Raw genomic sequence first — 144,179 nt, 5'->3', positions numbered from 1 at the left:
TCGTTTGCCTATGAGAAGGAACCTGGCTGTTTAGCTTGGGCAGTGCTTGACTTCAGGTAACAAAGCAGAAAAGATGGATCCTGCCCTATATAAAAATCCTCAAAGCGCTGTCCTGGCTGGCCACTGAGCTCGAACCAGAGAAAACTTTGGGAACTGACCACTCATTTCAAAGTCTTACTGCATAGTCAGCAGATGTTCACTAGAGCAATGCAGCTTGTTAATTATGAAGCACTAAACCCACATGGCCAGATTTTGATATCTTGAAAATGATGGCAATGTACACTAACAGTCCTGCTATGATAAATGGGGCCATTTGTGCAGTGGGTCCTACCCAAGGCTGCCAGTGACTCAGAGTGAATCCAAGCCTGACACCTCATATTTATAACAGGGGGCCGGGTGACTTGGGGCTTTGTAACAAAACAGAGAGTTTTTCAGCCTCTGGCTACCTGCTTTAATCTCACCGCTGTCAGCGGTGACAAAAAGTCAGCACCACATGACAGCTGTTCAGAGACATCCTAATGAGTGGGTGATGTTGGAGGACCTGGTGGACATCACCCGGGAAAGCAGAACCGAGGAAAGCAGCAGAGGAGCATCAGCCTCCAGGTTGGGGTCAGAGCACATCAGGTGGCACAAAGAAAGCGGCATCTCAAGAGGAGAAAGGCCCGCCGCTCACCCAGCATGGTCTGCCCGTCCTGAGGGCAGAACTCCCATCAGCATGCATGGCAAACAAAACATCCCCCCGGCTACCATGGCTCACCAGTGAGGCCTAAATCATGTATTCTTCAGGGAGCACAGCAAACCCAGAGCCCATAATTAAAATATGTTAATCTACACTGGGCACTTACCCATGGATAAACACTTCCATTTGGTACCACTTCCCGCGCTCTTCCTCTGAGATTTGAGACTGATCTCAGAACCCCACTCCTTTCCCTTTTGGACATTATTTGGTCTTACTTTTGATCCAAAAAGAAAGAAAGAGGGAAAAAAAAGAAAAAAGAAAGAAAGAAAAATGAAAGAAAAAAAAAAAAAGGAAAGAAAAAAAAGGAAAGAAAATTTGAAAAGAAAAATAAGGAAAAAGAAAAAAAAACACTTGTTTTCTTCATAAGCTTTGTAATTCCAGTTCATTTTACTAGGGGTGGGGAAATGCTGTAGCTAAGCTATGTGTTCATTACAGCCGGGGGGGGAAATGAGGTTGGCTCCCAGTTTTGCTTATGTTGTTAAAAGAGCCTCTGAAGCTGCAGTTCTGGAACAGGTCTCCTCTTTCTTTGAAAGCATGCTGTTTGATAGACTGTCATTTGTTCCCTCCTTTCAGAAGAGCCAGCTGGCAGCTAAGTGCTAAAGCCAGTGACTTGCATGTGTTTTTCTGACATTTAACAAATGGGAACAGCTTGCAAATCTGCATTAACTCACTCTGTCTCACAAATAATCATCGGCTACGCGGTGTAGACATTCGGAACATTAGCGCAAACACAAAAGGGAGCGGGAGGCTGTGGGAAAAACAAGTTGGCAAATAAAAGATGTTTTACTGAGGGACAGATATAGCTTTTTGGTTCAGATGGAGGGTTCGGATATAGATGCTGAAGGTGGAGGGGTGGGCGGAGGTATGAGCAACGTGTGGCGAAGGGAACTAATCCTCTCCCTCTAACTGCAGGGGAAGCTATCGGATTTGCACCTGAAATGAGAGCTCCCTTCACCTACCATTCACAAGTGTTTATCGGCTGAGCATTTCCATTTTGCAGCCACCACCTGAAATAGTCTGCGAAAAACAGAGAGAGCGCACCCAATGCTAAGTTGTTTCCTCATCAGTGACTCTGTGTGGGAGCTTACGGATGTCCCTGAGATTTTCTCTTTGTAAATTAACATAGTGTCTGTTACCGGGATAATGAATACCACGGTATGGTTAAGGTAATACGGGAGCACGGATAACCCAACACATGGTCAGTTCTGAGGTTAAAATACAGCAAGCAAAACATTTATCTTACAGGCTTAGCTCAGAGATTTGGACTTTTCACTTGAAAAAGAAATGGATACTTAATTCCTTTAGCCTTTCTAAAAAACATAGCCACAGCTTGTAGAAAGTAAAAGAAAAATCCAACTGTTCTTTCATCTCAAACACACTTTTTCCCCATTTGGGAGACTGAGAAAGACACGTCCACTAGTAACAATGTGCACATTTTCCCCTTCTCTGAACAAAAAACAAAAATCAAAAAACCTTCTTTCTTTGCAGTCTCACACTCTTGTAGGTCATGAAGGGATGCAAAGCACATGCAAAATAAATTATGAGAAAGCCTCATGTACGGGCCATATCAGTTTGGGGTGATCATCACACTTTGCAATAGCACCCAGCCAGCATGTAGACTAGACCAAAATGCCTCTTTTGCTCAAGGTAAGGACTGAGTCCTGTCCCTGGGTGTCACCTCAGACTGGTGACACCCTCAAAGCAATGAGCAGTGAGTTGTGATTGCACATTTGGTTCCCTCCTAGGGCAGAAGAAAACCATCACAACACTGGCATAATTGACTGGATACTGATGCAGGACATCTGATTTCCGGACAGTACCTGATGGATTTCAGTACAATTAAAAATTGTTTTGCACATCGGACAGGTATTTTACTTTCTAATAGTGGCAGCTGAAAAGGAAACATGCCTTGGTAGAATCCATGAAGCACACTAACTTTTCAGAAAATAGCATTCAATGTGATCCTGGGATTTGATCTTTCCAGGGGCTTGATCCTGCCAGAAGCCAGACAGCACCTTGAAAAGGCTGCTCTGCTGTTAACCCAGGACCAGTCTCTATCCCACTCCCATCTGACACACGCAGGCTCCCCAGCCTCTCCAGTGCAGGGTGTTATCCTCTCCAGACACAGAGGTGTGTAGGCAAAGCCGTAGTGCATTCATGAAATTATAGACGTCTGGACTCTCCTTCCATCAGCAGCAAAGCAGACCTGTACTTTCCTGGGGTGCCCTGTGCTGTGAGTGCTTCCTGGTGTGCAAAACCTGTCTCAAAAAGAGCAACAGAGTATTTCCCCTCATCTTAACTTATGCAGGCATGCCTTTTTTATTTTGGGGTTTAAAGATACAGGATCCTAGTTAAATAAGAGTTTTTGTTGTTACCCAGTTCTGTTCAAACCACCCCACTCACCCCAAACACGTAGTCTATAAGAAAGAATCATCTGGTCATTCATATCAGCTGCAGGACGTTCAAGACCAAGGATGATAAATTATATGCACCACCTCTAATTACTCTGTCATCTGTTTTCCCGTAAGTACTGGGCAATTTCAGTGAAGCCTTAAGTAGGGAACTCGTCACACTTCCTTATCACACGTGCACTGTAGTGTGTTTGCCTTTCTGAAATATAAGAGCTGCCATTTCTCCCATAGCATCAACGTTTCTTTTCACTATATCCCTCTACCACCTTTTCTCTCTCTTTCCCTCTCTTCCTCACAGCACTTGGCAAGTTCCTCCCTGAAAAAATGTCCATCTGTAAAAAATAAACAGAACAATAACACCTTGTAGGCATGATGTAAGTGTTGCTTGGGTTTTATTTTTGTACTGATATTAATATATTTAATTAAATACAGTCCTGGCAGCTTTGTAATTGCTTAAGAGTATTCTAACAAAAGCCTAACTGCTGAAGTGGGCAGAATTGCATGTTCCTTCATTTTTCTTGTTCTCCTTTAGCGTACTCTGTGCAGCGCAGCAATGAGTGTATGATTTACTATTGTCCTGGAACAGTCTCTGCAAAACCTTACCTTGGATTCCCCTCCCCACCTCTGATAGTGCACAGACACACATTTTGTGTCTGGAGTGTTCCCCAGGGAAGACTGTGAATCAAATTCATCCCCTGTATAAAATTCTTGACGTCAATGAAGTTTCACCATCACAGATGAGTTTGGCCCCCTCAAGTAAAGCTTTGCTGCTTTGCAAGAGGTTACAAGAGGTACATGAAACAACCCAAAAGGTTGTCAGTCCCTTCTAGACTGCAGAGCAGCAGGTTAGACAGACAGATGGAACAACAGACAGAAACAGATAAGATTTGCTCTGATTAAAAGAAAAGGTGAATACTTTCATGGCTGTGTTAGGAGCTGTGCAGTTCAGAACTAATTTTGGAAAGGAATTTCAGAGGCTTGGAGGCAAGTTGCAATTACTACAAAAGAAGTTACCAGCTGGAAGAAAGAACAAAGTGTCCTCAAATATTCTTCAGCTGAGTCTGTGCCTTAACATCCTCCATATTAGAGGACACATCTGGGCAATACATACAACCAGCGTGTGACTTCTGAAGATGCCTATAATGCATCATTATGAAACACCATAGAGCAAAATGAAAACTGCCCAGAAGTTTACTTTAAACAACCTTGATTCTAGAAAATAAGTATGTCCTGTCCAGCAGATACTCAGGAATTGCAGGGTAATCCTCACGCTCAAAGATTTCACACACAAACTCATTACCAAAGCCAGGTCACCTGGTGCAAAGCTATTAATTCAAGAGTAAATCTCAGTGATGAGATCAATGCTACAGCTATTCCTGAACTGGTTATTGTGAAAAATATTCCTGCTCACTGGGGCTGCCATGAAGCTAATAAATACATTTTGACCTCAGAGAAAGCTTGTCCCAGACACAAGGAGCTCTGGATCAGGCCCAAATTGTTGAATTCGTGACACTTGTTATGATACGCAGAGCTTCATCTTTTTCCTAAAGAAAAGTTAGGTCTGGGTAATAAAGCCATTCCCTACTAACTCTCTGGATGACCTAATACTTTATAACATTTCTAGACCCACCTTTCCAATTTTAATGTCTCTCATGGTTGTCTACAAAAAGATGTAGCAGGATTGTTTGTTTGGTTTTGGATAATTAGCAATACCAAACAAATATTTGCCAGTTTTAGAACTCAATGCCACAGAACACCTCAGAGACAAATCACTTGAGATACTTTTAGAAACGATCTAGTGCTATTTTTTTTAAAGAATAAGAATCAGAATAACCTCTTCATGTACATTAAGCAATGGTATTGATCTGCATACCTCTGGGCGCAGTTTATTGGCAGAAGAGGTCAGGAAGAAGTGCTCCCTGTTGCAGAGCAGGGTGTTCGATGGGAGGAGCTCCAGGGAAATATTTGCTATTCCCAATTTCCTGAAAAATCTCTTTGACCTCCTCAGCGTTCTTTCTTGCTGGAAAAAGTTGTGTGGGGAATATCTTTTTGGAAACCAGAGCTGGCAGAAAGGAGCAGCTCTAACTGAGCTATCTTTTCTGTAGGTCCTGCTCCCTACCTCTTGCAGCCTTTTCCCGTGAAAATATAAAAATTGCGAAAGGTCAGAAAGTAACACATAGGCATTTCTGGGTTTGTGAGCATGTGGTTGCATGCATGTCAAAGAGAGAGACTGGGGAGAGGATTTCTACCCCAGAAGTGTGATTAAAACCAAAGAAGGTTGATAAAGGATCTACTGTAGTAGGATGTATTAAAAAAGAGAGTTATTATATCTTCTGAACTGATCAAGGTGATAAAGTAACTAATCACAGAGAAGAACTGCTGGAACTGCACCCAATTCTACTGTATGAGTAAACAGAGTCCTGTGGCTCATTCAAGAGGCTATAAATTTGAGCTTACTATTTCAGGTCTATATCTAAAGAGTGACAGAACCTCATATCTCCAGATTCATCCAGAAAGAATGCATCATCTTTTTGTACCAATCTAATCAGGAACACTTTTGCCATGTCCATTTTTCTTTTTAAGTCAAAAAAAGTCAGATAAGACATTTAGTCTTTTTTTTTTTTCCCTGCTCCTTTTTTTTTTTTTTTTTTTTTCCTCCTGGATATGGGGAAAATAAAAACAACCTCTACCTCGCTAAGCCTCAGACATAGGTACCTGTCTATACATTTCACGCTACAGCAGTTCACTTCAACGCTGTACTTTAAGCACCATCTAGTGGTTAAAAATATATTTGCAGGTCTGTCGGAGGATTTTCAGATTTATACTTCGGTACCTTCTAGAGATGATGTAGTCTCATCATTTTCTAAAATAAAATAAAAAGAAAAGGAAAAGAAAAGAAATACTTTTCCACTTATTAGTGTTATTTTTTTTTTTTTAAGAAACAAAACATTCGTGTCTTTTTAACCACTTTGCCTCGGTTCCACCAGAGGAACTGCAATATTTAGCAACTTAGTGAAAAAAGGGCTCAAGAAAAAAATGTAGCTTCACCTCTTTTTTTCTTTTTTGGATAAAGAAATAATAAATATAAATGCATGATCTTTCTTCTACTTTTATTAAGAAAAAAAAAAAAAACACCAAACGCTACAATAATTTTTTTTTTTTTTCATTGAGAGCTGAACCCATCAGTCTCTGAATATGCATTTGAGATCTGGCCTTCAATGTGAGCTGTTTATTTGACAGTATTGTTCCATCTCTCTGTCTGTCTTAAATTAATATCTCTCTTTGTGTGTTCCCCTTTCCATATTGCCTGCCCTCTGTTATGTTATCACTGAGAGATAATGTCTGGTTCGCTTGTTTGATTAGTTATCTTGCTTTCTATTTGAGTGGACATTGGTTAAATGTACCCACAGCGCTCTGCTGCTGATATCAGCAACGTTACACCATAATCAGGTAGAGGTGACCCCCTCCTTTCCACTAAATCTCTGTGATACTTTTCCAGCAGAAAGCTCCTAACATAAGTTATGTAAGTCTTAGCTAGTCACATTTAAATAATCATTTGGGAGAAATTAGATTTTGTATCATCTTAAAATAGGCATTTAAGATAGATTAAACAAAAATGCTGCTGAAGGCTCCTGTCTGCTCCTCTAATTACAGAGGGAGCTTACCAGTGCAGGTTGGGTGAGGAGCATGATCTGACCACGATTCAGTTCCTCACCATCAACACCAAGCTTCCCCGGGCTGTGCAGGGTGCCTGGGGCTGGGTGAACATCAAACACCTTGCAGAAGACCTGTCCTCTTCCTGACCAGCAGCCCACCCTAGGGGCACTAACAGCAGGACCTCAAAGAACCTGAAATCAGACAGCCTGAAGTGAGTCCTGGCATGTCCTTAGGCTGTCCCAACATGCAGGGGAGGGACATCAGTGCAGACCCTGGGGCCTGGGGACAAGGCTGCTTGCACAAAGCAGGCACCGGGACAGCTGAAATAGCTCCCTGGAGCCACTGGCAGCACTGACTAGCTCTGTGCCAGCTCTAACGACAGATTAAACACCCACCTGAGCATCAGCTTCCCGTGGTATCTAAAGTCACGTGTTTCCCTTGTACACACCATCCCACTCAATGTTTTAGTCAGCTAAAATTTGGCAAGACAAATTCCGCCTCGGAAGGTTGCTAATTTCATCCTGTAAGTCTAACTGGCAAGTGATGTGAGAAAAATAAAGACAATAAAACATTTATCATTCTCACACTGCCTCAGCACGGGTTATTACCCCCCTCAGAATTTATCCCCACAAACATTCAATTTGGCATTTGTCACAAGTGATGGAGCAGGATCCCATAAAGAAGGTCCTGCTGCTGATGCAAAATGTTTCTGTCCCTGGTTCTTGGTCTCTACTGCTCATTCCCTTTCCCTTGCACTGGAGATTTCCAGCCAGAGCTGCAAGTAGCCATAGTCTGATTCTGAAGATACCAAGAAACTGTGCACAGGAGGAATTCTTACACGACACTTTAAAAAAGTCAATTAAGTTCCAATTAGGAAAAGCAAGAATCATTTAACTGCTTCCCATTTGACAAAATTTAGATTACCACTTCTCCTGTTTGAATACTGCTCATGCTGCCTGGATCATATATCATCAATTCCTGCCTAATGTTGAGCTGTGAAGTTTCATCCTAGAAATTCGGCTGGAGACATTTTGACATGAGCACAAGATTTATTGCTGGGCAGCTAGTAGATTTGAAGTCTGTGATGACAGATATTCTTCTTCCTTCCTTCCTTCCTTCCTTCCTTCCTTCCTTCCTTCCTTCCTTCCTTTCTTTCTTTTTCTTTTTCTTTTTCTTTTTCTTTTTCTTTTTCTTTTTCTTTTTATTTTTCTTTTTCTTTTTCTTTTTCTTTTTCTTTTTCTTTTTCTTTTTTCTTTTTCTTTTTCTTTTTCTTTTTCTTTTTCTTTCTTTCTTTTTCTTTCTTTTCTTTCTTTCTTTCTTTCTTTTTCTTTCTTTTTTCTTTCTTTCTTTCTCTTCCTTCCTTCCTTCCCTCCTTCCTTCCTTCCTTCCTTCTTTCTTTCTTTCCTTCCTTCCTTCTTTCTTTATTTCCTTCTTTCTTTCTTCCTTTCTTTCCTTCTTTCTTCCTTTCTTCCTTTCTTTTTCTTTCTTTCTTTCCTTCCTTCTTTCTTTCCTTCTTTATTTCTTTCCTTCTTTCTTTCTTTCTTTCTTTCTTTCTTTCTTTCTTTCTTTCTTTCTTTCTTTCTTTCTAATGAGTATAATGACACTGAAAGGAACAGGACCAACCCTAAAGTCCCTGAAGTTTTTTTTTTTTTTTTTTTTTTTTCTGTGTGTGTATCCACATGCAGATTTCTGAGGACTCCCCATCAGCAGAAACAACAGCACCATGCAGGCTTATGGAGCAAGAAAAATGTATGTTTCTGTATTATAAGGCAAATGTATTTCACCTTCAGGAATGGGGGGCAGGAGGGTGTGATGAAGCCCTGGGCTTGAGACAACCTAGTGGGGAGATCCTGTTCTTACACTGGATGATCCTGCACATCTGCACACTAAAGCACATTTTTGTTACTTTACCCAGAGCAAATAGTTTATTACGTATCATTACCTCCGAACAACAGATAATCAATTTGGATGTGTCCTTATTTACCTGGACAAACACTGGAAGGCTTTGCAATTTAATGGCCTAACTGTTTGTTAGAACAAATAGACCTATTCAATTCCGAGATCACAGTCAATCTGACGGTTTATAGCTAGTTGGTTTCTGCTTTCAAACTGTGAAACCCTGATTTGTTTTCAAGGTGTAAAATTAGCGGTAACATTTTCACATGCTAGCGGATAAGTCCCTTATTGAAACATATGTCTGCACTTGCTCATTGCAGAGTGAAAATAGCCCTGCTCAAACACCCAGCACAAAGCCCGTGGCCCACCTGAATTTCACGTGAGCCCTGGTGTGATGCCAGGTGTGAACCGGCCCAGACACGGGATGTCTGCACAAGAGCACGTTTCAACTATTAATTTACAGGTTGAAGCAGGAGGCTTCCCATTCATTATTTAATTGTACTATTTATATATACTCTGTGGAACAGCAATGAGGTGCTTGAACTGCACAAGGCCATTTAAAACCACAATTCTTCATTTCATCTCTGAAATGATTAGCTGAGGTTAATCTTTCTAACATTGAAAATAGGTGTTAAATAATGTCCCTTTGGTTTAGCATATTTCACCTTATAATAATAAGAGTGTAAATAAGCACAAGGTTAAAAAAGAATAAAGGAACATTTGAATCCCGATCCCTGTCTTTAGATCTTAGAAGCCAAAGGAGTCAGAACAATATTTAATGAAAGAAAAGCAACAAGGCAAAAAATAATAATAAAAAAGAATATATATATATATATTACTGCATTAAAGGGTCAGTTATTTTGTTGTTGTTGTTGTCTTCTGTTTAGTTATGTAAGTGAGATTTAATCCTCAAAGTCAGAGAGCCAAGGTAAATTCAAAAAAATCAACAAAGTGGACCTCAGCGAGAGATTTGAAGATGGAGGAAAGAAAAGGCTGGAAAATGAAACAGGCTGCAGAAGTAGCTGCACTAGTGGAAATCATTGGGTCTGTAAATCTGCTTTTTGGCCACCGTGGAATGAGTTACTGTTTCCAGTATAAAACCCAACTCATCCAGAAATATCCCAGCATTAATCTGCTTGAGTGACTTGCTGAGTTTAGGCTGCTAAAGAAGCCACATATTAGACATGCTGAAGCACATATGTGGAGTGCATGTGATAAGGAGGTACTTGGAAATACACAGCAATGTTACACCGGATGTTTCAAAATGCCAATGTGAATCTTCCAGCTCTCCCCACCCAGAAGACACCCAGCTATCCAGTTTATATGCATTTATCTTCATGCTTTTATTTATTTTTTTTTCTTTCACTTTGATAACTTTTTCTCTTTCCAGGGATTTGCTCCCAAGATGAAAGATACTTATACATTCACAGTATTATTTTCCTGCTTCCCCTCGCTTCCTTTGGTTTAATAACCCTGTCTCTTTTAATCGCTCCACATCAAATAGGTTCTTTATTCCCCTCTTCATTTTAATAGTCCTGTTCTATAGCTGCATTTTGGATGTGTGGTTTTCTTTTTTTTTTTTTTTTTGTCATTAGTGCCTCAAAGTTTCTGTCAGAAATCTTTTGTACTTGTTTGATAGTTGCATCACCTTTATAATTCATAGACACATGCAACTTCTAGAAAGTCCAGGTCTTTCCCCATTATCACTAAAAACTGATGATCTCTCTATTGAAATCAGAAATGTCTAGGTTAAAAAGTGTCTCCAAAGCTTACAGATGGAATCACAGCACTGGTTCGAGCAACTCTGAAGAAAAGATGTATGCCTGACACAATGCTTTGACATGTGCATGTGCAGTGAGATCATCTCGCCCTCGTTCACATGGATATTTAATAAATATTCACACAAATCATATAGATTGAATATAAATATAATAGTGAATATTTAAGTGAAACTGCTTAAGAGGTAAGATTCACGAATCTACAGAGAGCATATGCTTTATTAGAGACATCATAAGCACCCCAGGAAGGTGAGAAGCAAAACTGCAGAGGACACAGAGAAGACAGCTGACCGGCAGCTCTAGCTCAGGCAGAGGCACCCATAAATTTAGGATTGTCTTATTCAACACCCAGTGATACCATTACCATCTCTGTTTAAAGGCTCCACCCCCTTATATTAAAGCTAGTACATGCTGACACTTTGATTTCCCCATCGTGGAGCTTCAAAGCACTCTGAATAACTGGCATTTTGCTTACACTTCCAAAGCCTGAGATTTTTTTGTTTTCAATTCTTGACATAAGTGATCATATTTTTCATCTTCCCTTGCATTCTCAATTGAAGGTTTTCATCAAATAGAAGGAAAAAAAAATCCCACAGTGAAACCTTCTCCTTCTTATTACCATTACCACTAATATTACCATTGTCATTACCAGATGCAGGCATAATCTTTAGCTCCCTTTACAAAGACTTTGTGCATCAGAGTATCTGCAAGTGCCATCAGAAGGCTTTTATTGAAAGTCCCGAATAAACTTCCAGAAACATATTAGGACCAGGGTGCTGTGAGGATTTAGTTATTGCCAGGGATTCATCTTTAAATTAACTGTGCCTTTATGGTACTAAAATTCTCCTTTTTCATTAGTGACATAGCTTAATTGCTTCACAATCAGGGGAAAAAAAAATAGAAAGGAGAGGAAGAATGAAAAAGAAGAGTAGCAAATACCTGCACGACTTAGCCACATTAAACAGCATGGTGCAGAATATAACTTAACAGTCCAGTGAACTGTCAGTGGCAGAAGTAATTGGAAATTGGTGGGATAGTTCTTCATGTGATGGGGATGGGAGTTTTTCGTGCCTATTTTTAATAGGCAAATAGCTCTCAGGGCAGCTTCATATTCTGTCATTAACTTGTAAAGATCCTTTATAATGTAGAAAAGTTAAGATAGGAAAAAAAAATTCCAATTACATGTTTAATGACTTGGCATTTGTGGTAATGCTATCTAGCACTAATTCACCTGTTAGAAAACAGTCTATCTTTTAGCCCCTGGGGTTAATAGAGTGCAAAAGCCTAGTCTTATCAGAGGGTGGGAGAAAAGTGATTAATTTTTTCCTACAAATAAGAAAGCAAGAATGACAAAATTCATTACGAGTTTTTAACTTGCTTTTTGAGCTTAGGCTATTTATTAAATATCTTTTTAAAGAAAGGAACAAACTTCCAATTGCTGGTGTCTGTCTAGCCCTTCCTTTTACAGGGAGGCCAGGGGGACTTCAGTCCCTCTGTACCCACAGGGGTGAGGCATATACCCATATGGTGGCATGGGTCTGTAGCTGAGATGCTACATGCTGCAATGGTTTGATCAACCAACAGGTGGATGGATCTGTCCTGTCCTCAGCTGCCCACTCCTAGCTACATTGAAATCAGTAGCTGATGCCTTAGTATAACTAAGAGCAGAATTTGTTCCACAGCTGCAAAGAAATACAGTTTAGGCAAACAACCACATTCATTTAAACGTCTGCATTTATCAGTCGCTGTTGTATTCATGTCTTACTCTGCATAAAAGGCTAGCAAAGGCATTTGCAATGAACCCTTCCATTTTAAGATAATTAAATATTCTGAAAACTGGACATTGCAACTGACTGCCCTGGTGTGAATTTCTGTGCCTACTGAAAGGAGGAGAGACAACATTTACTGTGTTTATGCAACATCTTCCTTTGCTTAATACCAGATTTATCTGTGTCAAGGCTAAACCAGGATTAGCAACAGAAATACAAAATGATATTAGAATTCATGCTGTTCTGTCTGTTCCATGGAGAACATGGAGATATTGGTAATATAAAAAACAACAACAACAACAAAAAGAAAAAAAACACCAATTGTCATCAGTCCAATCTCTAAAACTAGGAGTTTAACATTAAAGACAAGTGCTGTCTAATGGCTGGAAAACAAGCCCAGAAATCAAGGCTTATCTCCCCTGTTCTTTACTCAACTCCTGGTTTCATCTGTCAGGAGCTAATGAAGGCTGAATACTGAGCAAGCAGAACACTGAAATCCAGTGATTTCATCTGGAACTCTGTAAACCTGGGTTTTCTAAGCAGTCAGACCATACAACTTGTTCCTGATCCCTTTAGGGTCAATTATAGAATCATAGAATCATAGAAAATCCCAAGTTGGAAGGGACCCATAAGGATCATCAAGTCCAGCTCCTGGCACTGGACAGGTCTACCCAAAAGTTTAGAACGTGACTAAGTGCACAGTCCAATCTCTTCTTAAATTTAGACAGGTTTGGTGCAGTGACTACTTCCCTGGGGAGCCTGTTCCAGTGTGCAACCACCCTCTCGGTGAAGAACCTCTTCCTGATGTCCAGCCTAAACTTCCCCTGCCTCAGCTTAACACCGTTCCCGCAGGTCCTGTCACTGGTGATAACGGAGGATAGGTCACCTGCCTCTCCACTCCCCCTTGTGAGGAAGTTGTAGACTGCGATGAGGTCCCCCCTCAGCCTCCTCTTCTCCAGGCTGAACAGGCCAAGTGACCTCAGCCGCTCCTCATATGTCTTCCCCTCTAGGCCCTTCACCATCTTCGTCGCCCTCCTCTGGACGCTCTCCAACAGTTTAATGTCCTTTTTGTACTGTGGTGCCCAGAACTGCACACAGTACTTGAGGTGAGGCCTCACCAGCGCAGAGTAGAGTGGGACAATCACTTCCCTCGACCGACTAGCAATGCTGTGCTTGATGCATCCCAGGATACGGTTGGCCTTCATGGCTGCCAGGGCGCACTGCTGGCTCATATTCAACTTGTTGTCAACCACAACCCCCAGATCCCTCTCTGTGGGGCTGCTCTCCAGCGTCTCGTCGCCCAGTCTGCATGTATAGCCAGGGTTGCCCCATCCCAGGTGCAGGACCTGGCACTTGCTTTTGTTAAACTTCATGTAGTTGGTGATCGCCCAGCTCTCCAATCTGTCCAGATCTCTTTGCAAGGCCTTTCCACTCTCATCCAAGTCCACAACTCCTCCAAGTTTGGTGTCGTCGGCAAATTTGCTCAAAACACCTTCTAGCCCTACATCCAAATCATTTATAAAAACATTGAAGAGGACTGGCCCTAAACTGGAGCCTTGAGGGACCCCACTAGTGACCATCCGCCAGCCAGATGTGGCCACATTTACCACAACCCTTTGAGCCCTGCCCATCAGCCAATTGCTCACCCATTGCATGATGTTTTTGTTTAGCTGTATGCTGGACATTTTGTCCAGTAGGATCCTTCGGGAAACCATGTCAAAAGCCTTGCTGAAGTCCCAAAAGATCACATCAGCTGGTTTCCCTTGGTCCACTAGATGGGTGATCTTATCATAAAAGGAAATCAAATTTGTTAGGCAGGACCTACCCCTCATGAACCCATGTTGGCTGGGACCAATGACTGCATTGTCCCCCAGGTGCGCTTCAATAACTTCAAGGATCATCCTCTCCATAATTTTACCAGGCACTGATGTGAGACTGACAGGCCTGTAATTGCTAGGGTCTTCTCTCTTACCCTTCTTGAAAATTGGCACAACATTTGCCAGCTTCCAGTCCAATGGGACCTCTCCAGATTCCCAAGATCATTGAAAAATAATTGAGAGAGGTCCCGCGATGACGTCAGCCAGCTCTTTAAGCACCCTGGGATGGATCCCATCCGGACCCATGGACTTGTATGGATCCAGGTGGAGCAGCAAATCCCGCACACGTTCAGGGTTGGTAGGGAGTTTGTCATTCCCACCGTCATGGTCCTCCCGCTCAGGGCACCCTGGGTCCCGAAGCCCATCATCAGCATTGAAGACAGAGGCGAAGAAGGCGTTAAACGTCTCTGCTTTGCCTATGTCATTGTCTGTGAGGAGACCCTCCCCATCTAGTAGCAGACCTATGTTTTCTTTGGTTCTCCTTTTTCTGTTCACATATCTAAAAAAAGACTTTTTTATTGTCTCCCACAGACATGGCCAGCTTCAACTCTAGTTGGGCTTTGGCCACACGAATTTTCTCCCTACAAACACGAAGAGCATCCCTGTATTCCTTCCTCATCATCTGACCCTCCTTCCAGCAGCCATACACTTTCTTTTTTTCTCCTAACCTCCAGTAGAAGATCACTGTTATTATGTTTTTGTCATTAAATTCAGTTGGAGAAAAAAATTGAACTTTATATTACCTATACCTCAGTATCTCCCATCTGTGCTGTGGAAGCAGAAAAACCCGCCTGAAAGCTTTAGGATGGTCTGGTGCTAAGAAAACTAGCATTTGCAATGTCCCCTCTAGTGGTCTGGTGGTTACAGAGAAAAATATATAAATCTCAACCAAAGTGTGGGATCCACCTCACTTAATATTTTTATAAAAGCAGTATTTAATACAAGTAGGTTATCTAGGCTCCTTTCACAAGTTTGGGAGAAAAACCAGATTTGTAAACAGTGGTACATCCCAGCCTAACACAATTATTGAAGGTAAATGTGATTATATTGCTCTTAAATGTTACTGTCTCCTTCCATTGACTCTAAAGCAAGGTGAGGCTAGCCTAGATGAGATAAAATGATGCATCTTGCTCTAGCAATCTAATTTTAAAGAAATGATCAATCTTTTGTTGATGGCCTGAAGTTTTATTTGGATTCGGATCAGAACAGACTTTCCTGTAAGTAGGACGGTGGGTGGGCAGGTGCAGGATGCGACGGAGAGAAGGAGGAAGGGATGGGCAGGCTACATTTTGCCTTTCACTGTACAGGCAAAACACACATTTGTTTGTTTGTTTGTTAAAAAAAAAAAAAAAAAAAAAAAAAAAAAAAGTTGCTATTATTGCTGCTTCTTATTTGGAACAACCTAAAAGAGATGTTCAGCTACTTTTGGAAAACAAGGGGTGCAGGTGAAACTACGAGCCCATTCTTACAAAAGAGTCAAACTTGTTTTCCCTAAGTTAGTTGAAAGGGATGTGCCCTCATTCCCATGGCAAGAAACATTTCCTTTAGTGCAGCTGACGAGTTTTTCAAGGTGTTTCTGCACATCCTGTAGGGAAAGCAAATTGTCATCAAAATTGAAAATTCAGAATATGTTTTTTTCCCCCCCCAAAGGTCCTTAGGGCTCTTGAAATGCTAAGTAGAAAACCGAGCTCAATGCATATGGAGGAGATTTTCGTATTTTAAAAGACAGAGAGTGTCAGCCGGCAGATGCAGCAACTCCAAGAATCTTCAAAAAGGCAGAAGCAGAAAAGTTTACTGCTTGTTCGGCGGACATGTTATTTTAGCCTGTGTTCTGCAGATTGAGAGGCAGATTGCCTAGGGTCAGAGGGTGACCCTGCCCTGCAGCATGAGTATCATTCCTTTTTTTTTTTTTTTTTTTTAAGTGCATATTTACATTTGGCTGCAACCTGCCTCCTTAATGATGGATCAGCCTTTTGTGCAGGTATAAGTTCTGATTGATGGGGCACAGGGATAGGAGAGGAGAATGGAGAAAACAAGTTTATAAATTTGACATAAGATTTGAATCGCAGCAGGAACTCTCCTTAGGCATAAAATTGGACTGGCTGGAGATATGTACTGCATGTGTGATGTTTCAGCACTTATTGTTTTCATTATATCTTTACTTACTCAGTTAACAGACTACTGAACTTGCAAAATCTGCCAGACTGGATTTTTTTTAAAACAAATTTTGTGATATAAGGGATAGAATGGGGGTGGGAGAGAGAAAGAAAGAAAACCAAAAATTACATGCCAGATCCTCATCTGGTATAATCCAATATCATTTAATTGATTTCACTGGAGTTACACTGATTTTCTCTAGCTGATGACCCGACTCAGTAGTTTTGTTTTGCTTTAGCTTTTTTTTTTTTTTCTTCTTCTGAACAGACTGTGTTGACATTTTATATTTCCTATTATTATTATTCCTTCTCTTTCTTTGTTTTGGGAATTATATGGCTTATTGACTAAATAGCATTAGAAAACTAAAGTTAATGGGCCAAACTCTTCCCTAGTGCAACTTTATTAAGTTAAAGTTATATGGGGATGAACGAATTTAGGGACTCTTCTAAAGAGGGTTATTGCAGAGGATGATTCTATAATAAAAGGGAAGTCCACGGCTTTGTTGTCATTTCAATGGAAATTAAATGTTGCAAGAAGCTTAGTGCTTTCAGCTCCAACCGATGTGACAAAACCTGAGGGAACAGAGCACAAAATGGTAAAATCATACCTCCTTTTAATGGATTATAACAAATCCTTTAATATTATCAGGAATGTACTTAATAACACTCCTTTTCATGTCTACCTAGAGCACTTACTTCTGTGGCTGACCAGAATGGCCATTTTCTCTTCTCCACAATGTCTACATCAATGCCAATAGAAAGAGGGATTACAGATGGGTATGACACTGGTCCTAGAAGCAAAGTGACAATGTAAGGATCTGTCTTCCTAAAACTGCAGAAATGCAGCACCAGTCTGGATTGGGTCCAGTGAAAACAGACTCTCATTGGTCAGAAGAAAAATAGAAGAAGGTTCCTAACCAGAAGTGTTCTGGGACAACCTTCTCATGGGTGAGCTGAAACACTTTTCGCCTGTAAAGTGGAACTTGATGTGATAGATTTGAACAGTTGTGACTGGTAATAGTGAAAGATGGGACTGAACATGTGAAGAGATGCTTGCAAGTCCCAAGTTTCTCTAAGCATAAGGAATGATGCTGTTGTGCTTGGGCAGAAGGTTGAGAAAAAAAGAATTGGAACTGAAAGCTTGTTCAGTGTCAGTGTCACTGAGAAGAGGGCTAGCACACACTAATGTTTAAGTGCTAAACCCCGTAAAAGAGAAGCACAATAGAAATGCAGAAGGGTAGATGATTTCTTTCTCAAAGAACTCAAACCTAAATCTAATAGTCTTTCATTACGGAAAGATATATAATCAGCTGGAAAGTGCATCTTGTTAAGTAAAACATCATTCCATAAACCTAAGTTACTGGTGCTCTCTGTTTTCAAAAAGAGCTTTATGCATGGCTTTGTGCTATGTGATAAGAATCCACAGAATCACCCTTGTAAGAGCCTCAGCTCTCTACAGAAGTATATGCTGTTGACCAGACACTCTCTGACAGACTTTTCCCTGCTCTCTATCTAGATTTAAAGTTTTCTTAACACATTAAAGGGACAGCTTTGTTCCGAGGCTAGAATTGTGAGAAGGGTAATTTTTTCTGGACCAAAATGATACTCCAATAAGTATCTCTGATAATGATACTTACTTTGTAACAACTAACGATTTTTCTGCATGGATATTTCAACAATATTGGACAATTCTTAAATATCTACAGTGTATGAATCAGTGGCACTTTCACTCATCTATAAATAAACATAAAACTTACATTTGAGGAAAGGAAAGGTCTTTTCTTAAACCTGCTTCTAATCCATTTTGAAAGGAAGTATGATGATCACTCCTGTGTTTCCAAAGACCTGTCCATCATTGTGGTTTTCAAATAGCAGAAATTCTCTTAGCTGTATATTCAGTATGTAAAGTCTTTCTCAGGATATTACTAGAGGGAAAAATGCTGTTGCCTATTCAATTTTGTTCCAGTTCATTAGTGACTGAAAGTCATTACCATCTGACAGATGTGTAAAGGGTTATGTATAGTTTACAGTCCTGTTTCTAGTGGACAGATGTCCACACTCAGAAAGAAAGAAATACAGCAAGTCTGTCAACTCAGCTACCTTCAGCAACTTTGCTGAAAGTCTTTGCCAAGAATGTGAGACCTGGCTGAACACCCGAAATGATCAATTGCCCTGCTTATCATGGCAGTCCCACTAGCAGAAGATGGATGGCATATGAGGAAGCATGCTGTTCTCTTGCAGATGGTATGTATTTCTTACCAGGACTGAGAGATGACATATTTATCTGCGGCTATCAATAGAATATGGACTACGAGTGACACTTTTGCTTCAAAACAAGGAAATAGCTCCATTCCCTCCAAAGAGCATCATGTCAGCAGCAGTGCTCTCTACTGCTCCCACTGTTTTCTTGATGCTTCACTTCATCAGACATCAGGGACCTCTCAGGGAACTATCAAACTGAGAAACAGAAAAAGGAAGGAGGAACATTTTAATGCATGAGCAAAGTAATGAAGAGTGCCCATGGTTTTGCATTGCTTACTACAGGTTTTCCAGTGACAGGAAAGACACAGTAGTAGTAGGTAACTAAATCTAGGCATAGCTAGGCAGTTCCTTATACTCTTCATGAGAGAAATAGAATAGATTTCTCTTTGTGTACCTTTATTCAAAAAAATTGTAAATGCTTCCATGTATAAATTGGTGTTTCAAGACAAAAGCACTTGGGTAAACCTAGCTGTCGCAGAAAGCCAGGGCCTGTCCCACGACCCTGGCCAGTGAGCAGGCCAGGCTAGGGGGCAGTCAGAGCAGCCGCAGGCATCAGGCACCCCCATGGGGGTGGGCCAAGGCCAGGCCAAGACATCAGTCCATGAGTGGGACCTGATTTAATGGAGCCCATGGCCCAGCCATGGACAGGCCTGACTTCTATGAAAGGGTGTCCTGGGCCGTGGGCAGGGGAAACTGGTGACCATTAAGGCCTATTTGTCCCTCAGGCCCCTCATAGTTTCACCAGAGGTCTAGAAGTGATTGATGCCTTTTTTCTGTTTTCTGTTGGTATGATGAAAGTCGGAGTTTGCTTCACATTGTGCTTAGAACACCGAAAATCTTGATACTCCAGTTTACTTCCAGAACTTGATCATGCTATCACTTACATGCATATATATACATTTCCCTGAACAATATATATGTTCATGTGGAAACCCCAGTAGAATTGCCAGGATAGTTTGCTTATGGGTGTACTGTAGGGTGAACAGATGTGCCATGTTTGATACCCAGTGTTTGGAAAAATCCTACACTACTTTGGTAGGACGCAAACACTTAAACACCACAATGTGTCTTCACGTCATGCCCTAGATGTCATGCTATAAAAATAACCTTCCTGTAGGTTGAAAAACAGTCCTTACGCTACACTAGGCACTTTGAGCTGAAAATCACATACAGAAATAATTATGTCTTTTGGCCAGAAGAGTGGCCATCAAAACCTAGAGAGACAGGCCAAATTTTATTGCAGTTGGGATACAGATGGTCCAGTCTGCAGGGGTCAGGTCAAGATAGGGTAGATGTGAGCCACATGTGCTAGTTGATCCAAAGGCAACAGCCTACAGTAATTGTTTTCAACAGCACAGACATTGCCATCAAAGCTGAGAGCCCTGAAGGATCCACAAAAGTAGCAGCAGAAAGTAAATGGGATAATGTCCTTATCTAGCTCTGCATCTGCTCAATACCAAATGCACATATTCAGCTTTACTGTGTTACCCCAGTTATAGTAGTATATATAGACACTGTAGACACTGCACCAGCTTAGGTATGTCATCTCTGGCAAGCTGTGTTTCAGTGGTGTAGACAGTGATTCACAGATATGCATGGTATGTTCATTTCTGCATCTTTATAGTCTTTTAGGATCCTTCAAGACAAAAAATACCCTTTCTGTCAGCCTCTATGACATAATCCCCATCACAGCAGTATTTGAGAACTTCTAAATGTAAGGTCATTAATATGAGAAAGTAGTATAAAATGACATTTTTGATTGAAATTGCATCTTTCCGCAATTTTACTGTCAAAAATGTCTTTCTTAAACATTTTTCTCTTCTCTTGCCTCCCACAGACCTAATTTACTTACTTACTTAGACACACCAGGATCTGAGAAAACTGGATAATACACCATTTTGAAAACTTTTTTTTAAAACACATGCCAGTTTCAGAGGTCTTCTATATTTTTCCGTGTTTCTAAGAAACAAACAAAACTTGAATAATGACCTAAAAATGTTTCTGTAATGGTGAAATCGATGGTGGGATTATTTAACTGATATTACTAATCCAGTTAATTGAAAATGGATCCAATTTTTCCTGAGATAAAATAATACTAAATAGGTACAGACATATGAATGTCTGAATACTCTGTGCACACAGAGCTAACAACTGTTTAACTTTAAAACTGTGAGTTTTATATGTCTTTTACATTTTTACAGTTTTAGGTTTTACTTTTTCTCCACAGCCAAAAAGAGCAATATGTTTATTTATCTTTCTTCTGGAAAGCTGATTTTTTTTTTTTTTTTTTTTTTTTTTTTTTTTTTTTTTTTTTTGTAAAAAACTGGCCTGGAACCAAGCTAACAAGCAAACAGAACCCATCTGAAATTATGAGGTAGGCAATATATGACTGACAGCTGCCAGAGTAGTAGCAATTATAAATGTGGTTAAAAAGTGACCAATTTAGATACAGAAAATGGAATAAATGATAATTTAAAAAAAAAAAAAAAAAGTTAATATAATCTGTTTAAAGGAATTTGTTAATTTTATTGAGTTTAAATTATGTTTTTCACTCATGACACACACCAGCTTGGCAGTGCTGGAAAGCCAAGGCTTCATTTTACTGATACATGGTTCTGTGTCACAGCCTTCTCTAATTTCCTAGAAATTTTGGAGAAGAAGTTAAAAAACAAACAAACAAACAAAAAACTCCTGGTTACTGCCTCTGAGGAAACAATAAGATAAAATAAAATAAAATAAAATAAAATAAAATAAAATAAAATAAAATAAAATAAAATAAAATAAAATAAAATAAAAAAGTGTTGAGGTGAAATGGTCCTTCTTTCCTTAAAGAGGCCTCCTTTCCTTTTGCAGTTAACTAGCAGGAGGAGAGGACTAGTTGATGAATGCCCTTCCACACCTTCCAGTTAATGGTTCTTGTTGTGAAAATAGAGTAGTAGAACATCATGGTTCCAAATATCAATTACATCTTTTTTTTTTTTTTTTTTTTTTTAGTATGAACAGCACAGACTAGGAGAGTTCACCTGTCCTGATGCTCCCTCAGTACTAGTACTGCTATATTCCATCACTCCATCACTCCAGTCAGCTACACCAAAATAGCACTTTTATACTTGCATTCAGGAGTTTTGAGAAGTTTGGAGTGTCTGTGACCATAAAACACCAACCTCCTCTTTAATCACCCCCTTGCTGCTCTGCCTAGATAGACAGAATTGGCATACAATAGTAATTGTTATAAATTAGTTTTGGTAGAAATCATTCCCAACACATCGTGGGTAGGGTGGATCGAATTTCAATTTATTTGAGCAATTCAGCAAGCAGCGATAAATAAAACAGCGCTGGGCGGCCAGGGAGTCTCCTGCTCCGCCAACGGCACACACCTAAGCCTGCCAGAGTCTCGATTTATAGCCTAGTAGTTCCGGGTTTAGTAGCACATCCTGGTGTCTTCTACAACTGCGCGGCCTGTTGCTAGGGGGTCTTCATCAGTCCTCTGGTGGTCGTGGGGATGAAGATCGTCGTCTTCCTCTGTGTTGGGGTCATGTCTTTGCTGCGGTATGTGTGTTCCCATGCAAGGAGGAATGCCATTTTGCCCTTATTTGGAGCTGGTTTCTATTGCAATTGTTAACTTAACAGGAAGTTCCCATACTTTTTTTTTTTCCTTCAACAGGATATTGGGGATATAAGCAGTCAACCGTTGAAACCCCCCTATCAGCAACATTTAATGAACAAACAGGGCTTTACCCATTACAATCCCCCCTTTTTCTCTGTATCATTTTGTTCATTAAATCTATTTAGTTCTAATTGACTCAGGATTAATGTTTCCTCTAGTATGGGTCTATCATTTATCGATTCGTACTTTGTCCTCATAAGCATCAGATGAGCAGCCTCCAATCTACCTTTAACAATAGCTATGACTTTGTTAAGGATACAAGGACCAAACGTCAGTCCTAGGGTTAATAAAATCAGCGGGCCAACTATTGTTGACAACAGAGTGGTGAGCCACGGTGAGTGATTATACCAGGACTCGTACCAGCTTTGCTGGGCCTCCCGCTCTCTTTTTCTCTTTTCCAATCCTTCTCTAAGTTTGGTCGTGGTATCCCTCACAATCCCAGTATGATCAGCATATACACAACATTCCTCCCTGAGTGCGGCGCACAATCCTCCTTGTTGTAAATACAATAAATCTAGTCCTCTGCGATTCTGTAATACCACTTCGGATAACGATCTCATAGATTTTTCTAAAGCACTGATAGATTTTTCAATTCTGGCTAAATCTTCATCCACAGCTGCTCTCAGGGAGGTGATCTATCTTCCTTGTTTGATTAACGAGGCAACCCCTGTGCCTACCCCTGCACCCCCCCAAATCATTAGGGTAGCCACTGTCAGTGTGGAAATTGGTTCCCGTTTTGTCAAATGGTGTTCTTGATTGATCTGATTGTCATACATGAAACTCTCTGGGTGGTGGATTATCTTTGGGAGGATTATTACTTGAACACAGAATTCTACAGACTCATCGAACAAGTCCAGGGATAGACAAGGGGTAACTCCCATCTTTGAGCATACCCACCTAGCATTCTCTGCTGGTAATAACCATTTCGCTGGTTTTTTTATACTTCCGACATTAGTTTGATTTGCACACAAGTGCATTTTATCAGGCGGGACTTGTCCCACGCATCTCCCCTTCCCAGTCACTTTTGGTCATCGTTATGCCCTGACTCTCTTTCCCCCACGTACATCGCAAGGGATTGGATCCATTCACCCGCCGAGCCTTCTCGTTGACCCCTACAGCTTCATAAAAGGGCAGCCTTACCCCATAACAGAGCCAGCACTGCTCAGTTAGGTTAGGGCTGGTAGCGTTTAACAGCTGGTAGCTTACCTGCATCAATTTCCACAGGGAATTTTTCCCATTGTCACTTCCGGGATTCCGGATGATGGTACCATTATTAACGGTAAAATTTCCAATATTTTTCTTGATACCCTCTTCATCCAAGCTTGGGTTCAATACCGGGTTGGGTCCCACCGATTCACGGGGATCTGGTGGAGCGACTTCCTTTTTTATAAATATGAAGCCTCCTCTATTGGCTCCAGGTTCCCAGAACCTTACACCCCAGGTTTCCCTATCTCCCATCCTCGATCGTTAGGTTGTAATACCGTAACCCTCAGAGATTTACACGTTCCGGCATTGTTTACGCTACCGTCATAACTGTAAGTAGGCTCACGGCAACCTTCCGGTATCCAAGCAACATTGAGATACTTATCGGGAGGGTGACTCCACCACCTTGGAGTAGCTATGGTTTCACAACCCCAGCTTGCACAAAAATAGTGCCCTGGATAGTTACAGTAACTTTTTCCCGGGTTTGAGCTAGGACACCAATAGGTAGCCGTTGCATTGGAAGCCCCCCAGGAGTATTGTCTCAGGGGACTACACAGGTGGTGTTCTGTATTTCCTCCGTATCCTAGTACCGTCCCGAGTAATTCGCAATTGGTTATGTTGAAAGAAGGTGCACCTGCTGTAATATTAGTTTTGAGGATCTTTGAGTCATCCCAGCTACCCAGGGTCCACTTAAAGGGCTGGTGCAAATATCCCTCGTCAGTCCCAGCCGGACAGGGGATATTCAGTAGGAGAGGTAGCGCCAACATACACCAGAAGGGCAACGTCCTTCTATAATTCTGGAGAGGCGGCTTCGAGCTATGGTGGGTACTAGGGCAGTTTATTCGGCCGGACTCCATTATCTCAAATAGGGGTGGGTACCACATAATCCGCCCCACCGTTGCACCCCTCTGCCTTGCCCGCCTACTTGGTTGCCTCAAGCAGTGGGGTTTACTTTTCTTCACGGCAGCAAGGGTAATCTTCAGGGGCCTAGGTACTGATTTTCTTGTTCCAGCCACTCCCAGTCCCAGTTGCTCACTCCTCCTTAGACGCGTTACCCTTCTGATGTATGGGGTTTGGCACATTAAGGAATTTCCCCTCCCCCAGTTCCCAGTTCCCGTTTACAATGAACCTGTTTATTTCTTAGAGAGGGTTATAAGCCATACGATCGCGAATTCACTTTTCACAGGGTCAGTTTCAAATCTCCAGGTCGGCTGGCCACTCTCCACCGTTCCTCTGGTATTGGTCCTTTAACTCGGCTGGCGTGAGTCCATCCTTTCTCGGCTGTCCGGACAGCTGTGTCTGTAGCAAGTAAAACAAGGTAGGGTCCTTCCCAACGAGGAGTTAAAGAGGTCTCTTTCCAGGATTTTATCAGAACCTGGTCTCCTGGTTTGATCCTGTGTATGGCCACCTCTAGAGGGGGGCGTTGTACCACTAATCCCTTTTCGCACAGCTGCCTCCTCCTAATCATAAGCGATACTACATATGATTGTATTTGCGACTCTTCCAACTGGGGATGATCAGTTGGGAGCTCTAAATCATACGACATCCCATATAACATCTCAAAAGGGGAGATTCCTACATCTGTTCGGGGCTGGGTTCTTATGTTTAGTAAAGCCAATGGGAGGCATTTTACCCATGAAGTTTTTGTTTCTATCATTAACTTGGTTAACTGTTTTTTTATTTCCCCATTCATCCTTTCTACCTTTCCCGAGCTTTGTGGATGCCACGGGGTGTGATATTCCCATTTGGTCCCCAGGGAGGAGAGAGTGTCTCTGGCTAACTTTGAGTCAAAATGCGGCCCTCTGTCAGAGTCTATTGCCTCGATCGATCTGTATCTGGGGATTATGTCTTCCAACAGTATCTTTACCACTGTCTGGGCTGTAGCTTGGGCTACTGGAAAGGCTTCCACAAAATGTGTTAGGTGGTCAACCATTACCAGTAAGTATTTATATCGTCCCACCTTTGGTAGCTCTGTGAAATCTATTTGAATTCTAGCAAATGGTCTATGGGCTAATTCTCTTCCCCCTAAAGGCCTCTCTCTTAGTTGTTGCTTATTTACTCTTTGGCAGATCATACTTTCATTAACTATTCTCTTAGCGATATTGTATACACCAATACACATATACTTCATAGCAAATTGGTCCACCAACGCTTGAGTTCCCCAGTGAGTTTTTTCATGGAATTTCTGCATGACCCTCAGGGCAAAAGATTTCGGGAGAACCTCTCGACCATCAGGGAGTTCCCATTTACCTTCAGTTATTTCCTTCACACCCATTTGAGTTAATTTGTCTTTCTCTTGCACAGTGAAGCTGAGGATGAAATGTTGCTCCCCATGGAGATGGCAGTAGCTATATCGGGGGTTGTTACATCTACAGTGCACTGCCTCTATTCCATAATCCTTCCAACAATCATAACCGGGGAACTCGGTTAAATCCTTCCCACAGGATGGGCAATCTTTCCGATTCTCCTTGGTATATATCATCATCAGTGCTGCCCTTTTGGCTTCCTGATCAGCTAGGTTATTTCCCCTAACTAATGGGTTCAGTCCCTTTTGGTGTCCTCTCAAATGTACTACTGCTATTCCTATTGGCCCTCTCAAAGCCTGCAAAATTTGAGTGATCAATTCCTGATGAATCAATCCCTTACCTTGAGAGTTTATTAGGCCCCTCTCTTCCCAAATTTTTCCAAAAGTATGCACTACCCCAAAAGCATACTTGGAATCAGTGTATATGGTTCCAATTTTACCTTTTAACATTTGTAAGGCCCTTAATACTGCATATAGTTCGCATGCTTGGGCCGACCAACTGGGACTCAGAGGTCCTGACTCTATAACAAAGAAGTTTTCTCCATTGATAATGGCATATCCTGACCTCCTTTTTCCCTCGACCACCCTCGATGAACCATCCACAAACAGCTTCTCCCCTTCGGCTAGTTCCTCCTCCTCTAGGTCTGGCCTAATTTTTGTCTGTTCTTCTATATTACGCAAGCAGTCGTGGGATATGTCTCCTTTTGGTTCCCCATATAAGAATTGCGCTGGGTTTTGTAGAGCTGTCGTTTCAAGCTCCAATTTGGGTGAGGAGATTAAGATGCCTTCATATTTCAGGAGCCGCGCATCAGTTATCCATTTGTCAGCCTTTTGCTGCAGGATCCCCCTTATATTGTGAGGTGACAATACCCTTAATTCGCCCCCAAAGGTGATTTTATGCGCTTCTTCCACCAAGAGCGCAGCAGCGACCACTGCCTGGAGACAGGTGGGCCATCCCCTACTCACGGGGTCCAAAAGTTTAGAAAGATATCCCACGGGTTTCTTTTTTCCTGCCCAATCTTGAGTTAAGACCCTGAACGCTGTCCCCTCCTCTGTGTTAATAAATAGATAAAAGGGTCTCTTCACATCGGGTAAATTTAACACGGGAGCGTTCACTAAATCCATTTTTAAGTCTATCAGGCTTTGCTCATCGCTTTGGCTCCATTTCATTAATCCTTCCCCAACCAGTTTCTGATACAAAAACTTCACCTTACTACTATAATTTTCAATCCATTGCCGACAATATCCTAACAATCCCAGAAGCTGCCTAACTTGTCTTTTGCTTTTTGGCGCTTGTAGTGACAAAATCCCATTTACTCGTTCGGGGTCTAGTTTCTTAGTACCCTTACTTAGCCAATGTCCTGAACATTTCACCTCTTCCTCCGTAAATTGTAATTTTGACTTTGCTACTTTTAGTCCCTTTAAGCTCAAGAAGTTTAGTAGTTTGATACTTTCTGTCCTGACTGCCTCCTGACTCTCTCCTGCTAACAGCAAATCATCCACATATTGGACTAAGGTTACTTCAGGATTTGGTTCATAGTTCTCTAATACTTGTTCTAATGCCTGACCAAATAGGTTCGGTGATTCTGTGAATCCTTGGGGAAGCACAGTCCATCTTAATTGTTGTTTCCGATGGGTTGCAGGGTCTTCCCACTCGAAGGCGAAATAATCCCTGCATTCCCTTTTTAAAGGACATGCCCAAAATGCATCTTTTAGGTCTATGACACTATACCATTTCTGCGCTGGGGACAGCTGGCTTAGCAAAGTATGTGGGTTAGCTACTACAGGAAATCTAGTTATTGTTCTTTTGTTGACCTCCCTCAAGTCTTGGACTAGCCGATAAGAGCCATCAGGTTTCTTGATAGGTAATATAGGAGTGTTATGAAGTGACATGCAAGGCTCCAGTAATCCCTGTTGTAGTAATCTCTTGATTACTGGGTGCAGCCCCTCCCTGCCTTCTTGAGACATTGGGTATTGTTTTACTCTGATGGGAATCTCAGGATTCCTGATAGTGACTTCAAAGGGACTAATATTTAAGCGGCCTACTGATTCGGGAGAATACCACACCTCAGGATTTATTTTTGCCTCATCCTCTACCGTGAGGGTGTATAATTTAACTTCGATCCCTTTATTTTTCACCTCCAAATTAATTTTTAGCTTAATCATTAGGTCTCTTCCCAACAGGTTATATTCAGCTTCTGGTACTAATAAAAAGGACCCTGTGCAACTTTGGGCTGGGGTCTCTATTTCCACCCCTTTTATTACTGAGACCCTAAAGGGCTCTCCTTTGGCTCCTATCACCTGTAATTTCTCCGAGGAAGGTTGACATCCCCGGGGTACCATTTGGACAGTCGATCTTTCTGCCCCTGAGTCCACAAGGAACTCCACTTCTTGATGCTGGGGACCTAACTTCAATTTTATCAAGGGCTCCGTTATACCAGAAGTCCCCAGCAGATGGAGCCCCTGACTCCCCTAATCTTCTTTAAACATTCGCTCATCTTGTAAGCGTTTTCTGCAGTCCTTTTTCATGTGTCCCTTCTTTTGGCAATAAAAACATTCTATCTGTCTTAGATCCCTCTGATCACTCTGGCTCCTCGGAAGTCTTTTTCGTGGTAGCGGAACACCCATTGGGCGAAGGGGGAGCCCTTTTTGTCCTTCCCGGACCGCTGCCACTAGAATCCTGGCCTGCCTTTTCTGAGTCTCTTCTCTTCGCACATATACCTTCTGAGCTTCTCTCAGCAGTTCATCCACCCCTCTATCCTGCCAATTCTCTAACTTTTCTAATTTCAGCCTGATATCCCCCCATGATTTTGCCACAAATTGTGTTTTTAACAAGGCCTGTCCCACCAGTGTACCAGGGTCCAGTCCCTAATAAAACTGGAGGTTCTTCCTTAATCTCTCCAGCCATTCTGTGGGAGTTTCATCCTTCTTCTGATGTTCACTAAAGGCCTTATTTATATTTTGTCCTCTAGGGACTGACTCCCTTATACCTTGTACAATAATAGTCCTTAAATCCTGCATATGACCCCTATCTTGTTCATTTTGGTTATTCCAGTTAGGCCTCTGTAGGGGCCATTTAAGATCTCCCGCAGGACCCTGCTGGTGTTGCTGGTCCCAAATTCGCATTCCAGCCCTCCAAATCATGTTCCTCTCTTCTGCAGTGAATAATATACCTAAAATGGCCTGGAGTTCTTCCCAGGTGTAAACATTAGGCCCCAAGAACTGGTCTACTCGCTCAGAGACTCCAAGAGGATCTTCTAAGAGATTTCCCATTTCCTTCTTGAATTCTCTGACGTCTCCCGTATTTAGGGGGATGGAGACGTATCCCATGCTGGGTTGGGGCCCTCCCATTGCAACCTCTCTTAGGGGATATAGTCTACCCCCATCTTCTCGATTTCTAGTTTGGCTCCGAGTTACCCGTCTAGTCCTCCGAGGGGTGTCCGTGGTCAAATCGGGATCAGTATGGTAATTTGGAGCTGTGGGGGTTGGAGGTGGAGAAGGGGATAGATAAGAGGGGGGGGGGGTGAAAGTGGGACTTCCTCCTCATTTCGTTCATTCCTTTTCCTCCCCCCTTTTTCTCTTAATGGGTATAAGTTGGCTCGGGTCTCAGATCCTATCCATAAGGATGCATACTCACTCTCCTCTAGGCTGAAAGGCTCCTTCGAATTCACATAAATGTTTAGAGCCTGACAGATCCAGTCCTCAAGGGATCCAAATACTGGCCAATATAAGGGGTCTCTCCTAATTTGCTTCCCACCCCAGACTTCCATACAATAATGTATCATCTTAACTTTATCCTTACCCCGCCTAGAGGGGTAATCGTTCCAATGTTTAATCATTAACCCTAACGGGCTTTCCGGTGGTATCGGGGGCAACCTAGCCTTGGGTTCCGACCCACCCATGGGACCAGAAGACTTGCTCTTCTTCTGTCCCATCTTCCAGAGTGCCTTCACACACACACACAGTCTTCACCTCCCGTTTGTGGCCCAGTCCCTCACGGGAGGTGGGAACCGCACTACCAGGGAGTCCGCACTCGCTTCGTCCTCGATTGGACGTCTCACACAGGCACACTCTGGGCTTCCCAACCCCAACTGAACGGATAACCGGCCTATACTTACTCACTCCTGAGTCTTTGTTCGGAGCTTCGTGCACAAAGATTAAGAGGTTACCGGTTGTTTATTTACTTATCGCTGGAACTTTAGGTTCGTCGGTAGGGGTGCGTTGGCTTGGGGACCTCCAGACAGGGACTGCAGAATCAGCGGGGCGCGCCTCCCCTGGAAGGGATCCAGCCAAGCTACCACTATCCGAGTCACGGCACCAATTTGTTATAAATTAGTTTTGGTAGAAATCATTCCCAACACATCGTGGGTAGGGTAGATCGAATTTCAATTTATTTGAGCAATTCAGCAAGCAGTGATAAATAAAACAGCGCTGGGCGGCCAGGGAGTCTCCTGCTCCGCCAACGGCACACACCTAAGCCTGCCAGAGTCTCGATTTATAGCCTAGTAGTTCCGGGTTTAGTAGCACATCCTGGTGTCTTCTACGACTGCGCGGCCTGTTGCTAGGGGGTCTTCATCAGTCCTCTGGTGGTCGTGGGGATGAAGATCGTCATCTTCCTCTGTGTTGGGGTCATGTCTTTGCTGCGGTATGTGTGTTCCCATGCAAGGAGGAATGCCATTTTGCCCTTATTTGGAGCTGGTGATTAGAGAAGTTGAGATAAAGGAGGAATAAAATGAAAACAGACCATTATGTACAGGACAGGAAACAGATGTATGGACAATATATTTCAAACAGGACATTGGAGGACAATATATCTCAAACTGGACATTGGAACACAAGATAAAGAAATAATTAGCAAAAACCAGTCCTTGCGGTTAGGAAGAAAGCAAACTCAGCAGAATCCTGACCAAGGGTGAAAAGTACACTGTGAGGAAGACTTATGGCCTTCCTCTCCGAGACCACCACCCACAGCCCGACGACCACTGCCCAGAATTGATGAGAGGATCTGCGCAGACGCAGGACACAAAAAACTAATTAGCATGAGAAGTGAGAGTAGGTGGGGTTAGATAATGAATATGTATAAGCGTTAATAAAATATTCATCACTCTGCTGTATAAATTTGGGATGGCTTTTCACTTCAGGTATGCACGATAGGCGGAGGGATCCCCCGTGCATCCAGCGCTGCAATAAAGAATATACCACTTAAAGAAATTGGACTATCAATCTTTGAATCAATCTGGCACCCCAGATGGGACTTCTCCTCTGTCGGACCGCAGGACCCGCTGGGAACAGGACTCCCTAGGGTACCCCTGGGATTTCCCGGAGGGACTCCTCGACTCACCGGATCACTGCGGAGGCAGACAAGGACCCCATCATTGTAAGTGAGTATATTCTTTATTTTGGTTTGTTTGTTTGGTAGACCGGTCATTTGGAACTGTCTGTAAGTCGGAAGGTGATCTTCTGCAAGACAGTATTTGGTATATACTTTTGTGATTAATATCATAAGTATACGTTGGGAGGACCTCAAGGAAAGAGCTCGTTCTTGAGGTCCATTTGGAATTGGAACTGTTTATTTCGGGTTAACGAATCTGTTATATGTGGAATTTGACGTTGATTATCGGGATAAGTGCTACGGCAGTGTTGTTAGGAATTTTGGTGGGTTTCTGGTGTTGTTGTAAGGATATACTTGTGTGTATTCTGTGACATTCTTTCATAAAATGGGAGGGCAGCAAAGTGGTGAAATCCCCAAGAAAAGCCCGTTAGGTTGTATATTAAATCATTGGAAGGATGTAGGAGGATCCCCTGGAGGGACTGAAAATAGGAAAACATTAATAAAATATTGTAATCAGTGGTGGCCACTCTATAAGCTGGAATGTGAGGAAAAGTGGCCGTCTAATGGAACTATAAATTATAATACGTTACTGCAGTTAATGTTGTTTTTAAGGAGAGAGGGAAAATGGGATGAGGTGTCCTATGCAGATATGTTTTTCACCTTAAGAAACCACCCGGAATGGCAGAGGGAGTGTGGAATTAACTTAGCCCCACAGGATCCTTTGATCCTGGCAATAGAAAAGGACATGAGAAGGGAAGGGGCAGGAAAGATGAAGAGATGTTGTTCGGCGTGCAGTATCGGGCAGACATGTTTGAAATTAAGTGAACCAGAGGAGAGAATAGAAGATTATGTCCTCCCGCCCCAGACAGTAGAACGAGGTGTGGAGGCAAGTCCAGGAAACGGCAAAATAGATGAGGATGATGAGAGTTGGGGGAATGAGAATTTTACCCCGATCACGGCCCGAACCCGAAGTAAAGTTGGACCTGTTATTCAGGCTCCATTACGGCAGGCCATGGGAACTAATGGCCCTGCCCGGATAAAAGTACCTTTTACAACCACTGAACTAGATTCTTGGAAAGAGGCTGTAAAAGGATACCGGGATGATCCGGAAGCCGTGGCTCGAAGATTTGAACTAATTGTGAAAAATTTAGACCCAGATTGGAAAGATATAGAAATAATGCTAGCAGCTCTGTCGGAGACAGAAAAACAGCTGGTAGTAAAAACTGCTTGGACCCAGGTGCAGACACAAGTAACGTCAGGAGTTCTGCCTGGGACAGTAGAAACATACGTACCTAGGGTGGACCCGAACTGGGATTATAATGACGAGAATGACTATAGATTGTTGAAAAGGTATCAGGAATGGATAAGGATTGCTCTAGAAAATGCGATACCTAAGTCTGTAAATTGGTCCAGATTGTATATTGTAAAACAGGGCCAAACAGAGACTCCGTCAGAATTTCTTGAACGTTTGAGAACAGCAATGCAAAAATTTACAACGTTAGATCCTTCCTCGGAAGGAGGTAGGCTTCAGCTGGTATCGCTATTTCTGGGACAGTCGGCAGAGGATATAAGATGGAAACTTCAAAAGATGAAGGAACCAGATGTGAGGGATTTAGAGAGGTTAGTGGAAGAGGCATGGAGGGTATTTAGGAATCGAGAAGGGAATGAGAGACAAAGGCTGGGTAAGACTATTGCCGCGGCAACTGTTGCGGCTTTACAGAAGCAAGAAGAGCCTTTTCGAAGTAAAGGAAGAGGGAATGGAGGAGGGGGAAGGTCAGCAAGGCCTCCCCTGAGACCGAATCAGTGTGCATATTGTAGGGAAGTGGGTCATTGGAAGAGGGAATGTCCGAAGCAACGGGAGGAGAACAGACTAAGGATAGCTAGTGTATCTCCCGATCAATGAAGTAGACTGGGGGATTCTACCCTAGCAGATCCACTGGTTAAAATTGAGCTAGGGAAGTTAGGACAGGAGGTGGAGTTTTTAATTGACACAGGAGCGACCTACTCTGTGTTAAACCAGAAATTGATACCGGAGGATAAGGATTTTGTAACTGTAATAGGAGCTACGGGCCAGCACGAAAGAGCCTTTTTCCTGAGGCCTTTAAAATATAAATTAGGAAAACAGATGGGAATACATAGGTTTCTATATTTACCAGGATCTCCAAAATCTTTATTAGGGCGGGATCTGCTGGAACAGCTGGAGGCAGAAATTGTTTTTGAAAAAGGAAAGGTTGGGTTAAAAGTGGGAGAAGAACAGCTGATAACCGCGTTAAGCTTAACATTAATACAAGCAGACCCTATCGGTGGGGTGACTTCAGAAATTCTAGACCAAGTTTACCTGGGAGTCTGGGCCACTGATGTTCCCAGACGGGCCAAAAATGCGGCCCCGATAGTGGTTAGACTAAAGCCAGGAGAAAAGCCAGTTAAGATTAAGCAATATCCCCTAAGAATAGAAGATAGGAAAGGAATTAAAGGGATAGTAGATAAGTTTTTACAATATGGGTTGTTGGTTGAGTGTGAATCTGAATATAATACTCCTATACTGCCAATTAAGAAGCCAGATGGGAGGAACTATAGATTGGTGCAGGATTTAAGAGCTATAAATAAGATCACTGAAGATATACACCCCATGCTAGCGAATCCCTATACACTGCTAACTAAATTAAAGGATAATCTAGTTTGGTTTACCGTGCTGGATTTAAAGGATGCCTTCTTCTGTCTGACTTTAGCCCCAGAAAGTCAGAAGCTTTTCGCTTTTGAGTGGGAAAATCCAAACTCGGGACGAAGGGCTCAATTGACCTGGACCGTATTGCCGCAGGGATTCAAAAACAGCCCCACGATTTTCGGGAATCAGCTAGCAAAAGAGCTTGAGGGTTGGGAGGCCCCAGACACCGAAGGAGTTCTGCTGCAATACGTTGATGACCTTTTGATAGCCACTGAGAATAAGAGCAGCTGCATGCAATGGACGATAAGTCTCCTTAATTTTTTGGGTTTGAATGGATATCGAGTCTCTCAACAGAAGGCTCAGCTGATTCAGCCACGTGTAACTTACTTGGGGTTTGAGATTTCAGGGGAACAAAGGGAGTTAGGAACAGAACGGAAAGAAGCTATCTGCCGTACCCCAGAACCACAGACCATCAAGGAATTACGAACTTTTCTAGGGATGACAGGTTGGTGCCATCTATGGATTAATAATTATGGACTAATTGTAAAACCCCTATATGACCTCATCAAGAATAACCAATCAAAATTGGTCTGGACAGGGGAAGCACGGGCTGCCTTTAAGAAGCTTAAATTGGAGCTAATGCGAGCACCAGCTTTGGGTTTACCGGACTTGTCTAAACCCTTTTGGTTGTACTCCTATGAGAGACAAGGGATGGCTCTGGGGGTGCTGGCACAGAAGTTGGGCCCCTACAGGAGAGCTGTGGCCTAATTTTCTAAACAATTGGATGAAGTAAGTAAAGGTTGGCCGGGTTGTCTTCGAGCAGTGGCCGCTGTTATCATGAATATACAGGAGGCTCGGAAGTTCACTATGGGACAGAAGATAACCGTGCTGGTATCACACACTGTCTCGGCAGTCTTGGAACAGAAAGGGGCACACTGGTTATCCCCTCAAAGATTTTTAAAATACCAAGCGATACTGGTGGAGCAAGATGACGTAGAAATTGTGGTTACTAACATTGTGAACCCAGCTTCTTTCCTTAGCAATGCTCCTGACGAGCCAGTGGTCCACGATTGTATCGAAACTGTGGAAACTGTGTATTCTAGCCGACCAGATCTCAAAGAGGAGCCCTTGGAAGATGCAGACGAATCATGGTATACTGATGGAAGCAGCTTTGTTAAACAAGGACAACGCAAAGCAGGGTATGCGGTGACGACCACTCAACAGGTAATTGAGTCGAAACCATTACCCCTTGGGACGTCTGCTCAAAAAGCAGAAATAATCGCTCTCACACGAGCATTGGAACTAGCAGCAGGAAAGAAAGTAAATATCTGGACAGACTCTAAGTATGCATTTGGTGTGGTGCATGCACATGGGGCTATATGGAAGGAACGGGGATTATTGACTGCCCAAGGAAAACAAATAAAGCATGCTGAAGAAATTTTGAAGTTATTAGAAGCAGTAAAGCAACCAGAGAAAGTGGCTGTTATGCACTGCCAGGGACACCAAAGAGGAACCGCCGACTTTGAGGTAGGGAATCGATTGGCTGATCAGGAAGCGAAAAGGGTGGCCAAGGTGGCTGAGGTGGAGGCGCTTACTTTAATACCAGACGGTAAAATACAAACTTTAGGTGAAGGACAGGAACCTAGGTACACACGGGAAGATAAAAAACTAATTGAGGACTTGAAAGGGAAGGTAAGATTAGATGGATGGGTATATTTGAAAGATAATAGAATTGTGATACCCTCTAATTTAATATGGCCTACGGTCATGGCGGAACATAATAAGACTCATTGGGGAGCAGACACCTTGTATAAAAATCTGAGTCAAGTCTTAGTGGGAAGAAATCTGTATACTACGGTAAAACAAGTAACCCAACAATGCAGTATTTGTTTGCATCATAACCCTAACACAGAAAATAGGGTAAAGTTTGGAATAATTGGTAAAGGAAACTATCCCGGACAACAATGGCAAATTGATTTTTCAGAACTGCCTAGAAAAGGAGGGTATCGATATTTGTTAGTTTTAACAGTTTTAGTTTTAGTTTTTTAATTTAATTTTTAGTTTTAACTTTCTCAGGGTGGCCAGAGGCTTTTCCCTGTCGAACTAACAAGGCAAGGGAGGTGGTCAAGGTTTTATTAAATGAGATAATACCGCGGTTTGGAATTCCGGCGGCAATGTCCTCAGATAGGGGCTCCCATTTTTGTGCGCAAATAGTCCAACAAGTAAGGTCCTAGGGGTAGATTGGCAACTCCATACCCCTTACAGACCACAGGCAAGCGGACAAGTGGAGAAAATGAATCACCTAATTAAACAACAAATGGCCAAAATTGGACAAGAAACTAACTTGCCATGGCCTCAGTCTCTTCCCTTAGCTTGGCTCAGAATTAGAGTGAAACCACGGACAAAGGAGAATCTAAACCCTTTTGAAATATTATACGGAAGGCCCTATCAGTTTTTGTTCAGCGGGGAGGATCTGACGCAATTGGGGTCAGGATACTTGTATAATTATTTAATAGGACTCCAAAAACAGTTGAATCAAATATCTAAAGTTGTCTCAGGAACCAGGGCTAGAGGGCTGGACCAACCAATCCACCCCTTTAAACCTGGGGATTATGTGCATGTAAAAGTATTTACAGGTCACCCTTTGGAGGAAAAGTGGACGGGACCATACCAAGTGCTGCTGACAACGCATACTGCTATCAAGATCAAGGAGCAAGCAGCTTGGATCCACTATTCAAGGGTGAAGAAGGCACCTGGGAAAATATGGACCGCTACTCCAACTGGGCCAGTCAAGTTGCGGTTCTCCAGATCCTAATGATTGTGGAAATATGGTTCTCGGGTTCAGGTTGGGCGGCCTGGGATGAGAACTTACATCTGTCCCTAGTACAGAAAATATCTCAAGCTATTAATAGGACAAATTGCTGGGTATGTACCCATATGCCGGAGCATGGGAACAAGGGTGTATCATTAATTGGAATCCCCTTACCTGCAAATATATCTTGGACTAATTTATGAGTGAATACTTCTTGGAGTCGAAAGTATGAGCAGGTTTTAGGATTAGAAGTAAGTAGCCCCACACCATCGGAATCATATTACACATGTGTGCAGAGATGCAATCCACCTAAAGGTATGGGAAAGCTGGACTGCATAAATACAAATACTACTTACGTGGGGAATCAAACGTCCTGCAATCGAACAATAGATATTAGCACTCCTAGCAGTTGGGCGAACTCAACCAGCTGGCCAGTGCCAGAGGGAAAAGGATGGTATTGGCTATGCAATGATACGGCTCGAAAGGTGTTGCCCGAAAATTGGAAAGGGACTTGCACCCTTGGGGCAGTAGTCCCCAATATGACAATACATGTTGGATTATCCCAAGGTTATCTAAGGAATCATTTTCGGAGAATTGGACGGGAGGTTAGCAATCCACTGGTGGAGAGACCCACCGCCTTTCATAGTTTTGTTCGATGGTTTATCCCATGGCTAGGGGTAAGTGAATTGGAGAAAACGATAGTCAACATCTCCGCATAGTCAACATCATAATAGAAAGGCTGGAGAATAGAACTTTGGATGTTATGGCGGCACAACAAGAAGAGATATCCAGTTTATCTCAGGTCGTGTTACAGAATAGGATGGCACTTGATCTATTATTAGCGGCTCAAGGAGGGGTTTGTACGGTGGTTAATACAAGTTGTTGTATGTACATAGACCAAAGTGGAAGGGTCTCTACTGACTTGGAAGAAATACGGAAGCAAACTAGGGTTCTACATGAGATTGGTAAGGATAACCTTTCATGGAGCTTTGGAGAAATATGGAATAAGTTAACTTCTTGGTTGCCCAACTTCCAGTGGCTAAAACAAGTTTTTATTGTTTTAATGGTACTATTGGCAATAGGTGTGTTTGTATGCATGCTATTTAGATGCTTGCTTTGTTGCGTTACCGCTAATGATAAAGGCATTTAATGCAAAGGAATTTGCATGGGGCAAGAAAAGGGGGGATTGATTAGAGAAGTTGAGATAAAGGAGGAATAAAATGAAAACAGACCATTATGTACAGGACAGGAAACAGATGTATGGACAATATATTTCAAACAGGACATTGGAGGACAATATATCTCAAACTGGACATTGGAACACAAGATGAAGAAATAATTAGCAAAAACCAGTCCTTGCGGTTAGGAAGAAAGCAAACTCAGCAGAATCCTGACCAAGGGTGAAAAGTACACTGTGAGGAAGACTTATGGCCTTCCTCTCCGAGACCACCACCCACAGCCCGACGACCACTGCCCAGAATTGATGAGAGGATCTGCGCAGACGCAGGACACAAAAAACTAATTAGCATGAGAAGCGAGAGTAGGTGGGGTTAGATAATGAATATGTATAAGCGTTAATAAAATATTCATCACTCTGCTGTATAAATTTGGGATGGCTTTTCACTTCAGGTATGCACGATAGGCGGAGGGATCCCCCGTGCATCCAGCGCTGCAATAAAGAATATACCACTTAAAGAAATTGGACTATCGATCTTTGAATCACTGGTTTCTATTGCAATTGTTAACTTAACAGGAAGTTCCCATACTTGTTTTTTTTCCTTCAACAGGATATTGGGGATATAAGCAGTCAACTGTTGAAACCCCCCTATCAGCAACATTTAATGAACAAACAAGGCTTTACCCATTACAGTAATGACATGTATATTTATGTCGCTTGAAGTACCTGTAATCCTTATAACCCTCAAAATACTAAGAATTTTTCTACAACCGTATTTTTATTTACAAAATATAAGTTCTGTGTGATTTTTGGTTGCCTGTAAGGCTCAGTTATAGAGTCATTCTGCAAATATATTTTTGTTGTTGTTGTTAGGTGATGACTGCAGATCAACTACAGATTCTGACAGCTAAGGCTTCAGAAAACAAACGAACAAAAAAACAACAACAACAAAACGAATGAGCAAAAAATGCTGCCAAATCAAGTGTAGTGAGACTCATGACAAAATCATTACAGTGACTACAGCCTTCAACCTGTAATTTCGACATCTTGGCTGGTACTGTTTTGCTGTTTTGTGGGAGAAGACAACTGCTATTTTTGCTTGGCCTTCTTCAGTCTGTAATCTGAAATAAAAAGGATTGACTATAGAATTAAATAGCATGTGACTGCTCCTAGAAATGCACAGGTACACCATGCAGATCATCCCTTTCCTCTGTGAGAAAGCAGTATCTCTGGGGACACAGAAGGATTTCAGTCAGGAGGAATTTTGCTGTAACTGCCCCAGCTGTGCCCCAGCATGGAGAATCACAGCCTGAGGAGAGAGAAGGGGGGAAATGTAGGTGTTCCTGGGGGCTTCTCCTGGAAAACGGGGCAGGAGTCACCTCCTTGACGCTCTCAGTCCCATCGCCCTGGAGGCAGTTGCAGCGTGGCCTGGTCCAGTGCTCTCAACTCAGTCGGCCATCTCGCATCCAGCCGGGGGTAACGTATGGGACGAAACTGCCATTTTGCGCACCGTACACCTGGGGGCAGCCATGTTGGTGACCGCGCTGTGGGAGCAGCCATCTTAGGACCGCCCCCTCGGTAGGGGCAGGCCGGCGGCCATCTTAGAGAAGGGCAGCTGGGAGGAGGGGCGTCCTTGCTCCTTCCTCCCTTGAGTAAGATGTCGGCGCCTCTCGGACCTGCTGGACGTTCCGCTGCAGGGTTGGGGTGCCGCTGAGGCGGCGGGCGGGCGGCAACAGCAGCAGCTATGGGCGAGGCTGAGAAGCTTTATTATGTGTATAGCTGCGACCTTGACATCAACGTGCAGCTGAAGATGTGAGTGAGAGAGGCACGGACTTCAGTCTCCGCCGGCTCTGGGGGTAGCTGAGGAGGGGCCCGGCCCTGTCCGGCGGCTGGGGAGCGCAGCTGGGAGCCCCGGGCATCCCGCAGCGGTGCTTTTTGGGGGGCTTCGGGGCCGGGTCGGTGTTGCTGTATCCCTACTGAGGACTATGAGCTCCCCCGGAGCCCAGCAGCTCCCCGGGAGGGAGCGGGACACCCGTTGCAGGTTTTGCCCCGGCCGTCTTAGAAGCGCTCGTGGCCTCCGGTCCTGTGGGGCAGGGCAGTGCTGTAAGGCACAGGTTGATTGAGCAGAGTCCTAATGCCTCTGATAACCTGTCATCTGCTGGTGTTGCAGCTCCTCAGTGATAAAGGCAGGAGATAATCCGAAGACACTTCTTTTGCCTACTTGTTTGCATGCTTTTTTGAAAGCACGTCGCTCTTAGGTTCTCTATTATAGGCAGAGGTGCAGCTTGTAAGTATGTGCTTAGCTGGTTATATGCAAGCACTCCTGTTGAACCTAGTGTTTGCACGTACTGATGTATTTTCTGGTTCATGTTTTCTTAAAGTTTCTTTTCCTGCATCACAGGGATGCTTAAATTCTTGTAGAGTAGATGTGGCTGGTTCTGAAATGTGTACCTAATGTAGTTACGCTGAGGTATATTTCTCTATGGTGAAAAACTAACATGAGGAAGCTTAATTAGGGCCTAAATAGTTTCATCTGAATAGAAAATAGGAACTAAAGTCAGTTGCATGTGTCCTCTTTGCTAATTGGTACTGCCTATCAAAAACTCTGATTTTGTTTGTGCATCAGAGTGTGTGTCTTCCTGGAATGTACTGTGCTTGTTTCTTACAAGAAACTTGTTCATCTACTCTGAATATTTTATGGTACTGAAAGATTATTATTTGCTGGAAGATACATCTTACTCATTTCCACACCAACACCAAAATTCCTTTTTTTTTTTTTTTTTTCCCTCCCACTTGTGCATCCACAATCAGGTATTTAATATGCAAAACTGTTTCATTGCTGTATAGCTGAGGCCTGAGAAATTACATCTCTTTGATCAAATGCTTGTGTCCTGTAGGTTGTTGCAGGGCTTTAATCATTTGGTTTGAATAGTTTGCTTAGCTGACCTTTGATTTGTTGTTGAGTTTAGAAATGAATGGCATCCAAAGCCAGTCATATATTTCAAATTTCATGTGGCTTTAAAATAAGGTTTGCTATTTTTTTTCTAAATTGTATTTGGAGCAAGTTTATGCTGATACTTACTGATGTAATTTTTATTTTGGATGATAGCAGTATATATCATCTCATTGTTACCGTGCTTAGGGTACAGTCTAAGAATCTATGAGTTGTATTAGAAGTTACCTCCATTGAAAAGGCAAACAAGTAATTATTCCATTTGATGCTCTTCCCGTAAATCAGTATTTCAATGAGTTCTGTATTTTCTTCATCACTTCTAATCATAGAACGGCTTGGGTTGGAAGGGACCTTAAAGATCATTTAATTCTAACTCTCCTGCCATGGGTAGAGATGCCACTCGCTAGACCTTGTTGCCCAGGGCCTCATCCAGCCTCTAGGGATGGAGCATCCACAGCTGCTCGGGGCAACCCATGCCAGGGCCTCACCACCCTCTGAGTGAAGAATTTCCTCCTAACATCTAATCTAACTCTCCCCTCTTTGAGTTTAAAGCCATTTCCCTTGTCATTGTCTGCCTGAGTAAAAAGTTGCTCTCTATCTTTTTTATAAGCCCCTTTTAAGTATTGAAAGGCTGCAATGAGGTCTCCCTGGAGCCTTCTCTTCTTCAGGATGAACAAATGTAGAGTTTCTCTCAGATATTTAGATTTCACTGCTTGCTAGTAATTCAAAACAAATATGGCTGCTGTACTGAGTAGTCTTAATATACCTTATGGAAATAGAGTAGAATTTTTAGCGTGCATAAAATAAACTTTGATTTATTTCTTCTTTTCCTTTCTCTCTTCCCTCCCTTTTTTGTATAGAGGAAGTCTGGAGGGGAAAAGAGAACAGAAGAGTTACAAAGCTCTCTTGGAAGACCCCATGCTGAAGTTCTCAGGACTGTATCAAGAAACTTGCTCTGATTTGTATGTAACTTGTCAGGTGTTTGCAGAAGGGAAGCCTCTTGCTCTTCCAGTTAGAACTTCCTATAAAGCTTTTAGCACTAGGTGGAAGTAAGTGACTGCCTTTTGTTTCATATATCTTAGTTACTGGGGCATCAAGTTCTATAAGTAATTGTGTGGATTTTGTTTGTCAGAAAAAAATATTTTCTGTTGTCTTTTTCAAATAATTTATGTTTCAAGTCTCTGTATAGTTATTAACTGTTGCCCTGACAACACTAAAGCAATTTTTTTTTTTGTGTAATGGGTAAGAAAAAATATAATTTTGTGTTTGGGCATGGTTCACTAATGTAGTAACTTTTTTAGGGCTTGAACTAGCACACTCTACACTGTTTACTGGATAGACTGATCTTGGGTACTTAGTCATAAAGTTCAGGAACTATTCGTTTGGTTGATGGCCTTTTAATCATACATGAATGTAGTGACTCAAGACAACACTTAAGTGTTTGAATAACTAAAGCCCATGGGGAAATTGTCAGTCTGTCATTAGTAGTTCATAGTCTGAGGAGAAATTGTATTCTGTAAACTACTGTAGGGTAACTTGAATTCTGAGGTTTTATGACTAATAAAAATTGTTTCTCTGCAGCTGGAATGAATGGCTGAAACTGCCTGTGAAGTATCCAGACTTACCTCGCAATGCACAGGTGGCTCTAACCATCTGGGATGTATATGGGCCTGGTAAAGCAGTTCCTGTGGGAGGAACAACGGTCTCGCTCTTTGGGAAATATGGGTAAAATATGTATATACACTTATATATATAGAATTACTCATATATATATATATATATATATATATATATATATATATATATGTTTAGAAAATCAGATTTATTCTATTTCTTCCTCCTCCCCCCCACTGTAGCTTCATATGTGCTATGGTTTTGAAAAAATACAGTTTCTCATGTAAAAAGACAAAGGTCAGGCTTTTTAAAAATACCACTTTCTTGTATATTCTTTTAATGAATTAGTTCCAGTTCTGATTACTTAACATAATTTGTTTAATTGCCATACGATTTGTCTGTTAATGCAGCTGTTAACTATCTGTAAGAAAAAGACATGTAATACAGGAAATGGGAATTTTCAAAATTAATAATCTGTATGATTTAGTAGAGAGCAAGGTCAGTACATTTGCAGATAACATGGAGCTGGAAGGGATTACAAGTACACTGGAATGTGGCTGTGCACCAAAAGGATCTTGACTAAGTACAAAGGGGACTGAAAAATACAGGATGTAGTTTAAGGATAGTGTGTGTAATTGATATTAATTAAGGATACTTTGTGTAATTGATCGTATTCAAATCCAGAATAGAGAGTACCTACCAGGAGAAATGTGGAAAAAATTTGGGTTTTAGAATCTTAAGATTTAATTTAATTAAATCTTAAGATTTACGTGATTCATTCATGATATTGTGAAATATGCAAACAACATTGAATATATAAATAGTTCATAAGTATGCACATCAGGGACAACGTTGTATCCTTCTGCTTCTTATTTGTCTCCTCTGTGGGAATGTGTCCAGTTCTATGTAATTTCAGACAAGTTTCTGGCAGCTGGGAGCCCAAGGGAATCCATATCACTGGACATCTAGTAAATCAGTGTAATGGAGGAGGAGTAAGGACAGGTGGGGATGAAGAAAAGTCTGTGGGAACACTTTCCTACTATGTAGGTAGTGTTCGAAAATGGAGAGAAGTAACCTTTGTGTCTTGTGTGTGGGTAAGGAGTAATAAGGCAGGGCAAGTTTAGGTTGGCATTAGGAAATGGTTGGCTCTAGGAAACCTGTCCTAGTGGTATTGAATGTAGAAAATCTCTGTAGTGGGAGGTTGCATCTGTCATTGAAGGTTTTCCTTTGACAAAAAAAAATGACATTGTCTTAGGGCAGAAAATTAGACTGGATCAGTTGGACTGTGGCCTGAAGATTGATGGTAGTTTTTAAAATATTAAATCATAATTCCTGAAAAAGATAGTATTTTATAAATGAAATTTATTTCCAGAGTGTGGGGGATGAGAGAACTAGATGTACAGAAATATTTCTTTTTTTTTTCTTGGCTTGTAAATGTAAACTATTGTAGTAGTATTCAACAATGTGTGAATTTAAGGTGAGATGGTCCTTCTCGTCAATATTTCTTAATAATTTTTAATGTATTCAAAGTTGTATATCCCTGAAGATGTTAATCAGTTGATCAGCTCTTATTTACAAAAATATTGCACTTGATTTGTTGGGACACCTTTTACAGGTGGATCGGTGCAAATATGCAAGGGAAACAGGGTTTTGAAGAGAAGAGGTGTGGTGAATTTCCCTGTAAATTTCTGCTGTCTGCACGATTTCAATTATCAATTCAATTTTAGGCATAGATGGAAAAAATGATGTGATGAGGGTTGTGGGTTTTTTTTCAGCTGAGAAAGCTGCTTTTTATCAGTTGACCTTCAGATAAAACTTACATCGTTTTATAGTTTAATTTTTTTGGTGGACCTAAAGTCAATATTGTAATTTGCAAGTCAAGAGGAATTCTTTCTGCTTCATCACAAATAATAAAACTATGAAGGTCAAGCTCTCTCTTCAGTTCATGTTTGTACCACCCTGTTGACTTCGGGAATTATCCATTTTTCTTCCACTTGCCAGATAAGTTATCTCAGATTTACTCATTTTCTTTTAAACTTCACGTGCTGATAAAAATGAAGGCCACAGAGGGCATAAGGTGCTAGGCACTTCTACAGTTCAGTTAACTTATGCATGGCAGTACATGTTTGTAGGTTTGGCGGAGGAATCCCGTTCATTTTTGTACAGCTGCTGCTGTACTTTGATTCCTGACAGCTATGTTCTCAATTTGTCAAAGTGATCCCACATTTTTCCTTGCAGTATGTTTCGTCAAGGAATGCATGATCTGAAAGTCTGGCCCAATGTAGAAGCTGATGGCTCGGAGCCAACCAGAACTCCTGGGAGAACCAGCAGCACAGTTTCTGAGGATCAAATGAGCCGCTTGGCAAAGGTAGTAGAATAGCAACCTTTAAGATGTACGTGGAAAGTTTGAACTATCATTGGAGCAAAATTAGACTTGAATCAAGACAAACTTCCCATGTTGTTTTCTCACATGAAAATTATCTTACTTTGACTTAGGTGTTTTACAGGATTTACACAAATGGATAAAGTCCCTTGCCACAAGTATTCCTTAAATTGGCACATAAATACATTGAACAGCATAAGAAACTTGTAATATATGTAGCATTCTGTTGTAGCAACTTAAAATCCTTATTCTTTGTGAAAAATGAAAATATCAATGCACCTTGAAAATGTTCAGAAACAGAACTGCATCCAGTTCAAGAGGAGTAGCTCCTGAGAGTAGCTTGTGAGGACAGTCAAGTTTCCTTCAGTAGCTGTCCTTTGGATTTAGGGCTGTCTGGTGTACAGTTCAGGCATGTATGATATACCTCTGCATTAGAGAAGAAAAATGAGTAGACCTGCAAAAATTAACCGAAGTTGCATTAATTTAAGATCATGCATATGTGTGCATATTAATATTTCTATTCACAGCTTGTTGGCAGACTGTATTTTTGCCATCAAAGCTACCTCTGGAATTCAACAAAATGTTAGCTCTTGAACTTGACTAGCTGATCTCTCATTCTTCAGGTGAGCTTACCTCAAGCTTGCTAGATGTCTCAGCCCTTCTTATTTAGTGTGTGTACTTGCATCTTAATCTTGGTTGCCTAGTTTTCATCCTCACCTTTGTTCAGCTCCAGGTGAAAGAAAGGTCCAGTGCCATAAATATGTCCATTTGTCATCTAGAGTTCTGTCACAGAAATAAACTTTGATTTACAGTCTATTTAATTAGTCTTGCTGACCTTGAATTTATAATGGAAAACTCATCATAAATGTTTTCTGACTTGTAGGAAGTAGGTCACTATAATGAAGAAGGTTTTGTTTCAAGAGTGGCTCTACAAGAACACTGAGATGCAGACATATTTTTCTTTGGGAGATACAGAAGTGATGTAATTAAGTAGTGATTTTTTGTTGAGAGTTCAAACTAACATTGTATAGTATTCTAAAGAAAGCATGGGATGTGCAAACCTGCTTTATTCAGTGCAAGCTCAGGTGTGAGCATACCTTTTTTGGAAAGAACTACTCTAGGCTTTGGTTTGGGAAGAAGAGCAGGAGACTATGCCAGGAGGCTTTTATATACCTGACAGAGGACAAACTCACCTTTGTCTTGGGTTAGTGTAGTTTATGTTCCTGTTCTGCTTAAGTGCATCTACTCCAAGCTTTCTGCCAGCCATGGTGTCCCGTTTCTTGATCGTAGCAGAATAAATCCCATCTAGCCCAAGGAAGCTCTGTAGATAGACACTGACTATCAGGACTGTTTTTACAGTTTGTTGCATGGTTATGTGGTGGAGGTGGTGGGTCTCTGAGAAAGGTATTAGTGTAGATCTTCACTTTCATGTTAGTTTTGTTGCAAATGTGATCATACCCTATCAGTGCTTTTCTTCCCCATCACTCCTTTCTGCTCCCTACTCAAGAAGAACAAATAACTAAGTATTGCAATCTCAAAATACGTGGGTCTGTTCTAGCCTGTTCTTTTGCAGATGGGAAATGAGGGCCCAAAACATTTCAGGAAGAGGAGGAGATTCTTTCACATCCCAAATGAGAGTTCTAATGAATAGCTAGTAACATAGCTGACACCATCTTCTCTTTTGAAAGCTGTTTTTTCAAGATACTAATTTCTGAAAGATATTACTGTTTTCTTCACTGGTATTTTGTTGTGTTCCTTTATAAAGGCATTTTATCCACAGATGCTGCTGGCTAGCAAAGCAAATACGGTTTCTGAGTAGTGTCTGTGTGAGCTGTCATCTTTATAGCTGTTTCCATAGCAGACAAGGTTCTTGTGATGTTTCGTTCCTGAATAGCCATTGTTTGCATACAGCCAGCTTCAGATTTTCCTTTGATTGGCTCATCAGTTGCTGGATGCCTATTAATGCTACTGTGTGTAAAGGTGTCTGTGCAAACTGAAACACAAAACTTTTTTTTAAATGTAAGAGTAGTCCAACATTACTACAGCAGATTGCTAGGAAAGGTTTTGGAGTCCCTGTCCTTGTGCAGTTAAAACCTGACTGCACAATGTCCTGTGCAATGTGCAGTCAGTAACCCTGCTTTGAGACTAGGTAATTTCCAGAGTCCTTCCAACAGCATTCTTTGGCTTCTAAATAGAAGGCTGTGGCAGGTGAGGGTGTGCTGGGCAAAGCAGGGAGGTGGAATATTGGTGAGATGCTGCCTGCCTTCTGAGTGGCAGCTTCCGTGTACCGTGGGAAATAGCAACTAAGCAAAGAGACCTTTCCTGTCCAGATATTATCGGGCTTTCTGGTAGGCTGTTTTCAGATGCCTAAAAAGAAAAGGAGAATGAACTCTGATTTGCTGTAAGTCTTCATTGACCTTTTTCAATGTGTAAGTCTCAATCTGAGACCTTGCTTTTGTAAGGCTTATAAATGCAGAATTACTCAGTTTGGATAATTTCTGAAATACATTCTTTTTGTGTTTGACTTGGTAAGTTATGCTGTATGAAAATCAGTAACTCAGTCAAGTGTTTTTGTTGTGTGACTGCTTAAAAAATAGGTTCCTGTTTTAATGTTTCACACATTCAAAGATTGTGTGCTTGTCGCGTGGTTTTCATATTTGCCATGATATTTTGAGATATTAGAAGTATTGCTATGGCACAGCTTAACTGTTTACAAGGATCTACTGTATGCATAATGTACAGGCTTTTTTCTACAGTTTCTTTTTTCCCTGATTTCATGTGTTAATGTATCTGTAAAACTGAGTTTGATATTCTTTTTCTTGCTCGAAACAATTTAAATATTATCATTGTGATTTTGTATGCAGCTCACAAAGTCTCATCGGCAAGGCCACATGGTGAAAGTGGACTGGCTGGACAGGCTGACCTTTAGAGAAATAGAAATGATAAATGAGGTAGGTCATCCTAGATCAGATTTGTAATCTTCTTTTTGAATCTTGCTAGTGTGGAACCTTCACATGCTTGGGAGCCTAACCTGTCCTATTTTTCTTCAATTACTGATGTATACAACAAACGGAAAAATAATTCTTCAAGCTTCCCATTTGGACTTGATTTTGGCAATTATGAGAATAGAAAGCTCTCTTACCAACTTTTAAGTGACTTGTATTTATTAATAATTTGGTATAGCTTGGAACAAATGTTGTTAGATATGATTGAATAACATCTAGGATTTAGATCATGATGGGAAGCTTTCTGGCCATACAGACTGTTCTTTGGCTTTAGACCTGTTCAGCTTTATTGGTTTTGATGTTTGGGTGTTGAGGAAAAACACTTATAAGATTCGAGTGAATTAAACAAACACAAAAACCACAACCTAACACCTGAATGAGGTGTTAATCACTGAGAAAAATGACTGCAGACTCGCTAACTGATTATACTTACCTCGTACAACAGAACTCCGTTGTATTCTGCTTTGTATTTTGAGTTTTTTTTATTCTTACTTTAATTAGAGCTAATTAGAGCTCTGGGAATTTATATTTATACTTGTGTTTTAACAACCCCTCCAGTCTTTTCGAGAACTCAGCCTATCCTTTGTTAGAAATGGATATTTTTGTCTTCTTCCTTTTTTTGTACAAAACTACATTAAATTCAACATTTCTGATTCCTAGAGCTGTATCTTAAATGCAAAATTGCATCGTTTCTTCTGGCAAGTTGAATCTATTATGAAGGCGTGAAATGAGCTTGAGTTGCTTGATATCAAAGGGCATGTTTATTTTTTTTTTAATTAAATGTTCCTGATAGTGGTTTTATATAAAACTTCTTTGTTACCCATCTAGATTTTAAAGATTTTAAAATTCTAAACACTTTTACTAATAAATCATTTAAAAAACATGTACACGAGCAAATCTTCCTCTAAAAGTGTAAAAGCTGCAAGTCTGATTTTGGTCCAAGCTTAATTTGTCTCTTTCATTGTTTCATCTAAAGCAGTGATTTTTCATGTCTTCTGGGTTTTGACTGATGTGCATAATTACATGTAATCATTTAAAAGAAAAGTCAGCTGGTTACTCTTCATTGCTTCTTTGCAGACTTTTAAATCCATAATTGCAAGCTACTGATGAAAACGATATGAGTTTGTTACATGTGGATGTTTATTGTGAGTGCGGAATGTAAGTTAAGGAAGAATGTCAGGAAAAAGGTCTCAAGTAGTGCTATGAAATGATTAACTGAATAATTGCTTCAATGACTGATAATCTAATTAATCAGTTACAGCACAAAGGAAGTAGAGTAATTGCTGTACTGTGAATGCTAAAGATTGATGCTCTTTAGTATGTGATACACATCTGGTGGTTCTCTTCTCAGAGGGAAAAACGAAGTTCTAATTTTATGTACCTGATGATTGAATTCCGTTGTGTCAAGTGTGATGATAAAGAATACGGAATAGTTTACTACGAAAAGGTATGTGCCTTGCAGACTTCATTATCTTCTTTAAAAAGCAGTGTGTGCATCTGAAATGGATATTTTTTTCTGCTGAGGTGAAATATTCTGCTGCAGGATAGTAGCAGGCAGCTGACAGTGGCAGCTGTTTATGTACATATAAATCAAATGGTATGGATGCAATGAAATTACAGAAGTCATTCATTCATGTAACAGTTCAAGATTATAGAATTTTTAAGTGAGTGATTAAAAACTTTATTGATTTATTGTTCTTCCAGTCACCCAGTGGTACTTTCAGAGTAGCTGTATGTAAAATTGTCTCATCAAGAAGAAGTGTACCTGTATTGATTGGTAATTTTATAAAATACAAAAAAAATTTAAAACTTTGCACAGGTGCTCAGCTTGTGAACGTTCTCTAAAGTCGACAACTAAAAGCTTATACTTCAATGCTGAAAATGTTATGAAAGTTAATTTAAGAAAAGACTCTTGATTGGAGTGTCTTCCATCTTTTCCTCCTGTTTACAGGAAACAGATCTCCAAAGCAGTATCTGAAGCTGGTAACTATTTTAATATTCTTGCACAGAAAGTGTGTATGTAGAAATTGCTACTAAAAGGGATATCCTGCTGTCATTTTTCAGTGTCTGTAATAGGGCTTGCCAATTTGTACATATGCATGCAAAATTTAATTGTTAAAACACCACAACTCAAGCTTCTTGAGCAACTTTTTAATTTTGTTATTCTGAAGTATCCAGAAAAATACAGTTTTTAAAAATAGATTTTGAAACTGAAAAGATCAAGACGTAAAGTTGTAGTGAGACATTTAAGGAGTGACATCAGTATTGTGAGTTCAAATTTATTGAAACAAAGGATTAACAGTGAGCTTTACAGGCAGTATTGTGGCTTTGGCAGGCATTATCAATGCTTCTGTGGACCTGTGCATAGTAGAAAGATCCACTGAAATAGAGAAAACAGCATCTCTATCACTTGTTTTCAAAAAAAAGAAAACTCGACAGAAATTACCTTTTTCAGTATGTTTCTATTAATAAGAATTCAGAAAACTAGTGAATAATGCAGCCGTATGGAAAAGAGAAAGTAGAAGATGATAGACTGGAGTCCTGTTAAGCTTGGAGACACTAACTTTAAGTAGCATCTATTCTGAAAATTTAAAAAAGAAATGTGATTCAATATAGAAAATATTAATACAATGGAAGATAGGTTAGAATTATTTTTGTGGCAACATTAGCGGTTGGTCTGAAAAGTGGAACTGTGATCTAGGTAAGGTACTAGAAGGCAGTGAGAAATACAGCAATAAATTGCAAAAACCAATATTCCACCAAAAAAAAAAACACCTGAGAAAACAAATCAGAATCTGCCTAAGTTCTATTCTGTTGGAAATTAGTTTTAAAAATTAGTTAAATGTAGTTATTTAAATAATTAGCTTTTCTTGTTGTCATACCAAAAATGAGCAGCTGATTAAGAAATTTTGCAAGTCCTTGTGAAAGTTCAGTCTTGCAGACATGATATAGAACTAAAGCAGGTGGATGCTATGTTCTGTCCCATGTAGTAGTGGCTGTCTCTGTAGTGCTTCTGGAGGCGACAGTGGTCCGACTTGGCTCTTAGCAAATTCTTCTGCACACTAAAGCAAATCTGTGATGACCAAGCAGTGGGTTGGTGCAACTCTGAAGATGGTTTGCAGGAAAGATCAGCCCATCTGTAGGGCTACAGACAGCAAGAGGCTCAGAATGTACTTGAGACGTTCTTCAGATAAGAGGGAACACTGCTGGGTTTGGGGATGAGTACTCCATTGCAGAGCTATCTTTTATGTGTCTTCTATGTTCTAAGGTGTTCTGGGTTCTAAGTAGAGAGGTGCCTTCTAAAAATGACTTCTTGCATCTTGTCCCACAGTTGTGTTTCTTGTCACAGAGCCAGCAGTTAGACTTGAGTCTTCACAATTCCGTTTTTGATGACAGAGCTGATGTCTTAAGGCAGAAGTTATTTGTCCTTTCCTCTATGCACCTCTGGTGAGGAAACTGAATATGCTTATGCATCAAATACTCCAGTCTCTGGTTATGTCTCGAAGTTCTGTAGTATTTGTCCTATTTGAACGGGTCACTTGTGAATGAGCGCTTATTGACCAGAGGGAGTGTGTTAGGTGCTTTGTTATGGCATTAAGCACTGCAGAAGAATTTAAGACTGACGTTTTAAATGAGCAGAGCTCGTTTAAAATCTAAGAACATCCTGAGGAGTTTAAAAAGATAAAATGTTGATACTCTGTGCTTTAGGCAGGTGTCTAGGTTAAAAACCTGCTCAGTTTACCAGCTTACTGCCTGAGAGTCCAAGCATTTAGCATTTGTGCTGGCAGACTGTATTTGAAAATGGGACCCACTTTCCCAAGTCTTTTTTTTTTTTCACCTTTAGAATAGCTTGTTTGTTAGTGTTTCTGTAGATTTCTCTTAGAACCATCTGTTTTAGAGGATCTTACTGTGACAAAATTCCATTGAGTTACAAAGCACAAGGCAACTTAGTATGTGTCAAATTCCTCTTCAAAACCAAATAGTTCTTTACTTCTTTGGGAATCAAGGAAGTATTTTTTTTTTTGAGAGCATAATGGAACATGGTCAAAACATTGAAACATCTTACTAAAACTTGTTAACAAGTTTACTCTGGAGTAGGGTGAAAGCTTAAATTAGAATATGTTGTATGTGTCACAGGTGCAAACTAATGAGCATGGCTAACATGCAGCTTTGTATTGTCTTGACACTTTGTATAGTTGTATGTAATATTCCTAAAAGTGATTTCTTCCCTCAGCCTCCAGAAACCTACCATTATAGATGAGTTATACCTGATTTGCACACACAATTTTTTCCAGTCGTCATTATAGTCTTAAAGATATAAAAAGTGAGGGAAAGAAGACTCAGACTTGAAACGTGCATCTATTTCTTGACAGATTTTACTGAGGCATATTAAAAATGCATGGAACAAAATAACTATAAATTGTCTGCTCTTGTGATGATAAAGTAGTTGAATGTGTAATAGTACATATTAAAACTCAAGCTGCAGTTAGTTATAGGGGTTTGTTGTTATGAAGTAGCTTTTCAGCAAGTTCTTGACCCTTTTCTGGCAGCAGTAGGAAACTACATAAATTAGTGCCTGTCTTCTCAGTATTTTCATGCTTTCAATTACAGTGTACAGTATACATACCCAGGATATTGAAACTAGGTTCTGTTGTCACCTGTCTGTGACCGATAGGTAAAGTGAAGATTACATGTCACAGTTTGGGTGATAAATTTGTTTTCAAGTGTTTACAAAGAAATAGCCTGTTAAAGAATCTCAAATTCTATCATCTACTGCTTGACTTGGCCTTCAATTACAATGGCGTAAAGTGGCAGTGGCTCTTTCCATGTTCTCTGTTAATTTTAATACAACATTCATGATGTGAAGGATAGCAGCCTGCTAGTGACAAGAGCATCGTTTCTGATTCTTTTAGGCAAAAGTTCCCTGTGATTTTCCAAGTGCAAATAACACCAGGATTTTTCATTAATATGTATTCTTGCGAAGGTTCCAAATGAAACCTTTGAATAAATTGTTGGCACTGCTGCATTTGGCTTTAAAAGTGTCACGTTCCCAGAGAACCTCTTTCATGTCTTGGAAGAAAGTAGTAAAGAATAAGATAAATAGAACTTCCTTATTTATTTATACTGTGAAGCTAATTTTCAGGAAAGAACTTTGTGGGTTTAGAAAACTGCAAATTTTGTTGACTTTAAATAGTTTATAATGTTTATATAAAGTTCTACACTGACCTTAATGTATTGAAATACTTCTAAAATTCTTAAGATTAATTTAAAGCAAGTTAATGCTTTTCAGTATTGTCACTGTTTTTGTTTCCCATTTGCAAAACAACAGGTCATGTCCAGCTCTGGCAATGTTAACAAGTCATGCAGCAAAGAGAAGCAGATTTCCCATGAGGAAATGGTTGCTGAAGGCCTAATGTCTGCATTAGATTCTTTTACTTGGGTCTAGTTTTACTCAAGTCCCCTGAGCTGAATGACTCTTAACAGTTGGAGGGTATTTTTAAAACTTCAGTGTCGTAAACCAATTCTTATTACATGGGGATAATCAGGAGAGATATTTCAAAAGCATGCACCTGACCAAACTCAAAATGCAAATTTAAACTTGACCCTCGGACCTTGGTGTGGTTTAATAAGTTTGTATGGTCGGGGTCATGGTGATCCATGTGATGTTCTTCAGGTATGACGCAGAATTAGAGCTATGCACTAATCTAATTGGAAGGTGAGTAAAACAGCTGACTTCCTACACAGGCAAACTATTCACATTGGCCTTCTTTGAGGATTTCACAAAATAGTCAGTTTTTAACATGTTTGTAACTGCTGACAGCAATTTGACATAAGTGCTTTGGCAAAACTTGGCTTCATAGCAAGTTTTGGTTGAAGCATGTGACTGTTTTCTAAAATGTAATGAAACACTAGGAAACAAAGGAAACAAAATTTTCCTAGTACTTGAGATGAATAGCTAGAACTTTCCAGCTTGGCTCTTCAGCATTATAAAACTGCATTTGAGCAAAGGTGGATAAAGAAAACCTTATTTCTTTCAAGAGCTTACAGAGATGCATTACTAATGAGCTTGGAAATCATTATTTTTTTAATACTAGTCTTGCATTTAGAGGGCACTATAAACATTTTGACACTAGTCATTGGAAGGCTTGGTGTCTTTCTAAATTTTTGTTTGTTTGCTTGTTTAAGCAAATTTCAGGCACTTGGTCATTTTCATCCTAATAAACTCTGAATTGGTAATCTCTGTCATAGGCTTTTGATTGTGGTGCTCCATTTTTACAAATATAAAAGCTTTGTCAGAATTTTTCCTTCATTCAGCTGCCTACTTTATCTGAGTGTATTTACTGAGGGAAAGATGTAGTATGGGTATCATTACTCCCTATCCCTAGAGACTCTACATGGGGTATGGATGTTAAAAATGCTTCAGTATGGGTTTTGAACATATATTAGTTGCTAGTGACTCCACTGCTGTGTCAAGTTTTTCCTACAGAGCTGTTGTGGGAAGGGCCCAAACTGAGGGGAAGCATTGTTTGTCTCGGGGCGTTTGTAATCCTCCATTGCTTTTAAAGGCCACATCACATTGCGGCCTTATTACAGTTTTGATTAGAAAGATAACTAATTATTTGATGGAACTTGGTCTGTCATCCTTTGTCACTAAATTTATTTCTTGGAGGGTTTTTCCTGCCAAAATATTATTCCTTAATATTTCATTGGTTTTGAATAATATTAATATTAATATATCATGATTTGAAAGCATGCTTGCAGTGAGGTGACAGAAGTTTTAGTATAATGTGATTGCTGATGTGTGTATCTCCTACTTTATTCAGTCTACTGTTTATATCAGTGCGGTAGTATTTTTGCTATAATAGAACTACTTCAGAATTGATATTTCTATGTAGTCAGGTTAATGTGAAGTGTCCTCTTCAGTGTGCATTTGCATGCATTTTTGAGGACTGATGGGAAGAGCAATACTGCTCATTCTGGGACCATCATCAGCCACAGAGTGTGTGTGTATATATATATATAAAACATTTAACTAGGATGGATAGATGTGTAGTTGTTGCCATTATTTTGACCATAGCGTTGTACTTCAGAAAGACATCAGACACTAATAAATGCGGCGTTGTCTTCTTGAACATGCTTTTTTAATATTAAGAAATCTTTTACTGTAGTAAGCAACACAGAGTATACATAGATTAACAAAATACCCTTCTCCTGAAATGGTGAAGACAGCATTAATTCCTGTTTCTTGTTGTTGATAATTATTTCCTTTTCCTCCTTGATACAAGTTCTTAAATTCTTTGAAAGTTACCTCTGAAAAATATAAAAGCAAAAGCATACCAAGAGGCATATGGGACTCGAAGAAGGGGGGGAAAAAAAAAAGAGGGGCAGAAGCAGGCTGAAGCAAATTACCTCAAAGCATTACTGACAGAAGAGTTATATTTAAAAAAAAATAAAATTGATTTGAGTGGAAATGTCTGTTTCCCTTATAATGAAGCTGCTGAACCTATCTCACTGAAGTGCTTAGCTTTTACCTTTGTAATGTGTATTATACTCTAAAATGAAATAAAACTAGAATAGATTCCTGTGAAATGAAGGTTTGATATTTTTGTATGTTTAATATGTGTACATTTATTAAAAAAACACAACAAAACACATATATATAGTGTGTGTATATATAAAGTAAATATATGTGTGTGTGTGTATATATATATATATAAATCAAAATATAAGAAGCTATTCTATTTGTGATTTGAGTAGACTACATGGAACATCTTTTGGCCATTAACTTTTAGTTTTGTTTTTTTTAGCTAAGGCTGCATACTTCTATGAGATCTAGCAATTCTTTCCCCTCCCCATGCATCCTATGAAAACTGTGGAGAGGCAACGCATTGAAGATGAAAAATAAATTAAGCTTGCTGAAGTCGGTGGGAAGATTCAGTGTTAGCGATAGTCTTTTTGATTAAACCCTCAGGGCTTAGTTTTTGAAGGTAAAATATAGATTGTGATTGAGATAATAATTCCAGTAGGCACCTTATTTGCATCTTTAGTTCCTGCTCACATTTGAAAATTGGACTACATGTTCAATTCAGCCTTTAGAATTTTCGCCATTACTTCTGTCCTGTTTGACCATGCTGGCATCAAATCTTTTCATTAGGATTCATGCCTGAAAATTACTCCAAAATAAATGAGAACAAACTTATTTAAGTATAGTATAGCATGTATTATGCTAGTGGCTTGGTGTTTTTTTGGTGACTTCTCTATTTTAATGTTTTATATTGTCTTTTAAATATTCTGTAGAACATTGTCAATTAATGCTTGGTTGCATTTCTAAAATAAAACAAAACCAGTCTTCTGGACGTGACTGAAAAGAAGGGAAACAGTATTGCTGGATCTTGTCTTGTGGTGGCAGACTTTATTATTTCTTTCTGCCAGGGTCAAACAAGAAATATTTTGCTTTTCCAGTGAAACCAGCAACACCTTAGTCTTCTATAAGGAAAAACTATCAGGCATCTGCCTTATGGCTCCAGAGTAGCAAGCACAGCATGAACTTCCAGAAAAGACCATATCACACTGCATGTGAAACCTGCAATAGATGGGCACAAATCTTCCTAAATTTGGCTGTTTCAAAGGACCTTTATTGTTGAACTGTTTTGAAATATTTTCTGCCATGTTGCTGCTGTTTCTAGGAAACTGTTTTTAGTGGAAGCACGGATCCCGATTTAGTTTTTCTTTGTGCTTCCAGAGGACATGAGTAATGATAACAACAATTTTTTCCACTCGCTTGTTTGCTTCCATGGTAGTGAGTTGCCAAGATGCATCTCCTCAGATGAACTTCAATCTCTATTGTGACCTTATTTATCATCTAGTGAAAACTAACCAAAAAATCATTTTTTTTCTTTTCCCCTTTATACCCACGAAAGTCTGCAAGGTGTAGCTGCATCGTTTTTTACTTCAGTATGTTATATAATGCTTTAATATGGCATGCTATTTTATTTTTAGAATTGGAAATATTAAATATGCTTTTAACTTTCTGTCATTCAGGATGGTGATGAGTCATCTCCAATTTTAACAAGTTCTGAAATTGTTAAGATTCCAGATCCACAAATGTCTATGGTAAGCAGTGTGTGTAAAGCTTCCATGTAAAGCAATGTGTATAACAGTACTTTGTTGAGAAGTTTTCAGAATTGGAGTTAAGTTTGTCATATCACTATTTGCAGTAGTTCAGAATTCCACTGGAAACTTGTATTTGACCAGTTGAAAAATATGTTGTTGTGACATTTTTTTATTGTTGCTTCTGGTAAATTTAAAATACCAGAAGTGATTTAATGCTAATGATGCTTCTCTTCCTTTCCATATCTCTTGCGCTTGCTTCTGAAGTGTAGAAAAGCAAAATAGGGGGATTGTTGGTAAAAGAGGGGAGAGGGTGGGAATATAAGGTAAGAAGGAGCTGAAGAAGAGAGAAATCAAGTATAGAAGAACGTGCAGTAACTCTTGGTCACTTCATCTGTTAAAATATTTTCTCCCTACGCTCTCTTGTATGTTGTCTTTCATGTAGACAGTGCCTAAATACAGTTCTAGAAAAGATTTCCATTATTGTGGATGCCAATTCAGTGGGACTGGTATTGGCAGCTTTGGGAACCTTAATGTAAGTGGGCTTCTACTGGCAACACTGTTTGAGCACTGTTTAATCTAACACTGCAAGAGCAAGTCTGACAATGCTGAAAACTGCCTTGGCTGCTGAAATCTTGTTGACACTGTGGCTCCTATTGTGGCTCCTACTGTTGCTAACGTGTTATTAACAGTGGGAAAAGTTTTTGAGAATGTGTTTCTTGCATACAAAGCTTTATACTGCGAACATCCTAAAAATGTTTTCAAAGCGGCTAGCACGTTTGAGTGCTGTCTAAATCACAGATGCGTTGACTGGAACACTTGCATTCTGCAGCAATTCACCAAAAGGCAACATAGGGCTTGTAAGTCAAGTGAAGTTAAATAAACTAAAACCCCAACAACCCTTACTTTTAATGAGTAAAAGAGCATATTGTTGAAGGAGTATCTTGTTAAACAGCAATGACGAAAAATAAACAATCCAGAAGATGCTGTAGTTGTAGATGTGAATTTTAATTGTCATGCATTATTTAAGATACTGGTGAGTTTTTGCTAGGATTTTTCACTTCAGTAGTAACTTTCTCTCGAGTTTAAATATTTATAAATATTGACTTACCCTCTGCATTTAGGAGAACTTAGTAGAAAGCAAACATCACAAGCTTGCTCGAAGTTTAAGAAGTGGACCTTCTGACCATGATCTGAAGCCTAATGCAGCTACACGAGATCAGCTTAATGTAAGTCACTCATCTGATGATTAAATTTGAAGTTAATAGGTAGCTTGGTATTAATATGTAGTGACAACTTTAGGGAAATGTTTCACCTCACTTTAAATAAAATCATTAATCAAGAAAAGTTGTTTCTTACACAGTTATATGGGTCCAACTCAGGAATGAGCAGAATGTACTTTTTTTTTTTAAACTATTGCTGCAGTTTTGTTTGGATAAGAACACATATTGTACCTTTATGTTGGTGTTGATGGTAGTCTTAAAAATAACTGCTTCTGTTTGCGTACACTGCCAGTTCATTCAGCATAACTGAGGAGCATCACCACAACGGCATGAGAAATTTGTGTTGTTGGAAAGCTTTTTTCTAGCTGTATTTGTCTCATCAGTGTTTTGTCACAGTATAGTCTCTTAACTCGGTGATTATGCCTGCTTGTATGTTTTAAACTCACTTTCTGACTGTGTGTCTAATAGATCATAGTGAGTTATCCACCAACGAAGCAGCTGACATATGAGGAACAGGATCTAGTTTGGAAATTCAGATATTACCTTACTAATCAGGAGAAGGTAAGTTGAATTATTTGAGAAGATTTACTAATGGAAGAAGCATTTCATCTGGCACTGATTTTTACAATGTTTTGTCCTTGCAGATACAGAGTTTCTGTCTTAGTTATTCAACGTTATTTTAACCTTTTCTATAGTCGTACTGATTTAAAAATTAAAGACCATAGTTTTCCTTTTCAAATCCTAATAACTATTATTGCAGCAGTCTTTCTGCAAAGCCTGAGTGACGGCTTAATATACTAGTGGTGCCAATTCTTCTGAAGCAAACTAAAATGCTTCAAAAGTAGTTGTCCATCCCTTTTAGACAAGGGTTAGTGTTACCAAAATACGTAGCAGAACACCAAAAGCCCAAAGTATATCAAAGTATATTAAGTAATCACCCAGCAGTAAATACTTCTGTGTAGTTGCAGTGGTGGTTGAGCAGTAACCACTGACTTTACATTTTGCTTAAAGATCGCTCTACAGTTTCAAAAGATGTATTAAAATACTTCAAATTGTATTGTCATTTATGTCAGTAAAGCTCCACAGGTCTGTGCTTATATAAAGATAGTTTCAATCTGGTTCTGCCTCAACTTTTCATTTCTGAAATAGATTTGTTTGTCCCAGGTTTCAGCTGTCGAATTATCCAATCTTTCATTTTAGGCCTTGACAAAATTTTTGAAGTGTGTCAATTGGGACCTACCTCAAGAGGCAAAGCAAGCACTGGAGCTACTGGGCAAATGGAAGCCAATGGACGTGGAAGACTCTCTAGAACTCCTGTCATCTCACTTCACTAATCCAACAGTTCGACGATACGCTGTTGCTAGGCTTCAGCAGGCTGATGATGAGGTATTCGCTGTTCCATGAGTACATGTGGAAGTTAACTGATCTCAGGGCTTGGAGCACGGAGGATTTTTAGTCTTACCAAGTACTTCAGATGTTTGCTACATTTAAGTGATAACAGCAATGGATAAGTTTAAAACAAAAATTCACCATGATACTCTTTACTAAAACCTTTTTATGGAGGGAAGTTTAAAACATTAATTGCTATTATTGAATATTCATTGATAATTGTCTTAGCTTGAACGGTCAGTGACAGCTCTTTTTTGTCAAGTTGAAACAACCCTATGTTGTCCCCACAAAGCAGTGATAAATTTTCTGTCTTAACCTGTTAACTATGCTAAACTTGAATAGTCTACTACAAGATTTCCAAACAAAACTACCTGGTAGACTGAAGCAGAATATCATCATAAACTTTCTGAAGAAAATGAGTAGAAAAACATATGTAGAAATAAGGTATTTCTAATTGTATACTGATTAGAATGTGATGAGGTGTGATTTGTGAGTAGAGCCCACTTAATAGTTGCTAATCTTCAACATTTTAATTATGTATTTTTTCTTTCGACAGTGGAAAAAAAATAAAACACAAAACTGTGAATGTATTGCCATAGCTCTTGAATCCTTGGTAATCAATTGAGATTAAAATAGGGAGCATAAATTTCTCTAATTTTAGCAAGCCCTCTTCAATAGCCAAGGTCATACTGCTTTGTCTGTAAAGAGTACCTTTTACAAAACATTTAAAGTCAGCTGAGCAAGTTGAATAGTAGAGGAAATTAATTCATTATAAGCGGCAAGTGATTAAAATTCTATTCTTCAGTCTTAAGTAGATCAGATGCATTGATTCATTACTAAGGATAAAAATAAATACTGTACAGAAGAGAGGAGGAAAAGTGAATTCCTGGTACCATGGTCCACATTTTGTGCTCAAGTTTCATTCTCAGAAGCCCCAAACTGGAAAGTTTTTGTGGATGCCGGAAGCAAGTAGGGTAGCTTAAAGGCGTATTTTAAAGGTGTATTTTCACTAAAATCCTTAATTAGCACTTACTAAAATTTGAGTGAATTAGTGATGCGATAACTTGCTGTCTTTTGGGAGTCAAACTCTATCCTAGATCAGTTTTTTTCTGTCGTATATTTGTTTCTGATGAGACTCTTCCAGTTCCTTATAGTCAATAAATTCTGACCAAGTTTTCATGAGATTAAGAAACTGTGCAGCTTTGATCCTCTTGATTAATTTTCTGTTTTTTCCCCTCTATGAGGATTTGCTGATGTATCTGCTACAACTGGTCCAGGCATTGAAATATGAAAACTTTGATGACATAAAGAATGGACTGGAACCTAGCAAGAGGGATAGTCAAGGTTCAGTGTCAGAAAGCATGACAACATCTGGAGCTAATGGTACAGAAATAGACAGGTAAGAAGCTAAGATTTCTAGTAGAAAAACAGAAATATGTAACAAGTCCTCAAATTCTTTCCCCTTTTTAGGGACTGTTGCATATTCAGTGTTCTTCTATAATCTGAACTGGTGACATTTAAATTAAAATAACAAACAAAAAATCCTAAACTTTCACAGAATGTTTTTACTGACTTGAGATAGTTTACAGAACTAACATGCTCAATCTAGAAGTTGTGGCCTTTGGCCTTATTGTGCAGAAGAAAGGTAACTTCAGGAGGAGCAATGACATTGCTTACTTCTGTCCTTACAGAAGGTAGGTTGCTTTCCATGAAGCAGTTTCATGACTCCACTTCTGAATTTCAACAAAGAATATCAATCTAAACATCTGATCAGTCTGAAATGGAAATAAATTTCTTCCTGCTCCTTCAAAAGAACATGTAGGGATAATCCTGTGAATATAAAGTAGCTGCTGGCGGCATACTTTCTATTACTTGGAATCCCAAACAAATGCTGAAATACCGGATTAAGGTGCAGACAAGTTTGGTTAACAGAAGTCTCCTTCTGAGCTTCAGGTGAATATGTATAACAGGTTTCCAAATTTCTAGTATTAAGCTTCAGTGTCTAATCACTTGTGCCACTCATATGTACTCTTTATGTTACAAGATTTCCACTGATCTTACCACTAAGCTATAGATTAGGTATCCTGGGATGCATGCTGCAAAGACACTTTGACATCGATAGATCTGTTTGATTACTTCCTTTTAGGTAAACTTACTGTGTCATAATTTTGCCTAGCAAGCATTGGATGTGTCTACTCTGGTATGTGTGATTGCATTCCAGATCTGAGTGCTTGCAGGTGTTGTGTGTTGGTAATTTAATTGAAAATGTATTTTTAAAACAAAAACTTATACTGAAAATGTGGATTTGCTAAATTCACATGAATGTTTGTTTATTTTTCATGGAAGCTGAAACAAAATACTAAGATTGATGTAACCTAATGTTCTTTACAACCATAAGCTGTGTAACTAACCAGATACAGTGATCAAAGCTGCTGTTCATGCAATTTGTTCCAAAACAGAATTGAGAGAGAAGGGTTGAGAGTGTTTGTTAAAGATAATTACCTTACAGTTTTCTGAGTTTATCATGCTGTGGAAGTAAAATGCATTGCTGTTTTCTTGCATGCTCCCTGTCCCCCAGGCAAGAACTTTGAATCATGCCAGTTACATGCTTTCCTTTATGTAGTTCCCAGATCATGACTCCTATTCCATCTGTTTCCTCGCCACCTCTTACCTCTAAAACAAAGGAGCCTGCAGACAATGAGAACCTCGATGTAAGTTGAATGTTTTACCTTGCATTTGTGATATTTGAGACTTCAGGGACTTACTACTATTTTTACATTTTTGTGCATACTTGCATTTTTCTACTGTATTTTGCTGAATACTTGAAGTGCTCTAAGAACATGTATGTTAATTAAATGCTTAAAAAATATCAATAGGTTATCTGAATTTTTCTTACAGGCTGTCTATTTATCTTCTTGGTCACATTACCCGAAACTGGGGGACTAGGCATTGATTTTTTCGTAATAACAAACTGTCTTTTAAAGTAGAAAATTACTGCAAAGGTGATCACATGCTGGTTAGATACTGACAACTATGTGTATTGGAGGTGTTTTAAAGCCTTCCTTTTTTAAATAGAAAACAGTTATCCAAGTATTTTTTAATGCCTGCAATGTGTTCTTCCTGTGCCCAGATTCTTCGGCATTTGTGCCATCATTATAGACCTTAAAGACGCTGTGATTTATATCTGCCAAGGATTTTACTCTTCTGCTTTTAGTAGAAATTGCAGGAAGGAAATTGCAAGGTAAAGACAATTTGGGGGAGTCTGTTTTTAATCTGGTGTACAGTTAATTGGTCTTTAAACAAAAGATCCATTGTCTTTGTAAATCTTCCTGTTTGGGTCTCAGGACTGCATGGAAATTAAACCTCAAAGGGAACATATAGGTAAAGACGTTCATATTTTTTTTTTTAGTTGGACTGTTACACCTTGGAAAAGCAGCTAAATGCTGTGTATACTCTACAAATTCATTCTTTATGTTAAGATGTAAAACATCTTGATGGGTTTCAGCTCTTCTGGATGTGAAACAGGTAGCAAATCCCTTTCAGGGTAGATTCGCACACTTGGATAATTGCATAGGAGAAAAGTAAGGTATTGTAAATAGAAAGCTAACATTGAAGGTTTATAGTTGGAAAACATCATGTGCCTGTGATATATTGGTAAATATGCCACCATGATAGACTTTTTTACTTAGTGTTGCTGCTGGAAATGTTTGAAATAAAGTTAAAAATATGAATTCAGTCCTAGGTTGGATTGGATTCAGCCTTTACAAAGGAACATCTCTCAAACCTTCATGCATTTGTGTTTTTTCCTTACCTTCATCTCTATGATGTGTCAGACTTACTTTATAATGTAATTTTGCTTCTCTTAAATCTCTCTCAGCAAGACCTTTGCACTTTCTTGATATCACGAGCATGCAAAAATTCCACGTTGGCGAACTACTTATACTGGTATGTTAGAAACTATTTATTCATACTGTATCAATGTGTAATTGAAATCAAAGCTATAATGCCCAGAAGAATGCACAGCAATAGATAACTTCAGAATCTTAATTTCAGTCAGGATGAAGTAGTATATTTACAATACGCAGCTGAACAGAATAATCACTAAAAAGAGGACACTGATTTTTAAAGCATAGAAAAGGTGTTTCTCTGTTAGGCAAAGGAAGGTGGTCTGTTAGGCATTAAGTACAGTGTTTGGGGGGGGGGGGGGGGAAGTCCCCCAAAGCTAACTGTATAGTTTTTAAGTTGTCGTTCACTGTTTCTGGTATTGAGTAGGAAATCAAGTTCATCTTCTGCACTGCTTTTGTTTGCTTTGTGTTTATACTTTTGGCAGTGTTGACTAGAATATTAAAGTTACTTAAATATGTCAAGAGCATACTTTATAAACGTTCATACAAGTGTTAATTAGATTGTGCTAATCTAATTGTTTTTTTAGATTAAATTTGTGGTTATGTTGTAAGCGCAGTCATTGCAGATGTGTGCTTTCTTTAGGAGGAACTTTAGTTATGAATAGTTCATGTAGATGGTGAAGAGGTAAAATGTTATCTCACTTAAGCAATTTAAGAATTAAATGCCTAAACTAGTCATCTGCATGCCTTCTGTACTTAATGAAATAAGCATTTGCAGATATGATCTCACTTAAAGAAAGCTGAGGTGACTAGAGCTGTACTCCATGAAATGTACTCCCTGAAAGTGTCTATGTGTATATGCATATAAACACACACGAGCATATACTTGTATATGCACATGTATTTTATAATGGACAGCTTCGGTACCTTTCACATGGTTAAAAATGATTTAAATCAAATAATTATTATATGTATCCTTTTAGATTCATTTAATAATTTAAAATATTCATATGCATTAGTATATGCTTATTAGGTGAATTGGGTGTTTTAGGTGGTATAAACTTAAACTGTTCCTGTTTAAATTTAAGAACCTATCTTGAGAGTGACCCAGTCTGTAAATTTCTTAAATTCTGTTGCTTTTTCAGAAATTTGAGATGTGTAATTCAGTAATTTAAATGAAAGATAATTCAAATGCATTACTTACACATTTATGCAAGGGAGCTGTACTTTTGTAGTGGCAAATATGATGTTTGACTTCAGAATAAAGATGTTAATAAATGTAAATGGTTAAAAATAATTGCAGGCTGAACTGGAGTGTGTAGAAGCCAAATGTTTGACCTAATTAAACTTTCTTCAAAAAAAATGTCGGTGGATTATATCAACATAATAAAAATGAGCTAAACTCTGCACTTAAATTTCAGCAACTTGTCAGAATCTACAGAATATTTAAAAGTTTCCAGGACTCCAAAGTTTTTGTCTTCCAACTGCAGGAACAAACAATAAACAAAAAATAAAAATAAAAATCCACCACCACAAAAGAGTCAATTCATTCATTGTTTTCTTTCCAGACATCTTAATCTCAGTGACAAAATACAAATGTTGTAGCCACTGTTTGAGCTGACATAGCCATAAATCCTTGTGGCTGCTGATCAATTGCTTGTTTCATCTATCCAGACACAGGGTGTACCAAAATAATCAATGGAAAAGTACAATGTCCCTTGAAAATCAAACCTCCCTGCTCATTCATGTGTCATTGTAAAGTTCTCCTATTCTTATACTTTAACAGTGCCTGCAGAAGTCACTGCTACTGCTTTTTACTTCTCCCCCATCTGGATTTATGAGACATTTACCTATGTGTGGAGTATTTCTTCCTCCTTGTTCTAAGGTGGTTTAGAGAAACTGCCCAAATTTTTAACACATGAAAAAGGCATGTTTCAATTAGTGGCACCCTTTTTTCCTTGAAGTTTTAGTGCACAGATTTTTTTAAATATGTTTGGTTTTTTTGCTCATATTACAGCAATCTAACTTTGTCACTTTAGTAAGGTAACAGTGTGTAGAAAAAAGTATCAGCAAAGATTTGGAAGTTATTTCTGGTTATAGATTTTCTTGAGATAATACGCATAAAATACTTTACATGTACCTTAATGTATACAATGCACATTTGTAAATAAAATTAGTTGAATTCGACACAAGCAAAATTAATTTTGAATCACTTCTAGTGGATTTCTTACATCAACGTGAAAAAGAAAATTCAGATTTTTTTTTTTTAAACCAAAACTTAAATAAATTATTTAGTCAGAAGTACACCAAAGCTGCAGTGAAATTTTTCCGGGATATCTGTCTGTAACTTTCCAAGCAGTCCAGGGATGTGCAGGTCTGTAGCTATTTACTTTCAGATGGATGTGCCTTTCCTACTTTGCCCCTTCTTTTCAGGAGGAAGGAGGTTTGAGTTATAGAGCAAGGGAGTTGTTTTTAACTTAAACTATTGACAAGTGATTTCCTAACTTCTCCCTTTTATGATAGCAATTTTCTGGATTATCAGCTAAAATAGAAACCCAGGGTGTTTTGGCATTTATCTCTTACCATATAAAGCTGATTTGAAATCAGTGTAAAACTAAAATGTAACAGCCACCACCACCAAGTCAATCTATGTGGTGTTGTTCATTTGATTCTCATCTGCAGTCAGCATTCTTTAGCACTAGCTGAAGTTATAGAAGCCTCCATATATGACATTACTATAATTGTTTACAGAAAGTCTTCTATCCATGTGAAAAGTCACCTGTAAAGGAGAAGAAACGTCACTTTTTCAGCTGCAGTCAAGACCTCTAATCTTGTCCTATAATCATTCAGCTGCAAAGAAGTTGCAAGTCCAAAAAAAGGAAAAAAATAGTTATTAGTGTGAAGTGTGAGCATGTTTATTGAATATGTAGAGCCACTTTTGAATCCAAATGCAGTGTTTGAAAACAGTTGCTAATCTCTACCTTTTTTTTTTTTAAAGTGGGATTGTTTTGCCTGGGTAAAGCTATGAAATATAGTAAACAGAAGGAAGACCTGTGCACAGCTACTTTTTGTTTGTCAGTTCTGTGAATAGAAATAAGCACAAAAGTGTTTCCAAACTGCTAATTAGCACATCAAAATAAATTGTCAGTGTAACTGCCTGGAAAATTCTAGAAATGAAAACTTGATTTGAAAAGCCTTTGCAGAGCTATTTCAGGATCAATACAGTTTCTTCCACTGTTGCTAATCATAAAATAAGGAACAAGTAGGATAGGATTTTTTTTAAGGCATACTTGAATAGCAAGTTTGCAGCAACTATTTTATCTCTGTGCTGTAGAGGGTAGTAGTGTAGTGGACTACCCGCTCTTCCCGTTTGGAGTGTTCTTGTGATTTGGACTTCTGTCCTGTCTGAGTAATGATTGACTGCTTCAAGTGAAGCACCTCAAACTTTTATAGGCTGCCCTATCCAAATGGGAATTTATTACTATGCAATTTTGAAGAGCTCAGCTAGTATCAGTCAAAGAACAACTTTATTTTTAACAACTTTACTATACACTTGGAGCTAAAAGTACAGGACTGCAGTATTTCACTCAAATTGTGCAGTGCCAGAGTACAGTATAACTTGAATTGTTTCTGTGCTGTAGGTATGTAATAGTGGAATGTGAAGACCAAGACACTCAGCAGAGGGACCCAAAGACTCATGAAATGTACTTAAATGTGATGAGAAGATTTAGTCAGGCTTTGCTAAAGGTAATGCTTCTATGTAAGGAAATAGGTGATTCTTTTCTTTTAAAAAGACACAAGTGTCTAGAAAGAGGACAGCTTGTCATTATAATGTATTGAAATGTAGAAAGCTTCTACTTCTGTTTGAATTTTCAGTGATTGTGGTAAAGCAAAGAACAACTATGGAGAAAATTTTTGTCTGTCTTATTGCTTGCTCCCATTAATAACATGCTGATACTGAAATCCTATGCCTTGTATGATCAGTCTAGTTCACTTCTAATTTCTTTATTAGAAACTTCTAATTTCTTTACTAGAAATATTTCTCTACTAGTGCAAATTTAGACAAGAGGGCCTGTCTTTTGAATCCAAAAGCTGTGTTGTTCTGTATGCCAGCAGCAAAGGGTGCTGTAGCAACAGGAGAAGAAAGCAAAAACAAAATAAAAAAGCTTTTGTGAATTTCAATCTATAATTTCATAGTAGATGCACTAAAATCAAGCGAGACTGTGAATCTTATACATCATATTAATTCCCATTTTAGGGATGCTATGTAAATCTGACTCTTAACACTTCATAGAGTATTTAATGTGCTTGTGTTTATTACCTTATTTTGGTTGTGTGAGTATTTTTTTTCTGCATGAATGTTCATAACTAAAATTGTTGATTCAAATTAAAGTGAACTGATAGGTCAGATAATTGATTGTCAGCTCCAATGATTCTGACTGTGCTTTACAGAAAATATCTTTTGAATTGGGAGGAAATAGATCTTTATTCACTTACAACTTAAAAGCCCCAAGATGTAAGAATAAAGAATGAAATATTTCTAGGTAAAATAATTATGGAACAAATAACTAATTTTGTTTCTTTTAATTCACTTAGGGTGATAAGTCTGTCAGGGTGATGCGTTCGTTGTTGGCAGCTCAGCAGACGTTTGTAGATCGCCTGGTTCATGTAATGAAAGCAGTGCAGCGTGAAAGTGGGAATCGTAAGAAAAAGGTAAATAAAGGACTGGAAAACTTACATTGTCAAATTCTACCCAGAAATGAATGTTAGCCTTTCACTAAAAATTCTCACTACTCAAATGTATAACAGATGTCTGTCTATCCTATAACAATTTTAGGTAATTGTAAAGAAACCTAAGAAGGATTAGATGGGTCAAAGTTAAAAAATGTTCTGAAACTTCAGAAATGGAAAAAGAGAAGAGGCCCTTCAGAAATGTCTTGGGGTATTTTGGCTAAAGTAAGGTATAGAAATCATTGAAGTAGTGATTTGAGGGTGAGCAAGTTGTAGAAGATAGGAGAAGGGAACAGAAGTTGTGAGAATTGTGTATCACAGAGTCACGTAATGGCTGAAGCTGGAAGGCACTTCTGAAGGTCATTTTGTCCTACCTCCCTGCAAGTCTGCCTACAGCAGCTTGCCCAGGGCTGTGTACTGGGTCTGGCTGGGATTTTGACTTTCCCTGCAGCAGCCCATACAGTGCTGTGCTCTGCACTTGTAGCTAGAACAGCAGTGGTATCACACCAGTGTTGTCTGCTGCTGAGCAGTGCTGGCACAGCATCACGACTCTCTAACCCTCCTAGGGGTTGGGCAAAAAAGCGAGGAAGAAACATCACCAGGGCAGCTGACCTAAACCAACCAAAGGGATATTCCATACCATATGATGTCACACAGCAATAAAAGGTGGAAAAAGGAAGAAGAGGGGAGGGGTGGGCTCTCACTGCGAAAACATCTGTCCTTCCAAACACCAGCTATGTGCGCTGAGGCCCTGCTTCAAGGACTCGGTCAAGCATCACTCATTTGTGGGATGTAGAGAGTAATTTCTTTCCCCCGCACTTCCACACAGCCTTTACTTGTTTTGTTTTTTTATTATTTTTCCCTTTCCCCCTCCCTTTTCCCCTTTCCCTTTTTTCCCTTTAGTTAAATTGTTTAATTAATAATAATCTTTCCTTAATTATTTTTTCCCTTTAATTAAATAATCCTTATCTCAACCTGTGAGTTGTTCTTTCCTTTACTTCTTCCCCTCCTCTTCTAAGGAGGGGGAGTGAGAGAGCGGTTGTGGTGTTCAGCTGCCTAGCATGGTAAAACCACCACAGGCTGCTGTCCCGTCACTGGGCACCATTGGAAAGAGCCTGGCTCCACATTCTTTGCACCCTCCAGTCGAGTATTTATATACATGGATTAAAATGTCCCCTGAGCCTTCTCTTCTCTGGACTTAGAAGTCCCATCTCTCTCAGCCTTTCCTCCTAGGAGAGGTTCTCCAGTCTATTAATGATTTCTGTGGGTCTCTGTTGGATGTTCTCCAATATGTCCATGTCTCTCTTGTACTGAGGAGCCCAGAACTGGACTCAATATGCTAGGCATGGCCTCATCAGTGCTGAATAGAGGGGAAGGATCACCTCCCTTAACCTGCTGTTGGCCCATGTTTAACTCGGTGTCCACCAGGACCACCCTCAGGTATTCTTACATCTCTGTTCTTATTACATATGGACAATTTTTATTTCACTGCATTTAAAGAATGAAATCTTGATTCTTTGGAATAGTAATTGAAGAAGCTGGTGATTTATTAGTAATAGTTATCTGCTGTTAAGACTTTAACTGTTCATGTATGCCCAATAGTTTTGCTTGGTGTGGGGGGATAAAACACAAGATTTTGATTCTTTTTCTTTCAGAATGAGAGGCTTCAGGCGTTGTTAGCGGATAATGAAAAGATGAATTTAGCGGATATGGAACTTATTCCACTTCCTCTGGAGCCTCAGGTGAAAATTAAAGGGATAATCCCTGAAAAAGCCACACTCTTCAAGGTAAATAATGTCTGAATAGCTGAAATATAAACAAATCTAATGAGCACCAAGCTTAGAAACACCAGTTGAAAGATTGAAAGAGGCTGATGTAGTCAAGGAGAAATCTAATTGTAATGTGCTCTTAAAGTGATTCATTGCTTTTTTCTAAAGCTGATTTCAAATTAGTGTGCTAAATTCACAGCAGCTTTTATAAGACTGATATACTTTATTAAATAACTATAATCTACTTTGAAAAAGGCGAAATGTTATGCGCAAATCTTCTTAAGAGTAAGTGGTTCACAAGCCAGAGACATTGTCTCCAAGGTAGCTGAATGCTTCCTGGTTCAGAACTTCTCTGAACCTTAGTCTGTGTCCAGAGGGATCATCACTTATGTTCAAAATCTTACATGTAGCGTACCTGTTTTGATTTTTAATCTACATTTTAACATTATTGTACTGCAAAATGAAACTTAGTTTATTAGGGAGTGGGAAGAAATAAGGTGGTCCATTTCATTATGTTGCAGTGGACTGCCAAGTAGATGATGTATCCCAAGTGTAAATAACTCCTTAAATTGAACCAGATCAGTTGCTTGTGATTACATAGCCATTCCTTAACATAGTTATTGGACAGTCAGTATGCTGTTAAAATGTTCTTTTGCTTCATATGCTACTTGGAGTGTAAGTAGCCCATGTTCATCATAAGTTTAATTTCAAGTAATCTAGTTGACTATTATCCAGTTTTAAGATGACCAAAATGTGTTTTACCGGTCAGGTCTCTAACCAGGAGGCATTCTCTGCTAGTTTTAAAGAAAAGAGGGGGGAAAAAAGTTCAAGCTTTTGTTGCAACAAATGTGATTTCTAGTAAGTTGTAAATGTATGCCTTCTAGTTTCATGGGAATCACTTGTGAAATCCAGTAACTTCTGTTTACTTAAAATAAGAGTTGAACATTTTTGATAGTTTTCTGCCACCTTTGGTTCCCCACCTTTGGCTTGTTTCTTTATATACCTATTACTTATGTAGAAGAGGACCCATCTTCCATTCTATGCTCTTAAAACTTCTTTTGAAGTCGGAGATGGTTTTGATTGTCCTGATTCTGAATGCTTACTCATTTCCACTTAATCTATAATCCTGTGCTACGGGATAATAGTCAGAGGTGAATGACTAATTTTTGGTGCTCTTGGTTATCACGTGGCAGCTTTTGTAGGACTATTCAAAGAATCATTTTTCTTTTATTTATGGAACTTTTTTTTTGAAACACCTACTGCATGTGAAAATATTAAACCATATTCTTGATTTTTTAATTGTTTTTGCTTTGAGGGAAGTGACTTGGTCAGTTGCAATAGATGAAATTCATGTAGGTAATTGATCCCTTTCAATCCATTTTGTTCAGAGAGAGCAAACAAATTGTTCTTCACAAACAGCAAAGTAAAAAGGCATTTTTTTCTTTTACTAAATAGATTAAGAAAGTAATTAATTAGAATGACTTGCCCCTAGCATTTCTTCAATGTTTATCCTGTAATTGTCTCTTTTTGATCTGGTCAGTTACAATTTGTTTTGTTGTGACCTTTTGCACAGCATTTTTACATCAGTTGGAATTGTACGCATGCAAACAAAATTTGAATCCTTCTGTCCTTTCCTCTTCAGTTGCATGAGGGATGGGGTGGCATGCGGGGGAAGAATGTATCCTTTGTATTTCTTGTTTGTTTTTTCTTCTCTAAACAGTGGAGAACCTGAGTGTTTTTTTTTTAAACATACGTAGATCACAGTTCTGGTAACTGGAAATGATATGGTCTGAGACCTAGACAGTAGGTAACTGCTTTTAGAAATATTTTAGAATTGCTTCTTTACTGCCAAATTTGAGGAACATTAAGAGACTTCTGGTTCTTGCTGTTATGCTATTTGTAACCGATGAGATTATCCTAAGCTTTTTCCTAACTGAAATTTATATCAGTATCATATGATCTTATTCATGTTTAGTTCACGTATAGTTAATAATGCGGTAAATAAGGATTTGTATCTTAGGAATCCACTGTAGAAAGATATTAATGTGAACATTGCTGTAAACGAGCTTAGTGGAATAAATTTCCTTTTTCAGAGTGCCTTAATGCCTGCTCAGTTATTCTTCAAGACAGAAGATGGAGGTAAATATCCTGTAATATTTAAGCATGGTGATGACTTACGTCAAGATCAACTTATTCTTCAGATTATTTCACTCATGGATAAGGTGAGAATTACTTACCCATGTTGTTGGTCTAAGTTCTTGATTCTCCTGGTCAAGAGGAAGACTGGTAGAAACCGTTCATGTGGCTAACATGGCTATTGATGTTGCTAATACATTCCAGGGTTTTCAGACCTCACTTGGCTTTTTTCTTTATAGACAGACATAGATTCTGTATAGATCCAAAAAAAAAAAAAAAAAGTTTGGCAAACTGGCTTTTGCACATCACTGAGTTCAATGAAGAACTGCATAGATCAGTGTCTCCTGTTTTTTTTTTTAAATTAGCTGGTTTCTTTTTTACTTTTCTTTTTTTCCTTCTCCCCACTCCCAGCTCTTAAGAAAAGAGAATCTGGATTTGAAGCTGACACCCTATAAAGTGCTGGCAACTAGTACAAAACATGGTATGAAGACTTTTATTTTCTAAAAGTACAGTATTGGGAAGAATTTTCACCCTCAGTTCTTAGACTGCTGTGACATAGTATTTTCATGAAAGATGATTTGCTTAAGACAGCATTCTAAAGAAGAGCTTGTGTAAGAAAATCCTGTCCCACTATAAGTTGTGGAAGTAAACAAGTTGAGTGGCTGTGGTATTCCACAGGTGACTCAAATATCTTCATAAAAGAAACCTGTTATTAACTTCTGAAATGCGTGACAGTCATTTAGACTATTTACAGCATTATCTTTGGTGCAAGCTTGCTGTGTGATCTTGGGCAAATCATGTGAACACTCTTATTGACCTTTGCTTGAAGATAGGGGGGGAAAAAAGACCAAAACAAAATGAAACTTAACTATACTTTTAGATGCATTGTGGATAAACATTTAGAAAATGACTGGTTTATTTCCTTTTTCATGAAAATTTGGACAACTTGCAGTTACAACTGGTTGTTAAAGAACTACTGAATTTTGGGGAAAAATTGGGGAAAATTTTTTTACTATAGAGAAGCAGTTGAATGAAAGCACGTGTTAGTGGTGCCGTTTAATAAAAATGCTTTGTGGAGTAGCTTCAAACTTGTATGCACTGGAGATTTTTTGGTTTGTGTCACAGGTTTCATGCAGTTTATTCAGTCAGTGCCAGTTGCAGAAGTTCTTGCTACTGAGGAAAGTATACAGGTATGTGATGTGGGGTTCTTTAAGTTTTCTACTGATAACACAGTATGAATTGAAGCCTTAAATCTCACGCATCAGTCTTTACAGTCTCTCAACTGATCTTTACCTACTGTTTAGAAGACAGATTCGAACTTGAAACACATCAGATTTTTTGCTTTAGAAAACACTTAAATCACCCCATGAGTGTCTTATGACCTAACAGTAATAACATTGAAATAAAGTGTAGCTCAGTTATGATATTGAGGTTCTGGCTTTCCCCTGGGCAACTTAGGATAAGAGGAAATTCTTGCCTGGGAGAAGAGACTGACCCCACCCTGCCTACAGACTCCTTTGAGGTAGTTGTAGAGTGTGGTAAGGTCTCCCCTGAGTCTCCTCTTCTCCAGGCTAAACAGCCCCAGCTCCCTCAGCCACTCCTCGTAAGCCTTGTTCTCTAGACCCCTCACCAGCTTCATTGCCCTTTTTTGGACATGCTCCAGCACCTCAACGTCCTTCTTGTAGTGAGGGGCCCAAAACTAAACACACTTCTCAAGGTGCAGCCTCACCATCACTAAGTACAGAGGGACAATCACATCCCTGGTCCTGCTGGCCACTCTATTTCAGATACAAACCAGGATGCTGTTTGTTTCTTGGCCACCTGAGCACGCTGCAGGGTCGTGTTCAGCCAGCTATCAACCCATACCTCCAGGTCCCTTTCCATCAGGCAGCTTTCCAGCCACTCTTCCGCCATTGTGTAATGTTGCAGGGGGTTGTTGTGCCCCAGGTGGAGGACCCGGCACTTGGCCTTCTTGAACTTCATACAGTTGGCCTCAGCCCGCTGGTGCAGCCCATCCAGATCCTCCTGCAGAGCCTTCCTACCCTTGAGCAGATCAACACTTGTGCCTAACTTGGTGTTGTCTGCAAACTTACTGAGGGTGCACTCGATCCCCTCATCCAGATCATCGATAAAGATATGGTAGAACTGGCCCCAGTACTGAGTCCTAGGGCACACCGCTAGTGACTGGCTGCTAACTGGATGTACCTCCATTCATCCCAACTCTTCAGGCCTGGCTACCCAGACAGTTTTTTTACCTAGCGAAGCATACACCCATACAAGCCATGAACAGTCAGTTTCTCCAGGAGAATGCTGTGGGAAATGGTATCAAAAGCCTCGCTGAAGTCAAGGTAGACCACATCCACAGCCTTTCCCTTGTCCACTAAGCACGTCACTTTGTCATGGAAGGAGATCAGATTCATCAAGCAGGACTGGCCTTTCATCAGCCCATGCTGACTGGGCCTGATCGCCTGGTTGTCCTGTGTGTGCTGTGTGATGGCACTCAAGATGATCTGCTCCATGAGCTTCCCTGGCACCAAAGTCAGACTGACAGGGCTGTAGTTAGTTCCCTGGGTCTTCCTTCTGGCCTTTTTTGTAGACGGGTGTCACATCTGCTAGCTGCCACTAGGCTTGATACCTTGTCAAAGCAAATGTCTTAATGCTTCCTGGTTTAAACAACTAAATAGCTCATCTATGTAACTTCTGAAATCTGTTTCCATATGTGGTTGATGTATACTTTGTGTGATTTGATTTGGAGCAAGCTTTCTTTGATTATAATGGAATTGAGTAGGGATATGTAATTGAATAATGACACAAAACTCCTGATAGCTTCAAGCACAGCACCAGTTAGGTTGCAGAGCTTGCTTAGTTGGTCAGGATAAATACAGATAAATAAAACATACCAAGCTTCCATGTAAGATACATAGACACAAATAGTGACAGAGCACTGAAATAGGCTCTCAAGAGAGGCTGTGGAGTCTCCTTGGAGATCTTCAAGAGCTGCCTGGATATGGACCTGAGCACTGTGCTCTGGGTATTCCTGCTACAGCAGGGCAGTTGGACCAGATAACCTCCAGAGGTCTGTTTCAGCATTAACCATTCTGTGACAATACGTTCTGAATGAAAACACAGCATATTTATGTTGCATTTAGTTCATTATGTTACCTTTTTTCACATTTTTATAGCTAATACTGAAGCTTGCATTTGGTCATAATGCAGTAACTGGGAGTCAAAATAAATAGTTATACCCTTCTGTTAACTATATACATTTGAAAACATGGAGATATATTAAAAAAAAAAAAAAAAAAAAAAAAAAAAAAAAAACACTAATCTCTCCAATTGGACAGTGACCAACATAAAGTTGCACAAGTTTCTTCTCACTTTTGTGAAGATTGTGATAAGCTACAATTACACTGAGTCACTATACAGTTTCTGAAGTGTTTTCTTCTCTGTAGTCCTCTGTAATCTTAGAATCCTACTATTTATATTCTATTCCATTATATTTTCATAGAATAATGCATTTAGAAATGAACGTGAAATTGTCATTTTGCAATTATAACATCCTATTCCAACCTAAGGTAGATGCCTCACTGTTGATTGGTGTGCAGACATATGGAGCAATTCTTCCTTCGAGGAACTACTGACCTAAATAGACAAGACAACAAAAAGAAATGTAATCTGAGATTACTTCATAGAGCAATGACAAAATACATTACAGAACCCAGATTTCCTGTGCTGTGAAGGTGCTGTGATGATAAAATAGCTGTGCATTGTAGGCCAAGGAGTAAAAATTAAATAAGCACTGAGTGTGGTGAAAGTTTGTTCTGTTGGTTTTGTAAATGTTTGTTTTGGGCATCACAGGTGTTTTAATGAAAATTGGCAGTATCTGAAAATGAAAAAAAAGTCTTCTGAAGTTTCAAAGCAAGTAATTTAATATGGACTGATAATACAGATCTGCAGGAAAGAAAAAGATGTTTTGATGTTTGAATGTTATTTAATTTACATTAATAATCTTGAGATTTCAGTTTTGTGTTTTTGAGGGTTTGTGTTCCACTCTGCACAGCTTGCCATTTGGATTATCTGAAGTTGTTTTTTAACATACAGTGTCCAAAGTTTTGGAGCACTGGAACTAGAATTTTCTACTACGCTATTAAACAGTTAAAATTTTTGTTCCACATTGCTCTTATGGACTTCATTTTGAAGAATCATAGAGTATCCAAAGGGAAGGGATGCACAAGTGTCATTGAATCCAGCTCCTAACTCTGTACCGGGCAACAGAATCTTTCTACTGTCAGCTTCTTGAACATGTCTTTGAAGTGCTTGCTCCTGTGTAAACAAGGACAATTAAAGCTTTTTTCCATTTATAACAAGGCTGCTTTTCATGCAAAACTTTCTTAAATAGTCAACAGGTACCTTCTTTCAGCACCTCCTTATTTTGTGAGATTCCTTTCAGTGTTTCATTAGGGCAGTTACTTGTTCTGTAGATACATAGAAAGGTCCTCTTCCAGTGCTTGCTTAGCTTTTGTGCCTTTACTTTCGTTTAGTGGAATAATCTTATGTTTAGGCTTGGATATAATTTACACATCTTTTTATCTTGGTCAAGAAAAACAGTGTTTTTAAGTAGTGGGAAGGACTGTTTGGCCTCATCCATGTACCATTTGGTGATTTAGATCTTCCTTTTAAACTCAGTTGTATTGAAGAATATAGAGGCATATCATGTTAAACGTTGTAAGTTAGAATGTGTGTCCCAAGTGTAGTTACTGACCTGAACTTAGTCCTGTATGGTTTTCATAATCTCACATCAACCTGTTCCTGTGGAAGTATTTTTGTATTCATAATTTGTTAAAAGTAAATCTTGAATGCATTGTTAATCTGAGGCTGTTTAAAAGAACTGCATTTCAATTTAAATTTCAGATCTTTTTCTGCTGAATGTAAGAATATGATGATGTAAAGGTAGCAATATAGAAGTAAATTAGATCTCACTGGGTTTGTTGGGGATAATTCTTTGTTTAACAGTTTACACTACTGGGCATTTGTGGTATTGTTTTAAGTCTTTCATTACTAGTTATAGAATCACATTTGAGATCATGTGGAGTAACTAAATATGTTGATGACTTTCCCTCCAGAACTTCTTCAGAAAGCATGCACCTAGTGAGACTGGGCCTCATGGAATAAGTGCAGAGGTGATGGACACGTATGTTAAGAGCTGTGGTAAGTTAAACTCCTACAACTGATAACTTCAGATATGAAGTATAAAGGATGGGATCAGTGAGCTGTTGAGACACTTCAGATTAGATGATAGAAAGTACCTGCATAGTTCCTTACCTACAGTCAGAATACCTGTTGTAGGTCTTAGTAATGTCACCAGTGAGCTCTAATGCTAATTCAGCAGACCAGTCAAGTTCAGTGTCAGCATTAGGGTAGGTTTGAATTGGTCAAGATTCTACTGAGTATCAGATATTTCTCAATTGACTGTAATGGCAATTTGTGTTTGATATTTAGATGGCTGTATGTGTACTTCATGTCTTAATCTGGAGATGAATCCTTCTTGTTGTTACTATTAAATTTTCATTTCTAGTTGTCAGATTCTAATAAGTGAAAAGCTAATCTTTAATTTGTCATGACTGCAACAATGTACCAGTTTAGGTTTCAGCGTGGAATTAGAGGTCATAATTTTTCCTGGTCATTAGCATCAGTGCATAGATTTTTGTGATAAAGGGACATGAGAGCTAGGATTTTCTTTCTATTTAGTGCCTTTTGTGAGCATTGTAAATTTTTTCTGCTTATGTTGCGCTCAAGGAGTCTTCATAGCCCTTGCAAGGGAATGGCATTGTCTAGTGAAAAGAGTGGTTTTGAGTCAGACATGTGATACACTATTTCTTTCCTCAGACCTCTTTCCTTCTCCTTGAAGGAGATTAGAAGTACGCCCTTCTTTCTAGGAAAAAAAATCCTACCTATGTTTCCTCCACGTCATGAGTTGGGATATTCATAATTTGGGGAGATGTAAAGTAATGAATCATCAGTATTTGAAGTAGAAAAGTTCAATTTGTTTTTTTAAAAGTCATCTTTTCCTTGGAGGTTGTGTTCAACTTCCTACTCCATTTGATAAAAAGAAAATGTAGTAGTGTAGTTCTTGTTCAGTAAACTGATGCTGATGTTGAAACATTGCATTTGCAGTCCATTAAATTAAAAAGCTTTTTCCTATCAAAGAAGTCATTCAGTTGTTGCTGTACCGTATCTTCTACTTTTCTATTGTTTCTGACAGTGCCATCCTTAAAACTTATTTAAACCTTTCTGGTTAGTGGGTGAAAGAAATATAACAATTTGCATTAGTTGTAACTTACCACTTTCTGCCTTACTGCTTAGCTTGTAAGTACTGCTGACATACCCATTCAAATTCACATCAATGTCTAACGCTTGTTCGTGGGTTTTGTAAGTATCTAGAGTTCAAAATGTGTACATTTATTTTGCTCAAAATACCTCATCTTACTTTGAAGTATCTTAATCCTAATATTGAATGGAAGTGTTTTTTGTATACCTGTTAGGTGTATAATAGGGTAGTAAAAGCTGAATCTAGGCAGTACTGAATATATTTCAGAGTTTTTATTTCTTACTTTGTGTACTTCATACTGCTGATAATCTTGATTATTCATTCCCACCTTCCCAGCCTCTGTGGCATACTTACTACTTGTGAACAAGAATTAAGATAACATTATATGCTGTTATTAATTGTGTAGAACTTGTTGCTCTCCAGGAAAGGTACTTGTATTGATGTTTACATTTTACTTGTTACAGCTGGTTATTGTGTAATTACTTACATCCTTGGAGTTGGAGACAGACATCTGGATAATCTTTTGCTAACAAAAACAGGTAATTCTTTTTAGCAGTATAATTTTATAACAGCAGTTGTTTAATTTCAAGTGTGTTGGTAACGTTCAAATGTGTTGGCTCCATTTTGCTTGCAGATACAGCCCATTGAGTACTGTAGAATATTCTTATATTCTAAATGTAAAGGTATATTGACTCATCTGAGGTAATATTTGATTCAGTGAATCAAAGTTTAGATTTAAACTGTTAGTAGTGTGAAGTGGTAGTTGAAGAATAAGAAAGCAAGTAGATAAAGTGCACTGTAATCAAATCGGGCAAGAGATAACAACCAATATGTGGTATTGATGTCAGTGTAACAGCCATTTATGCATCTGTAGGTAATGGAAGTCCTGAATTTACCTAAACTCAGGAATGTTTAAAAGCACTGGATTTTTGTGTAGGTTTCACTTGGCTTATTTTACAGTCTTGTGTTCTACTGTCACACTTCTTACACACATGAAAGCTGGACTTGTAAGTTATTTTTGTTCAACACAATTTTTTTCTTGAGTGATGCTGACCTTTTTTGAAAGTACTGTGGGGTACAGGGTAAAATTTGACTGCCTTTGCTTAAGATCATGAAACCTGTCACTGTCATCTTAAACTTCGGTAAAAATCATTCTTGCTGTTTTTTTTTTCAGAACTTGTTGAAAGCTGAAAAAAAGGATGCTGTAATAAGTATTTGTAAAGTAACTCTAAGTCCAAGTATCCTAATTGTTCTTTATCAAACAGTTTTCTAAATTGTTACACTCCTATTTAGTAGGTATTCTAACATGCTATCAGAAAGCAATTTCAAGATCTATTAAGTGGATGCTGGCTGTATTTTAATAAGTTTATGTACACTGTTCAAAATACAGTAGATATTTAGACAAATATAGTTAGTAGTCCTATGGAATCCGGTATAATCTTGATGACTTCAGTGAGATCCTTGCTAATTCCTGTCTCAGATTGGATTTTCTTTTAACAAAATTGATTCTGTGAGCTTTCCAGGTCTGCATGTTTTTCTAAAAAAAATATAAATATGATGCATCCCAAAACTGGAAATGCCACATAAGACCTGTCAGAGCAAGGCTCACTTCGGCACTTTCTCCTACTTATGTATTTTGTGTTTTTGATGAAACCAAACCACTATACAACAAAAATCCAAGTGTTTCATCAGCCTGATGGTCTAGACTGTTCAGCTCAAGCAGAATTATTTTATATTTTTTCTCCAGCTTTCTGTAAAACGATAGGAACTAGACAGAGTGCTCCACTTACTACAAATTCATGGTTGAAGGCGTGAAAATAGTAAAGGTTGCCATTTAGTCAAATATACTTTGTAGCAAACCCCATGTATCTCAAAAGTTCAAAATAGCAGGTAAGTGTTTTGATTCTCCCTCCCTACCTTGTTTAACTTTTAAATGTTATTTCTGTTGCATTATGTGTATTAAAAATGGACCAGGTAGAATAAATAATCATAGCAAATTCTAAATTAATAACTCAGTTTAAAAAAATAATATATTTTTCTAACTAAAATAATTCAGCAATTCAGGAGGAATTCTGTGCTTATTTGAAGTTGAATTGTGCTTTGTTTTTTTTTAAGTATAAAAAAATGTTTAATTTGAAGTTAAACGTTTCATTTTTTAGAGTGGGGAAGGTTTAAACAAAAACAAAACACAAAACCAGTAAAAACAACAAAAAAATGAAATGCTCAATCTATAAGGAAACTGTTTTCCACGAAAGCGTTAAGCAGCTTAATTGCAAGTGACAATGAAACCATTTAGACAATTAGCATATATTTTCTTACAGTTTTTTGTTTATATAATATACTTGGCATTTAGAAATGTTTGTTTTCCTGAGTAGTGAAGTAAAAATGCTGGATATCTTAGATTGTTTTGCAGGTGGAATTCTAGCTAACTTAGCTTCATTTATCAGCTCATCTTCTAGGATTCCTCTAATTGAACACTGGTAGTATTGAGAAAAAGTCTTGGATGAGTTGTATCACAGATCTCTTCTAGATGAAATACAGCAATTGAACATCAAGCTATTTATGCCTTGGGTTAAAGGGAAATTAAAATATTTTATTTGAAAATAAGTCTGTTTCTAGCTAGATAAAGTCCAGAAACTCTTAGCAAATATTTTGGATACTTTAAAAAAAAATATGTGGCATACTTACTGAAATAAGGCTTGTTGGAGCTGTGCCAGGGGGAACAATGGCAAGGCCGGGGGAGAAGGCAATGGCCCAATTGAAGTGCATCTACACTAATGCGCGCAGCATGGGTAACAAACAAGAGGAGCTGGAAGCTATTGTGCAGCAGGCAGGCTATGACTTGGTTGCCATCACGGAAACGTGATGGGACCACTCTCATGACTGGAATGCTGCAATGGCTGGCTATAGGCTCTTCAGAAGGGACAGGCAGCACAGAAGGGGTGGTGGTGTGGCCCTCTATATTAGGGAGTGTTTTGGTGTTGTGGAACTTGAGGCTGGGAATGATAAGTTTGAGTCCCTGTGGGTTAGGATCAGTGGGAAGGCCAACAAGGCAAGCATCCTGGTGGGGGTCTGTTATAGACTGCCAAACCAGGATGAGGAGACGGATCGCAGTTCTACAGGCAGCTGGCAGAAGTTGCGAAATCGTCAGCGCTTGTTCTCGTGGGGGACTTCAACTTCCCAGACATATCCTGGAAGCACAACACAGCCCAGAGAAAGCAATCTAGGAGGTTTCTGGAGAGCGTGGAAGATAGCTTCCTGACGCAGCTGGTTAGAGAGCCTGTTCACAAACAGTGACGGACTGGTGGGAGATGTGGTGGTCGGGAGCTGTCTTGGGCAGAGTGACCATGAAATGGTAGAGTTCTCTATTCTTGGCGAAGTCAGGAGGCGGACCAGTAAAACCGCTGTCTTGGACTTTCGGAGGGCAGAGTTTGAGCTGTTCAGGATGCTGGTTGGCAGAGTCCCTTGGGAGGAGGTTCTGAAGGGCAGAGGAGTCCAGGAAGGCTGGGCACTCTTCAAGAAGGAAATCTTAATGGCTCAGGAGCGGTCTGTCCCCACATGCCCAAAGACGAGCCGGCATGGAAGAAGACCGGCCTGGCTGAACAGAGAGTTGTGGCTCGAGCTTAGGAGAAAAAAGAGGGTTTATAATCTTTGGAGAAGAGGATGGGCCACTCGGGAGGACTATAAGGCTGTTGTGAGGCTGTGCAGGGACAAAATTAGAAGGGCCAAAGCTCATCTGGAGCTCAATCTGGCTACTGCCGATAAAGATAACAAAAAGTGTTTTTACAAATACATCAACACCAAAAGGAGGACTAAGGAGAATCTCCATCCTTTACTGGATGCGGGGGGAAACTTAATTACAAGGGATGAGGAAAAAGCTGAGGTGCTTAATGCCTTCTTTGCCTTAGTCTTTAGCAGCAAAACCAGTTGTTCTCTGGATACCTGGTACCCTGAGCTGGTGGAAGGGGATGGGGAGCAGGATGTGGCCCTCACTATCCACAAGGAAATGGTTGGCGACCTGCTACAGCACTTGGATGTACGCAAGTCGACGGGGCCGGATGGGATCCACCCGAGGGTACTGAGAGAACTGGCAGAGGAGCTGGCCAAGCTGCTTTCCATCATTTATCGGCAGTCCTGGCTATCAGGGGAGGTCCCAGTCGACTGGCGGCTAGCAAATGTGACGCCCATCTACAAGAAGGGCCAGAGGGTAGACCCGGGGAACTATAGGCCTGTTAGTTTGACCTCAGTGCCAGGAAAGCTCATGGAGCAGATTATCTTGAGTGTCATCACGCGGCACTTGCAGGGCAACCAGGCAATCAGGCCCAGTCAGCATAGGTTTATGAAGGGCAGGTCCTGCTTGACGAACCTGATCTCCTTCTATGACAAAGTGACACGCTTAGTGGACGAGGGAAAGGCTGTGGATGTGGTCTACCTTGACTTCAGTAAGGCTTTTGACACTGTTTCCCACAACATTCTCCTCAAGAAACTGGCTGCTTGTGGCTTGGACTGGCGTACGCTTCGTTGGGTTAAAAACTGGCTGGATAGCCGGGCCCAAAGAGTTGTGGTGAATGGAGTCAAATCCAGTTGGAGGCCGGTTACTAGTGGAGTCCCCCAGGGCACAGTACTGGGGCCAGTCCTCTTCAATATCTTTATCGATGATCTGGATGAGGGGATCGAGTGCACCCTCAGTAAGTTTGCAGATGACACCAAGTTAGGTGTGTGTGTCGATCTGCTCGAGGGTAGGAAGGCTCTGCAGGAGGATCTGGATAGGCTGGAGCGATGGGCTGAGGCCAACTGTATGAAGTTCAACAAGGCCAAGTGCCGGGTCCTGCACCTGGGGCACAACAACCCCAAGCAGCGCTACAGGCTGGGAGAGAAGTGGTTAGAAATCTGCCTTGCAGAGAATGACCTGGGATTACTGGTTGATAGTCGGCTGAATATGAGCCAGCAGCGTGCTCAGGTGGCCAAGAAGGCCAACAGCATCCTGGCTTGTATAAGAGGCAGTGTGGCCAGCAGGTCTAGGGAAGTGATTGTCCCCCTGTACTCGTCTCTGGTGAGACCGCACCTCGAGTACTGTGTTCAGTTTTGGGCCTCTTGCTACAAGAATGACGTCAAGGTGCTCGAGCGAGTCCAGAAAAGGGCAACGAAGCTGGTGAGGGGTCTGGAGAACAAGTCTTACGAGGAGCGGCTGAGGGAGCTGGGATTGTTCAGCCAGGAGAAGAGGAGGCTCAGGGGTGACCTTATTGCTCTCTACAGGTACCTGAAAGGAGGCTGTAGCGAGGTAGGGGTTGGTCTATTCTCCCACATGCCTGGTGACAGGATGAGGGGGAATGGGCTAAAGTTGTGCCAGGGGAGGTTTAGGTTGGATATTAGGAAGAACTTCTTTACTGAAAGGGTTGTTAGGCATTGGAATGGGCTGCCCAGGGAAGTGGTTGAGTCACCATCCCTGGAGGTCTTTAAGAGACGTTTAGATGTTGAGCTTAGTGATATGGTTTAGTGGAGGACTTCTCAGTATTAGGTCAGAGGTTGGACTGGGTGATCTTGGAGGTCTCTTCCAACCTAGACGATTCTGTGATTCTGTGATACGTTTGAACTGCAGCTTCTCATAGGTGTTACGGTATCTTGAATACCTTGATTTCCTCATGAAGAAGAGTTAGAAGTTGTGTTTATAATATAATAAAGCATTTCTTGAAGGAGAAATGTGTAAATAAAAAAATCTTATTTGGGGAAAAGAGAAACATCCGCATCTTGATCTAAGCTCATGTGGGAACAAGCAACCAAAGGAAATGTATTTCCCCTTATCTGCTTGGGATTGTCTAAATGGACATTTAAAAATCTCTCTTGAGAGGTCCCTATCACTTGTCAAAAGTGATGATATAATGCATTTTCTATAGCAGGCACTGTTTGGATGCTCAGAGTTGTCATTAATGTTTTAGTTTGAGGTAATGTGTATCTTGTGTTTAAAAAGTAACCACACCATGGCTTAGTTTGGCACTGTTGAAGAATTTAAACAGAACAGCAGAGGGCAGCACACATCCACAGTAAATTCTAAGTCTGAAATTCTTTTCATCTGCTACCTAGGTTCTGTTACATACCAAGACAGGTTTATGTTGGTCATATTTTAAGAGGCTTTGTTAAGCTACCAAGAGAAATTCTTACGTTTCAAACACTGCATAGACTTGCTACCAAGATTTCTGTTTCTTGCTACTGAAAATCTCATTGACTTATAATGAAAAAGTTAACTTATCTAGAAGAATATAAGCTAGAAACAACTTTCTTAATAAATGATAGGATTCATATATGGTCATTTCTTAACTACACTTAAAAAATTGAAGTTTCGAAGAGTAAAAGACAGAGTCCCAGTTTGGGGTTCACATACTTTTTTGTTTAATATGACAACGTATATCAGTACATTTTTTTGTATCTACCTGTCTGCCTGAGTTTCAATTTGGTGGATGTATCTGCATTTGTTGGACTCATTCCAATAAAATTGTTGCATCATCTTTTATTGTGTAAGTGGCTATGTTTATAGCGGATATGGTATAATTTAAATATTAAGCAACAGATACTGAAGTTCATAAAAACAAATTGTTCTCCACTCAAACTCGTTTGCGCTGAGGGGTGAAAATGTCTGTCACCTCGTTGAAAAAATTTCTATCATCTTTCATGACTCCTTGCCTCTGATTCTAGAAATATGATGGCTTGTTTATGTCAAAATAAATAAATAAAAAATATTAAGATTTGTAGATGCTGGACCATTTTACTTCAAAGGCAGCAGTAGTAGTTGGTTTGGAAAGAGATGCTTCTCATTTAGGGCACCTGCAGTCAAAACATCCTCATCTGTGAATAATGTTTAAAATAAGTTATATCTCAGAAAGAGTTACAAGGTAAGACAGCAAAGATCTGAACATTTCCATATGCAAGATAGCACTCACAGTGCTTTTCAGTTAATAACATCCGTGTCGAAGTAGATTTGAAAATGATGACAATGGAAAAAAAAAGTAGGAGTCAAATACTCCTTCAGCATTAGTTTTTAGATAAGTGCTTTGCTAAATACACTTAGTAATGTCGCCAACTACGATAATATGTAAAAAGCGATGAAATTTTTAAATAGGCATTTAAATGTTGCTGATCTTCACAGGGGATCATCCTTTTTTAAAAAAAAGCAGAACACTAAGACATAATATTATCCTTTAGATTTCTCTGTGCAACACCCATTTCTGTGATACCTACTAAAGAGAATATGTATTTACCTGTTGAACTGCTGATTTTTTTCCTCTTAAAGGTATCTTGAACAGTATTTCCTATTTAACAATATATACCTGGTATCTTCTCTGTATGCAGGCATAGCATAAGAATATATTTTGATAATGGACAGCTTAGGGGAAGGATATTAAAATGCTTAGCACAAGCTGTGCCCTTATCTATTATATGGATGATGATAAAGTTTATCTACAGCTATTGCTTTTCTGCCAGCATATTGAGTTGAAAATCTGTATCCTAAGTAAGTCCTTAACAGTTCATACTATTTTGTCCTAGTTTTGCACGGTTTTAGAAAAGTTAGAAGACGTGAAGATAACTGATGACAAATCAGGCATTCTGATATTTTTTTCACTATGGCATTGCTCTATTAGTAAAGGAGAGATTTTGATGGTGACATCAGAAATTGCTGGGAAAGCCGGGAAATTACCCTGTCTCCCCACCTATTTCCATCAGAGGTGTTTTTATCCTGTTCATATTTAAAACAGGAATTCAGTTAAAGTAGTCACTAAATGGTATTTTTTTTTCTGCATGAACCAGGTTAAAATAATAATGATGGCTGTTTACAGAAATTACACTGAAATTCAGAATTTGATTTTTCTTTTACCAGTAGTGGGAACAGATAATTTTGGAATAACTTGAGGCTTGCTTGCCTGTTAAAATAGAATAAGACTGGTGGCAGTTTTTAATAGTTGTGTCTAATTTGCTTTGCCTTTTGTTTAAGGATTGTGGAGTTCTGTGCAGGTTGTTAGTAACTTTTCCTAATAGTATTCCAGTGAAATAAAACAATTTCTGTGCTGCTGTATAGGAACTTTCTCCTGTATTAGAGTCTAGATATTAGCAGTAAACGATTGGGAAAAAAACAGCCTTCCCAGCTGCAGTCCGATTTTTTTATTGGCTATTGTAAGCACCAGATGTCAATTTTTAGTCTCCACAAGTTCATGTTTCAGTTAATCAAAGTTCTCTTCAGTCTCAAGGCTGGAAGGAACTAAGACTGACTTTCAGATTTCTTATGGCCTGACTGCTGGTCAGGGGATCTTTACATGTTTGCCATTCCCTTGAGCTCACCAAGGGCCTGTCCTCCATTTTTCTGCTGAACACCTGGTTTTCTAACATATGGAAAAGATAGTCAACCTTGTAAAATTTAAAAAAGAAAATAAAAGTTTAAAATATACAACTGTATCAGCTCTTAAGTTTTGAACTAAATTTTGTCTGCGCACTTCATAATTGCATATTTCTGGAAATATCCAATCCTCTTCCAATCAGTAAATGCCTTCTTTGTTGCTTTTTATTTTTGAGTTTTTGCAGTAAAAATAAAAAATCCTTGAGCAGGGGAGTGGAGGATGGTTAGGGCACTATTTTCTAAGATCTGAGTTTACTCAAAGTTGTTCCACAGTCTTTCCCACTTCTGAAAGGATGCTAATGTTGTCCTTAAAACTTCTGACGAGCGAGATGCTTTCAAGGTCAGAAATGTTTGTCCAAAGCTGTGTTATTTGACTATATGTAGGTACCTACATACAATCTTGCTTCTGACGTCAAAACATGGCAGGAATTAAAATATGGCAGGAATTTCAGGGGTATTTCTCCCTCAAGGCATTTCCTAGATCTGTATGTGTTTTCTCAAGTGCCTAAAGTCCTGTATTTTTTAAAGGAACTCAAATTTCTAAATAGCTGTCTGAAGCTAGTATCTATATACTAGAAATACATGGCCTTTATATCTAGATGTGCAAAAATGGAGGTGACTCAGGATCAAATGTTTCACCCATTTTCTTAAATAATCTTTCTGTTTAAAAAAATAAATCACTCATGAAAGGTAGGGGGTTGGGATTTAGAAGTTACTCAGGAATAGTAGTAAATCAATATTTGTAATCTAGATTTGTCTTTAATTATAAGCATGGCTAATAATTTAGAGCCTTCTCAAATTAAGATGTAATAACTGAAGAAGATGGATTAGAAGCCAGAGTAAAAACATTATATAAGATTGAGGTATACGTGTGTTATGGTACTGACTGTAAGTTGAAGGAGGGAAATGTTTGATTTTAAAACATGGAATTTAAAAGCCTTTAGAAAAAGTAACGTGTTGCACAGATTTCACAACCAGTCTAATACTGGGAGGATTGATGATAACTGTCTATAAATACATGTGGTGTGAAATACTGTGGTGTGAAATAGTGAGGGGGACCAGAGCCCTGGTACAGGCTACCCAGAAAGGTTGTGGAGTCTTCATCCTTTGAGATATTCGGAAGTCATCTGGACATTGTCCTGAGCAGGCAGCTCTAGGTGGACTTGCAGTAGAATTGGACCAGATGTCCTCCAGAAGATCCTTTCTAACCTTAACCATTCTGTGAAATAAAATTTTAAGAGTAATCCTCTAAATTCAGATGAGAAAAGTTGGTTGGTAAGAAACCATCTATGTAACTTTAAAGAACCTTCAGTTGAAGACATAAATTTTGTTATGTGACATTTCAGAATTAAAATTTCAGAATTAAAAAACCTCACTCAATAGTTGCCTAGATACGATGCTGATTCTCCTGTAGACTCTTTTCCAGATGTGACTACTAGCCAAGATTATTTTTTTAAAAAGTTGTCACAGCTGAGGCTGACAAATCTCGAATGAGTAGTGTTTTTGAGGAGATGAGCTCTTGCAGAAAGGTCATGATTAAGCTGACAAACTAAGTTGCTGGCACCTTTGCATCCTTCATTGCAGGTGTGTAACAGGAATGACATCTATGTTAAGGAGTACGCTACTCACAATGCAAGTCACTTCTCACAGAATAAAACTTCTAATTAAATATCTTTTCTCTCCTATTAAACTTATTGTACCGATTGTACTAGATCAAAGTGATTGTGCTGGTTTTACTCGGGAGGGTGGCTGGGCTCCCCCTCAGCTGCTCACTCACTCCCCCTCCTCAAAGGGAAGGGGGGAGAAAATACGATGCAAAGGGCTCAAGGGTTGAGATAAGGACGGGGAGATTGCTCAACAATTATTGTGATGGGCAAAACAGACTCAGCAAAGGGGAATAGTAAGATTTATTGCCTATTACAAGCTAGAGAAGTGAGAAACAAAGGAAAGAACCCCAAAAATGCCGTCCCCCTATATGCCCTCTTCCACCTTCTCCCCCTGAGTGGCGCAGGGGAATGGGGGCTGTGGTCAGTCTACAGGTCTTCATCTCTGCTGCTCCTTCTTGGTCACTCTCTATCCCTGCTCCATGTGGGGTCCCTCCCACAGGATGCAGTCCTTCCTGAACTGATCCTGTGTGGGCTTCCCACAGGCAGCAGCTTTTCAAGAACTGCTCCAGGTATGTCTCCGTACCATGGGGTCCATCCGTCAGGAGCAAACTGCTCCAACCTGGTCCTCCACGGGTGGCAGCTTCCTCCCCAGACCCGCTGCTCCTGCATGGGCTTCTCTCCACAGGCTGCAGCTCCGGCCCGAGGCCTGCTCCTGCGGGGGCTCTCCATGGGCTGCAGCCTCCATGAGTGCAGGTCCACCTGCTCCACCAGGGGCTCCTCTATGGGCTGCAGCATGGAACCCTGCTCCATTATGGGACCCATGGGCAGCAGTGGGACAGCCTGCTTCACCATGGTCCTTACCACAGGCCACAGGGGACTTCTGCTCTGGCACCTGGAGCACCTCTTCCCCTCCTTCTTCACTGACCTTGGCGCCTGCAAGGCTGTTCCTCACTCTTTTCACTCTCCCAGCTGCTGTGTGACAGCAGTTCTTTTCCTCCTTTCTTAAATATGCTCTCACAGAGGCGCAAACAAAATCGCTTATTGGCTTGGCTCTGGCCAGCAGTGGGGCCCTTACCTAACATGGGGCAGCTTCTAGATTCTTCTCACAGAAGCCACCCCTGCTACTGACACCTTGCCACGTAAACCTACTACAGTGATATTTTTGTTTGAAGCTCACACAAAGCTGCTGTTCTAGATTATGTACAGCTGGAGAGTTCAAGTTCCTATTTTTGTCCTTCTCTTTCTGCTGCTATTTATTATTTTAGCAGGTTTTGGTTAAGTTTGCACTTTTTTGTCTTGGTTTCTGATTTATTTTTTGTTGTATCTTTACCTGTTACGTTCTCTGCTGTCTGCATAATACAAGGAAGTAGCATCTCCCACACACTGTATTTTCATAACATGTTTTTGTATAGGTCATCTTTATGAGATTTAACAGGTGATATTTTCCGTAGGGTGCCATGGGAAAAAACACCATCCTCAACATCATCGACTTGGGATGAAAAAATGCTAAAAATATCCAAGAATGCAGCTGAGCTATCTCAATCATTAATCATCTTGAAAGTGAGATGCTGGTTGTCATGCCCTGATACAAATTTTGCTTTGGATGATCACTTGAGATACTTGCAACCTTTTATCTTAGCATTAAAAAATTAAAGTCATGAAATTTATTATCTTGATAAGTTTATTATTTATTAACATTAATAATGTAAGTTCCACCTAATTTTCAATATTATACCACCAATTTAATTTGTCCAAAATGGGATTGTTCTTCATTTGTTCCAATTTTAGTTACGCCCTCAAGGACAGCATAAGTCAAGCTTCTTTGTAGAAAGCCCTGAAACAGCAGTGTTCCCTCTAGCTGTGGCTGGTCAGTCTTTTCTTTAGCATAGTAGCAGTTTCAGGCTAATACCAAGGGAGCATTCTGTCTTTATTTTGTAATTTGGTATGCTGGTTTAATTGATCTTGAGCTGTCCAAAAGAAAATTATAGCTGTGTTTAGTACATGGATTTGAAAAATATTAAATATATTTACTGTATTCAAGTTAAAGCATTTGACATACATTTTGAGTCAGCCTAAAAATCTGATGAATTTCAAAGTATAGCTAGGGAAGCTGTATTGTTAAGTGGGGATGGCCTCACCTTATAGTTTGCTTACTCTTTTTTAGGACTGAGATATAAAAAAGTATTTCCCAACTAATGTATATGAATGTATATCACTCAGGTATTAATGTTCTAGAATGATTTAGATATGTTTTAGTTACCAGGCTACATTATTAATTAGTACCTATTATTACTTATCTCTAGAGCAAACTAGAAAAAAATACTGCCACAAAAGTTATTGTTTTATTCAAGTGTTCTCCTTTGATTCTTCATGATGACAGCTTTGAATAAGTTACAGACCCCTCCCCAAACTTTAATTAAACACCTTTTATAATCTAATCTGTCTGTGTGTATCAATGTCTACTTCAAAATACTTAGTTTACAAAAGTGAACTCTAAGAGTAACCAGTAACAGCTTGAAAAAACTATTGAAGGAAATTCTTTAGCACAATTAGATATGCAAAAAGTAATGATTGTATGTATGTATCAGCTAGTGAATACTTATTAAGCATCCTTGTGATCTCCCTTAGAAAATTGACTGTGATGGAGTTTGTTTCTTGGCTTGAAGAGTGCTTACGACAGATTTCAAGTAAGCTTCTCCAATGATAGAACATCTGTTATTCAATGAAATGGACAGAGGGATGACTAATTGAAAAATACTACATGTTCCTTTTTTTTCCAAGAGTGATGAGCATCTAAGCTTATGAAAATATTAAAATGAATATAGACACTGCAAGTTAAAACACCTGCAGGCAAACAAATCTCTGTTCGTAATGCAGTTCTGTTCCATAATGCTGAAGCAAGACTTTGTATTTGTATGTTCTGTGGTATCTGAGAATAGATAAGTCATGCTAATCATTTTCTAGTTATTATTTAAAAGTTTCTCCATTTTTTTTATATCCACATTTCATTTTATCCACATTTCATTTTCTTCTATGAAGTAGTCATCTAAAAATAAATTTACTAATGTTACTGCAGAGCTCTGCTTTGGATGCAAAACTCAACTTACCTAACATTTCAAATGCACATCACCTGTTTGTACTTAATTTATTTCCTGATACTTCTTAACGTGGACTTCAGGAACATGTTTCCTTTGTCTGAAGGCAATCATTTAACAGGCCAGCAGAAGTAGGGAAGTGAATGTCCCCTATTACACAGCACTGGTGAGACCACACCTTGAATATTATGTTCAGTTTTGGGCCCCTCACTAGAAGAAGGATATTGAATTGCTCAAGCGTGTGCAGGGAAGGGCAGTGAAGCTGCTGACAGGACTATAAAACAAGACTGAGGAGTGACAGAGGGAATTGGGGTTGTTTAGTTTGGAGAACAGGAGGTGTAGGGAAGACCTCATCACTCTCTGCAACCTACCTGAAAGGAGGTTGCATCAACGGGGGTGTCTCTTTTCTCAGGTGACAAGTGATAAGATATGAGGAAACAGTCACAGGTTGAGCCAGGGGAGAGACAGAATTTCTGTCATGGAGAGGGTGGCCAAGAATTGGAACGGGTTGCCCGTGGAAGTGATTGAATTCCCATCCCTGGAGATAAATATTTACGATACAGTCGTGATAGTAAGGGACATGGTTAAGTGATGGGACTCAGTAGGGTCAGGTTGATGGTTGGACACAATGATTTAGAAGGTCTTCTCCAACCTAGGTGGTTCTATGAAATTTCATTTATGTACCTTCTATATAAACATTTTGACATTGGCAGAACTGAATTCTTTTTTAATTCAGCTTTAGTATTGTTTAAATTCTGCAATTTAAAAGCTTAGTATCAAACCGAAAATTTGATTGCAAAACACTTTCACAAACACTTTTGCTCTGTGTGGTCAATATTTTCAATTTAGTAAGTCAGGAATATTCCTAGAAACTGGCTTTGTAGGGTTTGTGAATTGAACCACTCAGTCTTTTGATGACTGTTTCTGTCTGTATGTTTATATGTTACTTAATCTTTAGGTTATGTAAATATTCTAGTGGTTTTATTTGGAAATTGCTGTTTCAGTTTTTCATTTTGCCCCATGTTGCATCTCACGTGAGATTTGGCACTAGTGAAAGGGAACACAGTGAATGCTTTCCAATGAAGTTATGGACAATCCTGCAAATACACAAGTTCTTTATAGGAACAAAAGTTGCCTTCTGCATTTAAAATGAGATTTATGGAAGTTTTTGTCAAGTTAACGACAGGAACATTATAAACATAGTTGCACTGAGAAGGGAAAAGTAGAGATCAAGTGGTGTAACTCATGCATTTTTGTACTGGAAAAACTCAACGTGTTGAGACTTAAGAGCATTCAAAATACAATTGAAATGGTATTAATGTTTCTTCAAAGTATTTCAGAGGTGTTAAATTTTATCTGTACTTAGACGACACTTAAAGGATTTTAGGATCATGATTCTTATTTTCCCTTTGGTTAATATAACATACGACTAAAATAACTTATTGCATGCTGGGGCAACCAAATGGTATACTAGGAAAAAAGCAATATGTGCCTTAGCACTTTAATTTGTTATGAAGTTCTTAAGAAGGAGCAAAGAATTAGTAGTATCTGTAACATGACTATGTACTTAATGTCTATTTAATGTCTACTTATTTTGAACATTGGTTCAGTCTTTATGAATATACTCCATATGTTTAAAAAGCAAACAAAATCCTTACCTTATTTGTTAGTACTCTGTACTCTAAGCGAATTTGAGATCAGCTTTATTTAAGTCCATAATTTCAAGTTGCTATCTGAAGACATGAATTCCAGTTATAAGCCTCATAGAAAATAGTGAATTGTATTTCTTGAGAGCAATTTAATATCTTCAGGAAATTGTACTTAAAGATTTATTTATTTTTTGAGTATTTCTGCCATTTGATATGTGAAATACTGAGGTAAATGTTTGCCTTTCATCTGTAGGTAAACTGTTTCACATAGACTTTGGTTACATTCTGGGTCGGGACCCTAAGCCTCTACCTCCCCCAATGAAGCTGAATAAGGAGATGGTGGAAGGCATGGGAGGCACGCAGAGTGAGCAGTACCAGGAATTCCGTAAGCAGTGCTACACAGCCTTTCTCCATCTCCGCAGGTAACAAAACTATTTGGATAAGTTAATAGAGCCACAGTAAAATAGAATATTGCATGAATCAGGGAAGATATTCCTGTTGAAAATTCAAAACTTGTGTCTATGTTCAGAATTCAAACAAGAATTTGTACAAAACAAAGGAAGGAAACCGTCACAACACTGGTATAATGCGGAGCTTGAATGTAATTGCCTTTTAAGTTAAGGTCTTCAGGTTTACTTGTTTAATAACACAGCTTTTTCATAAATTTTGTGGGGGTATTAAATTGGTTTTGGATGTGTTTTTGCCCTTAAGCAACTTCTCTGATTACTGGTGATCAAGTAAGTATCCTTTTAACTCTAAATCATTATTTATTTGCTGCTTTACCCTCCTCCAGTTCAGACGAGTGATGATCAAAATCAAATTCTTTGCCTTGAAGATGGTATATATAAGCTTAGTTGGATGCAGGTCCTGCCGAACAAATACTAGCTGCTGCGTGTGGTAGTCAAGTATGTTAGCAACTTCTGTAGATAGACAGAACAATGGCAGCTAAGGCCTCTTTAGATTTCTATTTATGGACGAATTGATCACTGCTTTAGATTTTGAAGCAGCTTCATTCCTTTGTAGTGACCATATAATTTACCATCAGCTTTATGAGCTGAGTAGCTCATCTTTGTGTTTGCACAGAATGCAGGTAAGCACTCTTGGTGTGTCCAGTGACTGATTTAGTACATTTTCCCTGGAGATGAAAGAATGTCACCTTAATATCTAGATCACACAATGTAAACCATCAAATACATGAAATAAAGCAGAAATATGAAAAGAATGTGAAAAATACCTATATGAAAAGTACATAGCCAGTGTTATGAAGTGATACCAGAAAAAAGTCACAGGTAGTTTCTCCGTTGTTAAAAGGAGAAAAAGAATAAGGTGTTGTTTTGTACACTTACTAAAAGCATTTCAGTAGAATGAAAAAGCAATGGCATGTTAGTGGCAAAGAATGTGTGACTTCAGAGAACAATCAGGAAGGCTAATTTATATTCAGTGTTCTAAATTTTGCTCAAAACTTCACAAATCAGAAATACAGTATTATGAAAGTAATTCTGTTTTTGTTGTTTAAACTTAGTTTTTTTCAGTGGAAAGGTCTGTTATGTCAGTGAAGGGTTATCCATTGCATTAACTAGTTTATGTAATGTTTTGCTACAGAGGTCATATTCAGATGTGGAGTGCAGCAGTCATGTTGGTATAAAACTGAACTGTAAATCAAGATAGCTTCATTTTTAATTCTGGGACTGTAGTTGTAATTCTCTCTCCAATATTTGTTCAGGTTTACAGGAAAATATTTTTAAATGGTTCTGGATAAATATTTTTAAGGCATAAGATAACAGAGGAGGCATAGAATAATATTGGTATTACAATAACTATTACTTTAAGCAGCTAGAATTAAAAATGATCAAGATTACTTGTTTATTGAGGCAGGAAAAAAAAATAAATATGGAGGAACATCTTAGCTTTAATGGTTCTGCACACTGATGCCAACCTGTTCACAGAGACTTCTGGCTAAGTATGGTGAAATCATAACCTCTAATTGCTAAGTCAGAATGCAAATTCCCTATTTGTTATCTCTATCAGTTCCTGTTTTATTCTTCATTTCCCTGGGGTATAGACAGTGTTCTGCATGTTTCAAATGCTGAATCTGCCTTGCAGGGTTCCTGGTAGAATACTGTTGCAAAGCAAAAACAAAAACAATTTCCAACTTACAAGTGGAAAAAGTCTTGTTCTTAGTTTTACATGAAAGAAGTTTTGCATATGATCATTGCTGAGGGACTTTTGTGGTTGGTGTTTTTTTTTTTTTTTTCCCCTGGGGAGAGATGGCTTTCCACTTTTTTGAACACCACTGATCAGTTGTATGTGGTTGTCAGCAGTGCTGTAATGAAGGAGCAGCCCATGTGTGCTGAATGTGCTGCAGGGCAGGTTGTAGCTGCATCCTCACTTATGGCATAGCAGCATTTTACACCTTTTTTGTACATGTTGAGCTTACTTAAAAAGGCTCAAGTCCTATTGTGTGTCAGCTTTCCCTCCCCTTTGAATTCCCAGTTTACAAGTCTTCAGCAGGATCCGTCAGAAAAGAATCCAGAATCAATACCTGAAGATATTTTTCCAAGAAAATGTCTGATGTTAGGGTGAATTTGGGTTGTCAGTGGACCAGCTGTGAGCATCTTGACACCCTGTGTCTCATGTGCCAGTATGCACCAGTATGCATACACCCTTGCTTCTGGCTCTTGTTTTTTTTTTTTTTTTTTTTTTTTGTCTGTCCCTGGTGTACCCTGCTCCTACATAAGACTCTATGGGGAGTTAGCATCAGTCTCTGCACTCTAGCCCTTTGTCTGTCACACCCTGTTACACATCTTGTTCCGTCTCTGGTTTGTCCAGCCCTTCTTTACCTCCTCTTTCTGCCCAATTTCTTGCTACATAATTCAGGTTGCATTTGTCTGAATGCTATTATAAGGAGCATGAAAAGCAAAGAAAGTAGTCTGCCCTTGGCAATTCCTATTGCTGTAAGCTACCAATGACCTAGAAATAGTTTTGAGAGCGCTTAGCTGTAAGCTTTTAAGTATGTTTAAACTGAAATTTGCTAGTTTCAGGCAAGTAAAACAAATCTTCATGAAAACCTGTGGTAAGCATTTCTGGCACCTAAAGCAACTCAACTACAGAGTTTGTAGCCAGATTTGAAACAAAATGGTAGTGTAATTTTTATTGTGCTAAAAGACATTTTCCAAATTCCAGCCCCTTGCCCTTGGGAAAGTGAAGCAGAACAGCTGAAACAAATTAGACAAACGATTTCTGTCCAAACAGTTTAAAATAATGGTGTTCTAAAGAGATGAATCTTATATTGAAATGTTCTAGGTAGTGCTAGTTCCTGTTACTAAATGTCAAGAGTTTTTGATAGAATTAAGCTTTCCAAGAGAGATTTTTGTTGAGCAATATTTACTTTGTAGAGTATGGCTAAGAGTCATTTTCTGTAGTTAAAATATTTCATACTATTACGATTGCCAATTTATATGTATTCACAAGTTTGCTAATAAATTTTACTGTTAAGAATTCTTTTTCTATCATCAAAGAAGCTCCTGCTGCTCTTAGGAAAGCAGTATTTCAGATTTCGAAGCTAGTTGCTTACTTTGTCTCTAAAAGAAGACGCGCTCTCTTTACAGAGCAAGGGAAGTTTCAGTTTATGTTGAACAGCTTGGAAATTATCCTTTCAAATAGCAACTTAGAGCTAATTTCCTGCAAGGGCAAAATGATGTTCTTTAAAAGATTTGCAAGTACTACCAACACCGTATTAAAACTGAAAACTACTCTGTCTTTTCTCTTTAAATGGTTATAACTGACATCTGCACTACCAAAGTTATTGCAGCTTAACTGAGCAACTGCAGACTTAGATCTGGTTAAACCACTCATAGTCAACCTGTTATGGCGAAAGCCCTTGCAGCAACATGAAAAATCATTCTAATTGTGAAGACTTCATTTGTTTGAATGCTAATATATATAATATTGCTATGTAACTGTTACCCCTGTTAATTAAGTTAACCTTTGAATCAATATCCAAACTTATGCTTGGTCTCCTAGGAGTGGGAGAAGGCATTAAATCTTACAGTATTTGAAGCTGTTTATATTTGGTGTGTCTCTGGATAAACATTGTTCTAAAAATGTTCTATTTTTATAAGATTGTTTAAAAAAAAAACCAACATAAAAAACACCAAAGAAAGAGTGGTCTGTGTTCAGTTTTGGCAGTTCAAGACAAGGTTTAAACTGTCATTCCTATTACTGGATATCTTAAATATGTCCAAATAAAGTGGTGTGTATGAATCTCCTCTGAAACATTACCAACTCAAGTTGATTTTATGATTTCTTATATGAAGTTTACAAAATGTTGTCTTTTGTACATTTTACAAAGTGTATTTATCTAATCTGCTCTTCTACTCAGGTATTCCAACTTGATCTTGAACTTATTTTCCCTCATGGTGGATGCCAACATTCCAGATATTGCTCTTGAACCTGACAAGACTGTAAAAAAGGTAACGGGAAAGCTTTCTTTGTCTTTCATTAACCAAAGCCATCATATTATGAAATTTTCAGTCACTTCTGGTGACTTGTGTGTAACCAATGACCTGAGGAGGCTTCCTCCTGTTTTATGAGGACTGAGTGATTTCTAGAATCACTGAAGTTAAAGGCGGGAATATACATTTGAAGTTGCCTAGCATGTGTGCCCATCCATATATGCAGCATTGATCTCGACCATCCATGGAGTCCATGCCTAGTCTGCTCTAGCCCTCTGTTCCAAGTGATACTTCAACATTCTGCTAAGAACAGTGATCACCTTAATGAAAAGCAGTCATGAAGCAGTCAACACTGACTGTATCATGAAAGATTGCAGGATTCTAAACTAAGTGGAACAGTCACATATAGTTTTATAAAACAGTAACTGAGGCTGTTTTTACATCTTCTTCACTAAAAAATCTTTGTTTATTGTGAAAACAAACTCTGACGTTTGTCCCCTAATTCTGATTTTGTCCTGTTGCTCCAGCCTGAATCATTCTTCTCTATTTGGTGTTTCATCTACTGTTGACGTTGAAAATACCAGATAAATGTTCACATAAATTTCATTGCACTTACGTTTTTGGGCAAATGTTGGCTTTGTTTATAACCTGATTTATAGTGAAGGGCTATCTCTTTTAATTCCACAAAAGACTTTGTGGAGCCTGTGAATCCAATGAAAATCAGTTCAGTTCACTTCTGATTCAACCAGTGTACTTTCTCTAAAGATCGACCTGATCTTTAGTGTTTTCAATAAGCTATGAATGCAAAGATTCAAAATTATTTAAATTAATATTTCATGTTCTAATGCAATGCTCTTGAAGGTAAGTGAATTGACTCCAACGAAGTTTTTCTTGTAGCCTGTAATAATAAGCATCTATGTTTAGAATTTCCTAATTTAAAATTGATATAAAAGAGTTCATATAGTCGTTGTTTCATTTCTGTGAAGGCTGACATAGTGTGGTTTGGTTTCTTTTTGTTGTTGGTTTTTTATCAATTTCAGTCTCCTGGTTTCCATTGCCAATTAACATACATTTTTCTTGTTAGTATCTTGGCATCACATTTTATCTTGGACAACAATTCTGTGAATTATACCAAGGGTAGATTTTTTTTTTTGTAGTATATGATAGTAGGATGTCAAATTCTCTAAAACATTTTTAAAGGGTGCTTTTACTGTAGTAACGTCTGAGTGTTTCAGATGCTCATAAAATTTGTACTTAATAGAAGTTTCCTCCCTTGTTTTGAAATATTAAATCAAGATACAGAATTGAAAACCAACAAGTCTTTTCTTCAGCTGAGAAGTATGTTACAGTTCACTGATATACAGGAGCTAAAATCAGGTTCATATCAAGCATAATTATAGTTTATCCAATCAGAGATAATAGAAGAAAGAAGCAAAATCTGAAAGGAAGTTCATAGGCGTATGAATTAGATCAAAGTGCTTACCTCTATATTTCATTACTAAGTATAAATAATAGTTCCTTTTTTCATGCAAATAGTTTGTTTATTTGCTGTCTGGTAGGTCACTTAGGTCAAGTACAACAAAGTTGTAGTTATACTGAGCTCTGGCAGTGCTGCAGCTTAGATCTGTGGTTTTTACCCTTATGAAGTCCATTGTCATCTTAGAGGCTTGAAAATTTTGAGAGCTAGAACTGAGTCAGTGAGGCAAGTATTTGTTATAAGGAACGCAGATCGCTTTCATGCTTTAAAATGTTGTTTAGCTGGGGAAGAGTGAAGACATTAAAATTTGATGCAAAATAATTATAAATGGGTAGAGTTAGTATACTGAGAGAACAGATTTCACTGTCACAAGTTCTGTAAGTTCAGTTAGAGTGTGCTTGTTCCTTAAAAAAGCAAACCAGAGTAAAACAAACACAATAAGGTATTATCAGAAAGATAGCTAAACTGTTTGGCTTGTTCATAAATGTTTTTTTTACTGTATAGTCTTCTCAATCGTTTGCCCCAAGTATTGTTATTTTGAATAAACTCATTTTTTGACAGGTCAAATGTTTATAATTTCTGTTCAGGTTGGGTCCTTTTGGTTTCAGAATTGTCCTTTAGAATATAATATTGTCCTTTAGAATCCTTTCAGAATTGTCCTTTAAATATACCTCTGGAATTTCTGCAAAAATGATACATTATGGTGAGATCTTGAAAGAGCAGGTGAATAGAGGACTCTCTTACAAAGCAGGTGTTGATATTATGATCTACTGGATGAACACAACTATGTTCAAAGCAACTATGAAAGTATTTTGGTTTTGTTCAGGTTTTGGTTTATCTATTTCTTTTTTGCTTTAAAGAAAAAACATTAGGTAAACAGCTATAAAATTGCCTCGCAGCAGGATCATCTTAATTCTTTGTAGAAGGGTGAAGAGGTCACTTTTTAGATAGTGTTAGAAATTTTGTTTTGAATGTTTAATACCCATTAGCCTGTCTCAAATCAGTTCTGAGCTTTGTTAGTACCAATAAAAAATGAAACAAGGTGTCTTGTATCTCTTGGGCTGAGTGACAAGTTTGTTCAGTCATTTAATAAGATAATACTGTACCTTGTTGTAGGAAAATTGAATAAATGCCTTCAGCATCTCAATTGATTTTTTGTTTGCCTTTTTCTAAAGCTTTAAACAAAAAATCCATATATATTTCAACAGACTCAGATAAGCTAAAGATCCATTTTGGACTGACCCATAAAATTAAATTACCTTTATGTGAGTCAAGTCAATAGCCATTTCAACCATGATATCACTTTCATGGGAGACAAAGGTGGAGATTTACAAACATTTCTGTATCTAAGAAGGTATTCTTCTTAATAGTTACGGTGGAAAATTTTTTCTTTACTTTCCTTATTGGTGCCGTAGTAACACTCATTCTCTGTTTTGTAGAGCCTTCATTTTTTTTTTAGAGGGCCAGTGATCTAGTTAGGCTCAGATCTCGCAGGCAGCTGAAGTCAGGTCACTGAGGAAACAGGATAGGTTACCTTTTTACCTTTCTTTTCAAAATCTCTGATACATCAGAATATTACTTAGGATGAAACTGTAAGGAAATGTATATAGTACAAAAAATAATTTTCCTTTTTAAAGAAAGGAAAGCTTATTGAAGGTGGAACATTATATTTCAATATATTTTGGTGTTCAAACTGTTCAGCATTCCTTGATATTGGAATTTTTTAGTAGGTGCAGCAATCCTGCTATTAGGAGCAGGTATGAAGTATTCTAACTATACTTCCATAGGTTTCTCCTAACAGGATCAAAAAAAAAGGCACCTTATAGCATACTTAAAATGAGTGTATTCTGAGCAAATTCATTCACTGAACTGTTCGTGCCACACAGGTTTCTGTTCTCATTGAAACAGGTATGCTAGAGTACAGTCCACAGAGTCGAGGTAGTAAGGGGGATTTTTCTCGAATGGCTACTCTTCTGATTCCTCAAAGGGAAAGCATTATGCTATTAGGCAGTACCTTGGGCTGTGTTCTGAGCAGCTTTGCAAAGAGATGTAACGTGTCATTCTTGCTTCAGAGAGGTACTTCATACTGCAGGAAATATCTGCCTGCTGATGGACAATATATAAAAACACACTGGGGAGTAAAACATAACGTCAGAAATATTTGATGTTCTTTTTTTCTAAACTTTCAGAAAATAGTATGTCTAATTCTTTGAGTATGAATGAATGTTTAATTTTTATTTTTAATTCGAGTAAAGAACACTACAGCCATTTTGTATGGCTTCATTTCTTGTACTTTCTTTTGTCACCTGTGGTATGTGTATGTATAACAAGACACTAACTAATCACTCTGAAAAGGCAATTGGAAGTCTGCCATCTTTTGCCTTTCTTAAGTTCAGACAAATCAGAAAACAAACCAAGATAATGGAAAAAGTATGATGTAGAGTATGCCCTCTTCAGTGAGGCTGTGGATGATCTGAATTGTTCTTTGTTTTTTAACAGTTTCATTCTGCTATAATAGCGACTTTTTAGAGAAATCTGAATGAGAAGGCACACGTAAGGAAAATGTTAGTAACCTGAGGAAGAGAAGGGAAGGCAGGATCTTTAGTTGTAAGCTGTTTTTGCCAAAGAGACATCTACCTTCCAGTAACACTTTATAGCCCAAGGAGCTAACTGGAAGATCTTAAGCTTGATTATAAAATTACATTTAATCAAAAAGCGTGTTGTCTGGGTGTCATTTCTGTCCAATGCTTGTGATATGTCTTGGGAGAAATATGTATCGAGTCGAGGCAAAATTGAAATAGCAGCTTGTCATGTACAACTTTCTGTAAAATAAGTATAGATTACACCTGTTTGACATGGTTTATGGCACAGGACGGAGTAAGCAGAGCTGGACTCTGTTTATGTCATCTTTGAAGGTACTTTCACATTCTTCTCGTTCAAAAGTGAGCAAGCTCTACACAAACTGATTTTGCCTATCAGGGGGAGAAGACTGGATATTTTCTTCTCGTTAGTGTTAAATGTACCAGAAACTTCTGATGATTACAGCTGGAGTTGTGGATTTGGAACACACCACAATTTGACAGTACCTTCTTACTTGCTTTGTATAACATCTGTGTTTAGAAATTAAGCCAATGCTGACCTTAATGATGCTTTCTCACACCTAAAACTGAACTGCAAATGAATGTCAGTATTGGCTGGGCTGGGGGGAAGAGGAAGGCTCTTGGTTTCAAGTTTCACCATTATTCTTTCGTGTATAGAAAATATTTTTTTACCAGCTCTCCACTTCTAGTGTGTGCACCGAGTAATACTAGGTAGATCATCTAGTACCTTTAAATTGAAAGAAAGTTTTGCTTTATTGACTTAATTCCCTCAATCCAATTTCAATCAGTATTTTTCCCAGTAAAAGGATGGGGGGGTGACGGGGGGTGCAAATTAAAGCAGAAAAGTGGTTGCCAGCTATACAGGTTATCTTCACCCCATAAAACTTTAGAAATGCTCTTCAGATTCTTGATGTTTTGTTTAACCTGAAAACATTTGTCAATTTTTGGCCAAGAAAAAGGAGCAGCAAAGCTTGAAATTAGTTGTCTTTTTTTAACCTTTCATCTCGTTTTGTCCTCTCCATACTATTCATAAAGAAACCTAGTGTGTCTAGTGTGCTTCACCTCATGGGTCAGGATACCATCTCCTACTGCTACCCTTTGATTTCGGCTTCCCTGAGAACCCTCTTTGGCTCAAAAATGTTACAAAATGAAATTAAATTGGAAAATAGCGGAAGGTTCTCCCCAGTTTGCCTCTTGCTTTCGCTGACGTCTGAGGTAATTGCCTTTAAATTTCCACTCTTTGTTTATTCTTTTCCAAATCTCAATTTTCAGGAAAAGGACTGGGCTGAAATCTGTTTACGTTGACTTGTCAATGCATAACTTAGGATATAATGCAAATCCCCCCACGTGCCTTTGTCTGCCCCTGCTACTTGCCTTTTTATTTCCTGTGCAGCTGCAATGCTAATTGTCAATTGTTACTTTTTTGAAATAATATAATGCTATAATTTTAAGTAGTGGTAACTAGAATCTGCAGTCAGTTACGCAGCCAGTTTTGTGTAAGGGGGAGGTATGCCATCCCTCTTCCAATGTAACAAATGCATTCAGCATTGTCACCTCTCAACAACAACAAAGAAAAATCTGATTTTTCTGCAGGAAAGCCAGATGTCTTCTGTCTGTCCTTCATAGGAAGTTTGACCTTTAAATTAGAAAACATCAGGGACCAGTGATTCACTGGCACACAAAGAACTTGGCAGGCATTAAAGGACAGTGTTATAATTGACTGAACTGTGTTTCAGATGCCCATTGATTTAAAGAAGGTGCTGCAAAGATGCTGCAAGTGTGTCATTTATAGGTGAGCTTAAAGGGATTGTAGATGGAAGGCAACTTGTTTAAGAAAGCCCCGTTCAGATTTGATAGCACCTTTGGATTTACACAGGAAAAGGTTAAATTCTCGTGATTCATTGGAGTGGGGAATTTTATTCTTACAGAATGTAGCACTTAAAACACTTTGTGTTTCCAAATCTATGCAACCTTTAACTAGATCTCACCACACCTGATGAGAAATAAGTGGTAGAAATGTCTGGAAACTGGGAAGAAGAGAAAACAGTCATGCTTTATTTCTTTTGCATTAAACACATCAAAGTGAAGTAATTCTTCTTTACAGGCAGAAAAGCTGAAACAGAGAAACAATGTGACTTGAGGTGCAGAGAAAGTTTGAGACAGCTTGTTTCTAATGCTGAGTTAATTTGTGAGGTTGTAGTAAAACTCCCTGTCTTCTTTCTCCCTCCTCCCTGAAGTCAGTCAGTGGATAATTGAGAGTTAAGTCCACAAGTCAGTGTAAAGGAAAAGGTTTCTCATTTGTTGTCTGATCTTCCTTTTTAGACTGCAGTGGATATCTGTCCCTTTTTACCTACCTGAAAATACTAGTGTTTTTTGAAAGGTGGAGCTAGGAAACATTTCTGAGGTTCAAGATGTCAAGAGGAGTATTATTTCTCTGTAGGAGAAATAAACTCAATTTTGTTTGATCAGTCTGTCTGTTCCAGTATTTATATTTACTTCCTCTTCTGGGGAAGTTTATTCTTTGTAATAGTGTCACATTGACATTGAGCTCATTTTGCCTAGGCAGACGTTCATCTTTCTATCCATTTGGGTAATGATGCTGCAGCTGCACACCCAGCTTTTCTCTTTCTAGGCTGTTGATTCTGCATGTATATTAATTTTGAAATCCAGAAAGGCTGGAATAAACCTCACAGAGTGAAGTGAGAGCAAGAACACTCCTGGTTCCTGGTGCTTTTTATCATGCTGTTCATTTGATCATAATTATTTGGCCAATATGATGAAATTCTGAACAGGAAGAGTGTGGTCTTTGCATATTGTGTCAGCTAAAACCCATATTTTTCTGGAAGTTCAATTTACAGATCCTCACTAATGTCTTCATTAGCTTCTGTTTTTTGTTTTGTTTTGTTTTGTTTCTTTTAAATAGAAGTCTGCACAGGCTTGTTTTGAAAGTGCATTTTGTTCAAATCAAAGCCTGGAAAACAAAAGCTATTGTTGGAATAGTCCTTCAAATAAAACTATTCATTCAAATAGAGCATCTGAAGAGTTTGTACAGTGAGTTGTTTGGACTGTGTTGTAATCAAGCAGCAAGGAAAGCAGGAAAGCCCTTTGCTGAAATAGGTGAAATGTGATAAGGGTTAAGCCAAGAATTTAGTGCTCATTTCTGCTACATGTACATTGAATGCTAACTCTTGGAGCAATCTTATGGCAAAACAGTAAAAATCATGAAAACCTCACTAAACATTACTTTTTTGGCTATCAACTATTTTATTTGAGCTTTAATAGTAGTTGGTGCATATTATGACCCAAACAAAAAGAACACTGAAGCTTCTATTCAATCTGAGTAGCTGACTTTGCAAAGAGCAATCCCATATTCGAGTGATAAAACTACACAATAACTAGCTACTTAGCTAGTTGTCGCAGTAAACACCAGCAGTGCTGCTTAATGGTGCTGGAAGAATAAGACTAGAGCAACCAGCAGTCTTGGAATGGTTGACTTGCAATTAGTCTGAGAAAAATAGGGTGGAGAAAGGGTTTTCATATGTCCGTGTGATGTTAGCTCAAAATATTTTGCTACTTTCCTCAGTAATTATGTCAATCATAGCTGCAAATGTTCATGAAACATAGATTGGTTAACTACACCAGCAGTATTTCTGAACTGAGTTTGTGTATGATGTCTAAATCTCAGGCCAGTCACACATCCAAAAATGCAAAATAGCAAAAGGGAGAAGGACAAACCTGGAGATTTACTTGCTGGAAGAAAACAGAGGCCTGTCCCTTATCTTAAACACTTCTACTACGACTTTTAATATGATGGTTAGGCTTTTGAGTATAGTCTCCTCTATGCTGCCATCCAGATTTTCATAATGTACAGAGATCTGTGGACATGATGTGGAGTTTTCTCTGAAATGAACTTCATATAACACATTGATACTGTTTTGAAAATTAGTCTTTTTAGTTTTCTCTGAAGACACTTGAAGCAAAAGTGAAGTATGAATTTACCAGCAGATAACTGTCTGTTATTCTGGTTGATGTTATCTTCTTTCCATATCAGTTACCTTTGCAACTTCCCTTCTAGTGAATTGTCACATGAAATGTAAATATACCTAATGTTTAATTTTCTTTGAAATTTCATATATTTGAAACGGGTGTTTGGGTGTGCAGGATTATGTGGTGGGAATTATCAGTATTTTGCATGAAATAGTTTAATTCCTGCTGTAGTCTGATCTCTCATGATGTTCTACTTCCCAGTAACAATGCTTGTGCTGTGGGACTCCTTTTAGTTACTCCAGAAGTTAGCAGGTGGGATTCTAGTTTGTTTGCTTTGATCAGGCTGCGTCATTATAAGATCCTGGGTTTTCTGCTATGCGTGGGTAAAGTGACTACTTGATTTTCTTTTTTGGGAGGGTGGGGGAGCATTAATTCTAATTTTGATTCCATTTCTAATGAAGCACAGGTATTTCTGCAGCAAAAGGGTAGTCAGAACTGACGACTGTTTGGTTACCACCCATGTGCAAAAGATGTTAACACCTTTCCATTTGTTTAAACTATTCTAGAAAGCATAATATAAAAGCATAATATAGCTGCAAATTGTGACCTGATTAAAATATGTAAATGCAGTTTTAGACAATAGTAAAAGTGCTGTGTGAGTTTATCTTTGCACAGAAAAGGAAGACCTTTCATTTAATGCTTTAATCTTCAGTCTCTGCAGGTACTGAGAAATTCTTTGCAGAGAGTGACAGTTACGGGCTGTGGGAAGACCTTTGATGTTTCGGTATCAGTTACCAAACCCAACAAACCAAACACCCTCTTTCTGTTACTATGTTGTTTGCAACCTGTGGTTGACCTCTAATTCGGGGAAGGTGTAGAAGCTGTTACGTATCCAGTTCCTCCTCTTGTACTGCTTTTCACTTGAGTTTGCTTCACCAGCAAACTTATCACAGCTGATAAGCCTGTGATTTTACATGGGACAATCATGGTGCAAAGTGGTATTTATTCATGGTTATACCATAGAACTTCTTCCTTTTTTTCGCTTGTTACTTTGCAAAGTTTCCTTCCTCTTCTATATGACTCTGCAGCAAGTGATTGTCAGGTTTTATATACCCTTCATCAATTCAGACAAAGGTAAATTAATACTTAAATACTTACTGCTTTGCTCTCTTGTACCTAGTCACACACACCATGTTTTCTTCTTCATGCTTCATCTTTACCTCTTCCCCTACTGATTTTTATTTTCTTTTGCTTTGAAAACCAAGCTCTACCATGATGTCTCTAAGTAGCTTTCTTACAGGACACTTCCAATTTAACTGAGCTACAATAAAATTCCTAGTCACGTAAATTCATATACTCTGCATTTATTTTCTTTTACCCTGTATTTAGGACTAAATAATCCACTGTGCAGGTGGATAGAAAGTGGGCAATTTGAAACCTTTAGGCTGAATGTCAGTATTTTCATGGGTTCTGTCATTCTTTATACAGCCTTTTCACCCTTAAATGTTCAAGGTTACTGTTGAGACATAAAGGAATGTGTTTAAAGTTATTGTGTGCATACAGTATGGGGTTTTAAACTTTCCTTTCTGGAAACAAAACAAAAGCTTAACTAGATTCATCAAGTATGTTTCTTTCCTCTTCGACCAATGCTAATAGCAAGCTAACAAGACTCATTTAATTCAAATGCCAAAACGAGAACTCCAGGTAAATAATTCAGGTGGGATGTTTTTGATGCATTCATGGTGACCATTTTTCTTAAATGTGTAGAATGAGAAATTTTGTTCTTAAATGTGTAAAATGAGATAATTGTATAACTCATCAGAACTTGACGCCCAAATTCCCTTCTACCACCATGCAGAAATCTCTTGCTAATTGCACTTCCACTGTGAGAAACCCCCATCTTTCACAATATATCGTTTAGTTTGGAGCTGAGAGATTTCAGGTAACAATTACTATTAGTTTTGTTACAAGAACCATAAGTCAGTATATATTAATCTTGTTGCTGCTGTTACAGCTCAAGAGGTAATTTGTCATCTTGCCATGTTTCTTCTCAGCTAGGTTGCAGCAGTCATTTTTAATTGCAGTGCTGAAAAACTTCCAGGCAAAGATCTAGTGGTCAGCAGCATTTGATCCTGCTGTTAATTGCAAACTGATTTTAGGGTCTAGCAGTGGCTAAATTTCTTTCCACATATATCAGTGTGCCAGTCTGTTCCTGGGGAAGGTGGGAAGTAGTTTAATTCTTAATCCCATAGAGTAAAGCAGCATTTTAACATCAGTAACTGCAGGACTGAGTTGTTCTGTGAACGGATTAGAAAACAGCTGAAGTGCTCCATTACTAGAGTTCAAGAGTTTTAAGAGTATTAGTGTTTTTTTTTTTTTTTTTTTTGAAACTGCAGTTAGAAATTTTGGCAAAATCTCATTGCATCACTTTTTCTACAAGCATGAAAAAAGATTTGATAGAAGTCTGTGGTCTCATTTGGGGAGGTATTTAAGCTTGTGTATAATTGCAGGCATGTGAGTAGTCCAAGTTCAGTTGGATTCTTCTGCATGTTTTATTGACTGTCAAACTTCTAACATATATGGGAGATAACAAACTTTTTCTTATGTTTGTTATGAAAATGAAAGTTGTATAAAATTAGCCTGAAATACCTTTTAATTCCCTCCCTGTGATCTGCTTCCTTGGGAGTTTGAACGTTTTTTAGCTTAATCTAGCCTTTCATACTGATGAAACTTTTTGAAGTTGCAGAAGAACTCAATTTGTGGCAGTATGTTTGAAGTATGTTTAGAGTTACAACTGTATTTTGAGTGAAGTGGTGTTGTCTTTCTGTACCTGGCAGGCTAACTTAGGCTTTTATGGTAGCACTGAAGGGTGCTCCTCTGGAATACCTTGCCTTTGGAAAAGATGCAGAGTAATAATTAACTGATATCTCAGAGAATTTTCTTATCATAAAGAGGGCGGTTGTCTATGTGGTATCCTTGATGTGTAAAAAGAATGCAAGGTGATACTATCTCACTAATGTCTTTATTAAAAACATTGCTGAAATAATTTGGTATTTTGTTTCAATGCGTAAAGGTAAATGAATGGAAAATATTCAGGAGAGACTTGATTCTGTCTCATAGTCTGTTTCTTCAGTCTTAGCCAGGATAAGGTTAAGAAGCAACTTAAATCATTTGATATTTGCCTATGTGAAAGATATCTGTGATGGACAGTTCTATAATGTAAAAAAAATTAATGAGCTCAACTGTTTGAGATGGAAATTGGACAAGTTTAGATAGGAAATAAGCCACAATTTTTAAACAAGGCAATTAATCATTGAAACAGTTTACCTAGGATGTGATGCATTCTTTCTCACTGTAGAGACTCTGTAAAAGAGATTGTCACAGATAAACTGGAAATTATCAAACAATTTTTGCATCAAGTCTATACTATTTTACCTAGCTCATTATGCAAGAGATCGAGTAGATGGATATGACGGTCTCTACAAGAGCTCACATCCTTTGAAATTTACCATTATGAACATAAAGGAAATGGTTAGATGGCTGCAACTATTTTCTGCAAGTAATGGGAATTTGCTGAGCGATTTTTATATTGTGACCAGTGCTACTTTGCAAAGGGAATGCTGGGATCTTAGTGTCCTTAATTTTATTCAGGGAGATCATGGACTTGCTAGGAGTTCTTGAACAGCACAAATGGCTTTCCAAATTGAGCTCCCATAGCTAGCATTGTTATGCAAGAAATTTGTTTTTCCTGGAAAAAATCTGAACACTCACCACTCCTGTTCCCAAACCTTGCTTTACAGACATCACTTCGTAAAACTGAGAAAATGATGCCTTGATATTTTTATCACTTTACTGAATCTGTGCATCAAATTACATGAACTCATCCAAAATGCTTACTTATGCATCTACCTCTCGTGTTCTGAGGGAGAAGGCATGTCTGCAAAACTTACTTGGCTCTCAAAAAGCAAAATGTTGTTTCTTTTTCTGAAACTGTTTAAGCTCTTGCCAGTTCTATGTACAGAGGTTCTGAATATTAAAAGAAATGTTTGTAGTAACGGTGCTTATGAGATTTTGCCATCTGCAACAGTCCTCAACAATTGCCGTGGAATCAGTTGGAATTCACAAACAGGCATCCACTGTACCTTTGTAAATATTCATGGATCAGGGCATTACCAAGACTGTAATAGGGGAATGTAGATCTTGGTGCTCTATTCTTAATTATACTGCTTTAATTCTTAGAGAAATTGCAAGTACCAAGCAAGATGTGTTGTAGGTGCAATAATTATAATAGTTAAAATATATTGTCAAAGAAAAATCAGTGTAGGGGGTAGCAGTGTCTCCAATTGACTGTTCATGGAGGAGGGTTGGAAGGGGTTTCTAGCTTATTTAAATGCTCATTTTTATGAAACAGTTAAAAATCAGACATTTTAAATAAAAGTTGTTAATTTCCAGTAATCTGCTGTAATTCAGAAGTAAAATAAGGATTCTTTACTGAACTTTGACAGCTTAAATCATGTCTGCTACTGGGTAGGTCTGATACAATAGTGTATGTTATAACTATTGAAATCATATTTGTCATCTTTTCTGTCTCCCCACCACATTCCAGGTGCAGGACAAGTTCCGTTTGGACCTGTCTGACGAAGAAGCTGTCCATTATATGCAGAGTCTAATTGATGAAAGTGTCCATGCCCTCTTTGCAGCTGTGGTGGAACAGATACATAAGTTTGCACAGGTGAGAGAGCTTCTCAGTTGGTTGTCTTACTGAAAACTGAGTAAGGTGAGAGGTCCAGAGGAGTAAGTTCAAGACTTGAGCTCATTGTTAATGATGTTGTAGTTCATACAAGTTAAGTGTTCTTGCTGCCAGGACTGGAGAGCAAGCTTGCAGTGGTACTAGAAAATTATTTTAAACTTCTAGGCAAACATGCCAAGTGGAATGTAACTGGTCATCTTACCAGGGGTAAGAACTGCAAATTGGAAGGGTGGGTTCCATGAGAGGAGGAAAAAAATCTTACATTGAAAGTTGTTATTCAAATTTCGTTTTTGAATTTATAATGCTTCTTCCTTAAAGCTCTCTGGCTAGTTTGTATTTATGAGGGATTTAAGGTATTATGCTATTTGCCTTAAGTATTAGGCTCATGACAAGAAATAAAATTGAAAAATTTCATTCAAAACTGATCAAAATCTGATAAAAACACTTCTCAGTTTCTATGGCTATCTGTTTTGGGCTATCTGTTTTGCTGAAGGTCTTCCAACTAATCTATTGTTTCCTGCAAATAGATTTTTTATTTTGAAGAACTTCATTACAATGCAGGGTAAAAAGTAAAAACATCTTTCTGCATGTGTATTTAACAAGGGTGATCTTTTGCACAGTGTGAGAGAAAAAAGAGTAATTACACGAAAGTATTGCAAAAATTGTTATTCCTTATGGATTACTTCGGTCATAGGATGTAGGATGGTAATTTCATAAGACAAAGTGAAAAAGTCTAGCATCTACCTCAGGTTTTTAAAAATAAACAAGGCCATTACAAAAATTCAAGATTAAAATTAAGTGACTCCAATATGCGCCTAAACCTTTCTTTTAATGACATACTGACAGTCACTTTTCTTAAGACATCTTTTTTACTTCATTGGTTTTAGGTGACTGCCAGTCTGTCCCAGATAATTGTTAATGCATTTGTGAAGCTGTATTAATAAGTCAAAGTTTATGGATTTGATTTAGGTGACCTTTCCTTTCTCCATTCAGATGTATACTTGCTTGACCTTTCTTCAACACTTACAATTGCTTTTAAAATTGCAAGACAGATTTGTTCAGAATAGGTAAAGTAACTAAGAATTTGAACCCAAGGATTTTAGATCCAAGGAAGGGTGTTTTAAGTAACAAGCTGTTTTTCATGAGGTTGTGAACTCTCTCTATGTGGTGCTGTAGAGTTTGACACCTGTGTCCTTTTAGCTATCCTTTTTCTCTCCTGGGATCACATGAAATTGCACATTAAAATGTGAACAAAAATGTGTTATTTTAAATGCTTAAGGCATTTTTAACCTCATGAACTGTAGGATTCTGCTAGTTTTGGAGTTCTAATTACTGCCTTCATTCATATTCTGTAAATAGCTACAGTTGCAGGCTTCCCCCTGCAAGAACATTGGGTAGTATCAGCGTGAGGAGGACACAAAAATAAGTCACAAATGAATTGGCAGTTGACATGTATTAAGATTCTGAAACGTGTTCGTGTATTAAAAAAAAAATAATAACAAAAATCCATCAAAATTAAATGTAATAAGTCTATTATCTTTATACTACAAGTGAGGTAGGACACTTTGTAGTGATATTTAGTATTTCATTAGTCAAAATCATTACCTTTTTTCTGAGACTGTCTTTGTTAGAGGAATTTGCTGCTGAAGTCTTCAGAGTCTTTAAATTGTTGAACAAATGAACAATTAATGCATAATTGAATTTGTAGTAAAGCGGTCATCTTACACAATGGCCAATTGAAGCTTTCAATTTGTTCCTGTATAATGCTGCACTGAATTACCAATGGCCTTGCTCTAAATAGTAAGAAAAACTGTCTCAAAAAAAAACAAAAAAAAAACTATGCGGGTATAATGATGCCTGCTTAAATAGCAGATTTGGACCTAAAGCCACACAATTTTTCATTTGAAATGCTCTTAAGCATGTTTTTCTTTAAATTTATCAATAGATATTTATTATCCTGCTTCCTTCAGAATAGGTCTACAGGGAATCTGTGATATCTACTGCGATAGTTAAGCACTTTTTAATAAGGTTGGTTATTGTAGTGACCATTGTGTGAGCATTCCGTGTCACTCTCTGTGAAAGTGGAGCTCTTCAGTAAAGCACTCTTAGATATTTTGGCATCGACTTAGTCCTGTTCTTTCATAACAATATTATAAATCGTGTTCAATTCAAAGCTCTGTTATGAAGCCTTTAGTTTCTAATGTATCTCTAATTTATTGTCATACTAGATATTTTACAGGCCCTTTTATGTGCTATTTATTTGTTTCCTTCTTAATGGTTATCAACAAACTTGTCTCAAAAGTAAATAAACTTAACATTTAGAACAAGTTAATGGCATGGTATAATACTGCTCAACTGCTCAAGATGAGAAAAAGTGCACAGTAATTTCACTTGATACTAATGAAGACTGGATAGCCACTTCTCCCAGGAGAGTCATTTTCATTTTAGCATTATTTATTTCTGCCAAGAAGGGAAACAGTCTCAAATTGAAGTGACTAACTTCACATTTTTTCCTTGTAAATATACAGCTTAAGGCATTTGCTTTGTTAATCAGTGACTTTTAAAGAGTGAAAACTTGGGAGATGAGGGGTGTCCCACCTAAAATATAGTATTGCAATTGAGGTTGTACTAATAGGCAGTTGCTCTTTAAGGAGCAAACTCAATTTAAACTGTAAACGCAAAAAGGTTTTAGGATATTCGGAAGCTGTGGTCCAATGCTGCTGTGGTTCCTTTCACTCATAGCAAGGCTTCTGTTTTTCTCCTTTTGGAGAAGCTTGTCTTGCATGCTGAAAATAAAACAGGTGGAAAATCTACTACCAGGACTGTGTATATTGGATGAAACTGTGTCCAGTGTCAGACAGTGTTGGTTTCCAAATGGTCTTGTCTCCTGAAGGGTTATGTTCAATGGTTTTTAAACCCAGTTCAATTTACACATAACTTTTGGTCTGTGAGAATAAGCCATGTTGAATAAATTCCGTTCTGTTTTTTCTTCCCTTGTAGTATTGGAGAAAATAAGCCCTTTGCTTTCCTGTGATGGAAACAAGCCTCAGCAAATGCTCAAGAAAGAGACTTTCTCAAGCCCTTGTGGACTTCATTAAACAGTTTTGGAAGGCAAAAGCTGCCGATCTGGTAGCATGGAGAACCGAGAGCTCAGGAGGCAGAGAAGCTTTTTGAGTCTCATTTCTTTAAAGGTTTAAAAATAACCATTTTAAAAAAAAAAAAAAAAAAAAAAAAAGGAGAATGTTTATTTATACCATCTTTCAGGCTCAGATATAATGGCATTTCTTTCTAAGAAAAATGTCAGCCTCAAAGGTTGAAGTGAGCAACTTCCTCCCAAGCCAAAGATAACTGGAAGAGGCTGGATTTGATGGTAGATTCTTGTACCTGTTAAAATATTTTATTTACAAATGGAAATCATTGCTATACTGAATATGTGTATGTACAAAGTGCAGCAGTGAGGCTACAGTTCTTCAGTGGAGAAAAACACGAAACCACGTTAATCTCCTCTTCTCCCCTCCCCTCCTACTAACTTTAATCCTTGTGTAAGTTTTAAATATGATTCGTGTGTTCCTTTATTTCTCACCTTGGACAATGTCATCGTTTAGAAAGGACAATCATTTCTTCCCGGCTTACAAAAATGTTTTTAAGTGCTGATAAGTTCATCGGCTGTACACAGTCAATTAATCATCACTAACAGGCTCAGCAACCAGGATGCACAGTGAGGCGTTCAGTATTTCACACTTTAAATACAAATGTTTTCTGTACAGCAATTATATATTCATGACTAATAAACTCTTTGTTGTTGCAGTCTTGAGGTATTCTGTTTTGTCTTTTTCATCTTACCTGCTGAGACATGGCATGCTGGAGGATTCTGTTCATAACTCTTGGCTTTCTGCAAGGATTTTCACCCCTGAGTTTGTTTGATTCGGGAATAAGGCCACTGATCAAATGACTTCTGTGCCACATGTTAAGTGCATAATGAATCTGTTTTGAATAATCAACAGTGTGATTAGCTCTTCATAAATGTGTGGATCTTTTGAAAGAGTGCACTTACACTCCTTTTTTTGTTTGTCAGGAGGAAAGTCCTCCCAGTTATGAACATAAGAAGGACTGATTTGAATCCGAATCTGCTGTTTGTGAATCAAGTGTTGCTCTTTGCTGCTTCTGCTAGCAAACACAAGAAGTGCTTTGATAGAGGAAAATCCACTAAAGGCTGTAATAGGTCCTTAGTTATTTCAGTATATTACCAAATTTGCTAGTTAAACACAACATAGTTTCAGCACCTCTTCTCCACATAAGGTGCTACTTAGTAGGATCTATATTACTCTTGTTACTTAATGTTTGTGTTAGCTGGCAAAACTGCTGCAGAGGGGGCACTGCAGTACCTACAATCTTTAGCTGACTCCTCTTTGGAGGAGCACTAATTATCATTGTGGGGTGTTTTTGTTTTTTAGTCTTGCTTCATCTGGCAGAAATATGGATTTCTCTACTGCTTTTATTTCCTATTGTTTCATCCTACATGCAGAACTTTTTTGATATTTTTGTAAGGTGTTTCTGAGAGGTTGGGATTTTCAGCTACTTAGAGAACATTGTACCAAAAAAAAACACTTTTTAAAATATTTGTTTTGAAGGGGCATCACACAATTTGCTCACACAATTTGTCGATTTGTGTGATGTAGCCACACTTCATTCATCTCAGCTCTTCACTTTGATCCCCAGTCCTTTGCACTTTATATATTCTTAATTTTTCCTCCAGTTCTTTTGAAGAAAACTTCAGAAGGAGATATTTAGCAGTAGAGAGAACTTGCTCCAGGCTTAGTTCTACGGTATTCACATGGAGTGCAGCAATCAACCCCGAAATCAGGGACAGTTTCCCATTTCTGTCATAGGAGACTTTGTCCTTCTCTGTCTTGTGATGAAGATACTTGGCTATTTACTAGGAGTTTATATTCACAGCACTGAGTAATACAATTTTTTAAATTTTACAATCATGTTTCAGGAAGGTCCATAGTGGTTATACTTCGACGCATGTTGGTGAATTCATTTCCAGTCTGTTAAGCAGTGCAAGATTTCGGGTTCAGGGTGTCAGTTAAACTATTCGCGCTCTGTGACCTGCTACAAAGAAAACTGCAAGTGCAATTCAGAGTAAAAGGTTCTGGGAACCTTCAAGGTGAGAAACATTTGTGATGTATAAAGAAGATTGATGTTTCTAGGTTTTTTTCACAGATGTCCAAAGCAAAGGGGAGAGTGGTTGATGGAGGTGTATTGGTTGGAAAGGGTGAAGAGAAAGTGTATGTTTGCAAGTTGGTTGAGGTGCAGGAGTCCTCACAGCTAGGAGAACGCTGTTCATCAAATTGTTCTTCTACTCTGAGATATGAGTGTGCAGGTGGACTTACCTGTGTCCTGTCACAAGGCTGTAAGTGCTGGGCAGGGCCAGGCATACACAAACAGAGCGGTGTTGAGACCCATGTGAAAGAAAATTACTAGCACCCTAACACAGGTTTTACACGTTACGGCAGTCATTGCGCCTGACTGCAATACCCCACCTGCCAGCCAGCTGGGATCTCAGAATCGTCTGTCCTGTGGTCCATCAATATAGCTGTTGTCCTGCTGCACACAGGCATTGAGCACGTGGAAGAAAATACTCTCTGTCTGTCAAAATGCAAGCTTCAATCCAGTGCTAAAAAATGGTAAGCAGCAACAGCCAAGGTACACTCTGGCATTTGAACCTTCTGGTGTCCCTGGGCTTTGGAATTCTGTAGTGTTGTCGTCTTGAGCTTCACCAGTGAAACTGGGCCATGATTCTCTTATGGTGATTGACACTGATCTGCAGGATGAGAGAATTAACAGGCTGTACTACAGACGGCTTCCTAAAAGGTATTTGAGGGTTGTCAGAGCAGTGTCTAAATGGTACACTTTTAACAACCCCTCTGGACTGGGAATCTGTGCGAAGCCCTGCATAACCTTGAGGATGTGGCTGCTGCAGACCACGTGGATTTAAGACTTGAAGGATGGCATCTGAGAGGGACACGCATACTGAATTTCCTATTTTCCAACTGGTGATTCACTTGCTAGTTGAGAGTTTGATCTCCACTGATCAATGGATTTGTTGAAGTCTGTACTGCACCAGAGATAAAAGCCTCATAGTTATGTGAGCCATGTACTAATGGCAGGCTGTACTCCAAGTGTTGATCTTTGTTGTTCTCCCTGCATAAGAGTAATTATGAAAACATGTAGGCTTGAGGCTGGCTGCACCACTTGACCAGACAGGCCAAGGATGACTCCTTGTTATTAACCCAGAAGACATCATCAACCTGACCATACAGCACTTTTCAAGTATATTTATAAAGTGTTAAATGTAACTTTTATGAACACTACCAATGAATACAGGGTTTTCACTATGTCATCTGGTTTAAAATGAATATAATAACCTGTTCGTATGCTGGACTGTGCGGCAACCTATAAAAACTGTACATTAACTCAGTTATAAACGTTAGCACGTGAATCCAAAATGAGATCTAAGTATGATACGTGAGGCTTAGGAAACACTGATTTCACTGTAAATCACATTATGAATGAAGAATCTATGTTGCAGAAATCAAAAAGGTTGTGTGAGTCAGTGAAAGAGAAACAACTAGTATCTATCCCTTTCTACTTGTCAAATAACCACACATTTTTTCAGTATATTTTCCTAACAATTTAATAAACACCAGCTGAGTGCTAACAAACCGTCCAGGTGTGTCTCTGATCCAAGAAATGACTGTCTTCGGGCTGACTGCTAAAATATATTAGTTGTAGGTAAGTTCATTACTTAAAGTATTATATGATAAACATCAAATATCATTGAAAATTGTTCTTGGAAGTCCACACATCAATATAGTTGTTTTTATTAAATATATTTTAAATCCTGATACCCAAAATAAGTTCTTGATTTCAACTTGATTTTGTAAATTCTAATAGCTCTTAGCATTGTATGCAACATTATTTAAAGCAAAACAAAAGTAGAATTTGGGAGGAATTATCTATTTTATTTTAAATGAAGGGTTATCTTTCAGTACGTTAGTCTGAAACCTTGACTAAGAGGAGTAAAAAATGCTTAGTTTAACAGGTTTTCTATCATGGCTGTATGTAATCTAGTACTGTGAGCACGTTATGTGTCTGTCTCCAATAAATTCTGAATCCCTTGAATAACTACTGCCAATTTTGACTTGAGGGATGCTGCGAGTCTTAAAGGTGAAATCCCTATATGTTTCACAAAGATAGATCATAGAGGAAGGCTCCCAGGGGAATGTCAGACAGCAGTTTCACCCTGAACAAGTATTTGTACATATACATGGAGAGAGTGTGTTTGAATACGCACGAAATTTTACATAGAGTCAGGATGTGAGCTCCGTTATATGTACCAAAGCATGAAGCAGTAGTTGGTAGAAAACCATCCAGCTGAGTCACAGAGTAACCTGTCAAAAATCATCCTGTTAAATCTCTCCAGGAAGCATTACAGAGAAAAAATAAATACAACAGACAGAAAATAGTTTTGCTAAGGAACTGTTTTACCCAACATTTGTATTTTCTATAACTAGGGACAAAAAGTGTTAGAAAGCCGGCTTGTGAGTTCTTTATTTGCCTACTGGCATTCATGCCTTTCGTGGTCTCACCCTCATTTTCTTTTTTCCTGTAATCTCTGGTCTTTCTGTTGGGTTTGAAAGTGAGGGAAGCGAATGAAATAGTTCCTTTTCCTTTTCCCTCCCCTACTTATGCACTGTCATCGTGGTTATTTTCAATTGCCAGAGCAGAAAGCGGTGCAAATTTCTCCTTTTTTTTTTTTTCCTGGGGTGTCTTCAAGCAGTAATTGCAAATATATATTTCATGGGGAGAAGGGAAAAAAAAAAAAAAAAAAAAAAAGGAGGGGCTCTTAGCCTTAATATAAAGGTCATATATTCTTTAGCAGGAGATGTGCGTGTTCCTATAGACAGTTATCTTGCCTTTTTGTGTGCACTTTTGTAAGTCTTTGGGGGAATAATAGCTTTGGAAAGGGGAAGGAGGAGCAGAGAATGTGAATCTTAGCACTGCCTCGTGATGTCTTTGTAGCAAAGAGGAGTGATGTTGCTAAATGGCACTTCTTTTGCAGTCAGCAGAGGTTTTACGTACAAGACCTAGTATCATCAGTGGATGGAAAATACAGCAGTTATTATGAAGTATCTGAAGTGCGTACATCTAAGGAGTCTTAAGGGAGTAATTGAAAACAGATTGCAGGTAGATTGTGTTAAAATAGATTTTTTTAACCCCTCCAGCTGATGTGATGATTCTTTGTAATAGTGAGTCTGCTTAAAGTACAATATTGGTGTCCTCCTATCCTTCCAAGCTTCTGTGATTTAGAAGGGACTCTTCCTTAGGGGAAGAAATTTCTCTTTGGAGAGGAAAATCCCTAATGGTAGTTTTCTCTAGAGTACTGAGCCGTGAAGTAGTTCACCCGCACAGATTCTAACCTGAAACTGCAGGAATGTTCCTTGGAGAGGAGTTCATAGCTCATCTAGTCACGGATGTTAATCAATTAAGCTGGTGTGTGGAATGATCCTTTCAAAGAGGATTAAGCTTTGTGACAGTAAGGTACTTGCATTCCAAAAAAAACCTCTCCACAATTAGAGGTTGTGCAAAACATAGCAAAACCAATTTGAATTCCTTCCCTTCACAGAAGTGTGTTTATCCAAATTTTTTCCCCATCCTTCTCATCAGTGCTGACGGATTGGAAGATGATGATTTTATAGAGTTGTTCAAGGGGAGGATTTACTATTCATAAACTGTGACAGACAATAAGTAAAGTGACAAGGGAGGATTGAGCCAATGTGGGGGTCTCTGGGGAGCTCTGGTATCGGTTCTTCCACAGGCAGGCTGAGCAGTTTTCTCCATTGTGTACCTTCACAGTGATGATGGACAACAGCACCTTTCCTATTTTGATGGGTGTTTAAACATGACTTGGAATATGTAATGGGTAAATCATACAGATACACTTTCCAAACAAACTGCTGCTTCTGTCCTTGATCAATAAAATAGAGATTGTTTTGTGCAGTCCTTTCTTCAATGTCTTCTTTCACTTGGAAACAGACTGTGAAGTTAATTGTAACTAAAGCCTTTTCTCTCCCATGTCTGCTTAATGCGTCATTTCTGGCTGATTAGACAAAGAACCCACATTGTGAAAGAAAAATGTCTTTTTTCTTTTTTTTTTTTTTTAATAGGTATCTTTTCTGGCGCAATCATATATAAGTAGCTTCCTAACTGAGAAGATAGGAAAGAATTAACAAGTCCAAGTGCAAGGTGCAGCACCTGGGTTGGGGCAATCCCAGACATGAGCACAGAGTGGGAGAAGAACTCATTGAGAAAAGCCTTGTGGAGAGAGACTTGTCTGGTGGACAAAAATCTCTACATGAGCCAGCAGTGTGTGCTTGCAGCCCAGAAGGCCAACTGCATCCTGGGCTGCATCAACAGAGGTGTGGCCAGCAGGTGGAGGGAGGGGATTGTGCCCCTCTGCTCTGCCCTTGTGAGGCCTCACTTACTGGTGTGCCCAGGTCAGGGCAATTATCTTTTCCAAGGTCAGGGGCCCCCAGCACGAGAAAGTCGAGGGCCCAGAGGAGGGCTACGAGGATGAGCATCTTTCCTATGAAGAAAGAGAGAGCTCGGGATGTTTAGCCTGCAGAAAAGAAGGCTCCAGGGAGACATTTAAGAACTCAGAACTCAGAGGGTGGTGAGGCACTGGCACAGGCTGCCCAGAGAAGCTGTGGATGCCCCATCCCTGGAAGTGTTCAAAGCCAGGCTGGACGGGGCTTTGAGCAACCTGGTCTGCTGGGAGATGTCCCTGCCCATGGCAGGCAGTTGGAAGTAGATGATTTTCAAGGTCCCTTCCAACCCAAGCCGTTGGATGATTCTATGACAACAGCATGCATGGCAGGAAGCTTTCTATAAAGAAGTGATTCAGCTGAGATTTCTAACCAGATTCTGCCAAGGCAGCATTACACTGGAATTTTATTCAGTTTCTTTTTCCAAGGGAGAGCACAGCAACAATGCAGATTTTAGCACGAAGAATGAGACCTTTTTGGAGAAGAAATATACAGCAGAGAACTATCTACCACAAGAGCAGTACTTGTTAAATAATGAATGAGGAAAAAAGTGTTGTTAAATAATTTGGAGGTGTTTTGTGTGGCTAGTCCACACAATTTACTAAAATCTGTGGGTGGTATCTTTTCAAGGATATTGGGCCATATTGCACTTCTCTTTTCCAAGTTGCAAACAAGATGCCACCAACAAGGTGCTGAGTGGCATCTTAATCTACAAATGAGATGACAGTTCTGGTTTTGCTTCAAATTTGACAGACGCTGCTTTTGAAATGAGAGTCAAGAAACTGTTACAGTTCTGGCTGTGGCTTTCATTGTCCATTGGCCTTGAAGATTTTTCAGTTTATGAACTTCCATTTCCCTCTGAGCTCTGTAAACTTGGTGGTGCAGACCCACTTTTAACTTCTCACACAAAAGTGCCATAGCTTGGGGCTGTAATTACAGATGGATCCAGAAAGTGCTATTATAATCTACCAAGCAGCAGTTCGTTTTGACTGTATTTTGCGTTCAGCCTTGGTTTGTTGGTTTGTGTTCATCCCATAAGTTACAGCTGAAAGATGCCTGAAGAAACGTACTTGCTGGAGCTCATGTTCCTGTCAAACATTGCTTTCCTGGTTCTCTCCGTATTAGAAAGCTGTAGTAAAAAGAGTGAGAATGAGAATGTGGCTTTGCTTTCATTAACTAATATAAAACAAAACAAACAAAAAAAAAAAGTTAACTGAAATACAGCAAAATGTGATGATTGTGTGTTCAGCTTAAGCAAGCAGTAGCCACAAGGCACATTGTCAGGCCCTTTTTATCAGGGTCCACGTTTTATGCATGAACATCATCAGCTTTATGGGTACCTGATCCTGATTTAATATGCAACAACAGATAAATTCTTTTATTCAATAACGAGATATAGCCTGAATGATAGCTTAAAGCTGTACAGTTTTTCTAGCTTAGCACTGCATGGTTTGTAAATGGGTGTGTTCAAGTACAGCTAAGAACTGCGAGTTCTAAGTTTCTCATTTACAGCTAAAGCTTTATAATAAGTGAGCAGTCCAACTCATTTAAGATTTGTAAATCAGCATACCCACAGTTCAGTCTTACACCTCCATTATGTATGTGTACAAAAGGCTTAGCATATGTTTTCCTGCTATTTCATTATTTTATGTAGCACATGTTAAAATCCCTAGTCATGTACCAACTAATGCTCCTCAATAGCAGTTTTAGTTTTGAGCCTTTCAAGACATAGGAACTGTTCAGTTTGCTCAGTTTTTCACATACTGAGCTCTAGTGCCTTGCTGTTGTAGCTTGCCATTTCTCAGCCATGGTGTTAGTACCAGTACAAAGGCAGGAACAGGTACAGTGGTAGGGTTACCAGTTATCCTAATTTTTGTGCCTGCAACATGTTGAACTTGGACCAGAATAACTCTGAAGATGGCAGAAGCACAGTGCAATCACTGAAAGCTGTAGACAAGTATTTGAGCAACATACTGTACTGTAATACAGAAGCATGGAAAAGGAATCTGGGATCAGTGCAGTCAGTGCCATACAGACACAGTTTGGGGGCAGTTAACTAGACAAAAGCTGCTGGATGTATGCATGCTCTAATCCTGTGGGTAAGAGCATCTGCAGGATCCTGGTCAGTTCTTTGCTGCCCTTGGATAACTACTGAATGATCTCTTCCTTCCAGTTTTTCTTGTTAGTCAAGCAGATAAGGATCATCAACCCTAGCTTTATATTGTGATATTTGGTTCATAGATGAGGATTTCTAAATCAGTTTGTTTGAGGTAGATAACAAATTTAGCCAGTATCTCTCCTGGACTCCAGCTATTGCTGCAGAAGAGCATGAGCCAAATATAGTTTCCATGGTATATTTACCAGCCTGCCGTGGAGGTCTTGGCTACCCCCAGACCATTTCAAATGGTGGCACTGCGTGCTTAGTTATAGCCAAATTGAATCAATGCATATGTGCCTGCTGTAGGATGAGCTGGTTCTGAAATTACTAGATTTCACTTACTGTACTGATTAATTTCCATGGACCATGCTGGATTAAGTGTGCATCCAATTCACATTTAGGCTTTACTTTGTATGGTCACACATATTGGTTTTTTTTGAGGATACAGAAATGTTCAGAGAAAGGGTTAATTCTATCAGGTTTTCATCTAGTTAACCTTAAAAAAATAGCTATTTCCATGAACCCAATCTCTGCAGAAGTTCAGAGCTTCACCTTTAGTGAAGGACTAAGAGTGCAGACCTTTTTGATGAACACTGAAATACTTATCCCACATTCAGGTGTCCGTGAACTTAACTAACATGATGTGGTTGAGAGATCTCCCCCCAAAACAACAGGAGATGATGGTGTCCCAACAAGACAGACCACTTTTACCTAAGTTTATTACTGGATGATGTTGCAGCAGAGGGTACCAGGTTTCTGGAATGCTGTTTTCTCAGAAGCTGGAGCAGAGTCAAATGTGTTTCACACAGCTAGACACATCAGCCAAGTTTATATCAGAGTAGATGACTGCATTGCATCAACTAGCTTTGCTGGAGATCAGCTAGCTGCTCTGTTATGCCCAGCTTTGGGCTCTAAATCAACATGTAGCATTCAATTTCAATGGTAGCAAGGTTTCAGCTGTGCTTGCTCTGATCTCTTGTTTCAGGTGTTTTATGAAGCTTACAATAACAAATGTGTTTAGATACTGGTATTAGAATGATGCTAAGTGAGGCATAAAATATTAACTTTTATGATGTAGAATTAATCTGAAGCTAAAGATGAATTTGTACTGATTGCAGTTTTTGAATGTTTTGAAACTTTTATTGATTATTCCTCCTAATTTATTTAATCCCTTTTAATCTAGTGTGACTGAGGGTGGGAAGGAGGCTGCTTCTTGTTATTGGTTTTGGGTTTTTGATCTAAATAAATTAGGAACGCTGTACTTGAAAGGAATTTGAAATCACTACGGTGAATTTCTGCTGGCACAATAAAGAAGGGACCTGATCCCAGTGCTCTGTAGATATCATGCAGCTGTTTGCCATTTCATATGTATGAACTTTTTATCCAGTCTCCTTGAAATCCTATATACCTGGCATCAGGGATCCAAGTGGTTCTTATTTTAACTGTTGCATCTGTGTTGTCTTCTCATGACCTTTTAAATTTGTAAGCTCATCTGAGCAAGGGTCATACTACATTTTCAAAGTGATTCTCATATGCCTGGAATCTCTGAGCACCCCTATAATAGAAATAATTATGGACGGACCTATTAGTCCAAGCTCAAATGAAAAGGCACGTGTAAATAACATGTCTGGGTGTTGATGGTTAATCTACTATAAAATGAGAAGGGAACTTTCAAGAAAGATAGGAGAAGCCCTCTGAGGGTGTATACACTGTGCTAGAAATAATTCACCTCACAGACTTTCACGTTGGTCAACCTGTATATATGGGGGGGATTGTTTTCTATATGAAAGTGAGAAGTGTATAAGCACCCGACGAAATCCTTTGTCATTCTGCTGCACTGTACCTGATACGGTGGAGAAGAAAAAATATATTCAAATATCTCTGCACCACTTACCACTATGTGGAGAAGAAATTCCTTGTCCAAAACTTCAGTCAGAAAATTATTACTGTCAAGATGGTGGTAATATATTTCTGTGAATTTCTGACACTATGCAAAGAAGCTCATGTTGGGTCACAAAAACAAATAGCTAAGGTTTGCCTGTAGCAAAATAGTTGTGTCTTTGGGCCTCACTATGTTTCCAGTATTTCATATCCTTTTGGAATGAAATCCTAAATTACTCCAAGTCCTACCTCACTCATAACGTGACATACCTCTTCTGTCCCTGAACAGCTCTTTCTTATCAAATCCTGTAGGGTTTTGTCTCACCTCTTTTATTCCTGCCATTTTCTAGACCAGCACATAGACCAGCAAGTAAGTGTAGAAGGCAAAAAGCTATGCTGTAACCATCTTGAAATGAAAATCACTTACAGAATCAATACATTACTTCAATACCACATCTTTACACATTTCCACCCTTTTTATCCTTATCTATTTTTCCCTACTTTCGCTTTTATGTTTTCCTATTGGAAAATAATTGAAAGGGGACAGAAATGCTAATGCAAAATCAATTCCTTTTTTCAATTTTTGAGAAAGCAAAGCAAAAACTGAAGGAAGAATAGAAGGAAGCATTCAGAAGTGATTCTAATAATAATAATACCATAAGGAAAAATCGGCATTTTACAGCCCCATCTGTTAAATGCTCATTCAAGAAAGACATCTCAGAGTTCAAATACATAGTTTCAGGAAAACATCTTTTCATGCTCAGTAGCAGTCAAAGAGCAATTGAAAGTTAGGAATTTTTTAGAAAAGGAATAGAGAATGTACAGAAAACATTCTCGTGCCCACTGCTTGTATACATATACATCTCTACGCTGAATGCAAGCAAATCAAGTCCAGCAAAGTTCTACAAAAATGACTATGGGACTTGCCCGTTTTTCTGACAGTCTAAGACAGGTGGGTTTGTTCAGTCTGGAGAAAAGCAGGTTCAGGGAATACATAATGTACATAAATACCTGATGGTAAGAGGGAGCCAGACTCTTCCCAGTAGTGCCCAGTGACAGAACAAGAGGCAATGGGCACAAATGGAAACACAGGAAAATCAATCTGAACTCAAAACTTTATTTATTTATTTATTTTTTAATGGGGACAGGTTGCCCATAGAAACTTTGAGGTCTCCATCAGTGGAGGTACTGTTCTTGACAATCTGCTTGAGCAGGAGAGTTGGACTAGGTGGTCTCAAGAGCCCTCTTCCATCCTCACTGATTTTGTGAAAATCCTAAGTAATACGTAAAAAAAAGTGAACCAGAAAGAGATGGTTTGCTCTCTTAATGAACAGATGGTATCAGAAGGAAATTAGCAAGAGAAAGTTTTGAAACAAATAAAAGTGCTTTTTACACAGTGCATAAATGAACTGTGGAACTCGTTATCACAGTGTTTTGTGGATGCTAAATAGCAATTAGATAAATGCACAGAAGAAACATTCATCAAGGTCAATTAAACACAATATTATATACTGTTCTTGAATTTCCTGAACCTACAAATTATTGGAAACTGAGAGTCTGCAACAGAGGTGTATTAACATATTGCTACCCTTCTCCTTGTTCTTCTTTTGGCTTTTGTCACTGGTCAGTGGTGGAGCTGACCTTGCATAGATGGTCGTGTGTTTAGAAGTATAATACATGTGCACCTTGTGATGCCTTGTCTAGCTTAGGAAAGGAAAATATGCCTTGAGTAGAGACAAGTTGTTTGCATAGATGCAGATTTGAGAAAGAAAGTTCCATTCTCATGTCTTCTTTTGATTAGTACTCTGTTTTAAGATGTTTAAAATTGAAATTAAATGTATAAAACAGAAAATTCAATACCAAAAAACTTACAGAATTACAAGTGAAAATGTAGCATTCTTTTCAGAGACTTGATATACTTCTGAGTTATAAAAATATAAATAAAATGACAGAGTCAAATGGGACTTAGGAAATCTGTTCTTTTTGCAAGACATAGAAGTATATCTGTTTACTAGGATATCAAAGAGTTTCTCATTTAAAAAAAAAAATAAGATTCTTTAGGAAAATCTGGAATATATGATGAAGGAACAGTTTATCACTAATTCATAGGCAAAATAGTGAAGAAATTAATTTGCACAAGACAGAAAACTGACAATCTCCATAATGGACTAAAAGGAGCCCTGGGAGTTAGTTTTGGTTATGTTAAATAAAGCATATCAAAAGGCAGCTATGGTCTTATCATAGTGCAGGGAAGGAGAAGTCTGGATAGATAAGAAAGTTTTCTTATTTCCTTGTGGCTGAAGACCTGCATATTAAAACTGAGAAGAAAACAAGTGAAAGAGACAGGATTTTGTGCAAAGAATCTGTACAAGGTTGAAAATGTTGAAAAATTAGACAGCATGGGGATTAATTGAAATCTGGGCAAGAAAGTCCTCTCCTGAAGATGAGAACAGCTGAAACTGCCTTTGAACTGATGTCAGTGGGACACTGTGATTAAATACATCTTGTTTTTAAAGCACTGCTGTCCCTGTGGTGCAGCGATTAGGAACCCAGATCAATTATATGTCCGTATTGGTTTTAGACTGTTTTTCTCCTCCTGTTGCCTGCATTGCAAGTTATTGGAATGAGATGGTAAAAAGGAGGAACTCTAGTTTAGTAACTTACCTGGAACTCACCTTTGTTAGAGTAGAAAGATCCCATGGAATATAGCATCTGCTTCTTCCTCTGAGCGTGTTTGGGGTAGTCCAGCCTTCCCCCAACATACACGTCTGCCCTGGGTGGCTACTGACCTGCTGTGCCTGGCAACTGAGCCTGCTGCTTTCTGCAGCTGCCATGAGCTTCATCTGAGAGCTGAACACAGCTGTAAGTGGCTAAATCCCTTCATCTATAGTCTGACTGCTTTGATAATATTTTTCTGTCATGTGCGATGACAGAACGCTTAAAGCATTGGACAAAAAAGAAACATGAGGGAACAGTGCTGGATGCAGAAAAAAAAAAAAAAAAAAAAACAAAACTTCATTTAAACAGTGAGATCTTAAAAGGGGAAAAAAAAAGTGCTTGAAATGGCTTTTAATGAAAATTTTTAATGTCCTTGGTGCTGACACCACCCACTAAGTCATGCAGGACTTTGACACGTCTCTCAATTGCTCTCTTTGACCTTAAAGTTTGTGCCTCAGGATAATATTCTGCCTACTTTGTTAGGTTTAAAGAAGACTGAAACTTAAATGAGGAATCAGAGGGCAGGTGATCTCAGTTTGTGGCAGGCTCAGTGAGATGGCTTTGCTTTGAGGAAGTGTAATGTCCTTCAGGAAACTCAGACTTCACATGGGATCAATCCAGCCAGCCATATCACACCAGTTGCCTGCTACTTATAAAGCTTTTCCAGAAAAAGGAGGGCCAAAGTCATGGCCCTTTTTGGGGGCCAGGCTGCAAATCAGGGACTGAAGCCCTTTTCCAGAGCATTAATTCCAGCATTACTCCTGGTTTAGAGCAAGCAGATGGCCAGAACCCTGCTGTCTGCCGCAATCCACCGAGCTATTGGACTCATTGTTTAGTAGAGTTCCCAAAACAGCTAGTTTTGGTGATTGGTTGATATTAATTGGCTTTAAAGTATAATCCCTCCTGTCCCTGACTATGCAAATACTCTGCTGAAGAATGAAGAGAGAAAAGAGGAAAATCAGAACCTGTTTCCATATCCATTACTTGTAGCCTATTGGCTGCTAATTATTAATTGTGCCTGAGCTCACATTACCATGCATTGCAGAAAAGGCACAGTGAACATTGACTGGTGGAAGATGTTACAGATAGCATTCCTGAAGACAAAGAGCTCTGAAAAACTACTTTTAGTCCATAAGACAGTCTAGCCTATACTCCAGTGAGTCAATGATTCTCATTGGACATTTTGATTGGACATTTTTCTAAAACTAAGCATATACTGATTTTGTTCTCTTTAATTATTCCCTTCTTCCATGTAGTGACTTCCTATGAAAGCAGACCTGGCTATGCTGACAAATGGGATTATGAGCATTAGGGTTTTCTCCCTTTTCCCAAAGCAGTAAAATCTACAGATGTATTTATACATATATATGTAGTTCAATTCAGTTTACAGAGCAGTTTTTTCAACTGGTGGAGCTGTGTTGTTCAGCAGATTAACTATAGTATATATGAATACTATTAGCTACAGAAAAAATCCAGCATAAAATAGCTGTACATGAGTCTGCTCTGAAAGGAAGAGTTTCCCCCTGAAGGTCTGTAGAACTGATTCTGGGATTCCACTGTAAGTTGTGTGTCATTGCCTCTAAGTATGTAAAAGAGACCCCTGTCAAAAGGAAATTACTGCCTACAGGTCACCTGGTCAGAGAGACATGAAAAATGACGTGCCGCTTCTAGGGGGAATGATTTCATGTCTCAGCACCAGGAGCAAAGAAAAAGCTCTTCTTTAATTCTGTTTCTTCCTAAAGGATGAGGAAAGCTCACATGTGTTGCAGCTCGGGATACCTATTTCAAATCTTACTCATAGTAAGTTCCACATCACATCAGCAGAAATCCGGTCTAGGAAAGTGTTTTCTTGCCCTTTTTCTTTCCAAAGGGTCATTCTGTAGTCCCAAAATAATGCAGCATAGCCATTTGTTCTTTGACCAGTGGAAGCACTGGAGAACTGAAGAGATCAGTATGTTATGGAGTAGACTCTTAGCTGAATTTTTGGGGGCTTGCTAAAGTACAAATAGTGACGGTAGGGATTTTTGGGTTTTGTCTTTTTCCTAAAGCTAAGGATTTCATAAAAATGTCTGGTGCGACTTCACTTTTTAATGATTCTTGCTTTCAGACTACAGCCATTTTAATCAGCAGAGAAATTAATAAGTTCTCCCTTCTTGATTAAAGATTCGTTTCCATGAAACCCATAATGTCTTTGAGACCTCACCGGTTCACCACATATAGTTGAAATTGGCTAACAACTTCAACAGTTATACTGGGAAGAATGGACAGGTAGATGAAAAGTGATAAGATAAGCCTCCTAGCTTCAGCATAATATCACTAAAAATGCTGTTCTTAGATTTGATATCTGTCAAATAAAATTAAATTAGCTACTTTTCCCCCTACCAATCCACAAAATAAGGTCTAATAGGAGCTTGGATTTTATAAAAGTCTAATGTATTAGCCTAACTTGGTGACTTGTTGAAAAATATTATTTCATTTTGGATCTAGGAAGCAAGCCTTCGTCTTTGCTAGGAAACCTTTGTCCCTCTTTTCTCCTCATCTGCACTGAACAAGCTGTTTTGTTACACCTTTTATTGTAATTAACATTAAATTTACATTCATCAATATTATCTATGCAGTTTCAGCTTTTGAGGATGCCCTTTTGACTGTCCTTCAAAGTCCTGAAGAGCAGGGGCAAATTTAGCCAGCAGCTAATAGATGTAAATTTTCTGTGCTACCGCTGAACGTCTTGGCCTGCAATTTATTGCAAACAACTTGAGCAATCTGAGCCTAATGAAGGCTTAAAATCCTGCAATGCAGCTTGAGGAGGTCATCAAGTTTATAGTCAGCCCAAGCAAGGCGAACAGCTGCACTTTGCTGGGATTAGAGCAGAGTTCGATCAAGGTGCAACTGTTATAGCTGCTCTACCCAGCTTTGCAATTGTGGCTCTAAGCATTCCGATAAATTCCTGTTTCCAAAGCCTTGGAGGTCTGTCATTTCACCTCTTTCACAGCGGAGCCATTTTTTCCAAGGTTCAACATCTGCAGAGGAGCTGAGTGGCTGTATGTGAGACAAGGAGGCAGAGAGTGATCCCTCTGGCTATGGCAGGGATGCAGCTAAGGGAACGATAATCTCTTTCTTGCCAAGAAGTGATGGAAGAGCTCCATAGCAGAGCAGACGTTCCCTGAACTGTACAGATGTCACATTAATGCCGTACCCTGGTGTCCAGTGGCACCTAATTGAGACAATTGAGCCCAGGATTGGTGCAGCGCAGATGTCAGGCCTGCATGGAGAACCCAGGTGTTCTGTGGGAGCTAATTAGGTTGGGGAGTGATGGCGAGGCTTTGACAGGGGAGACAGGAGGCTTGGGAGGGAGAAAAAGCTAAAGAAAGGAATAATTAAATTAAGGAGTTTGATATAGCAAGGAGGGGGCATACTGCTGAAAAAAAAAAATAAAAAAAAAATCACAGTGTGTGGCTCGGTGCAGAGCTGTGGGGCCATCAATAGGATGTGATGCGTGTCCCACCATGACATGCAGGGAGGGCCCCTCCTTATTCTTCGTGCTTGGTGGCGATGCAGGCTGGCAGCATTTGCAGGTGGCTATGTTCCAGCAGAGCCTGTGTGTGTGTGTGTGTAAGGCAGTCTGAGGGCTGCTCTGATGTGCAGCAGGAGTACAGAACCTTGTCAGTGCTGGGTGTGGAGGCTTGGACACTCTGGGAGCTGGGCTTTTCCCATCTCTGGGGCTGATTTAAAGACCCATGGGACAGTGGGGCAAAGTCTGCAGCTTTTTTTTTCTCCCTGGATGACAAAGGGAGACCAAAACCTCTAGCTTATATAACAGGTCTCAATGTTAGACTTGCCAGCTTCAGGTGAGATGCATCCTGACCCAGGGTGGGACCTGCTTCTAATCCTAATCCAGCAGCAACCCGAAAGCATTGTTGCAGCAGGGTGCTGTTGCTGTAGGAAGATGTAGTATCTGCCTGGCATGCTTGTTTGCAGTCCTTGCAGTCACCCATTATCATTTTCAGCTGTTTGCAGGCTGACTGCTCATTTTGTGCGTATTAAGTTATTTTACTGCTTGTTCTCACTGACACACTATAACAGCAATGTGAAAATGATGTAAATCCTGAGTTTCCATGGAATTGGGTTTGTTTTGCCACAACCTGTCTGCATTACTGACCATCAAAACTGTAGGCAGGGAGATAGAGTGCATCAACAACTATTAACTGATAGTTTTGTCGAGCCGGCTATGGTGTTTAGCATTTTCCAGGCAAACTGATGAAAACACTTGTTGAATCCTACTAATATCTTAGAGACAGAGAGTAAGCTCTAAAGTAATCAAATACTATCTATTCTGTAATGCCCTAGCAAAAGCTAATGAAGTGCTTTAGACCTCCATGTGGTGGCTCTTGTATAGCTCGTCTTCTTCAAAGAAGATACAAAGAAATCCAAAACACCTGGGGAGGAGTGATTTTTTTTTTTTTTGAACAATAGTTTGTGATGAAAGAAATAGGTCTGTAGGGGGTGTGATGGGACCCAGTGTTTAAGCTGGACTTGTAAGTGATTTCTGACACTGGATGTCAAGAAATACATTCAGATTTCCATTCATTTGCGGGTGGTGGAATGCCTGCAGACCTGTGAAGTGCTTGGAGCTCAGTATTTTTAGTTTCATAAAAGACCCTGGTGAAGGTTAGTTTGATGGTGTTTTATACACAAATGGTCTTTAAAAGGTAGGATTTCTAACCTGCCGTCTACTTCTGTATTGGTCAGGGAGACAAAAAATTATTTCTGCTGTTTCCGGCATGTAATAAATTGAGAGTTTATCTAATTCACAGTAATTTTCATGACACGGTGTCTTGGGTCTTTAGATGACTCCTTGGACTTCCATTTTTCTTGTATAATTTCCTCTTAGCCTCATTTAGAGTCTGTAAAGTCAAAATTAGGTTAGCAACTTAGTTAAAAAAAATCATTTATGTACATTAAGTCAGGGGAAAAAAATCACACAACACTTTGGCATTGAGCAAGGTCCCAGCTGCAGTGCAATCACATTGAACTGAATCCATCCTAAAGTTTGTTCTCCCCAGGCAGAATGGGCATACCATTTGACTGAATGGCTCCTTGGGGAGTGCTTACATGCTACATTTTCTTTGGCAGGGAAGCCAACTTGCAAAGTTCCCCGCTGTCCCTTCAGCTGTGTTGATACAGCTGTGTGGGGCTGCAGCATAAAGCAGGTCTCTGAAACTATCTGGGTCAAAACAAACAATGCAACCTTTTTTTCTCTGATTTATTTTATCATTTTTGGACTTTTTTTTTGCAGAGCAGCACCAGAAACTGTTGTGCTGGTACAGCAGAAGGCAGGGAGGTGCGAGGGTAGGGAATGAGAGGATGAGAGGGAAGGGAAAAGGATGAGGGCAATGGGAAAGTCTTTAGAGAAGAAAACTAAATAAATATGCACAGCTTCATTCTTGCTTGTTGTGCTGTTTGCCTTCTTCATTGGCAAGGGTTTGAGCTGGGTAACAGTCCACTTTAAAAGGGAAAAAAAAAATGACCCCAAGTTAGAAGAAAAGGACCAGCATGGGAAAGCTATATATTGTTATGCATTTTCCTGGCACATATGATGGATTCCTCTTTAATACCCCTAGCACTTTGCAATTTGAACTGCTGCCTGCTATTTATTTAATTTTAATCTATGTCATTTTTCTCAGTTATTTTTTTTTATCTTCCTTCCCACTGCCCCTCAAGTTTTGTATTTCTAGTCAGACTCCTATAATATTAGGAAGCCTTTTCAGGGTTTGGGGACTGGGTTTGTGGGGAGAAAAAAGCTCAATAAATTATATATGCAATTTGTAACTGTCAGAGTACAAAACACACAGTACTTTAAAAATAAAGCAAATGTTTGAATTTACATTCCATACTGGGAACTTATATTTTAAACTGAAACTAAAGCCTTTATCTGAAGTGTCAGGGTTATAGATGGTGCCTTTATATATATATAAAGATTTGTATAGTTTTTATCAAAATGATGCACTTAGCTGATTTTACATTCCAGCCTTTTATTTAGGAAGGGGGAAAAGACAATATTTCAGAAGAATATGAAAAATATCTCACTTCTATTCAGGCCAGTCTATCAATCTGTCTTGTACTGGTTCACTTTGGACACAGGAGCCTTTTTTGGTGGTTGTTCAGGACATGCTGTATGGGAGAAGGATTCTGGGTCTGGTCTTCCTTCTTGGTTTTCAGACTTTACCTCAAAAGTGTCACTCCTCCCATGCTCTTTTTGCACCAGAAGTCCTGCACATGATGGTGAATGCCTTGACCAGTACTGAAGATTAATTTAGGAATCTCCAGTTGGAGCAGTGAAGGTTTTTGTTTTATTTTGTTTTGTTGGTTTTGTTTTGTTTTCTCATGGGCTTTGTTTTCTTTTGAAGCCCTATATTGAGTTCAGGGTTCCATCAACTTCAGGTCCCCTTGTGATCAGCTGCAACTTCCCAGTCACTGCGTTCTGTGGGACCTTGCTCCACAGATGGTGCAAACCAACTGCGGTTCTCCCGGAGCCTGAGTTCATCGCTGCCTAACTCAGCCCGTCAGAGATGGCTTCCCCTGTCCCAGTGCTGGTTAGCCGTGTGACAACCCAGCTTGGGAAGCAAGCCAACAGAAACCTGATCCATCTCTTTTATAGCACTGGATTTCTTCTGGCTGAACTCCCTGAACTGATTCGCTCAGCAAGCTCAGGAACAGGAGGGCTGGTGCAGGTGGGGTAGGGCGCCTGTCTGTGACAGCCCTATTAGAGCTCATCCTGCCATGGAGCAATGCCTTTGAACTGTCTAATGGTTGTTGACAGAATATTTTAGCACTGAAACTGCTTGTTTCAGTCCCTGGTGCTTGGTATGTGGCAGGTATTGTAACCATCTTAACCAGGGAAATAAAATTAGTGAGTATTCTATTCAGTGCACTAACGCATAATAGCACTGGATAGTAGGAAGTTTAGGTCAAATAAATTCATATGGGAAAGAATGAATTCTGTCAAGGTGCTTAAGCACACCGTAAGCTTACCAGAGAAGGTGGTAAATTCACAGTGGAGTGTTTATGCCAGGACTGGATGTCTTACTTAACGATAAGCTATAGTTCAGCCACCAGCAAGTTATTGGGCTTGATAGTGTTCAGTTAGGAAGAAAGAAAGAATAATTCCCTCCACAGTGATGGGTGAAATTCTGTGGCCTGTGTCAAACAGAAGGTCATGCTTGCAGAGGGCTATGATTAATTCTCTTTTGAGGTCTATGAATCTCTGCTGGTGGGTGTTTTAAGGCTGCCATTTGCTATGTGTTTTACTGAATATGCAAAAGGAAATCCCAAACCTCACATACATGAAATTGGTCGCCGAAGTACTCAGCTCTCAGAATTACCTAGCCTTTCAACACACACCCCTCAGTACAAACAGTAACTAACTGCAGCGTTGTCTGGGCACTCACAGATTTCCAGAGCCCTAAAATTTGGGTTGTTGTGTCTATGGGTTATATATCCTATTGCCAAGAAGGTAATGGAAATTGGAAATGCAAAATCTTTCATATTTGGCCCCTTTGGCCCCTGTGACTTGAATGGAACCCACAGCCTCGCTATTAGGGAGCCTGGATTCCCATCTGGGAGAATCCAATAATTGGAAAAGTTGTGTCCAACTCCTACGAACAGAGCAGATGGGATCCCACAGTAGTCTGTTAGAAACATCAGATGATATCCATCCTTTCTGATGAAGGTCTAGCTCTGTGCCCCAAGGGGAAGGAGGAGGAAACAAACAAAAAAAAGCAAAAGAAAAGCCAACCAGCCATGATCTCCATTATAAAATTAACCTCTGCTGTCGTCTCTCTTCACTGAAGTCTATACTCTTCGTGAAGCATCTCCAGAAGTTCAATAAAAAGCTAGAATCAGGGTTCAGAAATTCTTCCATCTCCTAGGTTGATCTGTTGCAATTGTCCCCAGGCTTCTCTGGTCCATGGAAAACAATATTAACCCAGTGGCATGCTGCAGCCTCAATAGTGCATTCCTGTTTTTTTTCTCTTTAGACCATTAGACCTTCCAAAGAACTTTAGTAAATTGGAGGATCTTGTAGACACTGTGTTTTCCACAGAAGTGTGACAGAATTTTTACAGGCTCCCATGCCTTTTGGTCCCTTTGGTTATAAAGCCCTGACAGCTGGATTCAGCTTATTCATGTAAGAATCTTTGATTTATTTTTTTGAAGATGAAAATCTCTCTCTCTGTTACAGAGAGTTTACATCTCCATCTGAGAGAGCTGAAAGTTGTAAATCACAACATAAGATTTTTTTCTTCTTTTTTAATATTGATTTCTTAAACACAATCTCAGTTTTTGGGGTGGGGAAGGACAGACTGGTATTGTTATCCTGCCTCCCTCAGAAACCAATACCTTCTACTATTTATTGCTGCTCTGCAGAAAAGTGAGTTTTACTATTTTATCGAGATTATGTGAATCCAAGGCAATGGAAATTACAATGTGTTATGTGCAGCCTCTGGGCATGGGGCTGCAATTCGAATGTGGGCAAAATCCCCCACTGCTGTCTCTTCCTAAGAAGCAAACATCTCATCCATTTTCCTTGTTTCCTCTCTTTGATGTTCTTACTGAAATTAATCATTTGACAGCAGCAAAAGCTTGCAACTGGCCTCCTGTGACTTAGCTATCTATCATGGATTTTATTTAATATAATAGTACAAAGCCTTCTTGCATTCAAATCTGTTTTGATGTTTGTTTGGGAAGTTCATGAGTTATCTCCTTTCCCCCACTGATTCAAGCCATGTAGAGCTTAGGAACTGCTGTTTGTCATTCCATAGCTACAGTAGCCATCTGTAGTGTTTGTGGTATTAAACTAAGATCATTCTGCTCCTTAAGCACAGGTTGCCACCTTCTTATCTCCCCCTGGAGATAAAAGAGAAGCTCGTTACAGCTTTGTGCAGAGCTTGTGAGATGCACCAAGGCCACAGCAAACCCACAGTGCAGCACACATTTGGGGCCAGGGATGACTCTCTTATTTGTATGTTTATTAGGCTGGGATCTCTCTAAAACAAGAACAGACCTGAAACAAACATGGGAGTGAAACTTTCCACTGATAGGGCTGTATTAGAGGGAGATGGGCAGGGAACCAAGGTGCACTTTAACAGCCTTAAAAGCTGTGCATTTTGTCACAGACAGTCATTCAATGCAGAAACAGGCACGTAGTCTTGAAATAGATGGGCACACAGAGCCCATTTGATTGGCTTGGACTAGATACCATAGCTAGGTGAGATGAGCTACAACCTGTGTGAACTACCCAAGTTCATGTAGTAACGTATGTTGTGTTGGAGAAATCCGAAGTTCTTTGCCAGTACCTGACCAAGAAATGCTTTGTCTCCTCTTTATCATCTGTGGGGTTTTAAACTGCTCTGATAACTGAACTGGTGAACAGTAAGTGGAGATCATCGGGGACTTGTCTCAAAATTGTGCTACAGCTCTACAAAAAAAATCACTGCAGCCACTACCAAACATATATATATATATATATATATATATATTGACAGGAATACAGCAAAGGGATATGTTGCTACTAAAGACAGGTCCAGAATAAAACACCAAACCAGTGCTCTAATTTGGGATTGCAATTTGAGTTTGTCAGTGGAGACTCCCATTTCAAGACCACAATCTGTCTGATCAACACAATAACACCCTTGTGCAAAGAAATATATGTTTCCTGTCTTTAGCAATTGGCTTCCCAAGCCCATTGCCTAACAGATGAAATATTTTAAGAATTATTCCTGTAGTGTTCAGACAAAAATATTACATTTACCCATTTTTCTGAAAGTGTTTTAATAACCTATTAAAACAGTTAAAATAGATCATTAGTAGGATCAGTAAAAATAACTGGGGAAAATAACATTTAAAATACTAATCAGTGTTTTTACCAAAACATTTCCATAATTTCTCTTAAAATAAAATAAATCTTTTCAGTCAACTAAGGAAAGGACAGTTTGGTGCTATTTAGTAATGTCCCTTTCACATCTTCTGAGATTAAGTCTTTGAGAAGGCTTTGTCACTGGTTAGAGAGCAAAGGCTACCTTCTCAAAGGGCTTTGAGGGTTAGAACTAAAGCTCTAAAGTGAAGAGAGTTGGAAAGTCTGGAATGCTTTTTAAGAAAATAGAGATGATGTTTGAAGGATCAGTTACAGAGTCACAGGGTGGTTAATGTTGGCAGGCATCTCTGGAGGTTGTCTGGTCCAATCCCTGCTCAAGCAGGGACCCACAGAGCAGGGTGCCCAGGAACACGTCCAGGTGGCTTTTGAAGATCTCCAAGGAGGGGACTCCACAGCCTCTGGGCAGCCTGAGCCAGAGCTCACTCAGCTGCACAGTAAAGAAGTTTTTATTCATGTTGAGATGGAGTTTCCTCTGTTTCAGTTTGTGCCCATTGCCTCTTGTCCAGGCACCACTGAAAAGAGACTGGCCCCCATCTTCTTGACACTCTTCCTTATGATATTTGTTGGCAAGATCCCCTCTTCTCTTCTCCAGGCTAGACAGACCCAGCTCCCTAAGCCTTTCCTCATAAGAGAGATGCTCCAGTCCTGTAGCCGTGTTTGCAGTCCTCTGCTGGACCATCTCAGCTTTGATTCAGACCAACTCCGTCCTTCTGGGTAGATAAATTAGTTTTAGCAAATGGAGACAGCTAAATCAGACCGCAGTCATCCTGTAGTCACAGATGCCTTCAGTGGGGTCACTAACAGCTGTGCTTTTGGACCTCCTTTTTTTCTGTTAACACCATAAGTAATCTGAGTTGAGCTAGGGAACAGAGAAAGCACTCCAAATGTTGAATCATATATAGAACTTATGATAATAAAAATATAAAAGATTTTTGTGCGCATCATGAGACGAAAAGCTGTTAGAATTAGTTGTTAATTTCTGCTCCTGAATTTTTATCTTAGAAAAAACAAATGCAGATTAAATTCAGAATGGCTAAAAATGAGCTATAAAAAGAAAGGTGGATTGGAAATAATATATTGATCTCATTGGTGTATATTTATTTATTTAATTTTTCATCAGAGATCTGGTGTCTGCTGTATTGCCTGAAATATTGACATCATATCTCTCTATCAAAGGCCTTTCATTGCTTTGGGACATTATCTGTGCTACAGCTGGTGTGGCAGACAGAGACAGGTAAATTGATTCTTTAGTATTCTTCCATGACACTAAACCTTAAAAGTTAACATGTTTTGACTAAAGCACTAGACCATGTGGAATATTCAGAATAGTTGAGTTGATGTGCTTTTTGACTCCAAAGGCAGAGCAAACAAAAGTAATCCTTATGCAATCTAATATTTTACGTAGGTATGGTTCTCCCGTGCTTTCTCATTGCCAAAGGCAGAAACATTAATAAACACAAAACTGTTGCTGTTTTAGGGAGTGGATTCTTCTGTGTAGGACAGCGGCTGTTATCCCAAAGCCACAATTACTTATGGCTAAATCATCAATTCTCTTTCAAGTCCTTAGGGAAATTCTGTGTTATGCTGCAAAACCAGACCGTGGTAATTAAGAACAACTACAGCAATGTGTTAATAGTGGTGAGAGTTGAGGAGATACTGTTAAAATCACCCAACAGGAGCTATTTTTTTCAGTCTAAGTCAAGACTCCTTTATTTTCTGTTGGATTTCCCCCAGGAAAAACTGCCAAGAGACTGGCAGAGCCACATATGTAGATATTCGCTTCCTTTACCTGCTAGGTCAACACCATGTTGGTACATGGTAGGGTCTTACTGAAAGAAAAATATCTCTTTGTTTAATTTAACAAAAGCCAAAGACTATCATAGAGTAATTTCATCTGCTATCAACCTCATAATTCAATTTCATTATGTATCGTATTAATGTAGTGATTTGATCATTCTGAGTCTATTGATTTACTGATTTAATTTTAATTGTGACCTCAATTTGACCATTGCGTTGTTCAATCTTTAATTATCCTAGTAAAAATGTAGTATATTAGCTCACTAATAGGCACTTTTAAGTGAACATTTGGTTGCTCATCCTTTTAAATAAATCCATTAAACGTATACAGAACTGTTTTATTCCGTCTGCCTGCAATATGGGTCACACACTTTGAAGGTACAATTAACCTCAAGTGAGAAATTTGCAAGACACTAAGTTATTGTATTGATAAGTAAAACCAAGATCTTTTCACCTTTAAATGTAAGACACTATAAAGCCTTCAGTTTCTTGCTGGAGAGAGAATTCCAGAGCACAGATGAAAAGATAGGATGAAATGAACAGAAATGCTGAAGTTTGGGGTTTTCTTTTTCCTTTGTTTGCCATTAGGATATCACTCAGGGAATACAGTACCACAAAGGGCCCATCTGGTGGCACTATTAGCTGAAGTCTTTATTTCACAAACAGAAGGACAGATCTTATACAAGAAAAAGAAAGAAGGAAAAGGACATTTCTCACTAATGGTGCTACTCATGTTGCAGTGGTCAAGTAAAATGCTCAATGTTCTTTTTATGTGCCTGTAACATTACCTTCTCTTCAGTCCCATTCTCAGGATTGCTACAGGTAGGAGTACCAGACTTTTTGTTCCTTTTCTTTATTTGCAGTTACAGCAATATCAGAGAATAGAAAAATGTCCCTTGTTAAATAAATGCATAAATGTGAAATCATCTACAGATATGTGGAAGTGGGGGAAGGAGGGTCTATTTTTTTTTTCCTTTTTTTCCCCAGTAGCATCAGGAAATTGGTAACACTGAACCTGGTAAACTTATTAACATTCCTAAGTAGAAATTCAGAAATCTGAAATGCAGATGTGCGGAGCACATATATATATGAAGGAAATTTTATATATTAGTTTATTTTAGATCTTAAAGCATTCAGTATGATTTTCCTTGAAACTGCTTGTGAAGATACCCTTGTTCTTTCATGCTTTATGTGTTAATGAAAACCTGATAGTCGTTTTCTTGGACTCAATACACCCCTTTAAAGCCATTGAGATTACTGAATTTTTAGTGGCAGTGACCTTGGGTCACTAATAGATAGATTCTGGTGCCTAGACATTGATGTCCATGGCCATTTTAGCTTCCTTTGGGGTATCTAAGACACCTCCATTGTGTTTCAGATAAGACACAGAAAATGGGGGGTGCCCACATCCCTTTGCATATGGGCACCAGGGGAGAAGCCACTGGTCTCCTCTCCCTGAGTGGTATAAGACCTTTGTAAACTCAGGGTGCCTCAGTCCTCTAGGGAATGAATGCAGAGGGAGTTCACAGAAGCTACCCTGGCTTGCCTTAGCCTGTTGGTGGCAGTGAAGCTGAGATGTCTGAAATCCTGCCTATTCACATCATCATTTGCACGTGGCTCTGAACTGGAGCTCCATCCATCTTCCCCTTCTGGGTGTTTTCACCTGCCCTTTTTTTGGTCCTGGTTTTGGCATTCTTAGGACATTTGCATGAGCTAATCTACCTCACTAAAATGGGACAAAATATCTTGGGAGAGGGAAGAGTGGGTAGTTTTGTGCTATTTTAATCAATTAAATTAGTTCAGCGCAGGGTCCTGCAGCAGCCAGAGTCTGCTCAAGGGACAATGGGACTTTGTTGTTGTGGCAGAGGTATAAGAAGGATGGACAGAGACCTTTTCTGAAAGCAGAAATCCATTATGGCATTTTCCTGCACTTGAAACAGAACAGTACTTCTTGCATCTCCCCTTGGAGTGGCTTTGACACTCTCCATTAGGCCAGCTGCCTGTTTTCAGGCCAGCTGCCAGCAGCTCTCCCTCAGACTTGTCGTGGGAGGATATTTGGCACCTCCTTCAGCACTCCCTATACCACCTGCAGAGCTACTCCCCTGACTTTGTGGTGCTGGGTGTGTTTTATGTCGTTTGAAAATAGTATTTAGCTGCTGTAATTAGAACAGCCACACCTAAAAAAGCAAGTGGGTATCTCAGAACATTTCTGAAAGCAACGGAAGACAGGGCACCTAACTTCAGACGAACACTTGGGAAAGTCTTGTTATTGTCTCCAATTTCTGGTTCAAAAAGAGATGTGATAGCTCATTACTTACCCCGCCTAGGTAATTTGGGTACTTAACTATCTAAAATACTTCTAACTAGGCTTGTAGGGATGGACTTCAGTTGTGATTGCTGTGGAAGTTTCATTGAATTTAGGTCTCCTTCTTAATCAAGCCTTTAACTTTTAAAGAAGCAGAAGAGATGAGCATAATGTAGTAGCAATAAAAATAATTAAGGTTGAAAATGGGTCTTTGTTGCTGTCTGGGAATTTGCAGAGGAAATCTAAGTTTTGACTTACACTGTTATTGTCATGCTGCATTGATATTCAGTCTGATGGTTGCACAATGAATCTCTCTCTCTTTTTTCCAGCACAGTGTGAGACAAATCTACACAAGATGAGAATATCTATGTGTTCAAAATGCAGACTTTTAACCTGATACAGTAAGAAAGGAAGTTTGTAATTGAAAATTAATTCATACTGGGATGTGCAGTCAATAGACAATTACTAAGATACAGCTTGTGTTTATTGCTTGAGGAATTTTACACAAGATTTATAAGATCTAAAAGCAATTACCTTTACATGTAAAGAACAGTCTAAAAAGATGAAACTTAATTACTGTAGAAGCCTTCAAACATTCTTTATCTCGTATCTATAATCACCAACCAGAGAGTAATTAAAAAAAAAATAAAAAATTAGATGTGAAAGTCAACATGTTATCCATGTCAAAAAGATTATATAAAAATCCCTACATTGTCCACAATTCTTGTTCTATCAGTTTTACAGGAGAGTGGCACTACTATTTTACTCCACATGTAAGAAATGAAAATCAGATCTAATGTTTGTGAACTTGAGGTCAAATAGGATCAATTTTTTAATAGTCAGGTGCATCACTGTCTCTTTCATCTTATATGCCCACTCTTTAGACACCACTGATAATCTCAGAAACATGGGAGCTGCATTCTTCCTGTAAAGAAGAATCTAAAGGTGTTTCATCAGGTACCTTAGTTTAAGTTAGTCGGAATGGAAAGATTGGTTTGGGAATCAATGACCTGGTCAGAGCTCTGACTCATGAGAAATTCCTAATGACATCAAAACGGGATTGTTATTCCAGGTCCACTCTTCAGCCCCTTTTGCTTGAGCAAACAGGCGTATTTGGTGAGACTGCTCATTCATAATATATCCTTGAAACAAGTTATAGTGGTGACAAAATGCCTGACACACTGAAGACTGTGTTAACTTGGAAAGTGAGATACTGAATGCATGGCTTGAACACATTTGAAAAAATGTCAAAGTAAAGGATCTGTAGAGATACAAAGGAAAGCAGCCACATACAAGTGGGAGTCCCAACACCGAATAGGGAAGGCGGTTCAGAGTGTGAAGACTACCTTAGCTAAGCAAGAGACCCATGGCACTGGCCAAGTAGGGTTAGTATTGAAGAATGCAAAGGTGACTGCTATTTCTTCAGACTCTTGGTTCTTTGTTGTACACAGCCCCACAACCAAACCTTTGCTGAATTCAGGATGTTTTTTTTTTTTTTTTTTTTTTAAAAAAAAAAGTGTGTGTCTGTGTTCTTTATTATTATTGTTATTATTGTTATTATTATTATTATTATTATTATTATTATTTTAATTTTTACTTCATAACAGTATGGCTTACATTGAATAGATTTTGGTAACCCAGGGGCCTTGGACATTCATTTTATCTTGGTCTTTTTTTTTTTTTTTTTTTTTTTTCTCTCAGTGATACACAATATTTTAGACTCTCAAGCACTGAAATGCCTAACTAATGAGGTGTGGAATGAGCATAACATACAGAAGACACATATAATGGACTATAGAATACAAAAAGTCCAATGGGATACAGTAATGGCTCATTTTTTCCCCCTTTTCAAGTCTGTAAAGTTCAACCTGTGTACTTGGTCTTTTGTTGAGTTAGTATTTTTATAATATTTTCCTTGTACCAAAATTGGAATGGAACATCCAAAAAGAGGAGTGTGAAAATTCTTTTCACTTTCTAATTGCAATGACCATAATTGATTTTCAGTTATGCTTTCTGTTATGTTATCCCGTGCCTTGCCTTGCCTTATCTTGCCTTCCCTTGCCTTGCCTTTCCCAATGTGTGAATAAATGCTTAATGTTTCACATTTAAGATAATGAAGAACTCTAGTCTGAAACCCTGTAAATATATTGTGGTAGTTGCAGGGGAGTTTTGACTCCATGCACAGGTGCAGAGAAATGATGAGAGTTTTAGTACATTTTCACCCTGGAGTGAAAGGAAGCTGCAAATTGGTTATAGAGAGAGAAAGTAAGTGTGTGTGAGTGGAATTTTTTCTCAGACCTTCCGTCTCCAAATTACTTCTGAGATTAAAAGAGTAATTAAAAAAAAAAAAAAAAAACGAAAAGCCACAAGAAGATTTATTGGCCAGCGAGTCTAGAGCTGCGGGTTTCTGCTGCTTTTGTTAGCACTGCAGCAATCTTTTGGCTAATTTTAGATGCTGGTAAGGCATCTTCAGCAACTGCACTGAAACGGCAGGTAGTGCTGAAGTGACCCAGGAGAGGGAGAAATGTGCTCAGGGAACATGCAGGCTCCTGTGATTATCTGCACAGGCACGTGTCACTGGGCTTGGTGGGTGAGTTTTCCTTTGCAGGACTCAGACAGCATCCCTGGGGATCCATTGTCCTCCATGTCCCTTTCATGACTGGACTTCCCAAGTAAAGGTACCTGTAGCAGTATTTCACACCAGACAGATATGACACCCCTGAGCTTCAAATCTGAAAGCAAAATGTAGTGATGTGCAGGATAGAAGTTAACACCGGAAGATTTTCCCATTCAACTGATTGGGTCTAACTGGGGACAGTTCAAGACAGTGTCACAGCTGGAGGTCTGGTGGTGGGGTTAGACCCCTGGTGAAAGCGTAGAGTTGCAATGTCATGCTCCGTCTGCTCCTTTGTGACACGCAAGGGGGGAATCAGGACTTGATGGCAGAACAGATTTTGTCCTTTGTGAGCTGCTTTGGCACAAAAGGCAAAATGTATGCATGGACTATTATGCACAGACCTCCTGGGTGACTTCTCAGTACTTGATTACATTTTAATTATTTTTGTAATGTACAGGCGAGCCTACTCTCTTGAGAAGAAAGAACTGTTACTATTAATCTACCAGGTTATAGCAGAGGATCAGCAATTAGCTCTATCCTTTTTATTATGCTATAATTATTAGTAACAAGGGGCCTCCAAGAGCCCCATTTCCCACAGAAAATCCCATTTGGTCAAGTAGTCAGATGGTTCATTTTGGTTTATATTTGACAGACGCAGAAAAGGTGGTGTGAGTTGTATTAAACTGAGAGAATCCTGGGTGGATGTTTCTAGCTTAGGCATCCCATATAACATTGTATCACCAGCAGCACCAGTTCTGGGTGCTAAACTGAGGAAAGTTCCCTGCAAAACACAACCCACAATCTGATCAAGGAGCTACCTTCCCTCATTACTGGCATTATTATTGGCAGCACAGATGGACGCTTCAACAGTTAAGGCTACTTTTACTGGCCATTTAACTGAAGGCTGACAGAGAGTAGTGGGGGACTGTATCATAAATGCAGTGTCTCTAGTCATGTTGTGTCTCT

At 39.1% G+C, this 144,179-nt stretch overlaps 2 protein-coding genes across 2 annotated transcripts; one reads left to right on the top strand and one right to left on the bottom strand.

Annotated features, from left to right (window-relative positions):
• Positions 1–24,615: 24,615 nt before the first annotated feature.
• Positions 24,616–28,063, bottom strand: LOC121061752. Its single transcript, XM_040541073.1, has 2 exons — positions 27,165–28,063; positions 24,616–25,158 (listed from the first exon to the last, which is right to left on the bottom strand). The coding sequence occupies exons 1-2, from the start codon at positions 28,061–28,063 to the stop codon at positions 24,975–24,977; spliced, it is 1,083 nt and encodes a 360-aa protein (XP_040397007.1). The 3' UTR covers positions 24,616–24,974.
• An 11,232-nt stretch (positions 28,064–39,295) lies between these two features.
• Positions 39,296–114,002, top strand: PIK3C3 (phosphatidylinositol 3-kinase catalytic subunit type 3). The gene is made up of 25 exons (XM_040540414.1): positions 39,296–39,518; positions 41,520–41,708; positions 42,241–42,384; positions 44,512–44,641; positions 47,521–47,607; positions 49,013–49,108; positions 56,704–56,775; positions 57,897–58,001; positions 58,464–58,556; positions 59,196–59,381; positions 60,629–60,783; positions 62,008–62,095; positions 63,262–63,329; positions 66,871–66,976; positions 67,826–67,942; positions 69,616–69,747; positions 71,823–71,951; positions 72,277–72,346; positions 72,991–73,055; positions 76,989–77,073; positions 78,658–78,732; positions 93,181–93,349; positions 97,309–97,399; positions 110,052–110,177; positions 113,196–114,002. Exons 1-25 carry the CDS (start codon positions 39,451–39,453, stop codon positions 113,208–113,210), a joined length of 2,661 nt encoding a protein of 886 aa, XP_040396348.1. The 5' UTR covers positions 39,296–39,450; the 3' UTR covers positions 113,211–114,002.
• Positions 114,003–144,179: the final 30,177 nt, after the last annotated feature.

Source organism: Cygnus olor, chromosome Z (genome assembly GCF_009769625.2).
Source record: "Cygnus olor isolate bCygOlo1 chromosome Z, bCygOlo1.pri.v2, whole genome shotgun sequence".
Taxonomy (NCBI): Eukaryota; Metazoa; Chordata; class Aves; order Anseriformes; family Anatidae; genus Cygnus; species Cygnus olor.
The sequence above is the reverse complement of the archived record's forward strand: the minus strand, read 5'-3'. Positions and strand labels throughout refer to the sequence as shown.

What these genes read in the sequence shown, in the direction of transcription:
- LOC121061752 (XM_040541073.1), bottom strand. Translation starts at nt 28,063, where the DNA reads ATGGTACCCCGGGGATGTCAACCTTCCTCGGAGAAATTACAGGTGATA. An exon ending in GTCAGGACAGAAAGTATCAA is followed by an intron (nt 25,159 to 27,164) that starts ACTACTAAACTT and finishes TGGGGACCAAAT; the next exon opens with GGGAATATCACACCCCGTGG.
- PIK3C3 (XM_040540414.1), top strand. Translation starts at nt 39,451, where the DNA reads ATGGGCGAGGCTGAGAAGCTTTATTATGTGTATAGCTGCGACCTTGAC. An exon ending in TTAGTCAGGCTTTGCTAAAG is followed by an intron (nt 66,977 to 67,825) that starts GTAATGCTTCTA and finishes TAATTCACTTAG; the next exon opens with GGTGATAAGTCTGTCAGGGT. An exon ending in AAAAAGCCACACTCTTCAAG is followed by an intron (nt 69,748 to 71,822) that starts GTAAATAATGTC and finishes TTCCTTTTTCAG; the next exon opens with AGTGCCTTAATGCCTGCTCA.